Source organism: Suncus etruscus, chromosome 2, assembly GCF_024139225.1.
Source record: "Suncus etruscus isolate mSunEtr1 chromosome 2, mSunEtr1.pri.cur, whole genome shotgun sequence".
NCBI lineage: Eukaryota > Metazoa > Chordata > Mammalia > Eulipotyphla > Soricidae > Suncus > Suncus etruscus.
The window spans coordinates 96359063-96483178 of NC_064849.1; the positions used below are offsets into that span (position 1 = coordinate 96359063).

Genomic DNA, 124116 nt, shown 5'->3' on the forward strand with positions numbered 1-124116 from the left:
AAGCCACTGTGCTATCTCTCCGGGCCCAATTTTTAAAACTTTTATAAGCATACTTTTAGCATTAAACAATAATGAAGTTAGCATATGGTCAAAAACTATCACAAAACATTTAAATTTGACAAGCATATGAATTATAAGGGGAAAGGGAATATATTTAGGCTTTGTTTAGAAGGGCCTTTATTTTTTATTGCTTTGGGGCCACTACCTTTCAGGGATCACTCCTGGTGTATTTGGGGGACCTTATGGGATGCCAGGAATCAAACCCAGTTTGCCTCAAAGGAAGGTAGTTACACCCTTTACTATCACTGTGGATTCTATTGGGCCTTCTTAGAAACACAAAGACATATCACCATACACATGCTTTCTAATAGTAGTTAACATATGAATAAAAGAAAAAAAAACAGCTGAAGACTTTTATAAAAAAAGTTTTATTTTTAAACAAGTCTATAAAAGTAAAAATCGCATAAAAAAATACCGATCACTCTGACATATTCTGGGTAAATGATGGGTAAAAAATAGCTTATGGCTGGAGTGGAGTTCGGAAGTTCTGTGTATCTGAGGGCATCTTGAAGGCAGAAATCCAACCAGATCCCAACACTAGCCTTATCACTATCTGTAAACAACAATTTCAAGTAGTATTTAGCACTCAGTACTACCACAAAACTGAAACAATCATTTTCCATAGCACGTTACTATAAAATGTTCTTAGATATGAACAGATTAAGGGCTCTTTATACCATCACTTTTAATACTTGAGAAATGTGATTTTAAAAATGATTTTAATAGAAATGATTTCTGCTTTATGCTGGGGAATCTGTTTAAATGAGAATCTAGCATTTTATAAGTTTTAGTCTATTTTAATTTTTTGGTAAAGCAGAATTTAATTGTCTTTTTTTCTAGGTACCATAGGAAACTTTTCACTGAGGCTGTCGAAAGGTTCAACACCTCAGTTTTAACTTTTCTGTAGGTGCACAGTATGATGATGACTCTAAAATTGCACAGGGTTGTGTGTTATTTCTGACAAAAGGAACACGCAGTTCTTAGGAATTGTCAGGTCCAATAACCTAATAAAGTGGTCTAAGCAATTACTATGGAAGACCATTAAAAAATAAAATACAATTTAAAATACTTGATTTTAGAGGAATATAAAAATAACCTTAATAACTCAGCAATAAAGAAAGGCAGAGAAAAGTTAAGTATTCCAACAAGACTGCCTGGTTATAACAACTTTCTAAAAGCAAGTCCTTTTACAAGCTAAAAAACCCATAATAACATAATTTTATCATGAGGTTTGAAACCAAGAGTAGCACTTCCTCAGCTAATTAGAATTCTGGGAAAAGGTACATTAGAGATTTATGTGTGTTAGAGATCCTTATACCTGACATAAAAAATTGTCTCTTAGGCTTTCAAATGTTTTACCAATTTCTTAAAAAAAATTATTTTTTGGCTTTTAATTTGGGTTTTAAGGTGCTATTTCCATTAATCAAATTTCCCATCTAAAGGCAAAGTTGAGATACATAATATTCTAGCCCCAGAAAAACTTGCTTTATTTAGCTGCTACTGTCCTAGGATTCTGTTCAACTCAAGACAAACAGCTTATTATTCTTCCAACTTACGTTTCATAAAAAGATAGTGACAGATTAAATACAAGAAACGTAAGTTAACAGAGGCTAGAAAGATGATTGCCTGATAATCTGTAAACTCGATTCGAAATAGATTAAATAAGAAGGGCACTTGAAAGAGGTGGCTCAAAATTTGTTCTTTAAGCAATCTTAAAGTTACAGGTTTGCTCTCCTAAAACTTCACAAGGCCTAGCATTTAGGCTTTTAAAGGCTGAGCAGTGACAGCTCTTAACAGTCATTTAAAACAGACTATATATCATAGTTTTCTCTTAAAGGGTTTTTCAAATATACTTGGAGGGTGAAGGCATAGGGAAAAATCAAGGATAAAAATAGTTGAGTGCTCCAGCAAATGGGCTTCCTGCCTGTTTCCCTGTTCCAAAGAAGATACATCATCCAGGAATAAATACTTCATAGACAATTGGGCTTTTGAATTGACAGCCGACATTTGATGCCCCACATCTCCTGATTCTTAGTGTCGCTAATGGTTGGCCTGGCAATGGTGGAGAAATAGGAGCCATTAATCTGGAGATGAGGAAGGGCTTCCTTTAACAGTTGAAGGGTACCATCCGGCACGATTCCAAAAACTTGTAGTGTTTTTAGAGTAGGAATTTCTCCAAGTTCACTGGAAAAGAAGAGAAACTTTCAGAGAAACATCTATAGAAACTGTTCCAGTAGGGTTACATGACCTAATTTTTATAATTTGTATCCCAGTCTGTAAAATGCAAACTGAACAGACAACCTAAGTTGCAAACAGTGATGAGGTAAATCAACCCAGAAGGCATAAGCGATACATAGCTTGGGCAATGTGGCCTTGAGAACATAAGTGCACACTATGCAACAGTTGGATTTGGAGGGGGAAGTACCACACTCAGTGGTACTCAAGGGTTACTCATGGATTGTGCTCAGAAATCACTCCTGCCAGGTTCCGGGGATCTTATGGGATGCTGGGAATTGAACCTGTGTCTTTTGGCTGTGTACAAGGCAAACACACCCTACCTGTGTGCTATTACTCCAGCCCTAACAGTTGGATTTTTAACAATCTAAAAATCCATTGTTTCTGAAGGGAGGTCTCTTCAGAAATGCTGGGAAACCCAATCCTGGGGAATCCTGAGAGTATGGGCCTGAAGGCTTGTGCTCACAGTGTTGGGGAAACTAGGCCAACATCAGGGGGCCACAGAGAGCCAGGATCAAACTGTACTATGCATTAGTTTCTTAAAGGCTCTTCCTTTCTTCCTTGTTATCAGTCCTGAAGGGTGTGACTGTGCTGGAAGCAGCAATAAGCTGGAAGACTATGTACAGTTAAAGGATATGGAGTTGGGCCCGGAGAGATAGCACAGCGGCGTTTGCCTTGCGAGCAGCCGATCCAGGACCAAAGGTGGTTGGTTTGAATTCCAGTGTCCCATATGGTCCCCCGAGCCTGCCAGGAGCTATTTCTGAGCAGACAGCCAGCAGTAACCCCTGAGCAACACCGGGTGTGGCCAAAAAACAAAACAAAACAAAACAAAACAAAAAAAAATATGGAGTTGGCATTCATTTGAAATTCATCTTCTGTTTGAAAGATGATATTGGCATGCTGAATACTTTATTATTATGGTCAGTAGCCAACAATCCAGTATATACAGGCCTTCACTAAGGTATTTCAGATATGGGTGGTTTACATATAGTTAGTTGGGTACAGGAGCAATGAAGAGTGACCATCACATCTTTATAGACGGTGAGAGACACCTAACTTCTCTACATAACAGTGTCCAACTGTTTGGTTTATTTTTCCCTGTCACATGAGCCTGACCCGCTTAGGTATTTCATCTGAGGTGAAATACAACATGGTCAATAGTGGAACAGGGGGACACACACAAAAATAGGCTACCTACTCCCTAAAGCAAATACATTTTAGTAATTGATTTTTTTCTTCTTAACCACTTCTGTATGCTTAGAAATTCATCTCTCTGATCTGTATTTGCTCCAAGTTGGGACACATAGTACAAAGTCTCAGGAAAGGCAATATTTAGATTGGAATTTCAACAAAAATCCCATTATAGATCAATGAAGAGATAGGTGTTTGACAGCAGGGTTTTCACTTTTCACTTTGTGATCCCAGTTTCACCCAATTTTCCCCCCTAATTTTTGTTTTAACACTGATTTACCACATTGTTCATAGTACAGTTATGTCAAGCATTGACTGTTCAAAAACAAATCCTACCATTAGGTTCACCAAAGGTTTAACATGACCCTTTGTACAAGGTATAAAAATTAGGTGTATGAACCAAATATTTAAAACAATTCCCACCTTTAGTTCTGCTTGAGGACCACATTCCCTTATAACTTAGAGAAGAGAAGCAGCCTCTAGTTTCATGTTTCTAGTACTTAATTAAGCAAACTCTTCTGGAGTGGGACGACAGAGTTTAACACTGGGGCACATTCCTGACATGTAGAGGACTCCAAGTTCGAGGACCTCTAGAACCACATGGTTCCCTTAGCACTGCTTGTAATAGCTATGGTGGACCCAGACCATTGCATAAAACCCACCTTAAAAAAAAACAAGAACGAAACAAAACTTCCTTATAGAAGTTAACACCTTATCTGCTATCTTTCCCCCTTCCAATCTATTCCCTATACCAAGGCCAAAGCATCTTCCTAAAACCTAGCTCACATTAGCCAGTTCCTGATGTCAAAGACACTGATGCTTCCACAACTCAGTTCATCAACCTTAGACCCTCCCTATGCTCAAAACACAATCCTAGTGTTTTGAGCTTCCAAATAGATTTATTCTACATGCAACAAAGTGTCTGAAAAACCAAGGATATTAGCTGAAGACAAGCTGTAAGGTAATTTAGAAAAATACTACCCAAATAAATGAAATATGCCTGCTAGTCATAAAGGGTCATCAGAACTAGCGATCGTATGAGACCAAAAACTCAGAAAATAATCAACTGGAGGTGTCCTTTAAGGCTACTAATATCTGGAATAAGTAATTAAAAGGAAATAACAAAAACAAAAACAACACCCAGCTCTTTAATTTTCCATCATTTAAGATGATAGCGATCACATCCAATTTTAAAGCCCTCTTAAAAGAAATGTGAGCAGACGTGAACTCTAATAACCAAGAGATAATTGGTTAATAATAATCCAGGGATATCCAAAGAGTCAATGTACATCATTCTGCAACAGGCAGCACTGAGAAGAGGGAGCAAGGAAAGGAGGCTTGACAGTAGAAGAAATGCCAGCATTTCTTGAGAAAGGCCTTGGGAAGAAATTAATCTCCCCCAGGAAGACTCAAGATGTCATGTGCAGAGAGTGTAAGCTGGATGACACAGGTACAGGGACAGTCCCCAAAAGGAAAGACCACTACATTTTTTTTTTTGGGTCACATCTGGCGGTGCTCAAGAGTTACTTCTGGCTCTGTGTTCAGAAGTCTCTCAGCAGTCACTCCTTCTTGGACTTGGGGGACCATATGGGATGCCAGGATTCAAACCGGGGTCCGTTCTGTGTTGTCTGTGAGCTACTGCTGTGCTATCGCTCCGGCCCCAAACACTACATCTTTAAATGTGGGTTGGGGGCCACAAAATGGTAGTGCCCAGGTGCCACCCCCAGCTCTGTTCTTAGGGATGAAGCCTAGGCCTGCCTACAAAGCATGCATATTAGCCCCATGAGCTATTTCCCTAAAATTTTAAGCAGGCGCCAGACAGATAGCACAGTGGGTATATCGTTTGCTAGCACAAGACCCACCTGGGTTTGATTGATATCTGGTGTCCCTGATGATCCTTGTATCTCTCTTCTCCATACTTCTCCCTGACACTACCTTGCTATTTCTCCCACCACCATCATTCACCCCCCTTACATTAAAATGCAAGCTTTACCCACGTCAGAATAAAGCAGTGAGAGTTAACAGTAGGTGTGTGACTTCAGGTCTGTGTCCAAAAACCATCAAGGCTTTATTCTAAGCAAGCATCTTTGTTTTCAAGATAATAACAGGAAGACCTAGAGACTAAAAGCCTTGCCCTAACTTCTGCTTTTGACAAAGTATTTGTCTCTGCTTTGCTTCAAGTTCTCTAGAGTCAAAGAATAAACTTAGGACACATTATCTTGAGAAAAGATACTAAAAAGGAAAGATAGTTGAATTCCCTAGTGGGCTTCATATGCAAAGATCCAGAAGCCCAGAGGATAAGGAAAGGAAAGAATGATGATAGAGAAACATTTTGGGGCAAATTCGAGACGTTCCTTGGAGTTCTAGAAACTAGAAATCTGAAGAGCAAGAAGCTCTCCTAAGAGTCCATGTAGAAGATGAACTTAGGTCTCTACTTCTAAGCACCACAGAAAGCAACATTTTTTCCAAATGAAAAACTCAGGTCCTAATTTACAAGATGAATTTAAGTGAGTGATTAAACCTACAATTGCTAGATTGCATAATTCCATTGGCGGGTTCCATAAACTAAATGATCTGAGTTATTAATTATCTGAGTTATTATTAATTATCTGAGTAAATTCTTGAACCTAACTTATAGTTATTTTGAACTAGCCACTGCTACACAGTTTCTGTTGCCTTTTTCCTACCTTCTTGAGAAGGAACCAGAGCTAAGCACTATGATTGGGACAGAGAGTTACATTGGCCAGGAAAATAGCCTCCGCAGGGACTTATTGGCTGGAAAAACAAGAAAGGCGCAGACCAAAACCAAATTGGAGATGTCTGGATGTTTTCATAAATCTGCCAGGTATTTGACATGAGGAAAAATTTTCCAGCACTATTGGATGAGAGACAGGAAAACCTTAAGAAAATTAAGCTTTGTTTTTTGTTTTTTTTTAGGGGGAGTGAGGGGATATATCTGGCAGTGCTGAGGGATCATTCCTAGAAAACCTTATGTTACACTAGAGAACTGTGATTAGCGGGTGCATGGCAAAGGTCTTAGTTCCTGTACTATCTTTCCAGTCCTAGAAAATATAGCTACTATTCCCAGAATGACTTGGGCACAGCCTAAAATAAAGCAGGATCTTAGCACTCTCCCACAACCCTATGGAAGTTGGTAGATTGGTATAAAAGGTTGGTCCTCTCACTTGCTACCAGAGATGAGATCATAGTGTATTGGTCCAGGTGACCAAGGATGATCCAGCTCAGTCACCAAGAAAGCTTCCAGCAAATCATTTCATTTTCTGGGTAACCTCAATCATTCCTCCATTCAGAGAGTAAGAAACTCACAACACTCGTTCCTTCTCTCTTCCGTCTTCTCTGATCTTCATCCAGTCACCATCAGGCATGACTAGAGGACAATGGTACTTTTCTTTCTAAGCCCAGAGTTAGGTCATTTAAACCAATTGGAGTTGAGAAAAATTCTGGAGAAAACCCCCCCCACTCTGATCAGCCTCTTCAATCCTAGTCCGAGGTCTCTGCAGGGGCAGGCTGTGTTCTACTTCTACCAATCTGCAGCAGACACTGACATGATATACTAGTCAGGCCTCCTCACAGCCCAGAGATAAATGTTGAGTGCACACATCAGTGCCAACACTGTCAGATGCTATTTCTTTGCTAGGTATTTTAAAAGGTATCAGACCTGTAGAGCAAAAATTTAAATTGGTTTTTCTTTTTCTTTCTTTCTTTTTTTTTTTTTGTTTTTGGACCACACCCAGTAGTAGTAGTGTTCAGGGGTTACTCTTGGCTCAGCACTCAGGAATCATTCCTGGCAGGCTTGAGGGACCTTATAGGAGGGATCGAATCGGGGTTTGCAAGGCAAATGCCTTATCTACTGTATCACTGCTCTGGGCTTAATTGGTTTTTCTATTTAGTTCTGCTCTTCAGTAGCCATATGGTGTTATCTAATAATGATATTTAAATTTGAAATATAGACTGCCAATAATGACTGATTTTAAGGGCCAGATCAATAGTATAACAGATACGCTATTTCTCTTGATCCTTCCTTTCTATCAGCTTTAAGAAACCAAAATACTTACAGTAAAGTTTCAGGTATTATATCATAGCACCGGCTGAGCGACAGGTGTTGGAGGTAGTTAAGACGGTAAAATTCCTCAAAGCAGTCATTCTTTATCAAGACACTGTCACTGCAAAAGAGCAGAGGACAAGGTTCAAGACACTTCACCCCAGAGAAGACAGTAACCGCCTACTGCTGACATCCTCAGTTCAGCCATCTCCATTCCTAACTCATTTCAATGAGCAGTCAGGATCACCCAATCACTCATTAAAACAAATAGACAAAAACTGAACATACCTTAAGTCTAGGTGGACAAGACTGGGGCATCTTCCAACTAAGGTAGAGACATCTGGAAAAAAAATAGTTACCATTAAATGAAGAGTAAGAAGAGAACAGCAGCTAGAAATACTACTATGTTTCACATGTGCCATTCCAAGTTCAGATGAAGGTAGTGAGAGGCCTACACTATTAGAGAAAACAAAATCAGCAGCGTGGCACATAGGATTGTTCACCCATGGAAAGTCAGAGAAGCACATTAGTTTTAATGGGGAAGAGCAATAGAACTGTGTAAAATGGCTTGATACCAACAACCTATCAAAGACATTTATATGACCAATAACTGATAAAAGGAAAAGGATCTCATTCACAACAGGAAAAAAAACAGCACTATATGTAAAAAAAAAAAAACCCTACCTATCATTTAATATCAAGTATAATTTAAAAATGAGATATCATTTAATATATTTTAGTAGAATTTAATATCAAAGAGAGAAATCATGGGATATTAAAAATTACAACTGATAACAAAATCAGAAAGATTTCACACAGCTGTCCATCTCAAGGCCATTCTAACTGCTGGTCCTCAGTTCTGGAACATTTTCTCCCATGTACTCTATGGAGGTCCACTTCTTCACTTGTTCCACTCTCCACTCAACTGTCACCTCCCTTCTGGTTCCGTGTCACTCCATGATCTTTTGCTCCTCTCAGGAAGTATGACAACTGGTTTCTCATTGGCTTCCTTCTCTAAGATGTTCCCAGCTTCCCAAGTGTGACCCTGTCTTTTCCACTTCAGGTCATACTCCTCCCCTTTAAGGGCTTTATGCCTGGTTCAATAAATTTACTCGAGTGACTCAATGGAAAACATACACCAAGAAATTTTGAGTGATCCAGTGACACACCAGTCAGCCAACCAACTGGCTATCAAGAAAATCCCATCATTTATGACAATCTGACACCAACTCTCCACCCAACCCTGGCTAGTGCCCTTCCAGCTGTCCTAGGGTGGGAAGGGTCAAAAATCAGTAGCTAGTGCCAAATTCTTCTATTCCATGCAACACACAACTGGAGACCAACTCCAGCTTAAGGAATCTTAGAAACCCATGTCTTGAGGTGGTCACGTATAGAGGAGGCACAATGCCTAACAAGAGAAGCCAAGTTCAAATCTAAGACCCTCATGAGAAGTCATTCAGTGCTTGTGCTCTCAATTCTAAGAGCATCTTCAGTGTTGCCCTGCAAGAGTGCAAGACATAACAGTAATGCCCAGCCATGACTGAATTCTCACCATGTGCTGAGAATTCAATGCTCTTCGTTTCTAACAGGTGGATTTCAATGAGTTTCTATTTTATCCAGGAGAAAATCAAGCAATAAGAGATTGACAAGCTGGGGCTGGTGAAATAGTATAGTAGGTAAGGGCTCCTACCTCGCATCGCAACTGACCCAGGTTCGATTCCCAGCATCCCACATGGTACCCCAATTCCTGTGTGCAGAGCCAGGAGTGTCCCCCCACAACCAAAAATACAGCAAAACAAAAAAAAAAGGCCTGCCCAAAAATAACCCATTAAGTGGCAAAGCTGTTCCCTGAACCCAGAGAGAGAGCCCAGTCCTAATCTACAAGCCTAAAGAAATAGAAAGGCTCATCCACAGAATGATTAGCATGTGCCCTTGTCAAAGGCTCTAGAGTCAAAATCACCGATGGCCAGCACTGAGCTCCTCAAGAAAACACTTTCATCTTACCTTCTGTGCCTGTTCTTGCCAGCAGGCATGGAGGCTTTTAGGACCAACTGTGCTTGCCAACATGCCATCAATAGACTATCTGTTTTCAGAGGAACAAAGGAAAAGTGTTCTAAGCCTAACCTTGGGAAAAAAAATTAAGAGCATTTTTGCCCACAGAGAGTGTCGCCACTATTCTGAAACACCAGTTCATTTCAGAACAAGCTCTATAGAGAAGCAGGAAGGAAAGGTCAACAGGGCCCCATCTGCTTCTCTCCAGAGGAGAAGGTTAACTGGCAGATGCTGCTGGTTGGGAGAAGGCTATCTGGTGAGACGATACCCAAAACCTGAGAACTGCAGAGAATCAGTGACTTTTCAGAAACTCCAGCCGGTATTTGTCTTTGTCCAAAGTTGTTGATAAAAATAGGAAGACTGGAAGTAATTCTCAACATCCATCTTTCAAGGAAATCATTTGAAAAATTATGATGTCACTACAAAGTGATTCCTTATCTATTTGCTGAAAATGCATAGAGTCGCTGAAAACGGATTTTCTGAAGATTAAAAAGCACCCTCAAACTTGAAACTGTTAGACCCTAAGTGCTGAGGCCGATGCTCTGTGAAGGGGCCCCTTAAGTAATAAATCCTATCACAAAGTATTCTATAAACTATGTCCCACATTAGGGGCTGAAGAGATAGCACAGCAGTAGGGCATTTGCCTTGCATGCAGCTGATCCAGGACAGACAGTAGTTTGAATCTTAGCATCTCATATGGTCCCCCGAGCCTGCCAGGAGCGATTTCTGAGCACAAAGCCAGGAATAACCCTTGAGCACCACCAGGTGTGACCCTAATCAAACAAACAAACAAAAACAAAAACAAAAAACTATGTCCCACCATTAAAAAAATACTATTATGGGAAATAAGCTGTCAAGTTGTTGATGAGAGAACTGATGATTTGTTTTATCTCTGTGTTTTTCCCATACTTTATTTTTGAGAAAAGTTCAATGTTTTTGTTGGAAAATAGGCCTTTGGACTAAGGGTGAACAAAAATTTCAAACATGGTCCCACATAAGAATGGAACTCTGATACTGATAATATGCATTAAACCCATCCCCGTTTTTAAGGGCGTGGAGTGGTTCTATTTCAATAAAACTTTATTATACAAATAGTTATTAGCCCATTCAGTAGCCCTGGATAGAATCATACTATCATTTACCTGTCTTTCAGTCCAGAGCCAAGATTCCAACTCAAAATCTTGTCTGCATGAGATCATTCTTTAAAAAAAATAAATGTATAGTAGAGTTACTATCATGTTACGTTTCAGGTAAGCACCATTCTAAAGCATCAAAGCATCTATTTACATTCAGGTTCACCAAAGGCTAATTCTTTCCCTCAGAGTTTCCATCCCTGGGAGTCCATTTCCCTTCTTGCCCCCTTCTTATATAGAGATATCTCACCAGAGCACACAGCCACGTCCTGGAGAAGTGATGTTCAAATGCTACTGAAGTTCTAAAAAGATACATTCTGTAAAAGCTTGAAACACATCTATTTCATAAAATTAAGCACTACAATGAACAAAACACACACACACACAACACATACACACAACACAAAGAATATTCTGTAAAAGCTTGAAACACATCTTTCATAAAATTAAATACAATGAACACACACACACACACACACACACACACACACACACACACACACACACACACAGAGCTATCTGCATGAGATTAGATCGAAGTATGGAGCTCAGTTAATGAGGTTTAGGACCTGGACTGAGATGGCAAAGGGAGCCTCTTGCAAAGATTCTGCCACCCCTGCAAATACTTGTCTGAATGCATTAAGAGTTTCTCAATCTTCACAAATCAAAACAACAATGAGATATTACTTCACACCAATGAGATCAGCACACATCAAAAAGAAGAGAAAGAGAGCCAGACAGATAAAGTCCAGAGGTTAAGGTGCTTGTCTTGCATGAAGCTGAGTCTGGTTCAATCCCCAGCACTACAAATGATTCCCTGAGCACTGCTTTGAAATGAGCCCTGAACACAAGAGTTGGGAGTAAGCCCTGAGCACAACCAGATTATGACCCCAAAATTCAAATCTTAACCCCCTTTCCCACACACACAACTGAAATAAAGAAGAGAAATAACCAGTGCTGGCAAGGTTGAATGGGATAAAGGGACCCTCACTGGCTATTGGTGGTCATGTTGCCTGTGGGGAACAATCTGGATGTTTCTCAAAAAATTAAAAACTGAGTTTTTCCACTTCTTGGCATCTACTGTAAGAGTCCAAAAACACTAATAAAGAGACGTTTGCACTCCCATGCTCATTGCAGCATTATCACAATAACCAAGATCTAAAAACCATCCCAGTGCCTGAGAACAGATGAGTGGGTAAAGAAAACCGTGGTACATCTACACAATGGAAGATGACTCAGCTACAAGAAAAGAGGAAATCTTGCAATTCATGAAACCAGAGGATATCATGCTGAGAGAAGTCAGGCAGAGGGAGAGGGAGAAATTATAGAAGCTCATGTATATAATATAAAAATATACAGTAATGAAAACAACTGGCCGATGGCTCAGACCACCCTACCTACCAAGGTGGTGGGTGGAGTGGAGGTTTCAAGGTTGCTGAGGACATTGTGTGTGGTGTGTGTGGTGTGTGTGTTTGTGTGTGTGTTAAGGGGGGAAGAGGCACATATTATGCATGAAAGCTTTTTATTAACACTATTGTCATGTACTTAAATAAAAACTGGAAAGAAAAATAGGAAAATACGATGCCAAGCAACATTGAGGGGGGGCATGGAAAGAATTGAGGAGTTTCTCAATAATGGGCAAAAATGGCTGAGGCTTGTAGAACAGGTGTGATAGCGCACTGCCCTTGATTTCTGTGGCCTTGTGCTCACTGTTCTCTCAGACCCCAAAACAAACCTAAGGTGTTCAGGCTCAGTACAATAGCCAGCTTGGATCTGTGGGTGGTGTTTTGCCATTCTAAGCACTGTTTCTGAGAATTCCTACCTCTGCACACTAGAAGCCAGTAGTACCCCACCCAGCTGAGACTATTCAAGCCTCTGCAGAGGTTGCCAAATATTTGTTCCTTGGCCTGCAATACTTCCCCCTAGTGAAGAAACCCTGCATCATACTCAGCGATGGCTGAAGGGACCTGTGTTCTCATTGGGTCAAGAGCGAGCACATGGGGACTGAGTGATAGCACAGCTAGAAGGGAGGGCATTTGCGTTGGATGCAGCTAACCTGGGCTCAATCACTGAGCATCCCATATGGTCCCCCGAGGCTGCCAGGAGAGATTTCTGAGCGCATAACCGGGAGTAACCCCTGAGTACTGGGTATAGCCCCCAAACAAACACAAAACAAACAAATAAAGAGTAAGTAGATGGCTGGGAAGATAAGACAGCAGGTAGAGTGCTTGTTGTGCAAATGGCAGGCCCTAGTTTGATTTGTGGCACCCTCTGTGGATTTCCTGAATCCTGGTAAGAGAAAGCCTTAAGCACCACCTGGTATAATCCAAAAAGCAAAAATAAGTGAAAGAAATAAGAGTGGCTTGTTTCCACCTTTAAAGGGGGATTCAAATAGTAATGCCAGCCCGCACACTGGCTGCTCTTCACCTAACCCTGCCAATGAGTACTGACTCAGTTGGAGAGCTGGAATGAGGGAGTCTCAGGGAGGGGTAAGGGGTGTTAGGAGAGACTTGTGTCGAACCCACAACTGCTGCCGTGGTGGAGGAGCTGGTGGCCCATAGATCTTACCTGATTTCTGAAGATTCTTCCGGTAACCACTAAGGTTCAGCTGGGTGATGGTCTCAGAAACATGCCCCACGGCCACTTGCACGTGTTTCTCCGTGAAGTCAAAACACCAGGAGAGGTTCAGCTCGTCCAATCTGTATGGGGATGGGAGAGTAAAGAATGCATGAAGCCTGGGGCTCGGAGAGATAGCACAGCGGCGTTTGCCTTGCAAGCAGCCGATCCAGGACCAAAGATGGTTGGTTCGAACCCCGGTGTCCCATATGGTCCCCTGTGCCTGCCAGGGGCTATTGCTGAGCAGACAGCCAGGAGTAACCCTTGAGCACTGCCGGGTGTAGCCCAAAAAACAAACAAACAAAAACAAAACAAAACAAAAAAACAAAGAATGCATGAAGTCAACATACTGTAGTCTGCAGCTGCAAAGATAAGGCAAAGCCAAAGCTCCCTTCGCCTTTGACAGCCAGACCTCCACTTCCCTCCAAACTGCCCTACCAGATGTGCCCTTAACAGGTGCCAGGGGATCTGTGCCCAGGTCTTGGTGGACACTGCCCTCTGGTGGAATTGGAGAGGAGCGCTCCTCTTTCCTCGGGACTGCTCCAACCTCATTCCAGGACTGGAGGTGGAAATTCTAGCCTCCCTGTTCTTTCTCAACCAACCAGACTGACTGCTCATCTGAGATGTTTTTAAAAGCTGATGAATTCTGCCAGAGATTCATAATCATGAGCCATGGACATTGTGTGCCACACAGTATTTCACGAAGCCCTTTTCACCATATTCTGCCTCTCTCCTTCCAGTGGGTGAGGGTGAGATTCAGAGACACCATATAGAAACGAAACTACTTCCTGTTCCTCACATACCTGAACAGTGCAGCGCTTCATATTTTCTCTTCTAACAACGTTCTTATCTAAAGATAACCTTCTGCCAGCACATTGATAAAACATAAATACAGTGCTCTAGCAAAGACTGAGGCAATTAAAGAGAGCACACACACACACTATTGCGTATTCTGTGAACCATACCCTCCTCTCACTATCTGTAACTTGCCTTATGTGGATGCTGATTTCACAATATAAAAGAATTTTTTTTTTTGGTTTTTGGGCCACACCCGGTAACGCTCAGGGGTTACTCCTGGCTATGTGCTCAGAAGTTGCTCCTGGCTTGGGGGACCATATGGGACACCGGGGGATCGAACCGCGGTCCGTCCAAGGTTAGCGCAGGCAAGGCAGGCACCTTACCTTTAGCGCCACCGCCCGGCCCAAAAGAATTTTTTTTTAAATGTTTTAAATGGATTCACCAAACTTACGGTTTTAATCAAAAACTGTTGGTTAGGTCTAGAGAAATCAATTACAGAGGGAAAAACATCCCAACTATATAAGCTGGGAATATATTAGTTTCAATCATGCTTACTGTGGATAAACACTATTTCTCTATCTTTCTTGCTTTGACCATTCTTGAAAAAGGATTAACTGTATAAGTACCTATTGCAAACTTGATTGATTTGGCTTCTGGGTTTTAATAGAGTTTGGAGGGAAAAGGATACTGTATTATCCAAATGAAGAGCTTATTAGAAAGTTTGAAGAAAGCGCTTAGCATGTTAAAAACAAGTAAAGGGGTCAGGGAGATAATCCAGGGTAAGGAGCTTGCCTTGCATGCAGCCAAACTGGGTTTGATTCAGAGCACCATATATGCTCCCCCAAACAATGCCAGGAGTAACTCCCTGAGCACCACAAGATATGAGCTCCCGCCCCCCCCTCCCCAAACCAAACCCAAATCAACCAAACAATAGCTTTTACAAATGTTCCCAATTCTATACCAGCCACACAGCTGAAAGCTGGCAATCTCGGGAGGAGAGGATGGACCGAGCCCCTGCCCTGCCAAAGCCACACTTGCTGCATCCATCACCCATAATCGCACTTTGTCTATGGCCCTTGCTTCACCTACAACCACCTCTACAATTCTCTGCAGAGACACCAATCTGACCAAACTCCGGGTATATCAGATCACCAGGGCTTTTTTGGGTGAGTGGGGGCACCATCCCCCACTGCATTCTCCTACTTCCGGGGGCCTGGCAGCTGAAAACATACCACACAAAAGTCACAGTATCACAGATAGTGCTCTGAATTCTTGGACAACTTCATTTGTTTGATGCTGTCATCCCCATAGGCACACACTAATTTAGATGCCAATGTGTAGCTAAGGTCACCGGATACTCGGAAACAAATGAAATAACAGAATGGTTAGCTAACAACAGAGCTTACTAAACTTTCTGCCAACGTCTTAATGACCTCATTGGAGGTACAATAATTTTCATAAATTTTAATTTTTCTTCCTTTTTATTTTCTATTCTTTTAAAATAACTCTGCTCTCACAAATATGGGAGCAAATGTATTGGGCCACTACATCAAGAAGGTGAAGCATTTTCTTTAAATAAAGTAAAAAAAATGTACCCAATTCTATTATGATGGAGGAATAACTACACATTTGAAGCAACATGCTATAATCAAATTGCAAAACTTCCATACTTGCAGCAGCTGCTTAGCAAGGTCTTCAAGGCCAACTCAGAGAATCCAGAACACCCTGAAAGGTTGAGCCGCAACAAGTTCGAATTCTGTGCAAGGATACTGAAAAAAGAAAAACGGCCAAGGGAAAGAAATCAAAGACACTGAGTTGCTGTACGACTTCCTGCAGAAAACATGAAGTAGTTAGTTCATGTTCATGTTAGTTGGTGTGTCAGAATTGAGGTTAAGCTCACATATCATGGGAGGATGCACAGTGGAGTGATTTGCCTCCACTTGATTATCTGGGAAATGGCAAAAGGGGTCTACCTTCTTGCCAGCAGGTTCAAATAAAGCACCCACTGTAAATGAGAGCTGAGCACAGGGCCCGGCATGCTGAGAAACGGCCCCAAATTCTGCTGCGGGTGGCAGTCACCTTACTTTCACCTGGTACACCCTGGCTTGCCCTCCTATCTCCCCTCCCCAAGACTTTGGGCTGGCTAACTGGGAGATGCAGAGCAAGAGTTCTGGCATGTGAGCAACAACTCCACTGCCAGGTGCAAATCTCATTTCTGCCACCTATGGGTGAAATAAGGAAAACAGATTTAATCAAAGAACCAAATGAGAGCAAATCCCTTTAAAGTTGGCACAGAGTAAGTGCTCAATAAATGTCACCTCTCATTATTACAATCCCCAACCCCAAATCATCTCCCTCTCAATTCTGTCACCACGACTCCAATTCCAGGCCCAAGCAGTTTCTAAGGCCTGAAGCGTCCCAAATGAGAGCACCCGACCTTGGGTAGAAGCTCTCCATCCTACCACTTGGAAAGCTCCTACATAAATATTTTCAGTGCTTAGCGGAAGACTCACTTCCTCTGAGATGGCTGCCCTCCCTACTGTAATTACAGCCACTGACTGCCACACCATCACCAGCACAGAGCAGGGTGCTGTCATTAGTGGTTCCACCCACAAACTGCACCTGTCTTCATCTTTGTTTGTTTAAGCCCCAGCATAAGGCTGGCCTCCAGATAGCCAATAAACTTCTGTTGCCTAGATGAGTCCTGGAGAGGTCTTCAGGAGTTAAAATACTTGCAGTGGCTGTTTGCTGGGACCATCTCGTAAGGACAGAAGGCACCCCAGCTAGTCAGGAAACAGGAATGAGATAATGGAATGTTGCCTGGGTTCAGGGAGATGATCCAAGTAGTAGAGCAGAGGCAAGCCCTGACTTGATACCCAGCACCACGGACCTCCCACCCCCTAGTATCCCTGAGTGTGCTCTGGTGACCTCTAAACATGAAACCACTAAGCTCTGGGGTGAACTAGTGAACAAACAGGCATGTGGTGGGGTGTAACCAGGCTGCCACTCACTTGATCACAGGGTCCGAGAGCTGCAGGCCTTCCAGGCTCAGATTCTGCAGTTTGAAGCACTGAGACAGAAGACCCAGGAGGGCGGACACCTCAATGATGGAGTTCGACAGGTCCATGTGCTGCACCCGGAAAGGGCTGAACCCAGAAGAGAGGAAAACGGGGCTCCATAAGGGGCCAAGACAGGTGTGTCCTGATCGGATCATCTCCCTAGACATTTGACCCCTCTCAAACATGCCAGCAGTCCTTCCCAGGAGCAGCTGTGCTTTGGTTCTTAAGTTATGACTAAGCAAAGAGCCTTCTCTACCACCCTCATTGATTTTTAGATACAAAAGAACTTCTGTTCCATGCTACTGCCAAATGCAGGACCCTCCGAAAATGGAACCAGTGGGGGCCTCACAGGAATGAGCTAGATGTGGATGTCCAGAAGACAAAGCCCATGAGGCATACACACGATACATGGGGGTTGGGGGGGGGAGAGGGGCAAGTCAGGCACACCAATAGGGACCACACAAAACAGCAGCCACAATGTACTAAGCAGGCTGAGTCAGATGTGAGGGATGCTCTCAGGGAGGGGCCAGAGGAGATTTGGACTGAACAGGAGGAGGAAACTGTGTAGCAAACTCTTAGCTTCGGCCCTCCGTACAACATTTTGTGGTCCTGCCCTAGAGGAATATTTTTTGTTTTGTTTTGTTTTAGTTGTTTGGTTCACACCCCCCAATGTTCAAGGCTTACTACTGACTTTGCACTCAAGGATCACCCCGACTTTGCCTCCTGCAGCCCCCAGGGAAATTGAGTTTGAGACCTCTGGAAGGGAAGAGAAGGGGAAGTGTGGGTGGGCAGACATAGCTGGTCAAGGGCAACTGGCCTGAGTTGCTACAGACACAGTTTACACCTGCTTGTGCTTTTGGTGCTTTTGTCACAAAAGTAGCACTTACCTTTGGCTTAAAATGCATAGAACTTGTTCCAAACACCCTGCCCACTCCCTTGCTGGTACCTCTCAAAGGCTGTTGGCTGTGAATAAGGCCCCACCCAGATAGAAGGCACATCTGAGTTCTGGGTTCTAAAGGCATGGGGCATGAGATTAGGGTTTCCTACATGTCCAGTGCCCCCAGCATCCTCTTCTGCACCTAAGTCCCCAACCCTTCCTTTCTCTGGGTTAGCTTTGTTATTTCCTCCCAGTGGCATCTGGATATCTTGACTTCATAGCCTAAAACCCCAACCCACCTATGGAGAATGTTCTGCTGGGCCCATTTCTCTTCCTATCTTCCTCCTGGTCTGGACAGCTCAGAGTTCTGAACAATAACAAGCACTCTGCATAAATGCCTCCAAGTTTTCCTTAGATTCCAGTAGATTTCTGATTTCCTGAAAACAACCCAGGTCTGGGGATTTGGCTCTGTGTACAGTACTTGCCTTGATGCATGTGGCCCTGGGTTCCATCCCTAGAATGGTCTCAAGAGCACCACTGGAGTGCTACTCAAGTACAAACTAGGAGTAGCTCCTAGCACCACTGGGTGTGGCTCCCCAAATCAAAAACCAAATAACAGAAAAGTTTAAACAGACACAATTTCATTGGGGGCGGAGGGATGACACACTTGTAACACTGAGGGGCTACTCCCAGCTCAGTGCCCTGGGCATACTTCTGGCAGGGCTCAGAGGACTGTATACCACTTTGGAGACTGAACCCAGGTCCCCTGCATGCAAAGCATGTGTTCAACTCACTGATCTATGTCTCCGGCCTCAGGCCAAAAATTGCCTTTGAAAAAAAGGATACAGCCCAATATAACACATGTCACCAGAGTGGAGCTCAGAGGAAGGAAAACAAGCTTTTATTTCAGTTTTATTTGTTTTTTTCTTGGGCCATACCCAACCCTGCTCAGGGAGACCCCTTCTGGTGCCATATGCAGCATCAGGGATGGAAGTAGAATCAGCTGTGTGCAAGGTAGATACCTTACCCCTGTACTATCTGTTGATCCAAAAGCAGGCGAGTGCTGCTGCCAGTAGCTTGTCTCTAGTTACTCAAGTATGAGGTGGCATAAAACCGGACAACACTGTCAAAGAGAAAAGTCTACAAAGCAACACAAAGCATATTCGCAGGCTGCATACTGGTCCTGGATGCAGTCAGAGCCTTTAGAGTCAACATCCGACAGGACTCCCCAGATCTTGTTCTTGACCTGGAAAGGTCAGCAGGGGAATCTGCCCTGTCATTGAGGACCCATGTGAGAAATTGGCTATGCAGCTATCATGGGAAGAAGCCTGAATGCCACAAGACACCTCTGTCCCCTCTCAGGAAACCTTGGGGGCCAGCCCTGCTGGCACAGAAAGCTTGCAGAGGGGGCAAGACTGGGGAGAAACAAGACATATTGGGGCCAAGGAGAGAAGCCTAGAGAAGCAAATGGGAGCCCCAGGTTCTATCCCTGGTACCGTACAGTTCCCTAAGTTCACTAGAAACACCCAACCAACCTCCCAAGTCAGGAGCAATCCAGGCACTAAAAAACAAAAACTGAAAAAAAGAACCAAAACAAAACCCACCAAACTACATAAAAACCTTAAAGCATTCCCAATCTATTTCCCATTTCAAGACAGAACTTCTGTTTTTTCTTTTACCTGAAATTTTCAACTAAGGGTTGGTCCATAAATGATCGTGGGCAGCGAAAAGCTACCACGCCTCGAGACAGCAGCTGACCAGCCACGTCAGGGTGCAGGTTTTTACCAGAGAGGTCTAAGGTTTGCCACAGAGACTCGTCGAACCTGGGAGAGAGTGGACATGCCAGTTTGGTAAATCCAGGGTACTGTTACTCCAACACAGAGAAGGGAGGGCACTTGTTGCTTAATTGCTCTGAGGCAAATTCTGTAGAAGCCTTTACTTTGGCAATACAATAGGATATTCTTATATATCAGCCTAACATAATTCTGCTGAATGTTTCTTGGTCCTATCAGGGATAAGTTTTCAATGGTACCATTATTAAAATAACCAGGATACAGAAAGCAGAGAATAAAACTCCAGCATTCATTAACTTTATGATTTTTGTTGTTGTTGTTTTTTGGGTCACACCTGACAGCGCTCAGGGGTTACTCCTGGCTCTACGCTCAAAAATTGCTCCTGACAGGCTCGAAGGACCATATAGGATGCCGGGATTCGAATCATTGTCCTTCTGCATGCAAGGCAAACACTCTACCTCCAGGCTATCTCTCCGGCCCAACTTTATGATTTTTTTTTAACTTTTTAGGTTCACCCCTGACTAGGAGAAGAGGCTTGAAATGTACTAAATTATGATCTCACCTGCCATTTTTTTAGCATTAACAGATGACCACAACAACCCTAAATGGCACATATATAACTCCATTAGCACTCTTATTAGGCAATCTGGTGATACGATATCTATTTGGAGAAAGAAGTCATAGTTCTAATGAATAGCAATAATCGTTTTGTTTAAAAATATAGATTTTTGGAGCCGGAGAGATAGCACAGGGGGAGGGCGTTTGCCTTGCAAGCAGCCGACCCAGGACCAATGGTGGTTCGAATCCCAGCATCCCATATGGTCCCCCGTACCTGCCAGGAGTGATTTGTGCAGAGAGCCTGGAATAACCTTGGGTGCCACCGGGTGTGGCCCAAAAAACAAAAACAAAAACGAAAAGTATTTTTGACCCCTGAGTGCAAAGCCAGGAATAACCCCTGAACACCTCGGGTGTGGTCCAATCCCCCCCATCTCCACCAAAATCTGTATTTTTTACATGTACATAAATAGGCACATGTATATAAACTAATGTGAATGAGAAAATGTTACTTAGCTTTTACAAAGTGCTCATGAAACAAAAAGCATCAAACATTTTAAGTTGCAAAATAAGCTTTAATGTCCAGGTTAACAACAACAAAAGAAAACGTGACATTAAGTACAGAAGGGACTATTTTAGTTTTGGGGCTATCTTGTTTACTGAGTTTAGTTGGCCTCTATGCTTCTTCCCATCTAATTTGCTGTGCTCCTACTGTGCTGTTAGGACTGGGAGATCTGGAGTTGTTGCTCTAGGAACTCCAGGATCTACAGCAGTAAACCAATGAGTTTCAGTGGCTTGGTCTGCCTTACATCTCTTCTGAGATCAGTGGTGAAGATGGGCCAATGCTTACAATGGTGGTGGCTGTGGGTGGTGGGTGACAGCTGGGGAGAGACTGCCCAGCACCACTCTGAGAAAAGACCAGTTTTCAGCCGGAAAACCGGTGTGCTTGGAATTTTCCTTCAATTTGGTGTCTCTCCAGTGATTAATGGTAAAGCAGTGAAAATGGGCCATATAGTTTGCATGGTGTCAGATGTGGGATGTTGGTGCATCTGCCAGGGCTTCAACAAGAGCGAGAGCTCTTCCCAACTCCCTCTTCAGGGCGCCCCAGAGTTTTCATCCTGAAGACCAGAGTACCTATGAGTTTTAATAGCTTGGTTTACATCTCTTTCAAGGCACTGGGCTGATGTTTCTATGGCAGCGACTGGGATGCAGCCCTAACCACTCATAAGGGAAACTAAATCCCCTTTCCTCCTCAACATATACAAAAAAGGCTGAAAAAATACTCACGCCAGGTGATACCATCTCTTGCAAACACTGGATATCTTCAACAGTTCAGGGAGGCAGAGGCAGGAAAAGATCCCCAAGAGCAGCTCATCCGGGAGGGAGTCCCAAGACACGCCTGAGAGGAAAGGGCAGAGTTTTTGGTCATTGTTCCTTAGGAGATAAAGGATAGCTGGATCATGTTCAGCCTACAAGGAGAATTCAGACAAAATGTGACGACTCAGCTTCAGAATTCTTCTGCTCACACATTTCCCCTGCACATCCTCTCACAGCCAAGAGAAGCAGGAAAACCCTGGGTGCCTTCCCTGACATTCTTGTCCAGCTTGCCTGCAGGCCAAGACTTAGAAAGAGCTACATTCTCACTCTACAACAAAAATATCAGCAAGTGCTCAACTGCTATTTTACTAAAAAATGGACACCACCAGATAGCAAAGTAGGCTCCCACCACCACTTTATTCCCTTCTTTATGTAGGGAGAACCACAACTAGCAGTTATTATCAATTCAGTCGCAGGGTTCACTAACAGTAGTGCTTGGGGGACCATGTGATACCAGAGATAGAATGCTGCAAAGCACAAACACTAAACCTTTGAGCTCTCTTCCTGACACCAAAAAAAAAAAAAAAAGCTAGCTTTATTTCCACACAAGCAAGGCTGGGGCCTCTTAGGACTGACCAGTCTTCCTATTTGTAAAATGACACAGTTGAAGGCACCAATCTCAATAAATACTCTGGAGCATGTAATTAACATACCAGTGATAGAAGTTGGGTGTAAGCCCTGCTTGTGCCCAATAGACTCATTGGGAGATGAGTAATAAGTCAACACTCGATCCTAACACCTAGAGCTGTGACTTACTTAAGCCTGGAAGAATCTGGCATATAAGGGGAACAGAGGAGCCAGAGGCCATGGGTACACCAGTGATCTGGGAAAGTGGTATAGCTATATAGACAAAGCACAGATTCAACAACACTAAAAACATGAGATCTCACTAAAAACCATCAAACTTGGGAATGTGCCTGGCATGGTGGCAAGTACAAAGATGGGGAAGTGCAAGATGGAGCATTGGCACACTGGTGGAGAGAAGCTGACATGGATGTTGGGATTGATGTTGGAATATCATATGCCTAAGACTTAACTGAAAAGTTAAGGGCTTTTCAGAAAAGCACACAGCCCTTGATACGTAGCCTACACTGCCCCAGTTTATTTATGCCCTTAATGTCTACACTGCCCCAGTTTATTTATACTATCTGCAGGACAGGAAACCTATGTCAGTAACTTCACCCACAGGACATCACCTCTTAAATGGCAGAAGTAAGAGGCCCACTTGGAATCCTAAACTTGGATTCCAGCCAATGGAGCAGCTCTGGGAAGAACTGTTTCCAGACCTCAAGACAACAGAGGAGACTGACTGAAGGCTGGCCACATGGTCACAGGCACCGTGGTGGAGGTATAGGCATTGCCAAGGAAGAGCAGGGCCTTGTGACTGTCCAGACAATAAGACTGAAGACAAAAAAAAAAAAACCCTACATAAGAAGCAGATCATGTCCTTTATCTTGTCCAACAATGGTCTTTGAGGCAGGGGAGGAGTTTTAGGAGAAGAACCAACTAGGGCAAAAGTGACAAAGTCACACAGGTAGGAAGTGGCAGAATAGGAACACCAACCCAGATCTGACTCCAGATCGCATTTCTGGGTGGAAGTCTGGAAGGCTGGAGTTTGAGTTGTTTGGTTTTGTTTTTGGGTCACACTTGGTGATGCTCAGGGTTTATTTCTGGCACTGTAATCACGATTCCCTCCTGGCAGTGCTCCATGCGATGCCAGGATGGAATCCACAATGGCCGCACACAAAGCAAGAACCCTACCCGCTGTATGATCTCTCCAGCCCCAGTTTATCACGTTTTGATAGGGAGGAGCATGATTTGCTATGTAGAGAGAAGTCAATCTGAGCTAAGGAGGGTGGTGGTGGAAGGGAGAGGAGTTGAATCAAGAGCCAGCAGCGGGCAAAGTCTATGAGAAGGTGTAAGAGCAGAATGTAACTGACTCAAGGGCCTCTGAGAAAGGGGTGTCCAGAGCTTTAACTTGGCTGCTGGTGTAGCAGATGGAACGGAAGCCTGTCGTTCTACAGCCGCTCAAGTGGCTGCAATCCAGGCTTTGGATATGCTTAATCTAATTTTACTTGCCATATTAAATTCTCTAAACATCAGCCATCTGTTTCCTGGATTCTTGACTCACCACTCCCAAAGTCTGATGGTTGGATGAGAAAGTCCAACTGGATCTGCCTTGAAGGTCCTACAGCCGTGCCCAGCAGGGAATTAAGCCTGAGGTCTCCAACAGCTAAACATCTTGTGGGAGGTTTCCATTTTTGCAAGGTGCAAACTGGTCAGATTTGCAAGCTGCTGTAGCTTTCCCTTCTGTCACCCCAATTTTCACTTAATTCTCAGGTGAAAATCTATTCTCAGCTTCTATAACCTCTTTCCCCACCTATGCTGCTTGAACTGCTGAAGAGATGGCCTGTTGAAGAGTCTCTCATACACTCAGGCTCTTCCAAAGTGGATGATACCATTCCTTGCATTCAATGATGCAGGTAGGGATGCAAATGAGGGGCACTTTCTACTTTTTACTTAAAGAGATAGATATTCAGAGGACTTTTGAGGAATTGCTTTTCTGCAAAGAGTGCAGCAGTCTAAGTAAATTTGAGAATCTCTACATTTGCTCTTTGCAGGACTCATCTTATTCGACATTCATTTCACAAAGCATCACCAAAGCGAAACTGCAAATTGAGCTAGGGAGAAGCTCAATAAGCAGACGAGGTGTCTTGAGTACAGGAGGCACCCAAGGATTTCCAGGAATGACCTCAGGGCACGAACCAGGAGGACCCCTGAGTTCTGAGTCTGATCCATTGCAAGTGTGGTGTGTGTGTGTGTGTGTGTGTGTGTGTGTGTGTGTGTGTGTATACATAAAGGTTGTTTTTGAAGTATACATGATCAAATTATACTTGTAGAATAAGCAGTTAATAGTGTTCACACCTGTTTTTTTTAAGGCTGGTGGTGGTTTAGGCCAATGATGACTAACCTTTTTGAGGCTGAGTGCCCAAACTGCCGCACAAAACCAAACAATTTCCTCAAAATGCCAGCCCGTCCTCCCAATGGCCAATCTGGCCCTGTTGCCAGGTGAGCTGCAAAGCAGACATCGGCATACTTGCCTCCCGCCACGCCGCATATCTTAATTGCGGACCTTCCCACGTGCCAGCTGCAAGGCCTTCACGTGCCACAGCTGGCACGCGTGCCAGTGGTTCACCATCTCTGGTTTAGGCCATATCCATGAAGTTCTTGGGGCTTATTCTTGGCTAGGTACTCAGGGATCACTCCTGATAGGGCCCAGGTGACCATCTGTGGTGCCAGGGAACAAACTTGGGTCAGCTTCCTGCAAAAGAAGGACCCTACCTACTGTACATCTGGCTAGTCCATTGCTCACTTGTTTGTAATAATAATTCATGTCCCTTTCCTCAAAAATTACAACAGATTCTGCCATGTAAGTTTCCCTTATCTCCACCAATCATAAAGAGAAAGCAGGACTAGTAATTCTCAGCCTTCATGCACTTGTGAACACCTGTGGCCCACAGATTAGCCACTGAGAATCATTGCTGTCATGTAGAGCATGAAACTAGGGAGCCACAGGTAGGCCACAGAAACCAGAGGAAGGAAACACATTCAGAGGAGCCAGGGTTAGGAAGAGCTGAAATACTCATGAGACATGGCAGTTTAGGTGTTTACAGCCAAATGGGTAAAACTACAAAAACCAAACCAAAAACAGAGGTCGTTAGTGACTCTTCAGTCCAGCACTAGGTATTTTTAAGAGATTTGCTTAGCCTTTGGGATAGGAGGAGTAATTAGAAAATCATGAGCATTGGAACTTGAAGAATGGTATTGAATCTGTATTATACCCATGATAGCTGGGTTTTTTAGCTTATGTATGTTCATTTTCTGAGAAAGGTACCCCAAAAATATCTGATCAAAGAATCAAAAAATGAAGAAAAGGGTCAAAGAAAAATGCCTGGGGAGGTTTCCAGGAAGGCTCCAGTAGAGCTAAGTTTTGGAAGCTTTAGGCTTAAATTCCTGGGTGAGTCACAGCATTAGTGTAGTCTGATCAGCACTGTTTTAAAGAATGAAAATAAGAATCCAATTACAGAGATCTTAAAAATAAGCCTTATTTCTGTGAAATTTCAGATTCAGATTGAATGAACTGTAATGTACATTGCATGTAATGTATATATGTAATGTATTACGTTATCAATATACTATACATATTATTTCTTACTGTTATAAAGCAAAACTGAAAGGGAAATGTTTGTCTGGAGGTATTAAAAAGACCACCAGGTAGAAAGAAAGACTTGTTGGATCATAATCTCAGGAATTCTGTACTTTGAACATAGTCCTATGGGGTTATCAGTAGTGCCATATTGAGAACAACTGTGGGATCTGGAATGTCAAGCAATTGTAAAGTTAGGAAGAGCTGACCAAGAAAAACCTTTAATGTGCTCCAGCAGCCTCCCTTGCTGGAGGCAGGGGACTGGAGAGGCATCTGATGACCATGAACACAATGAATTGCCTTCCTTCTGCCCATTACTGACCTCATCACTGGGCCATTTCCTCCCAGCTCCTTCCTCCTACACACCCCAGGGTCCATCGGACCTATCCTGGCAGGGCTAAATGAATAGGATTTAGTCAGCAGATGTGAGCCTGGCTTGGGGCCTGCAGGGAGAGACTGCTGAGTGCAGAAGAAAATCTCACAACCCAAAGCCACTGGCATCAGAGCACCACATAAAGCAGGTGTGGCCATTCCCCACTAATCCCTGCAGCGCTATTAGCCACCTGCCTGCACAACTGCGAGCAAAACTCACTGGAATGTAATCAGACCACACTGGAGGCCAAGGGACCCTCTAACTATCTGCCTCTCATCCTGTATCACTGAATCCACCCAAGTGGACCTTATAGAAAATAGTAGTGAACCTATATTGAATCTAGAGTGTCTAGCTCCACAAAGTATAATTATTATGACTGGGGCCAGGAAGGTAACCCAGTGGGTAAAGTGCTTACATCGCAATGAGTATCAATCCTCAGCATCACATGGTCCTGAGTGCAGTTATGAATGTAGGGTAGAATCTTAAAAATTGAAAAAACAGGGGCCAGAGCGGTGGTGCAAGCAGTAAATTAATCTGACTTGTGCGCGCTAGCCTAGGACTGACTGCGGTTCAATCCCCCGGCATCCCATATGGTCCTCTAAGCCAGGAGCAACTTCTGAGCGCATAGCCAGGTGTAACCCCTGAGCTTCACCAGGTATGGCCCAAAAACCAAAACAAAAAACAAATAAAATAAAACAAATGGAAAAGCAAAAACAAAAAGAATGCACTAACAAAATATATTATGAGTGTCCTTCCATGCCATTGTTAATTAGAAATTAATTGGAGCCAGAGTAACAGCCAGTGGGGAAGCGTTTGATTTGCACAGGGCCAATCCAGGTTCATTCCGAGGCAATCCATTATGGTCCCTTAAGCCTGCCAGGAGTGATTTCTGAGTGAGCATAAAGCCAGGTGTAACCCGAGCACTACCAGGTGTATGCCCCCTTCATAAAAAAATAAAAACAAAAAACAAACCAAAACCAACAAAAAGAAATCAACATCAAAGTCACTTTGTTTTTGTTTTTGGGTCACACCCTGCAGCTAATTGGGTTAATTGGGAGGAGGAGAGCCAATTTTAACAATCTAGACTCAATGATTTGACCATTTTGCAGCTCCCCTCTCTTTTCTTAAGACTCAACATCGAGAGGAACAGGAAGATGCGGCACAACCAGTGGAAAATCTTGGATGCCTTCTGCACCCGAAATGGTTGAGGTCACTGGCATGCCATGCCCTCTGACCCAGAAAGGACTTTGGGCTTGAACTTCTTACCTGTTCATGTACAAACTAGCAATCCTCCTCTTGCAATTATCTCAAAGGACAGGAATTATCACTCAATCTCTTATTTCCAACTTGCCTTGCTTTAAAAGATAACTTTTTTTTTTTTATCTCCACCTGTGTGTGGTTGTGGAAAGGCATGTAGCAATTTACACCCCATGCTGAAAGCTATATGCACTGGACAAAAGAATTAAAATCTGTTCAGAATCTGTTCATGTTAGCAGGAATTGGTTCAGTAGCAAAATGCCAGCCAGGGTTAACCTCCAGAGAGAAGTATTCAGCTGCAACTTTTGAATGCAGCTTTTGCATGCATTTTTTAAAATGCATTTTTTTGATCAGACTAACAATATGAAGGACAAAAGAAGAAAGAAATTTGTCTCTAAAAGAAGCTTCAGATATTTTATGCGTGAAATTCACTGGGTTTACTCTCCGGATGCCTGCTGTGTGCCAGGCAGCACAGAAAGAGTTAACATTATTATGTATACTCTATTATTTAATTTCCCAGCAGAGTCTCACTCTATTTCACACAGAAACTAAGACACTGGATTGCTCAAATAAAGACAGTCAGCAGCAGAACTGGAATGCAAAGGCTGGTGTGGCTTCCTCAGGATCTCTTAACTGCCTGCCTAAATCAATGTAACTCCTGGTGGAAATTCCCAGACCACACTTGAAGGACTAGTTTCTAAAGAAAGAGTCAAAAACCTTTCGGAATCAGGGCTAGGGAAATTATTTAGGTTGTAGGGCACATGCCCGGCATATGCAAGTGCTTCAGTTGAATCACTAGCACTACATGACCTTCCATCACTGCTGGCTGGGGCCCTGGTGGCATCCCCCTAGCCCCAATTCCACTATCTCTGGGCAACTGTAAACTGTGAGGTCTATGTTGAAGGGCCACTGTAAAGAATAAAATAACAACAGAAAACCCAAGATTTTCCTAAAACAAAATAAGCAAGCAACCAATGAACTCTTGCGAAGTGAAAGCCAGATGGAGGAATTTAGGAATAGATTTATTTACCTGGGCTCTGCAAAATGCCATCTTTGTTTCTTAAATGTGTTGACTTTTCTGCCTCATGACTAGTTTCAATTCAAACTGTTTCAATTCATGTTCTTCTAAAAACAATGCCAACAGCAGCCTGTTGGATTGATAGTAATGCCAGACTCTATCCAGAATCTGACCACCATGTTACCACCATGCCCCCATATTGAACAAACAAGTTAGTTTTCTTCTCTCAATGCTCCACTATATAGCTTCAGTATCAACAGAACAAAGTGGTCTTTTTTGTTGTTTTTGGGCCACACCCGGTGACCCTCAGAGGTTACTCCTAGCTATGTGCTCAGAAATTGCTCCTGGCTCAGGGGACCATATGGGACACCGGGGAGTTAAATTTGTCTGTCCTAGGTTAGTGCTCCAGACCAAAAAGTCTACCAAAAGTAGACTTGTTAAAAGTCCTATCACAACACACCATTACCCCAATTCTCCACTACTTTTCCCACTGCTCATTCTATTCTTGACTCAGCAACCTCCTTGCTGTTTCTTGAATAAATATTACATGATTCTGCTTCATGGTCTTTACACTGATCTTTCCCTCTGCTTAGGGCACTTGCTCTCCTTCAAAGTATTCACACAACAAACACTCCCACTTCACTTATACCTTTGCTAACGGTAAGGCTTCCCATCAATGCCCAATTAAAAAATGTAATCTGGTGGCCTAAGCGATAGTACAGAGAATAGGGTGTTTGCCTTGGACATGGTTAACCTGGGTTTTGATCCCTAGCACCCCAAAGGGTCCTGAGCATTGCCAGGAGTGATCTCTTAGCACAAACAGGAGTCCTGGGCTAAGCCCTGAGAACAGCTGGGTGTGATCCCCCAAATCAAAAACAAACAAACAGCAGCTCAGGGGTAGAAGCTATGGTTTAGTGATAGAATATAAGCCTCACACAAGCACACATATGTGGGCCTAAGTTTCACGCCATGACATAGCAAGAATAAATAAATATAATGATAAAAATAAATGCAGTAAAATGACAACCTGACTTCCCACTCCAGCACTTCTGAAAGCATTTGGCTTTGTGTTTTGGCTGTGTGTTGCTGTAGCATTCTCACTTTCTCCCTTACTGCCTACCGATAGTGTGTACCGTCTCCATGCTCTCATCAGAAGCTCCATGAGGGTAGGTCACCAATGTTTGACTCACTGCTATAGCCCCAACACCAAGAGGTAGCACATTGAGTGGCCTTAGCAAATATTCACTAAAGTAATGTTTTAAAGACTTAATAGTGTGAAAAATTGATGAGTCTAAGCCAGTGGTTGGCAACCTTTTTTTTCAACTGAGCCAAATCTCGCCAAAACCACGATTTAAATTTATTTTGAGAGCCACATGGGGTGCGCACTGACAGAGGCTAGGAGCAGAGTCCTGACTCCTGGAGCAGCTGCTGGCACACAGAAGAGCCAAATTAAAAGTGGAAAGAGCCACATGTGGCTTGCGAGCCACAGGCTGTCGACCACTGGTCTAAGTCAATGTGCTTTGATACCCTACGGCTGAGTAAGGACTGATTCATTTACCTTCTTGAGGCTTAATGAGGGGACTGATAGGGGACACAGCAGATAAATAAAAGGGCGGGGAGCACATGCTTCATATGTGCAAGTTTGATCCCTAATTTCTCCAGATAATACCTGGTGTAACCCATGGCCCCTGTGTATCCAGTGGCTAGTACCCAGCCTTGAGTGGAACTATACCTCAGAGACTGCACAAAAATGTCTCACACACACTTACAAGGTCTATATTCCAGTCGACTCTTGTACTGCAGGATGGATCTGGGAAGCATTAGATTGCAATTAGGAATCCCTATCAAGAGATAATGGGAGCTTGAAACATTATTTAGGAGAGGAAGTAAAGTTTCAGTGATTGAACGGACACTGGGGGATGGTGGGGATATGCATGAACTTAAAGGTTTTGCTTTGGGCAACAGAACAGATAAGACAGCAGTCAGGGAGATTGAGCATGCCAGAAGAATTCCATGTGCATGCTGTGTGTTGGGGGGAGGGGTGAAGTTTCCTCCTGCTAGTTAGCTTAACATTCACAGTCCTTTGACGAATAACTAAAGTGACTATTGCAAAAAGCCCTCCCAGGACTGCAACTCAGTGGAATTTAAACAAAAATTATCCAAAAGGATCACACTGTTTATGTTCTCATCTATCAGTGGTCTGCAGTGGCCTGTGAGAAGGGAGATTAGCCTCTAAGGAAAAAGGCAGGAATGTCTTCTAAGGAAAAAGGGAGGAATGTCTTCTCACAGATTAAAATTTTATAGGAGGTGACACTCAATTACTCAGTAAAAAAAAATAAATACCTACTAAGATTACTGTAGACCTCAAAGATAGGGCTCCATTTCTCTGGAATTAGGCAGTTTTTAAAAGGTGCCAAATTTTTATTTTGCCAAACAAAAATAGTTAAACTATCCTTTATGTGAGTCTTACCTGGACAGTTCTCTCGATTTAGCTTAGGTCTTCGGATGATCACAAAGTCCTTGTCACTCGCTTTTTTCTTCAGTCGTTTTTGTGGGGGACTAAGGCTTGAGAGCAATTCTTGGGGAATGTTCTCACTGTCCGCCTCCTCTTTCTCCAGGGTGGAGACTCCCATGCCTGACAACAGTTCAGAAGACTTGCTCGAGTCCCATCCCCACGTAAAACTCGTGGCAACGTTGCTACCCTGGTCGGGAATCTCCTGTAGGTGTTTCCTGCGGGAATGCACAATAGGCATTGTTCTCAGAAAGAAATTCATAGTAATTCCAAGGTAAAGCCTACATGACTTACCGTTTGTGCATTGCAGAATTCTCACAGCGACTAACAGAACTGCTTGTGTTATTTTTAACTTGTTGACAGAATGACAGAATGAGACAGTGAAAGAGAGTGAGAGTGAAAGACTGAGAGAGAGAGAGAGAGAGAGAGAGAGAGAGAGAGAGAGAGAGAGAGAGAGAACAACTCCGAAAAGGCTTCTGCCTGAGACCATGCAGAAGGCCTCAGGAATTTCTGAAAGCGGAGGGAACGAAGAGACAAGGAAAGAGGAAGGCAAATCATACCGTGATTGGAATCAGCAGGGAAAGCTCGACAGAAAAACCAAATAAAGCCGCACCCCGATCACAGCACTGAAACTTCCATCCATCCGTCCGTCCGTCCATCCATCCATCCATCCATCCATCCATCCATCCATCCATCCATCCATCCATCCATCCTCGCCTTCCCGGAGGAGATAAGCAAGAAATCAATCATCCAAAATTACAGCAGGAGAATGGATTAAGAGAAGGTCTCGGAGAATCGAAGCAGCTCATTCCCGTGCGGCTGCTCCCGGGTGCCCTCGGCTTACCTGTGCATGGCGACCACCGGTCAGGGGCTCAGAGGCGCGTGCATTAATCGCAGAACTCCTCTCGGCTTTGCCAGCTCCCCTTTTGGCGCGCGGAGACTCGCAGCGTGGCCTCCCAGCCCTCCCCGGCGGCCGGACCCGCGAACTCTAGCAACGTTCCATCCTCCCGGCGCGCGCGCACCACTTCTCCTCCCCGCTCTCCCGGCGGCCGCCGTCCGGGCGCCCGTGGCCTGCCGGGAATCGTAGTCCCCGCTCCGCCTCGCCGCACCTCTAAACTACCCACCAGCCACCGCGGCGGCGGGCTCGGGGCGGGACCGCCCAGGCCGAGCCCGGGGTGGGGGCGGCGGGAGGCGGAAGTGGGCGGAGCTCCGGCTGGCTGGGAAATGTCAGCGTCTTGACGGCTCGGCCTGGCCCGGGGAGCCGGAGGGAGGCCTTGTGGTCCCGCCACCTCCGCGGCTCGCGCGGACCGGCCCTCGGACGCCGCCTTCGCCGGCCAGGTCGGGCTCAGGTGAGGCCGAGGCGGGGGGAGGCCGCGCGAGGCGAGGGAGGCTCCGGGGTGGGACGGAGGCCCGAGCGCGGACGGCGACGGAGCTGCGACCCCGACGGACACTGCCCGGAGCCCCGGACACGGCCCGGCCGGTGGGTGAGGCCCGCGGTGGCCGCCGCCCGGAGGGAGCTGTGTCTCCCGGCGAGGGCGGCCCCTCGGACTTGGGACCGTGGGCCGGAACCGTCTCCGCCCGCTGAGCTCCGGAGCTGCCACCGAGCCGGCTCCAACGCCTGGGAGGGGACCGTCGGTCGCGTTTATATGATGTTGGAGGTGCTGGAGGTGCAGGGCAAGGTTGTGTGTGTGTGTTGCATGCCTGTCTGTCTCTGCTGTGTGCTTGTCCGCTTTACGGTACTGGTGATGTTTGTTTATGGTGCAGGGCGTGTGTGTGTGTGTGTGTGTGTGTGTGTGTGTGTGTGTGTGTGTGCTCTATGCTACGGGGGGGGGTGGCCTGGGCGAGGTGTGTGTCTTTGCTTTAGGTGTCGGGAGTGCCTGGCTAGGTGTGTGTGTGTGTATGTTGCATGCCTGTCTGTCTCTGCTATGTGCTTGTCCGTACTGGTGATGTTTGTTTATGGTGCAGGGCTACTTAGTGTGTGTGTGTGTGTGTGCTTGAATGAGCTTTATATGATGTTGGAAGTGCAGGGCAAAGGCTGTGTGTGTGTGTGTGTGTGTGTGTGTGTGTGTGTGTGTGTGTGTGCGTGTTGCATGCCTGTCTGTCTGCTTTGTGCTTGTCCGCTTTACGGTACTGGTGATGTTTGTTTATGGTGCAGGGCTAGTTAGTGTGTGTGTTGTGCTTGTCTGCTTTATGGTACTGGAACTGTAGAACCATGGTGTTCGTGTTGTGTGTCTCAGATTTATGGTGTGGGTGGGGGCTGGCACGGGTGCATGTACATCTGTGTGTTGCGTGGCCCTCCATTGTCCCGTTTCTTTCTTTCCACCGATGCGTGGGGTTGGTTTCGTGGTTGCTGCCTAAAAGCTTTATGCTCTCAGCCTTGTCTCTGCCTGAAAGAGTTTGGAGGCCGCGAGAGTCAGGGACGCATCCCATTGCACGTAAGAGGATGGCCATGATTGAGTGAAATCTACCGTGCAGGGGACCACAGAATAACGACCACCTGTATTCCCCAGCACGGGGTGGCAGCTGGGCGAGGAGTGAACCCAGCCCCACTGGAAATGGAGAGGATTTATTTACCAAGTTCGAAGGAGTACAGGCCGCGCCATCACAGATAGTAATGCAACCGCAGCTTTCTATTGCTGCCTGCCTCTGCCTCTGTGTTTCTTTTAAGAAGAGAAGATTCACCATGTCCTTGCTTGAAACGGCCACCCTGGCCCACTCTGTGCTTATTTCAGGCTTTTGCTTGACTAACATGCTGTGGGAACCTTTAGTTCACTCTTGAAAGTAGCTGAGATTGGGTCATGGGTCTTTGGGTCAGTTCTTCTTCTTCTTCTTTTTTTTTTTTTTTTTTTTTGGTTTTTGGGTCACACCCAGTAACGCTCAGGGGTTACTCCTGGCTATGCGCTCAGAAGTTGCTCCTGGCTTGGGGAACCATACAGGACACCGGGGGATCGAACTGCGGTCCGTCCTAGGCTAGCGCAGGCAAGGCAGGCATCTTACCTCTAGCGCCACCGCCAGGCCCCTGGGTCAGTTCTTCAACTGATTGATTCGGATTGAAGCTGGTTAGTTGGACCCAGGAGAAAGCAGTTACTGGGGTATACCGCTCCCTTCAAATTGAACTCTTTAGATTAAACTAATTTTAAACAACAAAGGTTACTATCTTTTTCTAGGAAAGTGAACAAGACAGGGAGCAGTAAACAAATGGAGGAGAAAAAGAATAAGCAAGAGAAGAATATGTAAAATGCCAAGAACAAAATGAAGTTTATAGATATAAAAGTATTGGGGAAAATGGGTTGGAGTGATAGCACAGAGATAGGGCGTTTGCCTTGCATGTGGCTGACCCCGGTGTCCCATATGGTTCCCCAAGCCAGGAGCGATTTCAGAGCTAATAGCCTGAGCATCACCGGTGTGGCCCAAAAGACAAAAAGGAGTATTGGGAAAAGACTGCTTCCAGTATGTAGAAAGTCTAATAGGTGGGATAATTCTAAATTCTTGTTTTGTTTTATTGCTCAGGGGTTGCTCCTTCTCTGAGCTCAGAAATCATTCCTGGCGAACTTAGGATCATACAGGATACCTGAAATCGAATCTAGAATGTCCCCATGCAAAGCAAATGTCCTACCTACTGTCCTAGAACTCCTGCCCTAACGATTCTAAATTAAAGGCAAGAAATATCTTCTACCAGGATTTATCCAGAGTTATCTGAGAGTTAAGATGCAGTTCTAGTTCTCAAAATAGTTGGAGTTTCTGGATAGATAGACCAAGTTCCTCATAAAGAGCCTGAGAAGTTTGTAAATAAAAATCTTCTAATACTAAAATAGATATTTCACTAAGTTGCGCTAGTAGCAGAAGTAACTTTAGTTTGCTAAAATGAGAATTTCCGAGGCTGGGAAGATGTATGAGTAGGGCACTTGCCTTGTAGAATCTATCCTGAGCATCCCATTTGTCCCCAAGCCTACTAGGAGTAACCCCTTAGTGTGGCCCAAAACCAAAAAAAAAAAAAAAAAAGAGAACATACACATATTTCTTCTAATTATAGCCTAACATTTTTTAAATTTATTTGTTACATTGTAAGGAACCATCGAAGTTCTTGTGATTCTTATTATAGAGATTGCAGTCTGGTCTTTTCAAGAACTGCAGGGTGATTGCTACTAATGAGGAGTATTTTATTCTACTGATTAGTTAGTTAAAATCATTTACTCTAACACAGCACACCTCATGTTAGGCTTTTTCTCTCCTCACCCCAGTTTGTTTTTGGGCCATACCCTGATGTTCCTAGGAAAAATCCCTGGCTTTAAACTCAAGGATCACTCTTAGTGAGGATCAAAGGACTGTGAACTGGAATAAGTAAGGAGCAAGGTAAGCGTCTACACTTGCTGCACTGCTGCTCTGGCCCCCAAGTACTATTATCATAAGAGTAATATGTTTTTAGAAGTAGAATTACTAGATTGGTTTCTCAAATTAATTACATTTCTTTTAAATCTACAAGTTGCATTGGTGCAACCATTTTCTAGCAATTACTTTGGAAACTTCCGATGGAACCCAAATTGACTTTCTAAATTAGGAAAGTACCATTCAGAATAGCAAGAATGTAATTTGTTATCAATAGTCAGTTTTTGAGCCCAAGAGGGTCAAAAAGGACTTTCCAGAAGGACCGAAAAATTATCTTCGTAAATGTACTTATGAGTTTGTGCTGGTTTGCTCTTTTTTTCTTCTACCTACCCAGCTATTATACTTTAAGTGTTCTTTATGAGAATCAAATATAGCAGATTCTGTGTAGCATTTGGATTTAATCTTTTGTTTGTTTCAAATTTAATTTTGGGGATCAAAATAGAGTTGCACAGTTTCTTCTGCATTAATTTTAAAGTAAGGCCTTAATTCTAGGCAGCTTAGTAGTCTGTGATTTGGAGCAAGAGAGAGGCAAGAAGTGAAGATTTCTTCCCTGGTTCTAACTTACTGTTCTCTATATAACTGTTGCTATGTAGACTAGTTTATTATTATCCTATTTTCTTTTTTTTTTGTTTTTTTTTTTTGTTTTGGCTTTTTGGGCCACACCCGGTAATGCTCAGGGGTTACTCCTGGCTATGTGCTCAGAAATCGCTCCTGGCTTGGGACTCTTGGGGATCAAACGGAGATCTGTCCTAAGGAGATCCATCCTAGTTTAGTGCGTGAAAGGCAGATGCCCTACCGCTTGTGCCACTGCTCTTGCCCCTCATTATTATCCTTAAGTAATGGCTCAGTACCTACAAAGTAAAAATGATTCATTTAAATTCTGTATTAAAGACTGCTTTCTTCAATTCTTTTTAAATATATCTAAAGAATTACTTAGATAATATTTCTTATTCTCTATAGATTATGAACCAAAAAAAAGGTTTTAGGTGATTTAATTGTTTGAATGAAGTTTTCTGAACCAGAAAAGATCTTGTAGTACCTTAACTGTGAGACAAGGTTGCTAGTCCAGATGCTATAGTTTGCAGCCCAGGTCTGCCACTCCCTGATTGTGGGAATGTAGATATCTGCCCCTTTCTCTGCCATTTTCTCCTCTACTAAACAAGGACCCTAATAGTCCTTTCTAGATTGTGAGATCTTATTTGATAAAGTGAGCTAAATGATAGCACTGTATACTAAAGGCTAGCTGTTCCTGTTTTGAGAATTATTTGTTAGTAGGAAGGATTCTGAGTTTTGTTTTTTGTTTTGTTTTGTTGCCATACCTGGCAGCCCTCTGGGGTTACTCCTGGCTCTGCACTCAAAAATCACTCCAGGCAGGCTCTGGGGACCATTTGGGATGCTGTGGATTGAACCTGGAAAGGCCACATGCAAGGCAAACACCCTACCTGCTAGGCTAGAAGGAGTCTGCTGTAGACGTGTTGCGTCTCAGCAATTCTTGTGGGTCATAGTACTTCCACGAGAGGAAAACGAGTACACTAGTGGATGAATATGAAATATGAAATAACGATACCACACGCAGTATATGTGGGGTCAACACATTTCTCGCAAATATGTGACAAATTTAATCTTCAGGCAGGGGAGTATATAAAGGGAAAAAGAGGCAGTCATAACATGAAAGGAATGCAATGTACATTGTTTCTTTCAAAGTACAGCAACTATCAATGTACATTGTTTGATTTTAGAACAAATACACATAGCTTTAGGTGGTTTGTAACCTTAGAATAGAATAGGTTTCAGTTAAGAGTCAGAGGATATAAGGAAGGCTAATTTCTTACATATCAAAGTAGAACCTAGCCCTATGTGTCATTACAGATGTAAATTAAGGGATAGCAGGAATCCTGGTTTTCTTCCTAATAACAAATATCCTTAACCTGAGGGAAATAGTATTCTAGCTAGGGGCTAAGACCCACTTCCTATGATCTGGTAATACAAAGAGATAAACTTATGAAAGGGGTACAGAATAATACCTAGTAAAATAGCCTAATTCTACACTGGCCAAACCTGTTTGTTAGCAGGTATACAAAGTGACAGGGATAGTCCCTGAGGCAGTCATTCTGCTGTGGTGCTTAAAGGCAAGGCGAGAAAACCATTGTCTTGAAGATGCTAAGTTTTGACTTGGCCTTAGGAAGCAAATAGGCTGACAGAAAGAGAGGTAGCTGGCTTGGACTTTGAGTTGCAAATATACTTAGCCAGCAGGGAACTTCTAGCAGTTTTCTTTGGTACTGAAATTTCTTTATGACTGCAGGATAACTAAGGCCAAATTTCTGTAGTTAGCAAAGGAGACAAAATCAAATAAAGGAAAAGAGAAATATAATGTCACAGCCATGTCAGAAATATAGTCAGTAATCCACACAGGGGTTATGATTGACTTCTCCAATGCGCCTTCTGGCTGAAATATTTCTTGGGAGGAAAATTAGGCACTGCACCAGGAAAGCCAAAAGACACATCTGGAGTGTGCCTCCCTTGATAATGGAGACATGCATGCTGCATGCCTTAACAGGAGTCTTAGTTTTATTCTCCACCAAAATGAGTATTTTTTTGTATTTGAAATTATTAAGAATTTGTGTGTGTGTGTGTGTGTGTGTGTGTGTGTGTGTGTGTGTGTGTGTGTTGTCACACTCTGGAATATAGTTCACTTGGTTAGTTTTCCATCTTAGCTCAGCTCATTTTTGAAAATACTTTTAAAAAATATCATGACTTTTTCTCTTCAGTAATTGCTAACACCCCTAAAACCACATCTGGAGAAGCAAGAATGATAGTACCAGCTGGTTGGGCATTTGCTTTACACATGAGTGACCCAAGTTCCATTCCCTGGCACCCCTACAGACCCTCAGGCACCACCAGGAGTGATCCCTGAGTGCAGAGCCACGAGTAAACCCTGAACATCACTGAGTGTGGCCCAAACCCTGCCCACCAACACCTCACCCCAAAATACTCCCAGGTAAATTGAGTTTGAGACCCCTGGACTAGAGTATTCAGAAAATGCTCCCCAGATCTACAGTCAGTTAATATATGATAAAGGGGCAAGAAATGCAAAATGGAGCAAAGAAAGACTTTTCAACAAGTGGTGTTGGGACAACTGGTCAGCCACTTGCAAAAAAATGAACTCAGACCCTCATCTAACACCTGGCACAAAGGTCAAATGCAAATAGATTAAACACCTTGATATCAGACCTGAAACCAAAGGTATATAGAACAACACTTAGGTAAAATACTCCATGGCATTGAAACTAAGGAGGCATCTTCAAGAAAGAAACAGCATTTCCAGACAAGTTGAAGCGGAGATACACAAATGGGACTATATTAAGCTGAGAAGCTTCTACACCTCAAAGGAAATAATGCCTAGGATACAAAAGCCACCCATAGAATGGGAGAAGCTATTCATCCGATACCCATCAGATAAGGAGCTAATATCTAAGATATACAAGGTATTGACAGAACTGAACAAGAAAAAAACACCTAACCCCATCAGAAAATGGGGAGAAGAAATGCTCTATATCACTAATCATCAGAGAAATGCAAATCAAAAAAACAGTGAGGTACTATCTCAACCAGAGAATTGCACACATCACAAAGAACAAGAATAATCAGTGCCAGCATTGATGTGGGGAAAAAGGAACTCTCATTCACTGTTGGCGGGAATGCCGTCTAGTCCAGCCCTTATGGAAACAATATGGAGATTCCTCAAAATACTGGAAATTGAGCTCCCATTTGATCCAGCTATACCACTGCTAGGGATATGCCCTAGGTCTAGGATCTCAGAAGCACAATACAAAAATCCCTTCCTTATTGCAGAGCTATTTATAATAGCCAGACTCTGGAAACAACCAAGATGCCCTTCAACAGATAAATGGCTAAAGAAACTGTGGTTCATATACACAATGGAATATTATGCAACTGTCAGGAGAGATGATGTTATGAAATTTTTCTATACTTGGGTGTACATGAAATCTATTATGCTGAGTGAAATAAATCAGAGTGAAAGAGATAGACACAGAATAGTCTCATCTATGGGTTTTAAGAAAAATTAAAGACATTGAAATAATTCCCAGAGTTTAGGGCCTGAAGGACCAGCTCAAGATATGAAGCTCACCACAAAGAGTGAGTGCAGTTAGAGAAATAACTACCCTGAGAACTATCATAACAGTGTCATTGAGTGAGGGATGACAGAAAGCCTGTCTGGAATACAGGTAGGGGGTAGGGAGGGAGGAGATGGGGGCATTGGTAGTGGGAAGGTTGCACTGGTGAAGGGGGGGGGGGTGTTCTTTTTATGACTGAATCCCAACTTCAATCATGTTTGTGATCACGGTGTTTAAATAAAGATATTATTAAAAAAAAAAGATTTTAAAAAATAGGGACCAGAGCAGTGGTGCAGTGCATAAGGCATTTTGCCTTGTGAGTGCTAGGATCCCCCAGTGTCACATATGATCCTCTAAGCCAGGAGTGATTTCTGAGCGCATAGCCAGGAATAACCTCTGAGCATCACCAGGTGTGCCCCAAAAACAAAAAAAAAAAAGAGAGAGATTTTTCCATTGTTAAATAGTTCAACAGGTTGGACTTTTGACCTTTCATGTGGCCAACCTGGGTTTGAACAGCAGCATCTTATATGGTCCCCTGATCAGCGTCAGGAATGACTTGCTTAGCATTGCTGGCTGTGACTCAAAAACAAAACAAAAAAAAATTAAAAATAAAATTTTCCATTTTCTAAGTGTGGTTAACCTGAAAGCATTATAAACATAAAATACTCAGGAAACAGTACTCTAAATCAATAATATTAACAAGCTCATTATGAAAGACATTTGAAGGTAATGTTATAAAATATTTGATGATAGAATTTCAAGTATATAAAATCTTCAGAACTAATATTGGTACCTTCTGCTTGCATTCCTGGTCAAAAAAAACAAAAAAAAAACCAAAAGGCTAATCTTTGTTCTTTTATCAGTGCTCTGTTTTCTGTTTTATTTTTCCCCTTCTCATTGGTATTCTATTCTTTTATTATATTGATAGGTAAAATTATTTGTTTCTTCTCTTTTTCCTTTTGACTTTACTACACTTCACTTAATTAAATCAAGTTCCTTCTGTTCTGGTATAAATGGCAAAATTTCAACCGCTTATACAGATTATTAATATTTCAGTGTATAAGTGTGCCAGATATTCTTTAATCACATCAATAGGGACTTTTCAGTTGCTTTTGTATATTTTTAGCTATTGTGGATAATGCAGTAAATACTGGGATGCATAACTTGCATTATGGTAATGTAAATATTTTCATAGAATCTGAAATTTGAACATGTAAGTAGTAATTAGGAGCGGAGTTTAAAATTTTTCCACTTGTAATATATTAATGAACAGTTTTGGAGATGGTAGTAATTGTTTTAGATTGTTTTAGATCAATTGTTTTAGATCAGCAATAATGAAAAAATAAAATAGGAAGTTTGCCCTCTCAAGTTCATGTTCTCCCTTAGACATGTATCTTTGCTAGCTTTTTCCACTCTGGAAAAACCCATATTCTCTCTTGATCTTGTATTCCTCCATTTTTCTCCTGTCACTTCTTTCTAAGTAAATTTTGTTCAATAAAAACTTATCTTGCTTCAAGCTGCAATAATTGAAATGTACAAAGGAATAGAAACTACTTCAACAATATAAAAATAGTGAAGAAAACAGTATACTAAGTGTAATTTTTGTTTGTGGTATTCTGTCTAGGGTTTTTTCTTAAATTAGGCTGTTAAAATATCCCCACTTTCTTTTAATGCCTTGTTTTGATTAGAGATGTATGTTGAAGTATTTTATGATCCTGCCCTATTTTATTTTATTGGGTTACATCGCAATCTTTATTCTCTATATTAAGATTCTGATCAGATCCTTGAAATGCTGTAATTAATCCATGGATTGACAAAACGGTTTAAAGTTGATTTTACAAAGGTGAAATGTAAATATTGCTTTTAGTTACTAGAGAGGTCAATTACTTTATTAGAGTAAGGATCTATCTAATAAACTGCCTTATCAGCATTTGTAATTAGAAATGTTTTCAAATGCATAAATTTTTTTTGTTTTTTTTTGTTTGTTTGTTTGTTTGTTTTTGGTTTCTGGTTTTTGGGCCACACCTGGCGGTGCTTAGGGGTTACTCCTGGCTATCTGCTCAGAAATAGCTCCTGGCAGACACGGGGGAATATATGGGACACCGGGATTCAAACCAACCAGCTTAGGTCCTGGATCAGGCAAATACGGCTGTGCTATCTCTCTGGCCCTAAATGCATAAATTTATTAAATGCTTTTATTGATAATTTTTCCTTTATATAGTTGATGATTTTCTTAATGTATAAAAGTAGAATCACTTTCTGTGAAGAAAATATTTGTGTAAATAAATGGAAAGTCTTAATTAAATTTTGTAAAACAGTAAATGAATCATAAATTCAGGGCTGGAGAAATAGTGCAGAAGGTGAGGCACTTGCCTTGCATTCATCGTTATTACTCTGGTTCAAATCTATAGCACCACATTTAGTCCTCCAAATACCAGGAGGGCATTTCCTAGCACTGTGCTAGGAATGGCCACTAAATTCTACTAGATGTTCTCCTCAAACCCAAATGAAAAAAAATAAATTTTAGGGCGTGTAAGTTGTTAGACAAGGTTACTGTATGAACAAAGTTCCATATCTCACAGAGGAGAGTTAATCTTAAGTGCTGTCTATTTTTCTTTCGCCCCATTTTGAAAATTTTAAATGTGGATAACTTAGACTTTATTTTTTTATTTAGACATTGTGATTACAAAGTTGTTCATAATACAGTTGTTTAGGGTATTCAAGCATTTAATGTTCTAAGGTTACTACCACCAGAGTGACCTTCCCCTTGCAGACACAAACAAATTTATTGCTTTTTACAATAAATAATAAATGGAATGATCAGGAAATAGATTACTAAATTCATATTTTTTTTGTTATTTTGGGGGACCCTCCGGTGGTCTCAGACAACCTTATGTGGTAACAGGGTTCCATTCTGAGTTGGCCTTATACATGGCAAACAACCTAATCACTGTACTAATTACTCCTGCCCCAATTTGTGATAATTGTTGTATCTCTCAGGGCTGTTACTGAAGTCATTGTCTGAGAATTTGCTAAGGTAGTTGGTACTGATTGAACTTTCTGTGTTACTATTTTTACTCATTGAGCTTGGTGGGCTTCTATGAAACTTTCCCACCAAGTTTGCTATGTGACTATCGGACTGTTAGTACTGTGAAATTTGGAGGAGTCCCTTGGCCACATATGCAGCTGTGCATTCCAGTAGTTGTGGAGCTGGCTGTTAACATGTTGAAGGAGATTGGATATGTCAGCTGCTGGGCCTATCTGAGAGGGAAGGCTGTTGCTTACCCATACTCCAAAATGGCCTCAGTTTTTAGCCTGTAAATGATGATTTACCTGGGATGATTTGTAGCTTGTTGAGCCAATAATTTCTTTTATGAAAATTTACCTAATTTTTTAGGATTTATTCAATAGTATATTTGTATATTTTGTATATGTTTTAAATATTTGTATATTTTGTAACTTTGAGATTCTGATTCCAAATGATACGATGTTGAAGCTATTCACATCTAATACTCTAATTTTATACTTTTCTTTAAGACAAGTATAATTTTTGTTTAGAATTACTTTTTCTCTAAAGGTAATTTATGTGAAATATATATGCTTAAATAAAAAGTACTTGAGAATAGCAGTTACCTTTATTACATTCAGAGTCAATATAATGTGAAAAATTTCCAGAGAAGTTATTAATACACTAATAAGTATTTTGGAAATCTTTAGATAGTCATATTCTGTATTAATGCTGCCTCTTTCTCTTTTCTCCAGTTTACAGATATGATTCAGAACTGTACATTGAATTACTTTGGGTAGTCTGAGTGAACTTTTGATAATGAGTGGTGCAGCTTTGGGACTCGAGATTGTTTTTGTGTTTTTTCTGGCATTATTCTTACTTCATCGATATGGAGACTTTAAGAAGCAGCATAGACTTGTAATTGTTGGAACACTGCTAGCTTGGTATCTCTGCTTCCTTATTGTCTTCATACTGCCTCTGGATGTTAGTACGGTAAGAATTTTGAAACCAGTTTTCATAATTTAAAAGGCAGTTGTAATTCCTGAGGATGTTTATATGACAGCTAAATTACATAAGGATATACAGTTATATTTTGAATTTAAATGTGTCTGTCTGAATATGATCACTGAAAATCATAGCCAGTCAGATAATTTGGGATAGGTGAGTGGTTACTGCCAAGATTTCTTAAAACACTTGATAGCTTTAGATTTTATTCTTAGACCTTTTAAAAATGTTTTCATTTATTGTTGTAGACAATATACAACCGATGCAAACATGCTGCAAACTCAAGCCCTCCTGAGAATAACAACAGTACAGGATTATATGCAACTGTCATCTCAGTTCCAAGGTAGTTACTTTCTATGTGTGTTTTACTATTGCAGGTATAAAAATTGTGAGAGTTGTCAGTTTTTGCCTCTGAATTTTGTATTTGTGAAATTATATCTCTTTTTACCCCTTCCATACCTCCTTTCTTTGCTAGTGTACTTTCCTACACACACACAACACACACACACACACACACACACACACACACACAATTTTTGGGCCAACAAAGTGATATTCAGGAGCTCCTCTTGGCTCTGTTCTCATGAATTACTCCTGGCAGTGCATAGACCATATGGGAAACTGGTGATTGACCCCAGGTCAGCTGTATTCCAGGCCAGTGGCCTACCCACTATACTATCACTCTATTTTGGTAGTAGACTGAATTACCTTGTACTCTGTTTAAATTGCATAATTTTTAAATAGTTCACAAGATACTTCAGATATTAATGAGAAACTTGGAGAATTGATTTTGCAGTCTTGATCCTGTCCCTTATCATAAGTGTGATTTTTCAAGAGGTGTTTTTTCTTGTCCTGGATCGAAAAATAATGAATCAAATAGTTATTTCTTTTATCTGATTTACAAACTTATAATTAAGGACAAGGTTATTTTTTATATACGGTATTCCTTTATGTCTTGCATTCTTGAAATCATTACAATCTTGGACCAAGATGTATAAAATTCTAATTGTCAAAAGATTACATTAAGTTTATATCAAATTTAAAAAATGTTAATGGTATCTTTTTAGTAGTGAAAGTATAAATTGAAATGTAGACTTTATTTCTTTTATGTATTATTAAAAATTAGTTGTAGGTCAGTAGCATTGTAAAAGTCCAAATAAAAGATGTCCTTATATTCTGAAAAGGTTGACTTTTAATGAAAACTCTATCATGAAATACACAACATATTCAGAAAATTTAAGCAGAATTAGATGTATAATAAATGCTGGCTTATGCCACCTTAGGAGATATGCTATTAATTTTCCAGTTTTTAGGGTTTAACTATACCTTCTCCTTTTATCCTCCATACCAAGACAAAATCAGTACCACAACTGAAGTTTTGTATATTTTAAAGGTAATCAAATAAAAGATTTGTTGCTTTTAAAGATTGTTACCTTATTAATCTCTTAGGTGAATATTGTGTTCTCTTTAGCCATTGACTAAATGTGCACAGAAAGGTGAATATTCACTGTTATTTCTTTCTAGTGCACTGTTTGAGTTCCTTTTTTCAGTTTGATTTGTCAGCTTTGAATTCTAAATTTTCTGTGGGATAATATGAGTCAGAATCAATAATCAAAATCTGAATATAAATGAATTTTACTGCACAGAAGTTAATTGTCTAATTTGTTTCAGTAATTGTCATTTTTAATTAACTGGTATTTGATTGTTATTAAATAGTCACCATCCATGTTTCAAGCCCTGGAGTTATATTCCTGATGGAATCATGCCGATTTTCTGGAGGGTAGTATATTGGACTTCACAATTTTTAACATGGTAAGTGGTAGTATTAGTATTTAGTATTTGGCTGGATTAAAAATAAATCATTGTTTTCAGTAAAGTTTATTTCACATTTTAGAATTTATGTTAACTTGTCATTTTTCCTTTAGTCTATATCAGGGGTCTTAAACTCAATTTACCTGGGGGCCACAGGAGGCAAAGTCGGGGTGATCCTTGAGTGCAAAGTCAGTAGTAAGCTTTGAATATTGGGGGTGTGTGACCCAAACAACTAAAACAAAACAAAACAAAAAAAAGATTCCTCTAGGGCAGGGCCACAAAATGTTGTACGGAGGATGAGTTTGAGACCCCTGGTCTATATCATTTCTTCTTTCCAATTCTATCATCCTAAAAGAGAATAAATTTTTTCAATGATAAGCAAAAAATAAAAACAATAAAATTTTCCTTGTCACTAATTTTATTTACCTGTCACTACTTTTCTTAGTTATTAACTTTGTTCTTAAATCTTCATTTGAGCCTTCTAATCCCATTATTATATAAACTGCCTTTGCCACAATTATTATCATTTCCGTTTCTCTGTTTCTACATAGCTCAACCTCTGTATTTCCTTGTTGGGCTCCATTTCTGTGCTCCTTTAACTAAATGTTGTATTCCTTGCAGACTCACTCTGCACCCTGCTATAGCCTCAAGTGTGGGTGCTTTTTTCTGTCTGCCAGGGGCCCAGGACCACTTTGACTTGTCAAAGTAGATGGAGCTGCCTGGCAACATAGGCAATTAAAAAAAAAATGGGGTTGGGGTGAGCTGGAGCAGGTAGGGTGTTTACTGGTACAGGGCTGACTGGATTGTATCTCTGGCATCCCAGATGGCCCACTGGAGTCAGCCAAGAGTAATTTCTGAACATAGAGCCAGGAGTAACCCCTGAGTGTGGCCCAAAACAAAAGTTTTTGTGAAGTGTTAGTGTTCTTCCCTAAATTTGTATCTTTGGTCATTTATCATTCACTTTTCCTTCATATCATTGATTATAGCCCTTATTTCATTGAAGTGTGAGTTCCACTGAATCTTTCTACCCACTCTTGTATCCAGTGTATCCTCAGCCTGCTGAGCATTTTAGATACTCTGCAGGCATCTATCTGAACTCCAAAACTGGAGTCAATTACCATTACAAGAGAAAACCTATGTAAAAACCTGTGTATCATGTTCATTAAATTGAACTGGACCTTCAACACTTCTAGACTTTCCTCCTTTGTTTGCTCATTGCTCCCTTTTGAAAAGAAAGTCAACAAAATTTTGTTCTTTTTATTACTCTTGTCTCTGTGCCCAAGGACTTTTAGCAAATGATTTACCTCTACCTTACAGTAAAAATATGTCATCAGTCTTTCAGATTCTCAGCCACAAAACTCATTCTTTCTTCCTTTCTTTCAAGTAAGGAAATACTAATACTACTAGAGTTAATTCCACTTTCTAAAATGTGGACATCCTAGCCAGCAATTGTTACCTATTTACAGCTCCATTTTCAAGCAAAACATTTACAACTCTTTCATCTTAAAAAAAAAAAGGAACAAAGAAGGAGAAGTCCAGTAGACTATGATGAAGGATAGTAATACTTTAGGGTAGGTACAATTAGTTTACAACTGAGTAAACTGATGTTACATACACACTCAAATCACAACTTTTTGGGATTTCTAGCTTTGTTCTCAGTGATATGCTCCTTATTATAACTTCTTTGATAATTTTTAGAAATTAAAATACAGGGAAATGTATAGAGTGTTTCAGTTAGATTATTTCCAAGTGAATAAGTATTGAGCCAACACTCAGTTGATGACAGAATATTAACAGTGTCCTCTGAAATCTCTCTCAGGCTCTCTTACATCCTTGCCCTTTACAAAGGTATTTCTGACTTTTGATTCCATGACAGATTTTCTTGCCTGATTTTGATTACTTAGCAGTGGTCCTCAAACTACGGTCTGCGGGACACATATTGTATTTGTTCCCGTTTTGTTTCTTCACTTCAAAACAAGATATATGCAATGTGCATAGGAATTTGTTCATAGTTTTTGTTTTTACTATAGTCCAGCCCTCCAACAATCGGAGGGACAGTGAACAGGCCCCCTGTTTAAAAAATTTGAGGACCGCTGAGTAATCCCTAAAAGGGATTCTGTGCTCTGTGCTCAGAAATTACTTCTGGGTGAGGGGCCTGTGGTGGGTGGGGGGTGGTGGAAATTACTCTGGCAAGCTTGGACACCATCTGAGGAGGCCAGGTTGGTCTTATGCAAGGCAATTGCTCTACCTGGTGTGCTATTGCTCTGGCCCCTTTTGATTTTTAAAAATATTTTAAGCATTTTAAAAAACTCCTCTTCAGTCTTCATGATGCCTACTCTGCTGGTCATTGTGGGCTTTGCATCAAAAATATACTTTGCGTTAGTCTCAATATCATGGAGTGTTTTTACCTATGTGTTGATCAGTATACCTTATGGTTTCGGGTCTGATATTCAGGTCCTTAATCCATTTGGATATGACCTATGTGCATGATGTTGGATGGAGGTCTAAGTTCACTTTTTTGCAAGCGGCTGACCAGTTGCCTAACACCACTTGTTGAAGAAGCTTTCCTTGTGGTACATATACACAATGGAATATTATGCAGCCATCAGGAGAGATGAAGTAATGAAATTTTCCTATACACGGATGGACATGGAAACTATTATGCTGAGTGAAATAAGTCAGAGGGAGAGAGAGACACACACAGAAATAGTCTCACTTCTATGGGTTTTAAGAAAAATAAAAGACATTATTGTAATAATGCCCAGAGATGAGGGCCGGAAGGACCAACTCACAACATGAAGCTCACCTCAAAGAGGGGTGAGTGCAGTCCTCAAACTTTTTAAACAGGGGGCTAGTTCACTGTCCTTCAGACTGTTGGAGGGCCAGATTATAGTAAAAACAAAAATTATGAACAAATTTTATGCATACTGCATATATCTTATTTAAAAGTGAAGAAACAAAATGGGAATGAATATAATATGTGGCCCGCGGGCCGTAGTTTGAGGACCATTGAGTTAGAGAAATAATACACTAGCAACTACCAAGACAATGTTAAAGAGTGAGAAATAGAATGCCTCTTTTGTATACAGGCAGGGGGTGTGGGAGTATGGAATTGGGGAGCATTGGTGGGAATGTTGCACTGGTAAAGAGAGGTGTTTTTTTTTGTGACTGAACCCCAACAACAGTCATGTTTGTAATCATGGTATTTAAATAAAAAAATTTAAAAAAGGAAATGTACTTTGTTTTCTCCTGTCTTTAGAGCTTTTATTCTCTAATTTCATATCAAAAATATTCAGTTATCTATTATGGTTTACTTTTCATTAATAATTATTCATTATTATAAATTATATTCATGATTAAAATTAAGATACTTGTATTTCTGAGGTTATGCAGATATGTCAAACATTTTCTAACTTTCTGACTTTCTAGGATTTTGTTACCGTTTATGCAATCATATGCAAGATCAGGAGGATTTTCCATCACTGGAAAGATCAAGACTGCATTAATTGAGAATGCAATCTATTATGGAACCTATTTGCTAATTTTTGGAGCATTTTTAATTTATGTAGCTGTAAACCCACGTTTACACTTAGAATGGTAAGAGAAGTTATAACTGCACATTTACATTTTTTGATAATTTTTCTCTCATATATGTAGATAGACACATTTTGCCAAATGTCTTACATGTTTTATGGTCCTCAAAAATAACGTTTAAGTATTATGTTTCTAAGATGGAAAATATGACTTTACATATAGTTTAGACAAATGACTAATGCTTTGTCTTATCATTAGTGCTAGAAGTATTAACCTTATGATTTTTATAGACTTTCAGATTTTTCATCTGATAAAATAATACTTTTATTGAAATTAATTTAAAAATTTTTCCTGACTACTTTGATGTCATATTTCTCTCTCTTTTCCACTCTCACCAGAAGTTCCATGTAGTAGGATTGTCAGGATTGCCTCAACATGTGCATCAGTGCTTGGGATTAAGTGCTTTTAAACTACTGTACCATGTTTTGAGTCTCAGCATATTTCTCTTTAATGCTAGATTCAGGCATTGCTATATAATCAAACTCTGTATTTGTGATCTAAATACACATGAAAAGCTAGGCATAGAACATACAGTAATGGAGCAATAGTGATATTCTCATTGTTGTATCTTATATGGGTCTATCTCAGCACAAGTTAAAAATTATGTCTTTCGTGCTTGCTTCGGCAGCACATATACTAAAATTGGAACGATACAGAGAAGATTAGCATGGCCCCTGCGCAAGGATGACACGCAAATTCGTGAAGCGTTCCATATTTAAAAAAAAATTATGTCTTTCATAATTAATATGGATAATAAAAAATTATAATCTTCTTCAGAAATAAATAGTACCTATTTGCAGTAAATTATCCTAGATCTGCTTCCAATAAATTCTAGTTTCACAAAAATTCTACTCTCAGGGCCGAGCTATAGCGCAGTGGTAGGGCATTTGCCCTGCACAGGGCTGATCCAGGACAGACCTGAGTTCAATCCCCTGTCATCCCTTATGGTTCCCCATGCCAGGAGTAATTTCTGAGTGCATAGCCAGGAGTAACTCTTGAGCCTCACCGGGTGTGACCCAAAAACAAAACAAAACAAATAAAAATATTCTGCTTTCACTAAATAGCAGTTTTCTGTTATAATTCTTATATACAATCCATATTCAGCTTTCTGTGAAAACACAGATTATCTGCTTTTACTAACCAAGAAGCAGACAATGCTGATTTGAAGGTCTAATTTCTCATATAAGATTCTAGCCATCCATTTATGTCAGTTTTTTGAAAAAACTTTTAACAACAGTTTGTCACTTTATATTTTTGTAGGAAAAATACATCTTTCATAGCTATTTGCTTGTTTTCTCCTTTTTGTTTTTTTAGGAACCAACTTCAGACTATTGGAATAGCTGCTGCAAACACATGGGGCCTATTTCTTCTTGTGTTGTTGTTGGGGTATGGTTTAGTAGAAATTCCTCGTTCATACTGGAATGGAGCCAAAAAGGGTTATCTGCTTATGAAAACATACTTTAAAGCAGCCAAATTGATGACAGAGAAAGCAGATGCAGAAGAGAATTTAGAAGATGTCATGGAGGTAAGTGGAACCTCACAGACAACAGTCAGCCAGTTGCATCTGTCGTTTTTGGGGTACAGTGTTGGTCTAGTCACCCTGCCTACTCTCCCACCAAACCCTCTCTGTTCCTCAACATGTATTTATGAATCTTAGGCAAAATTTGGCAATGTGCAATTCTTCAGAATATATCTTCCATTAGGATGACTTCATATTGACAGTTTAATTGTATGACATACCATCTCTGCTTTATAAATCACACAAAGATTTAAGAAGAATATCTTCAACAGTTCAGGGTTATCCTCATTATTTTAGAGTTACTTATAGTTTCCTCTTACACTCTCAAAAATCTACTACATTAGATAAGTTATATGATTATACTGATAGAGAAGTGAAAGTAACAGATGATATTTTTTCCTGAAAAAGTATTTACCCAATTTGAAAATCTTTTTAGAGATTTTATATAAAAATTTCTTTCACTGAGTTTTGTATCTGCAATCTTAATAAGTCATGTCATTTTACTCACAAAATAATAATGATGACAGTAGCAAGCAAATATATAAACTCATGCTAAGAACTTTATATATCCATTTATAATATACATACTGTATGAGGGAGAATTTATCATTACACATGTTGTATAAATGAAAATTTGACACAGAGAACTAAATCAGCTTTCTATTTTCATTTACCTAGTACAAATACTAGGCAGTCTAACTTTAGTTAATGTGTTACTGGATATTGGCAAATTATAAATGGTCTTTAATGAACATTTTTAGGTTTTGTTTGCCATATGATTTCTTTCACATTTGCTCTGTTCCTGTAGCATGAAAGCAGCCACATACAGTATATAAGTGAATGAACATGAATGCATTCTAGACAAAAACAGGTGGTAGATGTGATGTGCTGACCCTTGCTCCTCATCATTACATTCTGCCACTTTCTTCTTTGAACTGGCCTTTCTCAAACTTGGGAGTCGTCACAGTTACTGTTTTATTTTCAGGTCTAAACCTGGTAGTGATTCTTCAAGGTTTCATGGGTTTGCATAATAAAGTAGTACTAACTGGCTGACTTAAGTAACGGAAAGTTAATATCTTAGTTTTAGAGGGTATGAACAGGGTTTTTCTCTGAGGACTGTAGGGAAATGTATTCTGTGCCTCTTTACTAACTTCTGGTAGTTTGCTCACAATTTTTTGGTGTACTTTGTCTTGTAGATGTCTGCCTTCAAATTCATAGGGTGTTATCCTGTGGGCTTATCTGTTCCCAAATTTCACATTATAAAAGTCATAAGATTGGGGCCCAACCCCCTTCAATTTTACTTTATTGTACTTAAATCAATTAAATCTGCTACAACTCTACCTTCAATTAAGGTCACATTCTCAGGTACTCAGCTAAAATGTTGGAATTTTGGGCACAGTTCAACCCATAATACCTTCTCTAATTTTTCAAACTCTTAGATATTTTTCAACCATTTTTATTAAGTGAGTAAAAGAAAGAGCATGTACTTGTATTTAAATTTTGTTTTGCTTTTTTCAGCATTTAGCTTGTAAAATACAAGCAATGAAATAGAAAACATTGACTCAAAATGTAGGTTTAAATATAATTAATATTATTTTAAATATATGATAGATACTGGTACATTTTTCAAAAATAAATTTATGTTTAATTTTTATTTGTTTCTTATATTTGAAAATGTATTTTTGAAGTTAAGTAAATTGGAAATTTATATTTTCAATAAAGTTATTAAAAGATCATTTGCATTTCATAGTGTTCCCTTTAAGAATTGATACCTAGTTCACTTGTTTCAAAATTTTACCATTTCACCAGTTTAACAGTAAAAGTAATGTTATGTATATATATGCTAATTAATGAGTTAAAAAATATATATATAATTAGAGCATTCTCATTTGAAATATTTGCTCTATAGAATTGTAAATTTCTTTCTGTAGGAGGTTCGTAAAGTGAATGAAAGCATCAAGTATAACCACCCATTGAGAAAATGTGTTGACACAATACTAAGAAAGGTAATTAAGTCATATTCTCATCTGTTCCTTAAGCACAAATAATAATTATGTTCAGAATATACAAAGACATTCTATGATTAGGGTCTTCCTAATTCTCTCCCATTTTCATGGAAATATGAACCATAAACTAGTAGTAATTTATACAAAATTTATCATTAGTTTTACATATTTAACAATAACTGGCATTTTTCCATTGGAATGTGGTTATAGTGGTTATATTAAATCATATACTAAATAGAGATAGACATTTTAATGTGTAAAGGTGTCCTTGACTACTGTCAATAGAGGTATATCTCTTAAAAAATAAAGTGGGGCTTCAAAACGGTTTCAAATAGGTCATCTTATTATGTTTCTTCTATCATGAATAATTGTGAATGATTTAATAACCAATAATTATAACATTTAACATAGGTATGTAGCAAGAAGCCATGTAATTAAGATTTTTTGACTCATTGGTATTAAATTAGATGTATTGATAGCCTTCCAAAAGGGATTACTTCAGAAGTGAGTATCAATTATTTTTTATGCAAACACTAGACTATTTCATATATTTTAAATCATCTTAATTTTATTTTATGGAAGCCATTGTGATTTACAAAATCCACCTCTCTCAACCAATGTTCCATAAATACATCCCATATCACTTCTGCCCCCTGGCCTACCAGTATAACAGGCCCATTTTTAGATTGTTAAAGCCTTGATTCCATTGTTGTTGCCTTTGGTTTGGATATTTAGTTCTTTTTTTTGTTTTGTTTTGGGTTTTGTTTGCTTGCTTGTTTCCTTGCACCACACCCAGAGATGCTCAGGGGTTACTCTTGGCTATTAGCTCAGAAATCATTTCTGGTTTGAGAGACCATATGGAATGCACCTGAGACCGCTTAGGCTCTGGCCCCTATCCTTTCATATTTGTATTTCTCCTCTTCAACTCAGTTTCTTTTCTTCTCCTTGCTCTGGGGCAAGGGTGATTTCTTTTGTACTTATTTGTTCTTGTTAATTTTGGTAAACAGTATTGAAAATGAAATCTCAAATAATTCCTTATTTAATATCTTTTGAGACTAATTCAATAAAACTTTTGCCTAGGTTCAAATAATAGAAGATTAAAACTGGGGCCATGGTTCTAAATCATGTTTTTTTGTGTACTATTCCTTTCAAAAATTGAACATTTTAGCTTTTTTAATGATTCTTTATTACCTAGGATAATAACTGAGTTTTATCAGGTGCATACATAGAACAAGTATAGATAGAACAGCTTACATCTAAAAATACTTGTTGCTTTCTGTAGATAAGCTCTTCTGTCCTACACATTCCCAGTTAGCATATTTGAGTGTAAAGATTAGTTAGTAGGAGTAAAAGGAAGCTCAATTTGTCTTTTATAGCACTTTTAGGAAAGCACTGGGAACTAAAAATCCAACTAAAACTTCCCTACTGGTTCTGTGATTCAATGCAATGGCTCAAAAAAGCAATGCTTCTGGGGTACTGCAGACCAGGGGTACCCAGGCTATCCTGCTGGTGCTGGAAACCTCCGGAGACACACCCAGTGGTGCTTAGGAGTATCCAAGGCTGCATACAGCAATATTCAGGTGATCATGTGATACCAGGAATTGAGCCTGGATCAGGCACAAGTTTGATGTGTGCCCTAGCTTCTGTTCTGTCCTGCCCCAGGAGAAGTTGTTTTCAAGAAAATTATAAATGCTGAAGGATGAAATTTTTCTAATAAAAACCATTATATTTAAAAATAAGATTTAAAGAAAACTTCTTGTTCCTTTCAGTGCCCTGTAGAGTATCAGGAAAAAATGGGGAGAAACATGGATGATTATGAAGATTTTGAAGAAAAGCATAATACTTACCCTAGTGAAAAAAGTCTGGTAAAGCTACATAAACAGGTATAGTAGATCCTTATTGGTGGTGGGTTTTGTTAGATTATTATCCACCAAAAATTTTTTTGAGTAAATATGTATCTGAAAACTTTCTGCATTTTTCCTTATTAATACTCTCTTCCCATCATCCCTTTGTTGCTATTGTTGCAAAGATGGGGACTGCACATAGTACTCACTAGAGGACCCTCACAACTTTGTAGTGGTGCTTGAATATGTGCTTACCAGAGGTCATACTCATTTTAATGTTACCACAACAGATTCTGGTTCCATGTTTTTGCCCAGGGCTTTCTGTGATGTTTATGCATGTGTTTACCTCAATCACACTTATGTATACAGGGGATTACACACTTTAGTTGTGGTGGTTTCACACATCTTGGTGACTACATTGGAGAGTGCATACATTATGGGAGGCACTAGGGATCCCAGAGAGCAGATCCATTTATATGTAGGCAATACCAAGGGTATAACACGTGGCCTCATGCAGAGAAAGCACAAGGTGACTTTGGTCAGTGAGTCATCCTCTGGGCCCTCTTACGATTCTTTGAAATATTTTGACTTTGTGTTTTCCAGCAGCAGTACAATTTGGGGAGGGAGTTTTGTTTATTTGCTTTTTGTTCGAATTGAGCCTAGCTTTTCTTTGTTTTTGGATCACACCCGGCCGCGCTCAGGGGTTACTCCTGGCTCTAGGCACAGAAATCACTCCTGGCAGGCTCGGGGGACCTTGTGGGATGCTGGGATTCGAACCACCATCCTTCTGTATACAAGGCAAACGCCTGATCTCCATGCTATCTCTTCTGCCCGAGCCTAGCTTTTCTTTTTTTTTTTTTTTTTTTTTTTTTTTTTTTTTTTTTTTTTGGTTTTTGGGCCACACCCGGCATTGCTCAGGGGTTATTCCTGGCTGTCTGCTCAGAAATCGCTCCTGGCAGGCACGGGGGACCATATGTGACACCGGGATTCGAACCAACCACCTTAGGTTCTGGATCGGCTGCTTGCAAGGCAAACACCGCTGTGCTATCTCTCCGGGCCCAAGCCTAGCTTTTCATATTTTCTAGAGTATTAATATTCTTGTCTCTTAAATGCCACTAGCACTTGCTCATTGTTATGACAACCGAAACACACTGCCTCAAAGGAAGTCTTAACCACTGATGTATCAAAACACCGAATGGTAATACTGAAGAGTATACTCCTTATTCTTTTTTTTTTTTAGGTGATTTATGCAGTTCAGCGGCATCGTCGAACTCAAGTACAGTGGCAGATACTTTTGGAACAAGCATTTTACCTAGAAGATGTAGCCAAAAATGAAACTAGTGTTACCCACCAGTTTGTTCATACCTTTCAGTCAACAGAACCAGAAAATAGATTAATTCAGTATTTTTATAATCCTACAGTTGGTATGTAATTTGACACACATTTCATTTGGTTAATGATACATTTTTGAAGAAAAAAATATATTTCCACAAATTTGGAGTTTTGTTTATATTAATTCATATATACCATGAGTTGATATATGTATTTGATAAACTACCTTTTAAACTATTTTTACTGTCATGACATTAAATCAGATTATTTCCATTGTATTTTACAGGTAACCAAAATTATATTTAAAAGTTAATACAAAATAACACATATATTTCATATATAGTCTATACTTTTAATAATTGTGTTTTTAGTTTTATTTGTTTGTTTTTGGGCCATGCCCTATGCACAGAGAGAACACAGACTTCTCCAGAGGTAAAGAAAGTGAATAATTGAATTTTTAAACAATTTTACAAGCTTGGATCTTTGCTTCTCTCTCTCTCTCTCTCTGTTCTTTTTGGTTTTTGGGCCACACCTGGTGATGCTCAGGGGTACTGCTGGCTGTGCACTCAGAAATTGCTCCTGGCTTGGAGGATATATGGGATGCCAGGGATTGAACCCAGGTCTGTCCCGGGTCAGTCGTGTGCAAGGCAAAAGCCTTACCACTGCACTATCGCTTCTGCCCGGATCTTTGCCTTTTTTCTTAAATTACTGCTAAAATAGTCTTCAAAGATGTTCTCATTTATTAGTATCTTTACAAAATATGTACTTTATTCTCCTTATTGATTATATGGAATTCCAGAAGTTAGAATGCTTGATGAGGAACCTATTAAAAAAAAGGAATTGCCATCGAACTAAGAAAAGTCAGGACAAGGAAGTGAGTATTTTGAGGAAGTGCTCATGTAAAACTCCCCTTTCAAAGATTGCAAATGGTCTGATTCTCTCTCAGGCTAGAGACATAATACAGGGGTTAAGGTTTTTGCCTTGCATTCTGCCAACCCTAAGCATCACCAGGGGTAGTTCCTTGAATACAGAGCCAGAAATAAGTTTCTAGCACCACCTGGCATGGCCCCAAAACAAAACAGACTGATTCTTATGAATATTGACTTCATCATTAGACTTCACAGAGGTGAGGTATAACCTTCAAGTTAAGTGGTCAGATGCAAAAGTATAAAAGTAGAAGAAAGATCTATAGAGGTTAGAAACTGGGGAAGTTTTATTCTGTCATATTCCATTTTAAATGAAGAATAGAAGAAATTTTGGAGAGTTGAAGAAAGAAAAGGTATAAAATATTTTCTTAGGAGAGTGGGCATAAGAGTAGATTAGACAGTTATCTCAGTGTCCATATGAAGCTAATGTTTAAGAAATTAAAGGAAGGCCAGTCAATCAAGTTGTTTCTCTAACTCCTGCAGAGTGCACTCCCTGGATACACTCTGTGAAGGTTGGGAGTTGGATCTTTCCAGGGTGTGGTTTAGCTTAGCATGTAAAGAGAAAGAAGATGATAAAGAAATTGGGATTTTAGTGCTGATAATCTCAAAGATTCTGGAATCCAAAAGGTAGAACACCAGGATGTTGAAGTATATGAAGTGGTTAAGTATTAACTATTATAAAGGTTGAGAGCCAGAATGATAGCACAGCAAGTAGGGTATTTGCTTTGCATATGACATCCAGATTCTATCTCTGGTCCCCAAGCGAGTCTGTCAGGAGTAAATTCTGAGCACAGAGCCAGGAATAACCCCTGTGCACTGCCAGGTATTGCTCCCAAAAAAAAAACAAAACTAAAACAAGCAAACAAAAAACATTATAAAGGTGATAGAATAAACAGAGTAAGCATATTTGATGAGATATTAAGCAGCGATTCACAAAGATTATAAAGAAGGGTTGGAGTTCCTGGCAGTGCAGGACAAGGTATATGCATGTAAGGATGAATTTTTGAGGAAGAATGAAGGTCAAGTTAGTGGGAGAAGAGATTAAGGAAGTGCTAAGAGCAAGGAACTGTTAGGATAATTTATGTGGCTATTGAAATGACCAAAAATTATTCAGAGTAGAACAAAAAGTGAGCTAGCTATTCAGAGTCAGCAATGAAATACAAATGTAGTGTTTTCCATTTTTTTAATTTTTATTAAAGAAAATTTTATATAGAAGTTAAACTTAATAAAAATTCTCCAGAACAGTACAAAAATTGCCATGTTATCTAGAGTCAGTCACTCTAAATGTTAACACTCTGTTCACTTGCTTTTTCTTTCTGTATTTGTATTTTATCTTTTTAGAGTTAAATGGCAGCATGATGCTTCTTTGATCCTAAATAATTCAGTGTATATTTTGTAAAACTTAGACTTTTTCTTTTGCTTTGGTTGGGTTTTTTGGGGGGTGGGGAGGAAAACCCACCAGTGTGTGGGAGCTATTCCTGACTCAGTGCTTGGGGGAAGTCACTGCTGGGAATGTTTGAGGGAACCTTGTTGTGATAGGGTGCTAGGGATCAAACCGAGGACTTCTACATGCCAAGCATGCACTTCTGCCCTTTGATATCTCTTCCTAATCAAATAACATTTTTTTTTACAAAATCACGATCAAAATTAGGAAATTGACATGAGTACATTACTATTACCTAAAGGCCTAATTCAGAATTTGCTAACCATTTCAGTACTATTCCTAGGGAAACAAATCTACATCATGCATTGGTTTTGGTTGTCATGCATCCTTAATCTCCTTTCATCTGGCACAGTTTCTAGGGTTCTATTTATATTTTATGACATTGATGTTTTTGAGGTGTCTTAAGACTCTTTTTCATTGAGTGCACTTGAATTTGAGTTTACTGTTTCCTCTGATAGAGACTAGTTTTGCATTTACATCAGAGGTGAAATAGCAGCATTGTACTCCTCAGTACTTCATAGTAGGAGATACCTGTTTCATTTAATGTGGAATGAGCATTTGTTTAGGGTGGTGTTTAATTAGATCTTGCTTCATTCAATAATAGTTCATTTTCTTTTTTCAATTATATATCTTATATGGAGATTCTTTGAAATAATGTCAGTGTGGCACTGGAGAGATAGTACAGTGGGTAGGATACTGCGTTGCACTCTGCCGACCCAAGTTTGACCTCCAGCATCCCATATGGTCCCCCCCAACTTGCCAAGACTGATTCATGAGTTTAGAACAAAAGTAACCTCTAAGCATCTCTGGGTATGACACTAAACAAAACAAAACAAAACAACAGAACAAGAACACATGTCAATGCCTTGCCCTGTTACCTTTTTAGTTTACTTTTTTTTTTTTAATTATGAGAACAGAGATGCAAAGAAAGAGAGGACAAGGTAAAGTTACAGTGGAAGGATAATCATGCATAAACAGAATTCTCAGAAGAAGTCCCCTTGTTGATATCTTAACTTTGAACTTTCAGCCAAAGAACATTAAGATAAATAAAACAGAACCCATGTACAATTACTTTGTACCTCAAGTTCCCAGATTGTATACATTATAATATTTCTTAGCAGCACACAAAGCAATCTAAAGCCATAAAACTTACGTAACTCCTTAAACATTAAAGGCATATTATTTTTTTTACATTTCCATTCACATGCATATTAGTTTAAGTTAACCTAAAAAGTTTAAGTGGGTATTTTTTTTTAAGGATTAGAGTCAAAGGAGCACAGTAAAAACGGTGTTAGAGTGGCAATTATTGTTTGCATAGGCCCACCAAAATATGAGGGACATGGAAAGGAAAAACCTTGGCCTAAATACAAGGAGACCCTACCCCTGAAATTTTCTGGCATAAGACCAACTCTAGGCTCCAGACAGGCTAGTTTGTCCAATCCAAGACATTGTCTGTAGTGCCAACACACTTTTATTTTTCTGTTGTTGGTATCATGTTTCTGTATTAAAGATCCTGGAATCTGCATATCCTACATTGAAGTCAGGATGTGGACCGTCCTCTCATTTTACCTCACAATTAAAGGGCAATGCAGAGAGCACTGTCATGTAAGCAGGTCGTTGTTGTTGTTAAGTCTTCTCAGTGTTAAGAGAAGTCTCTTTTGAGCAGGTCGAAGTCAGAGCATCGGTAGGGTCTTCCCTGGTAGAGGATTGCTTCCAAGTGATGTTTTATAGACAAACTTGAATGTTTCATGGATGGCTTCCCTGGTTCAGGGGTGAATGGAGAATGCCCATTCTTCTGAGGCATGTACCAGGTCATTATGTCAATGTTCAGGGTGTAAGGTCCCATTGCACTACAAGATTTGTGTGTTCCAATCTCTATTAGATACGATCTTATTTGTATGTATAGTATTTTCCCATTTTAATGTGCCTATACAAACAAGGAACAATGCCACATGACGTTATCGGCACATATGGGGGCCATGAGAAAAAGTCCAACAATTCCCATGACATGGTTCAATCATAAGCATTAAACTGGGGGACTCTTTTACCAAAATTCCGTATTGAACAACTCACAAAGAGAAGAAACCTTTTTAGTTTTCTTAATCAATTTTTCTTTTATCTTCCAGAGTGGTACTGGGAATGTCTTCTGCGACCTTGGTTTTATAGGATACTTGCTGTGGTTTTGTCCATCTTCTCTGTGATAGTTGTGTGGTCAGAGTGCACTTTCTTTAGCACAAGACCGGTCTTATCCCTCTTTGCAGTCTTCATACAGCTGGCTGAACAAACATATAATTATATTTACATTGAGGTTAGTTCATTTTATATATCATAAATGAATGTCAAATCATTGGAGAATCCTTAACTGTTATCTCTTTTCTCCTTATTTCTTCTGTTAATTATGAAAATAATAGTGCTTCCCAGTGATTTATACACTTCAAGATTGAGTTTAATCAATTTTACATAGAACATGAAAACTAAGAACTGTATTTGTGAAGAGAATAATAGATGCAAAATCGCACAAATTTTTTAAATGATAGGACTTTGATTCTGTTTATGCTAGTATTTTTAGACTTCATGGGACAATTAACAGTGAATGGGAGAAGAGGCTCACTCAGGATATATTTGAAACTAATAGATAAGAAATAGAAATGATTGAGTTGTAAATATTTAATATCATTTTTTTTCATAATTCAAAGGAAACTTGCTATTTTAATTTTAGCTGGAAATAAGGGCTAATATTAGGAATAGAATCAAAAATGCTATGTATAATCTATTAGTCTTAACTTATCTCTTTTTTTCCCCCCAGATTGCTTGCTTCCTTTCCATCTTTTTTCTAAGTATTTGTGTTTATTCTACTGTGTTCAGAATTCGTGTATTTAACTACTATTACTTGGCTTCACATCACCAGACTGATGCTTACAGCCTTCTTTTCAGTGGCATGTAAGTAGGATTTTGTTTAGAAGCACAGAAAATATCTTTATTGCTTGTATTCTTTTTTTTTTTTGTACAAACTATGAAAAATATAAAACTGTCTGCATATCTAACTCAATGATTTATTTTTTTTTCCAATTACAAATCACTTTTGTTAGTCCTTTAGTCCCTTTGTGTTTCCTTTCTTTTTTTTTTTTTTTTACCAGTGCAACATTCCCATCACCAATGTCCCAAGTCTCCCTCCTCCCCACCCGACCCCCGCCTGTACTCTAAACAGGTTCTCAATTTCCCTCATACATTCTCATTATTAGGACAGTTCAAAATGTAGTTATTTATCCAACTAAACTCATCACTCTTTGTGATGAGCTTCCTGAGGTGAAAATCACCTAATTTTTGATAAAGGAGCAAAAAATCCTAAATGGAACAAAGAAAGCCTCTTCAACAAGTGGTGTTGGCACAACTGGGTAGCCACTTGCAAAAAATTGAACTTAGACCCCCAGCTAACATCATGTACGAAGGTAAAATCCAAATGGATTAAAGACCTTGATATCAGCCCCAAAACCATAAGATATATAGAACAATACGTAGGTAAAACACTCCAGGACATTGAGGCTAAAGGCATCTTCAAGGAAGAAACTGCACTCTCCAAGCAAGTGAAAGCAGAAATTAACAGATGGGAATATATTAAGCTGAGAAGCTTCTGCACCTCAAAGGAAATAGTGCCCAAAATACAAGAGCCACCCACTGAGTGGGAGAAACTATTCACCCAATACCCATCAGATAAGGGGCTAATCTCCAAAATATACAAGGCACTGACAGAACTTTACAAGAAAAAAACATCTAATCCCATCAAAAAATGGGGAGAAGAAATGAACAGACACTTTGACAAAGAAGAAATACAGATGGCCAAAAGACACATGAAAAAGTGCTCCACATCACTAATCATCAGGGAGATGCAAATCAAAACAACGATGAGATACCACCTCACACCCCAGAGAATGGCACACATCACAAAGAATGAGAATAAACAGTGTTGGCGGGGATGTGGGGAGAAAGGAACTCTTATCCACTGCTGGTGGGAATGCCGTCTAGTTCAACCTTTATGGAAAGCGATATGGAGATTCCTCCAAAAACTGGAAATCGAGCTCCCATACGATCCAGCTATACCACTCCTAGGAATATACCCTAGGAACACAAAAAATACAATACAAAAACCCCTTCATTACACCTATATTCATTGCAGCTCTATTTACCATAGCAAGACTCTGGAAACAACCAAGATGCCCTTCAACAGACGAATGACTAAAGAAACTGTGGTACATATACACAATGGAATATTATGCAGCTGTCGGGAGAGATGAAGTCATGAAATTTTCCTATACATGGATGTACACAGAATCTATTATGCTGAGTGAAATAAGTCAGAGAGAGAGAGAAAAACGCAGAATGGTCTCACACATTTATGGGTTTTAAGAAAAATGGAAGACATTCTTGCAATAATATTGCTTGTATTCTTGTGGATCTCTTTCTTATTTCTTATTTTGATAGTAGCTCTACTAACACCTATATTTTTCTTTATTGCTTCATTAGTTGTGGGCTGGGGGGGAGGGGTTCAGGGTTTGTTTTGTTTGTTTGATTGGTTGGTTGATGTTTTGTTTTGCTTTGGGGCCACATCTGTTGTTGCTCAAGATATACTCCTAGCTCTTTGCTCAGGATCATTTCTGACAGGCTTGAGGAACTACAGGAGATTGCCAGGAACCAATACTGGATTGGCTGTGCAAAGCAGATACCCTCCTTATTGTAATTTACTCTTAATACAAAATAACTTATTATTATGTCCTTGTTTTGGCACCCAATCTTAATTTTCCTGTCCCCTTAATTTCCAACTCTATAAATTTGTAAGAGTCTTTTTTTTAATAGGCAAAACTGAACTCTAACAATTCTTCATATCTGTAATTGTCAGAGTGACATGATTGATAATGTACAACTTCTGATTTTCATGAATTGAGTATAATTTGGTACCATTATTGTCACCCTGCTGAGACAGATTGCATAGATGATAGATTTGAAAGAAGAGCATGCAAAGACACTTTCATATTCTTGAGAAATAAGCAATCGCAAACAGGACCAACAGAAGCAGGCAACAGTTTCTATATAAATATGGATATTTTGGAACAGTGTGGTTATTGGGATTTTCAGAATATCTTCCAACCAAGGGCAGTTTACATTAAGAATTCAAGTTTTGAGGACAGAGTGATAGCTTAGTGATAGGGCGTGTGCCTTACAAGCAGCCCACCCAAATAGGACCTGGGTTTGACCTGGGCTCAATCCACGACATCCCATATGTTCCCCCAAGCCTGCCAGGAGTGATTTCTGAGCACAGTGCCAGGAGAAACCCCTGAGCACTGCCAGGTGTGGCCCCAAAACAAAATGAAACAAAACAAAGAATTCCCTCGCATTCCTACTGCAAGCTCCTAGAGCTTTGCATCACCTACCACTCAATCCTATCCTGCACACCACTTCCATGCTCAAAGCACAATCCCACCTGCTAGCACTGAGCCATCGCCATGGACCAGGGATTCAGAAGTATCATGACAGAATTCCCTGAATTTGATGAGCATGCTGGTGCTGAAGTTCTTCGGAAGACCATGAAAAAGGCCTAGGTACACTGATGAATAGAACATCCAGACTCCTGACATCCCAAAGCAATGCTCAATACAGGAAATTGCTGTGGTATTCAAAATTGTTTGGTTGGGACCTTCTAGATGATTAGAAATAAGAATCAACTGGAAATTTTGAAAAATCGATTGTGACTCTGATGAAACTATCCCAGCTGTATGATGCCAATGAGCTGGAAAATGCTCTGAAAGAAGTTAGGACACATGAGAAAGTCTTGATGTAGATCATTGCCCCAAGGACTTCTGTAGAACTGACAGCCATAAAGTAAATCTATGAAGAAGAATACAGCTCAAGACTGGATGATGATATGGTGTGGGACACTTCAGGTTTTATCAGAGGATGTTGGTATTTCTCCTGTAGAGCAATAGAGACCCTGACACTGGAAATGATGAATCTCTGGTTGAACAAGATACTCAGCCTGTTTCAGGTTGGAGAGCTGAAATGAGGAACTGATGAAGAAAAGTTTTTCATTATCTTTGGAGCATGAAATGTTTCTCAGTTGAGAAGAGTGATTGACAAATATATGACCTTATCAGGAATTCAAATTGAAGTAACCATTGACTGTGAGACCTCTGGTCATTTGGAACAACATCTTGCTGTTGTGTAATCAATTCAAAGCATACCTCCTATCTGGCAGAACCACTTTACTGTGCTGTGCAAGGTGCTGGGACCAATGATCATCTCCTCATCAGAGATGACCTGTTTAACATCAGAAAGGAATTTAGGAAGAATTTTTCCACCTCTCTTTATTCTATGTTTAAGGCTGATAGATCTGGCCTGGAGAGAGACCTTGCACTGTTTGCCACTGACCCCCTCAGCATATTCACTGCATTGCTACAGTAGAGGCTGCACAGCATCTTAATTATACTAGCATGTGAATGAATCATGTTGTAGGAGAACCTAGAAGCACTACTAGCTTTATGATTGTTGCCGTACTCAAGTACCATGTTATGAAGTCTAAACCTGGCTCACTTGTTCATTTGTAAGTCTAAGGCCTGGCTTATGCCTTTTTGCTTTCAGAGATTAGACATCTTTTAGCTTTTAAAGAAAATCTCATCTGGGATTGAAGTGATAGGGTGCTTGCCTTTGTATGCAGCTGACCCAGGACCAACCCGGGTTTGATTGCCAGCATCCCATATGGTCATCAAGACTCCCAGGAGCAATGGCTGAGCACAGAGCCAGGAGTAACCCTTGAGTGCTGCTGATTGTAGCAGAAAAACAAACAACTACAACAAACAAAACAAAAAAACCTTATCTATATTAAATTAGCAGCTATATTGATTTACCCAGAATCTTTGCTTGAGATTGTGAACTGGAAGTATTATCCATTTGCTCCTAAAATCATCTGGAAAATTAAGGTAGTTGTATTTCAAAATAAATGAAAAAGAAATATTGCCTTCCTCCCGGGGGAAAAAAAATCAAATATGAGGGAGGGGACCAGAGAGACAGAACAGTGATGATTGTCTTGCATGTTGCCATCCTGGGTTCAATCCCCAGAATTCCATATGTTCCACCAAGCATTGCCAGGAGTGATTCCTGAGTGAAGAGCCGGGAATAAACCCTGAACATTTCCAGGTGTGGCCCCATAACAAAATATAAATGTCAGCAAGGCAGAGATATAGCTTAGAGTAGCCCATGCATTGCATGGGGGATGGCCTAGGTTCAATCCTTGGCCCTAGATGGTCTGCTGAGCATACCTGGGAAGAGCCCTTGAGCTCTTGAGTTTGGAGTAGCCTGATGTGACCCCAAAATTAAAAAACAAAATTTAATCCTAGGGATATACCCTAGGAACATAAAAATCCCTTCTTCATACCTATATTCATCACAGCACTTACTACAATAGCCAGACTTTGGAAACAACCAAGATGCCCTTCAACAGATGAATGGCTAAAGAAACTGTGGTACATATACACAATACACAATGGAGTATTATGCAGCCATCAGGAGAGATGAAGTCATGAAATTTTTCTATACATGGTTGTACATGGAATCTATTATGCTGAGTGAAATTTGTCAGAGGGAGAGATACAAAAATCTCACTCATATATGGTTTTAAGAAAAATTAAAGACATTGAAATAATTCCCAGAGTTGAGGGCCAGAAGGACCGGCTCAAGATATAAAGCTCACCACAAAAATGGTGAGTGCAGTTAGAGAAATAACTACACTGAGAACTATCATAACAATGTCAGTGAGTTAGGGATGTAGAAAGCCTGTCTTGAATACAGGCGGGGGGGGGGGGGTTGGTAGGGAAGAGACAGGGGCATTGGTGATGGGAAGGTTGCACGGTGAAGGGGTGTATTCTTGTTGTGACGAAACCCAACTACAATTATGTTTGTTACCACGGTGTTTAAATAAAGAATTTATTTAAAAAATTTTAAATATAGAGAAAAAGATTAAAATATAAGTGGTTCAAGTTTGGCTGAGTCAATGGTAGAGCCTCATGTGGAAAAAGACTGTGAACTTAATCCCTAGCACTGCCATACATCCTGAGTACAATGTATAAGTACTGTCATTTGCAATAGTACCAAAGCAAGGCATGTATGAGTACCACAGCCAAATGTGTGACCTTCACCAGGCACTACTGCTGAGAGTTCAACCTTTATGAACACTGCAACCACATGTTTATGAGCATTACGACTAAAGTGTGTGACCCTAGTTCAATGGTCCTCAAACTATGGCCTGCGGGCCACATATTGTATTTATTCCCATTTTTTTCTTCACTTCTAAATAAGATATATGCAGTGCGCATAGAAATTTGTTCATAATTTTTGTTTTTACTATAATCTGGCCCTCCAACAGTCTGAAGGACAGTGAACTAGCCCCGTTTAAAAAGTTTGAGGACCCCTGCGTGAGTTCTGCTTCATTCAAATGTCTGTGACCTTGGATATCGGAATAACAGTAACAGTAGTAGCAAAAGGCTGAGAAGGGGAAAAATTGTTTTTTAAATAAAATTTAAGACCAGAGGGACAGTACAGGGATTAAGGTACTTACTTTGCATGTGTTCAATCTCGATTCGATCCGCCAACACTGGCTGGAGTGATTCCCGAGCACAGAACTATGAGTAAATCCTGAAAATCATTGGCTATGACCCAAAACCAACCTTCACCCAATATTTAAAATAGAACATGTATATAACAAAAAAAGAAAGTAATAGTTACAATGATCTGAAATTATTTTACTAAAATTCAGCAAAGTATTGAATGTGTTCTGCTTTATATTTACTGTTTTATATATTCTAATGTGTGTGTATATATATATATATCTGCTTTATATATTCTAATTTATAAATGCTCATTGTAGGTTATTTTGCCGTTTGACTCCTCCTTTATGTCTTAATTTCTTGGGTTTGACCCATATGGATTCATCCATCTCTCACCAGAATACACAGCCAACTGCTTATACATCTGTAAGTATAGTCAGAAAACAACTTTTTAGTGCTAGAGAAATAGGTCAGTGGGCAGAAATGAATGCTTTGTATGTATAATGTATTTGATTTTTGGCATCACATGGGAGCCGACCCTACGCACCATGGGAGCCAACCCTAAGCACCAACCCAAGCATAACCGCCTATGAAATTTCTTTTAATTCTGGGAAAAAGTTGAGGAAAGTGAGGAATGATGGAGTATGAGATCACTAGTGATGAGCGTTAACAGTGGTGGGATTGGTATTGAAATATATGTCTAAAACTCAACTATCAATAACTTTGGTTATCAATAAATTATGGCTCTTTAACTAAATAAGTTATTTTAAATAATTATGAATTATGAATAAATAATTCTTTTAAATTAAAACTAAAGGGTAAGGAAAACAATTCTGAGAAAGGAGTTCTATAATTATGATTTTTATTAAAAATTTTAAAATATTATAAATTTTAAGTTAGTTTTTAAAAAATTGCTAATGATCACATTTAATTGATTTTATCCTCTATTTTAAAATATTTTAAGATACTTCTTGTTTTACATAGGCCGTCCAACTCATACTCTGAGCGAATTTGAGCTCCAATATTAGATTTCAGTTTATAGTCTTAATGTATATGATAATTTTCAGTAATATGAAATGTTGTTTTCTTTAAGCTAAAACCTCAATAGACAAATTAAGATGCAATTGACATGTTACACTTACTTAATTTAGGTATACAATATGATTCATTATATACTGTTAAATGATTGCAATAATAAATTTAATATCCATTACCTCACATTGTAACGTTTTTTAAATTGTGATGAGAATTTAAAAATCAGTCTATAAATATGTTTGTTTCTGATTTTTCAAAGTTCAAATTTTATTTATTTATGGAACATTTTTCTAAAAACAGAAAAGAATTAAAAAATGTAGAATTATACTGATTGAATTTTTTTCTTGCTCTTCAGATTATGGGTTCCATGAAAGTTTTATCCTTTATTGCAGATGGATTCTATATATATTATCCTATGCTGGTGGTAATTCTCTGCATTGCCACTTATTTTAGGTAAGAAATTTAACAATATTTTTCCTCATACTGTTAAGACTGACCTATATACACTTTCTCCTTAGCATTCTTTAAATATTTATTTACATGGTTTGATCCCCACCAATGAAAGAGCCAGGAGTAAGCCCTGAGCATCATCAAGTGTGGTTCAAAAAATCAAAAAGAAAAAGATATGCTTAAGACTTATTAATGAATAAAATAGGGGCTTTAGACTTAAGACTGTGCTCCACTTCAGATGCTGATTGCAAGCCTCCATAAATCCCAAATAGTGCTTCTAACCAAGGGATGCAAATAGAACATTTCTAAGATACACTCCTTAGCATTATTGTTTGCTATAGCAGTACAGACAATTCTAGAAAATAATGTACTCATTATATTACTGATTTATGAAGGATATCAGCCCAGGAATAGACAGATATAAGAAGATTCATAGGACTAGGTATTAAAAAAACAAAGATGCAAATTCCATTTATAAGCCTCTGTTATCCCCAGATCTGTCTTTTCCATCCTGGAAAATTTGTGTAAAAGCCCTCCATTAGGACTTTTATGGAAATTTCATTGCATAGGTATGATTGATTAATGCTTTGGCCATTAGCAATTGAATTCAACCACCAGGTTTTTTTTTTCCTTTCTGAGTTCAGGGGTCTGGAATTAAAAATTTCTACCTATAACTACACTTAAGGTTTATCTAGCAGCCCCCATTCTTAAATATCTCTTCAAACATAATCTCATTAATAGCAAGAAATATTTTTGACACAGTCTGTACTTCTGACATAATTCCAAAACTTTGGGGAGCTGAACACCAAATATGTATGAGAAACAAGTTTTTCATCTGAATGGCAAAATATATGCATTTTTATGAATCATATTTTTAATCAGTGGAATTCCTTCTCAGAAAAGGAACTTCTTAAAGAAAAGCAAATATAGCTCTCTAATTTTCCATGATTACTAATAATAAAGCAGGGGCTTTTTTTGGATAATAATAAGAAAGAAAAAAATTTCAGCAGTCACAATGTGAAATGATGTTTGTCTTTTCAAAAATTTATTTTTATTAGTTTAGGAACTCGTTGTTTGAATCTACTTGGTTTCCAGCAATTCATGGGAGATAATGACATGACATCAGATCTAGTTGATGAAGGAAAAGAATTAATCAGACGAGGTAAGATTTTTATTTTATATAAATTAAGGAAAAGGGTAAGACTCAAAGTTAATATTTGTAAAACTTTATAAATAAATAATTTTTTAAGAATTTCTAAAAGAAATTATTAATGTGTTTGCAACTAAATAATGACCTTGTATATAATTGGAGTCACTTTTATATTTGACTTAAAACAGACTTCCAAGTTCAATTTAAAACTCAATAAGTTCACAATAAAAATTATTAAAAAAAAACACCTCATTAAGTTAAGGAATCATCTTTTATATTGTAGAGGAACCCATCATTAAAAACCTGTTAGAATACATAGTACTTTACCAGAATTAAATTTTATTACTAAATGTATCAAATTTCATAGTGCTCAGGTAATTGTAGAAGACGGGTAAAGAAAAGCAGCTTTATTTTAAGGGCCTTGTTTCTTTTTTTTTTTTTTTTTTTTTTGGTGGATTTTTTTGGGTCACACCTGGCAGTGCTCAGGGGTTACTCCTGGCTCCATGCTCAGAAATTGCTCCTGGCAGGCACGGGGGACCATATGGGACGCCGGGATTCAAACCGATGACCTTCTGCATGAAAGGCAAACGCCTTACCTCCATGCTATCTCTCCGGCCCCGGGCCTTTTTTCTTAAATATTCCCTCTACTTGTTTCTGGAAGGCTCTGTGTAGCTGAACTGTTTTGTGGCTCCATAATCTAATTGTATCCTTCTCATGCTCTCATAGCTAGGTGGTGTCATAAGTGGTGTGGAGGCTCTGTTTCTTTTGTACTCATTAGACTCTGGAAATTTTTAGTACTGAGTAAGATTTTCAAAAGTAGGATTATAAGTCAGATGTTATTTAGAGGAATAAATAGTGCTGCCAGAATTATGGACCTATGCAGTATGGTTAATGGGGTAAACGCTGAGCATATAGTCTTAAGCAAATAAGGAAAAGGTTCCTTAAATGGAAAGAAGAGAAATTTGAACTTTATTTATAAGAAACGTAAAAGAGAAGTTATAGTAAAGCACATTTCAGGTCACCACGAGAAAGAACTTTTTTCTCATGAAAAGTATTTATGGATAGCCTAAATGCTATTTCCAGTAATAAGGTGTTAATTATAGAAGTAGCCTCTAAGTTAGCATTTCTCAACCAGAAACCATTTAACATTCAGGATATTCCAGGGTGTCCACAGATGAAAATCGTTTAAATGGGGAAACATAGCATGAGACTAGGGGTTCATCTTGTAGGTCAGGGAGACGATAGCAAGGAAACAAAGTTGGAAGGCGGCTATAATCAAAAACAAAACATTGCTCCAAACTGATACTCTCCAACAATAGCCTATTCCCTTGACTTTGTGATAATTCACAGAAAATTGAAAATCTTTACTTCACTTACTCTAATTAAACAATATTGTGCCACTTTTCTTTCTCTAGAGAAAAGAAAAAGGCAAAGGCAAGAAGAAGGTGAAAATCGAAGAAGAGTAAGTACAGTACTTATTTAAATGCTGTAACCTAAAGATTAATGTGAAAAATCAAAAGAATCTTTCTGATTTAAAGTAATTGACTAAAAATAGCAGAATGGTATAGGGAAATGACTTATTTTTACTTTGTTTTATTGGCCATGGTAAGTAAGGGTTGAATTCAAGTCTCATACCTCTAAGACATGCACTTTACCCTTTATCTACATTCCTGGAAAGTGATTGGGAGAGGGAAGGAATGGATATGGGGAGGTTGGGTGCTATACCCAGTAGTATTCAGGAGCCATATCTACTTCTGTGCTTAGGAGTAACCATTGGTGGCACTCAAGGACATTATGTGGTGCAGGGACTTTGTACTAGGGTTAGTCATATGCAAAGCAGGTGCCTAAAAACCTCCACTATAACCTCTCTAGCCATCATATGACATTTTTAAAGAAAGGTCATTGGTGATTGGCATACTTCAAGATATATATACTACATGCTATCTTTAAAAAATTTATTTGCATTCAATTATTTGTTACAACATCTAGGAATTTCTTGCCTAAGATACTCAATAAATAATTGTCATGAATGAATAAATTCATGCAAACTTACTCGTGTGTGTGTGTGTGTGTGTGTGTTTTGTTTGGGTGCACATTCAGTAATACTCAGGCCTTACTCCTGGCTCTATGCTTTGAGATTACTCCTGGTAATCTTGGGGTACTATTTGAAATGCTGGGGATTGAACCTAGTTCAGCAGCATGCAAGGCAAGCCTATTGCCTTATGAACTATTATCTCCATCTTTAAAAGTAGTTTTGTTTTCTTTAAAAATATACTATATTCTTTGTATCATATGACACACTCCCCCCAAAAAAGTGCATCTTATGTAGAAAATGCCAACTGGAGCTGAGGCCTGAGTGCAGGGGAGGAGAGCATCTAAAAACTGTGTGCATTATGGTTGGGTTTGTCTTATAGAGCAAAAAATAACATGATATTTATTATATTCTTCTATTTCTTCAGTCTTCTATTAGCTTATGTAAATATACTTTGAGAGTGAAAAAGCAAAAAAAGATGAGAAAATTTTAGTCATGGTTACAAGTTTTGCACATCTGAATGTACATATTACAACCATGAAGACTTAGGAAGGTGTGATAGTTGTTTCTGTGTTTTAGAGTGTATGGTGTAAAGGTGGAATATTTATTTCAGAAACATTCTGAAATCCCAAGGAAGCTACTGAAGATAAATTATACTTCTGAATATTTCTCAGTTCTGCAGTTTTCCAGAATTGAAGTGAATCACAACAAACATTTCTTTTTTTTTTCTTTTAATAATATTTAAACACCTTGGTTACAAACATGATTGTGGTTGGGCTTCAGTCATATAAGAAGACACCTCCCCATCACCAGTGTAACATTCCCACCACCAATGTCCCAAATATCCCTCCTCCCCACCCCACCCCCGCCTGTACTCTAGACAGGCTTTCTATTTCCCTCATACATCTTCATTGTTAGGATAGTTTGCAATGTAGTTATTTCTCTAACTAAACTCATCACTCTTTGTGGTGAGCTTCATGATGTGGGATGTGACTTCCAGCCTTCCTCTCTTTTGTCTCTGAAAATTATTGCAAGGATGTCTTTCATTTTTCTTAAAACCCATAGATGAGTGAGACCATTCTGCGTCTTTCTCTCTCCTCTCTGACTTATTTCACTCAGCATAGTAGATATAGGAAAATTTCATGACTTCATCTCTCCTGATGGCTGCATAATACTCCATTGTATATATGTACCACAGTTTCTTTAGTCATTTATCTGTTGAAGGGCATCTTGGTTGTTTCCAGAGTCTTGCTATGGTAAATAGTGCTGCAATGAATATAGGTGTAAGGAAGGGATTTTTGTATTGTATTTTTTGTGTTCCTAGAATATATTCTTAGGAGTGGTATAGCTGGATCGTATGGGAGCTCAATTTCCAGTTTTTGGAGGAATCTCCATATCGCTTTTCATAAAGGTTGAACTAGATGGCATTCCCACCAGCCGTGGATAAGAGTTCCTTTCTCTCCACCTCCCCGCCAACACTGCTTGTTCTCATTCTTTGTGATGTGTGCCAATATCTGTGGTATGAGGTTGTACCTCATAGTTGTTTTGATTTGCATCCCCTGATGAACCACAAACATTTCTAATTTGTTTATTCTAATGTATTATCTTCTTTATGTATTCATGTGTGTTTTTTTTTCTAGGAATGGAAAGAACGGTATGGACACAACAGAGAGGATTCTACTAGAAATAGGAATGTTCATATGGACCCAAAAGAGTTGAACTTCTCAGAGAGTGGCACCAACCGATGTAAGTTTTTTTATTTACTTATTTGTTTGTTTATGTACATGTGTTGATCATAATGATTTAATCGAAGGACCCAAACATCAATTCAAAATATGTAGAAATAATTAAAAGCATTGTAAGTGGCAGGTCAAAACACAGTGTTTCCATGCATTTTTTGGATTTACAAATTCAAATGTACTTTCTCCATTTGTGTCTTATTAATGTTCTTGTAGCTTTGTTTTTTTTTTATTTATAAAATATTTGTTTAAGCACCATGATTACAAGCATGATTGTAGTTGGGTTTCAGTCATAAAAAAAAAAACCACCTCTTCACCAGTGCAACATTCCCACCACCAATGCCCCCACACCCTCCTCCCAATCTTTGCTTGTATTTGAGACAGGCATTCTATTATTCTCACTCATTAAGATTGTCATTATAGTTGTTAGTGTAGCTATTTCCCTAACTGCACCACTACTCTTTGTGATGAGTTTCATATTGTGAGCTGGTCCTTCCAACCCTCATCTTTATTATCTCTAGGGATTATTACAATAATGTTCTTAATTTTTTTTAAAACCCATAGATCAGTGAGACTATTCTGTGTCTATCTCTCTCCCTCTGACTTATTTCACACAGCATAATAAATTCCATGTATATTCAAGTATAGGAAAATTTCATGACTTCATCTCCCTGACAGCTCCATTGTGTTTATGCACTACAGGTTTCTTTAGCCATTCATCTGTTGAAAGGCATCTTGTTTGTTTCTAGAGTCTGACTATTGTAAATAATGCTGCATTGAATATAGATGTGAGGAAGGGACTTTTTTTTTTTACTGTTGGTGAAGATTAATTGTATTTTATTTTTTCCCTTTATTTAAACATATTGATTACATATATGATTGTGATTAGATTTCAGTCATGTAAAGAACACTCCCTTCACCAGTGCAACATTCCCACCACCAATGTCCCAAATCTCCCTCCATCCCACCCCACCCCCACCCGTACTCCAGACAGGCTTTCTATTTCCCTCATACATTCTCATTATTAGGATGGTTCAAAATAACTGCACTCACCACTCTTTGTGGTGAGCTTCATGAAGTGAGCTGGATGTTCCAGCCCTCCTCTTATTGTCTCTGAGGATTGTTGCAAAGATGACTTTTATTTTTCTTGGGTGTTGGGTGGCTCTTCTATCCTGGGCACTATTTCTTTTGAGGTGCAGAAGCTTCTCAGCTTAATGTATTCCCATCTGTTGATCTCTGCTTCCACTTGTTTGGAAAGTGCAGTTTCCTCCTTGAGGATGCTTTTAGTCTCAATGTCATGGAGTGTTTTACCGACGTGTTGTTCTATATACCTTATGGTATCAGGTCTGATATCAAGGTCTTTAATCCATTTGGTTTTTACCTTCATACATGATGTTAACTGGGGGTCTATGTTCGCTTTTTTGCAAGTTTTGCCAGCACCACTTATTGAAGAGGTTTTCCCTGCTTTACTTAGGATTTCTTGCTCCTTTGTCAAAAATTAGGTGATTATATGTCTGGGGAACATTCTGAGAACTCAAGGCTATTCCACTGATCTGAGGGTCTTTCTTTATTCCAATCCCATGCTGTGGCAAAATGGGTCAAAAAGATGAATCCAACCTTCTGCTGCCTACAAGAAACACATCTGAATAGTCAGAACAAACATAGACTCAAAATCAAAGGCTGGAGGAAAATCATCCAAGCAAACAACACCCTCAAAAAAGCTGGGGTGGCCATATTAATATCTGATGACACCAACTTTATACTCAGAAAAGTGGTAAGGGACAAAGATGGACACTATGTACTAATCAAGGGATATGTGCAACAGGAAGAAATCAGACTATTAAACATATATGGACCCAATAAGGGACCAGCAAATTATCTAGTACAGTTACTGACAAATCTGAAAGAAGAAATCAATAATAACACAATAATTGTGGGAGACGTCAACACGGCCCTATCAACACTTGATAGGTCAACCAGACTGAAACCCAACAAAAACATACTAGCCCTGAAAAGAGTAATGGAAGAAAGAAGACTAGTAGATATATATATAGGACACTCCATCCCAAAATGTGTATCCCTGGATACTCATTCTTCTCCAATGTACATGGGTCATTCTCCAGGATAGACTACATGCTGACATATAAAACATACCTCCATAAAATCAAGAGGTTAGAAATTAGTGAGATTATTCTATAGCTATCCCTCCACCTCTGACTCATTTCATTCAGCATAATACCCTCCATATTCATTCGTGTATAAGCATATTTCATGACTTCATTTTTCCTAACGGCTCTATAGCTTTCCATTGTATAGATGCTCCACAGTTTTTTAGCACTCTGTTCTTGGGCACTTGGGTTGCTACCAGATTCTGGCTATTGTAAATAGTGCTGCAGTTGCAGAAGGCTTTTTTGCATGATGATTTTGGGTTCGTAAGGTATAACCTTCGGAGTGGTATTGCTAAAGCATATGAAAGCTTGTCTAGTTTTTTGAGGGATATCCATATTATTTACAGAAAAAAGGCTGGACCACTCCACGTTCCCACCAGCAATGAATGAGTTCCTTTCTCTCCACCTCCACACCAGCACTGGTTGTTCCTGTTCTTTGTGTTGTGTGCCAGTCTCTGTGGTGTGAGTTGATAGCTCATTGTTTTCATTTGCATCTTCCTGATGATTAGTAATGTGGAGCATTTTTTTATGTGCCTTTTGGCTACCATTTTACTATACAAATCTATTGTTTTTAGAAGCTTTTTTGGTAGTCTTTAAGATTTTCTAAGTATAGTATCATATCTATATATGTGAACTAGTGAAAGCTTTCTTCCCCTTTTTTTAGTGGGGTTTTTGTTTTGTTTTAGTTTGCTTAGTTTGTTTAGCTTTAGTTTCTGTATTTGGTAATTAACCCTTTGTCATATAGACGATGGGCAAATGTTTTCTCCCTGTCTATGAAAGTCTCTTATGGTCATAATCTATTTGTAGTGCAGAAGCTTCTTAATCTGATGTAGTCTCACTCATTTATCTTTGCTTTATTTATCTGGCTTATAACATTAGATGTTAAAGATATCTTTAGAGTAAATGAGGAGTTCTCCTGTTTCCTTAATATAATTTATGAAGATTTGTCTGATATTTTGTTCTTTAATCCTTTGTCTTGGGGTGGAGTAAGATAGCTTTTACTGAAACTTATTTAGAAAAAATGTTTTGGGAGAGAAAGAGAGAAATATGTGCTTCAGAAAGAATGCAAGCTTCTCCAGCATAGAAATAAGCAAGAAAAGAAACAGAGACAAGCAAGCAAAATATGTGTTCAAGGGAGAGCATGGCCTTGAAAAGGAAGCCTTTTATTTTATTTAAACTGAGTTTTGTGCACAGTGTGAGATAGGAAACTAAGTAAATTTTTTCATGTGACTGACCAGTTTTCTCACCATATGCTATAGTGGCTTTCCTTTCTCCACTTCACACTCTTTCTAAAGTAAATAAAACTTAAAAGTTTAAAAATTAATTAAAATAAAGCAATAAAATTATATGAATAAAATATCAACTTAAACTAAGATTAAAAAGCAAAGTAGAAGGGGTTGGAAAAATAGTACAGTGGATAGGCACTTGCCTTGCAAGCAGCCAACCCGGGTTGGATCCTCCCGCAACCACATATGGTTTCCTGAGCATCACCAACGGTGATCCCTAAGCACAGAGCCAGGATTAAGCCTAGACCACCACCAGGTGTGGCCAAAACCCAAAAATGAACAACAAAGAACAATAAACAAAAGGAAAAACTCAATATGAGATAACATAAATTTAGAGTGAAGTGCTGAAACAATAGTTCAATAGGGTAAGGTGCTTGGCTTGCACACAACAAACAATGCTCAATCCCCAGCATACATAAGGTCCTCAAGCATTGCCAGGAATAATTTCTGAGCATCAATCAGGGTTTTTAGTGTGGCCCTAAAACCAAAAATAATAGTAATGTTAATCATTTAAATGAAATTAATAAAATAATTTTAAAAGAAAAAATATTTTTGTATTTTAAAGTGGAAAAAAGAAATTAAAAATTAAAATTGAATTAAACTAAAAATACTCAGAAATTAATCATCATCATAAATAGATGCATAGAGCCAGGAGTAACTCCTGAGCGCCTCCAGGTGTGATCCAAAAACCAAAAATCAAAAACCAATAAATAAATAAATAAATGGAATAAATGAATAATAAAATAAGATGAATAAATGCATAAAATAATAACAATAATTAAAATGAAATATAGAAAAATGAAACAAATTGAAAACAGATAAAAAGATATATAAAAAAACCTATAAAATGAAATTAAAATAAAGGGAAAATTAAGCAAAATAAATTAAAAGTAAAATATTGGGGCTGGCATGGTGGCGCTAGAGGTAAGGTTCTGCCTTGCCAGCCCTAGCCTAGGATGGACCATGATTCGATCCCCTGGCATCCCATATGGTCCCCCAAGCCAGGAGCGACTTCTGACACATAGCCAGGAGTAATCCCTTAACGTCACCGGGTGTGTCCCAAAAACCAAAAAAAAAAAAAAAGAAAAGTAAAATATTAATAGAAGCACAAAAATAATATTAATAAAATAAATAATAAAATAAAAGCTATTCACTGGTTGGGGAGAACCCAATAGGCCCTGGGAGGTCTGGAACACTATATCAGTGGTACAAGGGAAGTGGTTCCTCGGGAGAAGGTGGTACGGAAAGGTGATAAAGTGATATGCATGAAATCACAGTACACGGCACCTAACTTTTATATTATTTATATTATTTTATATTATCTTTCTCTTTCTTTTTGTACTCCGGCATGATTTGAATTCAGAACCGAGACTATTGTGTGGTGCTTCTCTTTATTGCTGTAGGGCTCACTGGATATTTAATTTGACATTTATTTTTGTATTGTTATGGTGTTTCAATACCTTTTTCAAGACCTCTCTCAAACTGAGGCTGATAGCCACTAGAAGGACTCCGCCCATTTTCAGCATATTTTTATTTTATTATTATTTTTTTTTTTTTGCTTAATCTTTACCCCATTTTATTGCTTTTCTTTCCCTCAAACAAAACCACATAACTTGATTTATCTAGCTTAGCCTCTCAAATAGAGGGAGAAACAAGGGAGGGCACCAGGACCAAACAGATGTATGATCACTGATAGTAAGCTAGACTAAGAGGGGACCACCTACTCTAGCAGCCCGGGTGGTAATGGTGGGGGATATGGGTTGCAAAAAGGGAATGGGGACGGGGGGGGGGGACAAATTTGGTGGTGGGTATTCCCCTGATTCAATGTTAATATGTACCTAAAATACTAATGTGAAAGATAGGTAAGCCACTATGATCAAAATAAAAATTAAAAAAAAAAAAAAAAGGAGTCAAAATAAGGCTGCTGCCATAGAAACAGGCTGGGATCTGGAAAGACACTGAGGATATTGGTAGAGGGAAGTGAACACTTACAAAGGGACTGATGTTCAAATATTGTATGCCTGAAACTCAAATACAAATGACTTTGTAAATCATGATGCTTTTAGATTTAAAAAAAATAAAAATAAAAAATTTAAATAAAAAGTAGCAATAGTTAAGTAAAATAAAATAAATGAAGGAAAGGGGTCAGAACAATAGGACAACAGATAGAGCATTTGCCTTGTACATGGCCCACTAAGGTTCAATCCCCAGCATTCTATAAGGTCCCTTAAGAGCCACCAGAAATAATTCCTGAGCACAGAGTTAGGAGTAACCCCTGAGCACTGCTGGGTGTAGTCCAGAATTCAAACAAATAAAGGAGATAAAATAAAATTAAAAGAAAATAATTTTATTTTTAATTATAAGGAAAAAGACAAAAAAAATGAATGTATAAATAAAAAAATAACAAGTTCAATAAATAAGACTGACAGAAGTCAAGACAGTATGGTAATAATATTCAGAGACAATAGAGATGAGGGCCAGGAGGACCAGTGCATGGTAGGAAGCTTGCCACAAAAAGTGGTAAGTGCAGTTAGAGTAGAGAAGGGTCCACTTTGACAATAACAGTTGAAAACAAATCACTCTGGACAAGAACTGAAAGGGGATAAAATGGCATGCATGGTATCCCTTAATTAGCAATAGTGTCAAAATGGAAAGAGAGAGAGAGAAGCAAAATGCCAGCCCCAGAGATCTGTGGGGTTGGGTGGGTGGGAGGGAAACTGGGGACATTGGTAGAAGAAAAAGTCCACTGGTGAAATATGGTGTACATTTTATGACAGGAACTCAATCATGAACAGTTTTATAACCACGGTGCTTAAAGTAATAAAAAAAGAATAAGTTATAAAATAAAACCAATTGCAATTTTTTAATAAAAATTTTTAATGCAGGGCTGGGGAGATAGTACAGTGGTTAAAGTACTTATCTTATACTAAGTCAATCTGACTTATTTCCCAGATACCACATATGATCCCCAACTAGTCTGAACAGAGAGCAGGACTAAGCCTTTAGCACAAACAAGTTCTGACCCAAAGTCAAAACTGCAAGCAAGGGGCCAGAGAGATAGCATGGAGGTAGGGCATTTGCCTTGCATGCAGAAGGACGCTGGTTTGAATCCCGGCATCTCATATGGGCCCCCGAGCCTGCCAGGAGCGATTTCTGAGCATAGAGCCAGGAGTAACTCCTAAGCGCCGCTGGTTGTGGACCCCCCTCTCCAAAAAAAAACAGCAAACAAATAAAAATGTTAATGCAATAAATAAAAACTAATTAAAGCCATATATAAGACCACATAATAGATGAAAAATAAAACAGTAGAAATAAAATGACATCAATCAAATGAAAGCAACTTTAAATTTTTAATATGCTTAATTTTTAACTGTAATTAATTTAAAAGTATAAAAAGTTAAATAAGGGGTGGGCAGGGAAAATTTAAATAAAATTTAAGAGGGAAATGAAAAATCCAATAACTGAAATTGTGTTGATATAAAATAAGTGCAATAGTAAAGTTAATATAATACATATGATAAAAATAAATAAAATTAAGTATAAAAAGAAGGGGCTAGAGCAATAATACAGGTGGTAGGATGTTTGATTCCCAGCAGTCCACGTGTCCCATTTGGTTCCTGAACACAACCAGGATTAAGCCCTGGTATCACCAGTTATGACCCCAAAACTAATTTTATTCTTCATAGATGTTCCTATTTAAATTTTATATATCCCAGTTTAATTAAATTTTACTTAAACTATAGTTATTTCAAAATATTACATACGTATTTCAAGTCTTATTGTATCTATTTTGTTTGCATTTATTTTACTTTCTTATATTTTTATTCATATCATGAATTTCTTTGTTAAATTTTAAGTTACTATATTTAACTTCTTACCTTACTTTGTTATTTGTTTTATTCATTTGCTTTCATCCTATTTTTCATTTATATCTGACTTTTTTGTTTTTAATTTTATATTTATTAATTTTATCTCTGTTATTATTTTGGTGCTGAGGAATAAATCGAGGACTTGCTCTTGAAAGAAAATACCACTGAGCAATTTCCCCATTACTAGTGTATCATTTTGGTCTAATATTTAATTAACCACATTTATCTTTTCTTCCTATTGCTTTCTTTAGTCAAAAATTTGACCCTTTATAATCTTGACTTTTACGGCTTTGCCCATAAGTTGAAAGACAGTGCAAAAGTATACATATTTCCACTTTCTTTACAGCCACAACTAAATATACCAGAGTTAATAATAGAACTGAAAGGGACCGAGTGGAACTTCTCCAAGATGCAGAACCCTTAGATTTTAATGCAGAAACATTTACTGATGATCCTCTTGAGGCTGATTCAGGAAGGTAAGTTCTGCCTGTATCATTTAGGCCCCAGCATGTTTCTAATGTTAGTAATCTGCTGATAGGTTAAGATCAGTAATTATAGGGATAATGTTCACCTTTGTGCAAAACAGAAAGCATACTAAGCAATTTCCAATATATCTTGTGTGCTCTAATGCTTTCATATTTTAAAAATGATTAGGTCCATTGGTGGCAACTGCATCTTCGCAAACTGACATTAGAAATAAAAAACGTGATGAAATTAGTAGTAAGAATCTTAATGCCTCCTTCATAAATTTCATTTATAAAATTTATCATATTAGTTGCAGCTATTTAGTTGTAACTGAATATCAGATACTATGATTTTTAAATTATTTTAGGTGCCATGATTTACATACAGTGCTATGAATGATAGTGTTTCATACATACAATATTCCAACATCACACTCTCCATAAGAATGCTTGTTTATTATTACAATGTCCACCCCCTCTCAGTTCATCAGTCATCCCTGGTAGTAATAAGGTCAGTTCTACAGACCAGTAAGACTTTCTGTTACTTATTATCATTTGTTATTCCCTTACCAGGTTTCTTTCTGTTTCACCTATGAGAGAGATAATTTTGTAACTGTCTTTATCCACTGAATTTGAGTACAGAAAACCTCAGAAAAACACATTTTATAATTGGCAAAGTCGGGTTTTCAGATTCCATAATTTTGTACTTTTAGCTACTATGGCATATGAAAATAATGAAACAGAATACAAAGTAATCATACATTAAGTTATTTGCTAAAGTAGTCCCTAAAAATAACAAAAGATGAAGCTAAAATAGTCTATTCAACATTCAAGATTGTTATTCAGTCTCTCAATTTACATAGTATGTGTTACTTATTTCTTTTTATATTTTTAACTTTATTATTCTAAAGATGAAAACAGGCTCTGAAACAACTAAGTAAATCCTTAGGGCATAATATCCTTGAACATAAGTTTCTACTTTTAGCTAATGAATAGATTTTATCGTGTTTGCAAATTATGTATCACTTCCTTTTAATGTGTCTTTATTTTTCATGATGAATTTTGATGCCTCAGATCATTTCTTTATTCACCTTTCAGGTACCAGCCTAGTGGAAGATATCTCTCAATGTCTCGAAGCAAAATATTTGATGATGTTTAATGTTTAAATTTATGGAATAGCAAGCAAGATCAACACATTCAATCATTATGAACATCACCCTGTTCTAGAACTTACACTGTACTCTCATTCTCAATGAAAAATACTAAATACTGGGATAAAAAAGGCATTAAAAATTAATCATGTAGTCATAATAGTATATCATTCATTAAATAGAATTTTAATAAGGTTTATTGTATACCATTCCTAAAGTATCTGCCTTAGAAGTACTGTTACTGTGAAAGGGTTTAAATTCACCATGATAAAGATCAACATATAATGAGAATATGTAGTTCTATTTCAGATTTATTTTTAGGAAAGGTCCAAGGGGGCCATAAGTCATAACTAACTAATAATATGCAGCTTTATCATTTATAGTTATTACATGTTGATTTTCATTTTCCTGTGTTTAAAGAATTCACAAGTCCTGTATTTCCCAAAGAAATGGAGACCTCAAATCACAACCATATGTACAAACCCAGGTCTTAAAACAAGGCTTACTTATCAGACACAGCTGAATGTAGAAAGTTCTATTTCAACTATGTATGCAAATAGTGTGGGTTTTGCCTGTATAGTTAGGCTCATGGTCTACCCTGTTGTGTTTGTGTTTAGCATGCGTGCTATGATTAGATGGAATGTTATTCCTGCAGTCTTTTTAGTAATCACTGAAAATTGTTTTATGTTTTTGATACTGATCTGTGTAATATTTTTATTTCAGAGAAAAATGTTCATCATTATTATTTAGCATATTCATTTGAGTTGATCATAGCATTCAATAATGGTAAATAGCCAAAGGGTCCCATGAAATTCTCTAATTTTTAAAAGTGTATGTTTATGGCTTTTTTGAAGATGAACACCTAGTTATTCAAAGGAAAAAGTGAATCCATTTATTGTCATTACTAACAAATAATGACTTAAAGAAATTGATATTAGATTAGAACTCTATGATAGCTTATTGATTAAACATACTTACTATTGTTTTGAAAAGTATTTGAGGGGACATACCTGACCTCATTCTTTGGGGCTACTCCCAACAGGGTGCTTGGGGAGAGTTGTCCCCATGCAGTACTGGGAATAAGCCCAAGCTAACAATATGCAAACATAGCACTCCATCCCTCTGAATTATTTTTCTGGCACTTGAGTAGATTTTTTTACCTTAATGTTTAAGCCAAAGTTAGGTTTCAGTATATTTTAATGCATCAGTGTTTTATTTCCAATTGAATACAGTTGAGCACAACTTGCTTGCAGGAAGTTTTTTATGGTCTTGAAATATTTGCAACTCTTACAGAATATGTGTTGTGGATTCACCCAAAGGTAACTTAAATTGAGCATATTCATGACCAACAGTTTTATTATGATTATCCTGTGTGATTTTTATTACAGTCTCACTCTCAAGTATCCCAGCTTGAAGATTAACTTATATAGTCACCCTAACAATACAATTATATGTTTCTTGCAAATAGTCTTTTTCAGGCCCGGAGAGATAGCACAGCGGTGTTTGCCTTGCAAGCAGCCGCTCCAAGACCAAAGGTGGTTGGTTCGAATCCTGATGTCCCATATGGTCCCCCATGTCTGCCAGGAGCTATTTCTGAGCAGATAGCCAGGACTAACCCCTGAGCACTGTCGGGTGTGGCCCAAAAACCAAAAAAAAGAAAAGAAAAGAAAATAGTCTTTTTCAGAATCAGAATTTATATTATTTTACTTTAGTGTTAACATGTAAAATTTTTTACAGACAGCCCTATACATACTGAAAGGAATATTAAAGGAACTGAATATTAAAGGTACTGAAAGAAATATTAAAGGAACCATCCTAATTATTTGATGTTTAATTTTTATAATCCTTGGGGTTAGATTTCCATTAAAACAAAGGATAGATATTCTTTCAGATCTGGGTCCTAGAACTGCCTAGGAACAAATACACACTTACCCTACCCACTCAGGCTTTTCTTGGAAAATGTTCTTGGAGAATGCCTGACCAGGAGCAGATGTACTTTAATACTATTTCTAATTTTATGACTGACTCATACATTCGGTGAGTCTTGAAACCTTTCAGTGCCTCAGTTTCTTCATTTGTGATATGAGAATGATATTGTTAATTTACTTTTTCTACCTCACAAAGATATTGTGAGGGAATGGAGCTGATATTTATTGGCTGAAGTTTAAAAGGTATTGAATGAGGAATGAAGGGCCCAGAATGAGGACTGGTGTCACTGAGAAGCATCCAAGTTGCTAAAACAAACTGTTACTAGAATAGTTCTCAAAAGGCCTATAAAAATAGTGTTGTGGAATTAGTTGGTCTTCAGATTTGCTTTGAAATGTGTCCCTTAAGTATAAAGTTACTTCTTCAGGTTTTGTCATTAAATTCAGGTCTATTGAAACAGTAAAAGAAACAATAAAAGAAAATATTAAATTATTCAGATAAATTGATAGTAATGTTGAAAGAGATATACTACTTTTTAATTATTTTTTCTGATGATGGTAGTTAGCAGTATTATATGGTACTTCATTAACAATATAGATTCCTATATGATTTTTGAGTTAGTTTCTAAATTACTGTAGGTTGTTAAATTGATGCAAATTTTTTACATTTTCTGTTTATGTGTTACTGGGAACTGTGCCCAAGACCTCACACATGCAAGGAACGTGCTCTACTGTTGATCCACAGCCCCATCCTGAGTTTTCACCTTTTACAGTTAATTTGTCTTACAGGGTTTACAATCAGATAGGTAGGTCACTTGTGTAAGTAAACTTGAGTACACAGGTGATAATCCAACTCTTTGAAGATTATCAGCTCATTGTTAGGGATTTATATTGATGTTTGTTAATCCACCTTATATAAAAAAATACTTGTAAAATGGACAAAATATTAATGATTTGAGAAACGTATTAAAATGTAATGATATCAATGTAATATTGCTAATAAATTTATATACTTTGTTATAGAGTACATTTTGAAGAGGTAGGGTGGCACTTAACTTATATGCTTGCTTAATAGATAACTAAATTTTGTAAGTTACTTTAAAAATTGTTGGGGTTTTTTTTTTTTGCTTTTTTTTTTTTTTGGTTTTTGGTTTTTGGGTCACACCCAGCAGTGCTCAGGGGTTAGTCCTGGCTCCACACTCAGAAATCACTCCTGGCAGGCTCGAGGGACCACATGGGATGCCAGGATTTGAACTAATGACCTTCTGCATGAAAGGCAAACACCTTACTTCCAGACTATCTCTCCGGCCCCTAAAACTATTTTTTTAAGTTAGGCAGTAATTCAAAGAAAACTACTGTAGAAAGAAGTGATCATCAATTTAATTAGTCACTTGTAAGTTAATAATTAATTTCTGTATTGCATCAATTTGTTGTAATAGGACATTAAAAAAACACTAAAATTAGTTACTTAGTTATTAGAATTTGCTTAGTTACCAAATGAATATAAAGACTTAGGAATAATTTCATAATACAAGAAAGCCCTTATTTCACAAAAGTTTTAAAACTCAAGTCAGTATACTTAAGGGTTTTGGTTTTAAAGAATAAATCAGAGAATTTAATACCCCAAACCTTTGAAAAGAAGTGCTACTAGTTTATTTGTCTTTGTCTTACTGTTTGATTATTTTATCAGCTCTTTACACTGGTTGTTTATCCAGAGGAAATTAAATGTTCGTTAGGAATGTCAATGTGTGTATCTTAACTATTTCAGCATATTTATGGTGGAATTTCATTTATATACAATAGCAAACCTTTTATTTTTATTCTTTAAGGGGATGTCCCTAATGGATGTTGATTACTTGTTTTGAGAGGGGAGGATGGGGCCTATTCCTGACAGTGCTTAGGGGACCATATGGGATGAGTGCAGGGATTAAACCCAGGTTGGCCTCAGGTAAGGCAAGTTGCCCTACCCACTATACTATCTCACCAGTCCCTTTTAATGGAAAATTAAACTCTTCCTTGTTAAATCTCTAGTGTGAAGTCCCATTGATGATTAGATGTTTTATAAATCTAATTTTTTATACTTTTATACTTGTGATTTGAGTGGACCAATACCTGGACATCACCAGAATAAGTATATTTACACTGAGACAAAAATAGTTCTTGAAAATCTTAAGATACTTGAATCTCCAAGGTGTAATGAATTATAATATAAATCTTAAGAAGTAAATAGATTTAGTTTTATCTCTTTTTCTTCTTTCATTTCTCATTTATTTTATGTACTCGGGGCTTGGGGGTGGCTCTGTAGTCTGGCTTTTAACATGCTCATGGGTTTCTCATCTATTTTATTTTCATACTTTTGTTCATTCCTACACTCATTTTTATTTGGTTTTTGTTTTTGTGCACACCAGCTATGCCATGGGTTACTTCTGGCTCTACACTCAGGAATTATTACTGGGAGGGCTTAAGAGAAATGCCAGAAAGGGAACCTGAATTGACAGTATACAAGGCCCTTCTGCACTCTCTTTTCTGCTCCCCATCCATACACTCAAAAGGAGCTGATTCTGATTTAAAAGCCTGCTATTTAAACACCAATATTGCAGTTATAACAATGAAACATATTTTCCAGACAGCTAAGAAACATCTGATTCTGATCTATACTAATTTAGAATATTGTCTGTCAAGTCACTAAGCTGAGAACTTTAGTAAAGTGAACTATTATCAGTGTAATATGACATAAAAATGGATTTCCAAAAGCAATCATTGCTAACAACATGAACCTATTTATAAAAAAAGAAAATGACCTACATTATTGTCAAAGTTCTTATTAAGAAAGGTCCAAACACTAAAATAGGTTTATAGTAAGTCTTCTAAGAATTGAATTTTCTTTTTCAACTCACTGACTTTTTCCTGCTCAAAGGAAGACCAGGACAACCAGAGCATGTCTCTGTACCAACTCCTAGAAGCCCTTGTGTACAATCTCTAACAAAATAAACATAGGTTTACCCTGATTCCAATCCTGATCCCAAATCTCATTTTAGTGGCACCATCCTGCTACTTTATTCCTTTGATGCTCAACCTGGTTTCACTAAAATTTTATTTTCATTTTAGAGATTTTTCTGTTGAGCTTAAGTGAAGCCTTGCACTAATTTGTAATTTGTTAGTAAGGCAAATGGTATATTCTTTTTGTTGATAATCTAGAAGTTTTCTTTTAGTACACTACTTAGGGAAATTTAACTTTCTTTCCCTTGAAAACTTTTTTCTGTATGGTTATCTTGATTTAAAATGATTTGTGAAAAGTGACTATACTTAGTATGAAAGTATTAAGAGTGATTTACTATGCCCCTGACCTCTGTAAAGTAATCATAATTTATTAATATGGCTATGTTGAGTTGTTAGTATTAACAAAAATCTTTATCAGCTGAGTAACTTAGAGCTGAATGTCTCAAAAGAATGTCGGGTAGCATCTTCTCTAGAATTCCAAGTTGTAGGGGAGAGACTGTTTTATTTTCTTTTAAAAGCAATCCAATGGATTTGTTTTTGTCCATATTTTGAGAAGAATGTGAAGGATTTTTCTCATTGTATTGTAGAAGGTATAGACTATATGGACCTGTCTCATAAATTACTTTAACATATTTATAAATTATAGCATTGAAAAAGATCTCTAATGTTGATGTTGTTTGTGCCTGGTATTTAATTTTTATAAAATGTTTTTGCAAGAAACTAATTGTAATATTGCTTTAAAGTAGTTTTAAGATCTTTCTTAAATGAGATCTGCCCAGGACCTCTGTTTATTTCCTTAGAGCAATCTTCTAAAGTTCATTCATCCAGTGTGAATTTGAAATATACCCACATCTCTTCAGAATCTTTTTTATAAGCACCTGTACACAAGAAAAATATATCAAAAGCCTAATTTCTGTATTGCATTAATAAAGTACTTACTGTTAATTCAATGCATTAGATGAAATAGAAGATGAGTTTTTAAATGTGTATTTGATCATAATTTTTCAAAATGTTAAAATTGTGTTCATGTTTGGTGCATGGTGCCAAATGTATCTTTAATTTGCTATTATTACCTGAACTGTGATGATGTTTTCTAATCTGACTAATGGCTAAAAAATGTGACTATTTTTCTCTGCAAAGTATCACTACATTTTTAAATATGTATTTGAAAGAATTACGAAGTGCTATCTATATGTGTTAGCATCTTTGGCCTTATCTATGCATAATGATCAGTTTGGTTTTGACAAACTCATGAACTTGCAAGTGCTTTGTACTATATTAACTTATTGTGATGTTTTGAATTTTTAGAAATGTTTCATTGATTTGCTGACAAATTAGAGGAAAGATGTAGCTTTGCATGGAAATAAAGTACATTTTTCATGTTATTAAAAAATTTTCTGATCGTATGTTTTCTTTATGCCATCTTAAGAGTGTAGGGGCTGGGAAGGTGGCGCTAGAGGTAAGGTGTCTGCCTTGCAAGCGCTAGCGTAGAATGGACCGTGGTTCGATCCCCCGGTATCCCATATGGTCCCCCCAGCCAGGAGCGACTTCTGAGCTCATAGCCAGGAGTAACCCCTGAGCATCAAACAGGTGTAGCCCAAAAACCAAAAATAAATAAATAAATAAATAAAATAAGGAAAAAAAAAAAAAGAGTTTAAATTATTTTAAGTAGATTGGGGAATTCTTCATTTTATACAGATATATTAATCTCACAAAACTATTTTCAGATAAATTAGTAAACTGTTTTGTTTTTACATTATTTTTATATTCATAATTAAAATAAGTATTACTAGAATTGTGCAGTATTCAGTGAAATTGGAAACAGAAAAATGATAAAATCAAATGAAACTAAATGATGAAATAACCTAAAAACTGAGTTTCTACAAAGAGAAAAATAAAAGTGATGCTTTATCAGTGAATCAGAATAGAGAATCCAGAAATAGATTCATATAAATATAGTGATGCACCTTTTACAAAGGATAGAGTTTCATTTTTTAAGAAATGCAATTGACTCATTATTTATTCTGGAGATTGGCCCATATATCAACCTGAGATGTATACTATCATCTTTTTCCTTCTGGAAAGCACATGTTCACTCATAATCAATTCACTTATCTATCTCTCCCTCCCATTTCTTTTGTTTTGTTTGTTTTTTGGGGGGATCACACCCAGCATCACTCAGGGGTCACTCCTGGCTCTATGCTCAGAAAATCACTCCTGACAGGCTCAGGAGACCATATGGGATGCCAGGATTTGAACCACCGTCCTTCTGCATGCAAGGCAAATGCCTTACCTCCATAATATCTCTCCAGCCCCATCCCTCACATTTCTTTAAATAAAACTATTTTAATTCATTTTTTTTAATTTTTTTATTATTTTAATTATGACAACAAAGATGCAAAGAAAGAGGACAGGGTAAAGTTACAGTGGAAGCCCAATCACCCATAAACAGAATTCTCGGTAGTCCCATCAATGATATCCCAGCCTTGAACTTTCAGCCAAAGAACATTAAGAAAAACAAAACTGAACCCATGTACAATACAATTACTTTGTCCCTCAAATCCCCAGTTGTAGTACATACTTAGCAGCACAAAATATAATCTAAAGACATTAGACTTATGTAACTCCTTAAACATTGAGGGCAAAGTACATTTCTCTAGTTCCATGCACATGCTTACTAGTTTAAGTTAGCCTCAAAAGTTTTAGTGGGTTGTTTTTCTTAAGGATTGGAGTCAAGGGAACATAGTAAAAAACGGTATTAAAGTGGCATTTGTTTGCATAGGCCCACCAAAACATAAGGGATATGGAAAGGCAAATTATGGTCTAAATACAAGGAGACCCTACCCCTGAAGTTTCCTGGCACAGGACTGACTCTAGGCTCCAGGCACACTAGTTTGTCCAATTCAAGTCATCCTCTGTAGTGGCAATACACCTCCATTCCTCACTTAGTCTCTGTTGTTGTTGGTATCATGCTTCTGTATTAAAGATCCTGGAGTCTGCATATCCCATATTGTAGTCAGGATGGTGCGGAGCATCCTCTCATTTCACCTCACACTTATGGGGCAATAGAGAGAACCATGTCCTGTAGAGCAGGTCATTGTTGTTGTCAAGTCTTCTCAGTGTAAACGGAAGTCTCTTTTTAGGAGGTCGATGTCAGACCCTTGGTAGAGTCTTTCCTGGTAGAGGACTGCTTCCAGCTGTTGCTATAAAAGACCTTGGATGTTTCGTAGATAGCTTGCCTGGTTCTGGCGTGAATGGAGGATGCCCATTCTTCTAAGGCCTGTGCCAGGTCATTATATCAATGTTCAGGGTGTAAGGTACATTGTACTGAGATTTATTAGATAAGAACTTATCTGTATGTATGGTGTTTTCCCATTTTAATGTGTCTATGCAAACAAGGATCAATGCCGTGAAGCGTTATTGGTGCATCTGGAGGCAATGGGAACAAGACCAGCAATTTCCATGACATAGTTCAATCATAGGCATCAAACTGAGGGACAGTTCCACCAACAATCCTTACTGAACAGCTTACAAAGAAAAGACAAGATGAAAAGTGGATAGAAACATCATAGTAGAGGAATATATAGAGAGATACATCAGTTAAAGAAAATACCCATAAAATATTCAAAAGATATATGTGTTCAATATGTGTTCAATTTCTGTCCTAAGTAGTTCTGGGATTTGTTAGATCTACTGTATGTCTTTGGTCAGAGAATAGAACTGTTTGTTACTGAAGTTAAGAAGAGTAAATATGGGCCCGGAGATATAGCATGGAGGTAAGGCATTTGCCTTTCATGCAGGAGGTCATCGGTTCAAATCCCGGTGTCCCATATGGTCCCCCGTGTCTGCCAGGAGCGATTTCTGAGCCTGGAGCCAGGAATAACCCCTGAGCACTGCCGGGTGTGACCCAAAAACCACAAAAAAAAAAAAAAAGAAGAGTAAATATGGGATACTAATGGTTGGGAGGAGCCAGCTGCCCGCCCATGCTAGCCAAAAATCCTGCTCCAGGAAGGGAGAGAGACCCTCCCAAGCCCGAAGGACGGGGATTTAAGCCCCACCCTAGGCCAGAGTCCAGACCGGGCCAGGGAGTGGGGAAAACCCAGGGTGCCCCATCAGCTCCTTCCAGAAACCCACCTGGAGATCCGGAGGAAAGGGGGAGAGGGGGGTCGGGTGACCCATGTCCGAGCCCCCCTACCCTAAGCCGGGCCAAGAGGCCGCTGGCACATGCGGAGGCCTGCCAGCTGCCCGCCCGTGCTAGCCAAAAATCCTCTAATTCATTTTTTTAAAAGTACAATTAAGAAAGACTACTTGACCAAATGATGCTGGAACAGTTAAATATGCCAATCTGCAAAAAGACAAGTTTAGATTAATCACATCTTTTACAAGTTTATCCAAATGGATCATAAATCTAAAGCTATAAAAGACCACTATAAAACTTGTAGAGAAGAATAATCAGAGAAAGCATGGGTAACTGTGTTAGGTAACATAAATAAATTTGGCAATGTATGCATCTATATGTCACAGTCTATATATGTATATACATATACCCAAATATATATATATTATTTTGTGAATACATAATCATATTTATACATACATGTTGAAATAACTGGTCTCATTCTCCCTAATCAGAAGGGCTTCTTTGCATATGTTTGTCCCATCTGGGTGGGAAAACCTCTTGAGCGGCCCCCGACTTCTACCTGTTCTGTACCCATGGGACATTCTTCACCTTCTCTTCCCTATAAAGACCACAGGCCAGAGAAGTTTCCATGACTTATTCCACAACTTGCCTGTCTGGCAGTTTGTTTTGCTTGCAGCTAGCTTGTGGAAATTTCTGAACCTGTTTTATCTTTCTTTTTTTTTTTTTTGGTTTTTGGGCCACACCCGTTTGACGCTCAGGGGTTACTCCTGGCTATGCGCTCAGAAATCGCCCCTGGCTTGGGGGGGACCATATGGGACGCGGGGGGATCGAACCGTGGTCCGTCCTACGCTAGCGCTTGCAAGGCAGACACCTTACCTCCAGCGTCACCTTCCCGGCCCCTGTTTTATCTTTCTAATTTGGTGTGGATTATTTCCTGTATCAGCATTACTACCAGTCCTGCATTCCCCAGTACCCCTTCACATGCATGCCACAAAGACTATGTATACAAAGAGACTTACAAGATTATTAGTAGAACTATAAGAGTTTTCATCATAAACCAGTATCTAACCTGTAATGCACATAGCTAAAAAATTAATTCTAACTAAGAAATCACAAATGTGTGTCAAAAGTCAAAAGACAATAAGTACTATAATGTGAATCCACTTACATAAAATTTTAAAGCTAATTTGAAGTCTTGAGCAATGAATATTCTGTAGTAAAACCATTAAAAATAAATCAGAAGAGAGATTACCATCCAAGCCAGGTGAGTGATTCTGAATTGCCTCTTCTGCTTGACTTGGTGGTGGTTTAGCAGGTGTTCCCTTTGTAATAAATCACCAAGAAGTACATTTTTTGGTGTACTTTGCTAAAAACATACTGCTTTACAACTTAAATATATATATATATATGTATATATGTAACTAAGAATAATCCATAATTTTTAAAAAAATCACCAATGTAGATTGCCTCTGGTTCTCAAAAATCACTGATTTTGTTCATGTATTCACATAGAGAGTAAGGATTGAATGATCCAATTTACTCAACAAAGTTAGGAATGGAAGAAGCAATATCACTGTTCTAAAGTCATGTAATGTTTAGGGAAACAATATTGTTTAAGGAAGATGTATTAGGGGTGCATATGATAATATCTGCGGTATTAAATAACTAGCATTAAATAACTAGCAATAGAATGTAGCTTTAAGTAGACCAAGAGTAAGATGAGTTTTAGAAATTAAACTTTAAAAAGTGTAAGAACTTAGCCTAAATCTAAACCGCGTTGTTTAGAATGCCCACATTTCTAAATGTGGTGCTTCTGGGTTTGGGACTAGGCAGAACACTATATTCAGTTAAAAGATAAAATAATGCCATTAGCATGCTTACATATAGAGGGAATTATGCCAAGAGAAGTTAGACCAAGACAAACACCATGTGATTTCACTCAGATGTGCAAGATAAAGAAAACCAGTAAATAAAATAAAACAAAACCATAAAAGCAAAATAATGGTAACCAGAAAAAGATGAGGAGTGGGGTGGGCAAATTGGTTAAAATGGATCAATTGTGCAGCCAAAACGATAACAGCAGGTACTGCTTGTATGTGACCTTGATTATGATATTATGATATTCAAAATTGAAGGAATTATTGTTTCTAAAGTAAAGTAAATAAAAGTTCTGTAGAATCTGCTGTTAAGTATGAGGTTTCTTTTGGAATAAGTGTTGTGATTTTATGTATGATCTGTGATAAAATGCTCTAGCAAATGTCTAAACATTATTAAAAGAAACATTAACAAATCCCCAATAAAACAAAATTAAAACTGCACTAAAAACTGACATAGAGGAGCCGGAGCAATAGCACAACGGTAGGGTGCTTGCCTTGCATGCAGCTGACCCAGGACTGACCTGGGTTTGATCCCTGGCATCCTAAATGACCCCCAAGCCAGTAGTGGTTTCTGAGTGCATAGCCAGGAATAACCCCTGAGCATCACCAGATGTGGCCCAAAATAAAAACAAAACAAAAAACTGACTTAAATAGTAACTCCTCAACAGAATATTTAGAATCTGTATTACATATTGCTGAGTGATAGCACAGTATTAGGGGATTCACCTTGCACACAACCAACTCACCCGGAACTGACCAAGGTTTGATCCCAGGTATCCCATATGATCCCTGAACCTGCCAGGAGTGATTTCTGAGCACAGAGCCAGGAGTAACCCCTGGGTGCCATCAGGTGTGGCCTAAAAGGCCTAGAGTGGGGAGTCTTGGGTAAAACCTTTCTGAAGCTTTAAATTTGTTTCTAGGGCCCGGAGAGATAGCACAGCGGTGTTTGCCTTGCAAGCAGCCGATCCAGGACCAAAGGTGGTTGGTTCAAATCCCGGTGTCCCATAGGGTCCCCTGTGCCTGCCAGGAGCTATTTCTGAGCAGACAGCCAGGAGTGACCCAAAAACCAAAAAAAAAAAAAAAAAAAAAAAAAAAAAAAAAAAAAAAAAAAAAGAGTAGAAAGGAAGGATGGACAGTTAGGCAAGATGCTATATTCTGACGCTAGACACTGCCTGTCAAGGACATTGCCTGTCAAGGAACTGCAAAGGTCACTCTCCAACTTTGCTCAGGTGTGTCTCCCTTCAGGTCTTTTATCCCTTATTAAAGTTCCTTGCTATTTTGCCCTTCTCTTTCCCCCTGAAAGTTTAGGACTCTCAGAGATTAAGGAAATCTAAAAGAATCAGACTTATTGTTTGGAGGTCAAGATAACTTCTCTTTGGGAGAAGCTGCCCCCTGGCTTTTCATGGCACTGATTGGGCTAGACTCTGCTAGAGGGAAACATAAGAGCACTTTTGCACTGATGAGGAGCCTTTGTCACTTTGGCTGGCCAGTGCAGACAATCCAGTGGAAACCACTCAGCTTGGTCTTCATCACATACATCCCCCACAAACCCCCACCACCATTTTTTGTTTTTCTCGAGTTATACACTTACTTGGTCATGCATATGTTTGTTCCCCGAAAAATCAACTACAATATGTATAGGTTGTTATGGCACTTTACTTTTGGACATACAGTCTGACAGAGCCCTCAGTCCTTTTTTCCCCACATCCGGAGGTGCTCAGGGACTATTCTTAGATCTATGTTCAGAAATCGCTCCTGGCAGGCTTAGGGAGATCATATGGAATACTGGGATCAAACCTGGGTCAGCCATGTGCAAGGCAAATGTCTTACCAGCTGTGCTATCACTCCGGCCCCCCTTATTCTTTTTGATTGAATTTTTTCTCCAGTCCCTGTTGGTGGATAATCTTCCTAACTTAAGTTGTTTCAGTCCCAATATGACTGACCCTCTTCTTAATTTTTAAATGTTTTGTGGGTTTTTTTTGTTTGTTTGTTTTGCTTTTTTGGGTCACACCCTGTGGCGCTCGGAGATTACTTCTGGCTCTGTGCTCAGAAATTGCCCCTGGCAGGCTGGGGAGATCATCTGGGATGCCAGGATTTGAACCAGGGTCTGTCCTGTGTTGGTCACATGCAAGGCAAACTCTTTACCACTGTGCTATTGCTCTGGCTCCATTTTGTTATTTATTTATTAATTTTTGTTTGTTCATGCCTTACTCTTAACTGTGCTCAGGGACCATTCCTGATAGGCTGGGAGAATCAAAATAGGTGCCGGGAATTGAACCCAAGTTGGTAATCTGCAAGGAAAACTCTACCCACTGTACTATCAATCACTCTGGCCCCAAACCCTCTTTTTTATTCAGTTGTTTTTTTTCTTTTTCTTTTTTTTTATAAATTTTTAAAAAATAATATCTTTATTTAAGCACCATGATTACAATTACAAATTGTAGTTGAATTTCAGTCACAAAAAGAACACCCCCTTCACCATCCCCTGCCTGTATTCGAGACAGGCATTCTACTTCTCTCACTCATTAACATTGTCATGATAGTTGTTAGTGTAGTTATTTCTCTAACTGCACTCACCACTTTTTGTCGTAAGTTTCATATCATGAGCGGGTCCTTCCAGCCCTCATCTCTAGTGTCTCTGGGAATTCCTTCCTCCCTCCCTCCCTCCCTCCCTCCCTCCCTCCCTCCCTCCCTCCCTCCCTCCCTCCCTCCCTCCCTCCCTCCCTCCCTCCCTTCCTTCCTTCCTTCCTTCCTTCCTTCCTTCCTTCCTTCCTTCCTTCCTTCCTTCCTTCCTTCCTTCCTTCTTCACTTACAGCTGTGTTCAAGGCTTCTGGCTCTGCCTCAGTAGTCTTTCCAGGTGTTGCTTTGAGGGCCCTGTGGGGTGCTTGGGTGGTACTACACCTTAACAGCTGTCAGCTGTTAAGGATGGCTTCTATCTTCCTTCCCACTGTCTTCAACAGTGTCCCTGACAGTCAAGGAAAATATGAACTGTCTCATCCTGAGTGCCAAGAAGAGCTTAAAATGATGACCTACCACTATCTTAAATGGTTTATAGTTTTGAAGTTGAAAACTGAGTATTTTAGTTTTAAAACAATATTCTAAATGTTTCATAAAACCAAGGTGAATATTTTTTTTAAAAAATAGTACCAGGAATATAAATAATATTGATTTCAAGAAGGATCACGAAATGAAAACTTTTTATTAAAAGCATTTGGTCTCAAATTAAATCTTTTTTTTCCTAAAACAGCAAAAGATAATATGGGGGCCAAGAACAGCTAAAAGACCATTTCGCCATCTAACTAAACTTAGATTATTGAAGACTTTCATCTTTCCTCTAAATTGCATGTTTTCAAAGATATAAACAAGGTGCATAGAAAACTTTGTTTTGAGAGTTAGAAGATAGTAATAATGTTTAAGGTGATTATCTCTCACTTTTGGTTTCGTTCTGGCACGACATGGCTCCTTGAGTATCACTGGGTGCAACTCTGGAGGTTTCCGAACACAGGGTGTGTATGGCCCTGCCGCAGGCCTCCAGCACTGTGTCTTCCACAGGTATTCCTAGCATCACAGGGAACAGCAGCACTGGATCATCAGGTCCTGATACTGGGCCACCAGCATAGTTGGCCAACAAACACTTACAAAGGCCTCTGAGGCTCCTAAGAGCCCTGACACAACTCCATAGACTTTGCTTTGACTATCTAATGGCATATATGACTGAATTAAGCCAAACCTTGAAAATAAAAAACACTTTAAAAAGATAAAAGAACTTGTGTAGTTGAGAAAAAATAGTACTTGTATTGTCTATCTTGTGTTGGATAAATTAAGATTTAACTGACCTTAAATGAACAATTTGACTTAACACGAAAAGTCAACAAGCAAGGCTGAAGAGTAGGTACAGTGAGTGGGGCGCATGTCTTGCACTTTGCAAACACTGTCTCAAAGACTAAAGTTTTAAATAAAAAAAATGAAATGATTTTTTGAAAGATAACAAAAATTTAAATTGATAAGGCGTGTGTGTGTGTGTGTGTGTGTGTGTGTGTGTGTGAAAGAAGGGTTAAGACGGGGAAGGTCTTTTGGATAAAGAAACTCGATTTGGTCAAGATTAATAAGAGCAAATAAATTACTATAAGAATTTTCAAAAATGAATTTTAAAATTAATAATATATATAAAGTCAACTTTGATTTCTCTAGTTTGGTGAAAGGGAAACATTATTCTTAAGCAATTTGCATTAACCTTAAGCTATCTGCCTAAAAAACCAAAGAATTTCTTGAAGGTGTACTTTTTCTTAACTAAAAGAAGAAAAGGCAAATTTATGATAAAGGAGCAGATGAATTATTTTAGATTTGGATTTATGGAACTGTTTAGGTTAGATACATTTTGCAAGAAGATGTACTCTGTAAAAAAAGATATGTACTCTGTAAAAAAAGATATATAGATATAGATATATATGAGTGACATATATTTCCAAAAACTGGAAATATATATTTCCAAAAACTGGAAACTGAGCTCCCATACGATCCAGCTATACCACTCCTAGGAATATACCCTAAGAACACAAAAATACAATACAAAAATCTCTTCCTTACACCTATATTTATTGCAGCACTATTTACCATAGCAAGACTCTGGAAACAACCAAGATGCCCTTCAACAGATGAATGGCTAAAGAAACTATGGTACATATACACAATGGAATATTATGCAGCTGTAAGGAGAAATGAAGTCATGAAATTTTCCTATACATGGATGTACATGAATCTATTATGCTGAGTGAAATAAGTCAGAGAGAGAGAAAAATGCAGAATGGTCTCACTCATCTATGAATTTTAAGAAAAATGAAAGACATTCTTGCAATAATAATTTTCAGACACAAAAGAGAGAAGGGCTTGAACTTACAGCTCACTTCATGAAGCTCACCACAAACAGAGATGAGTTTAGTTAGAGAAATAACTACATTTTGAACTATCCTAATAATGAGAATGTATGAGGGAAATAGAAAGCCTGTCTAGAGTACAGCCGGGGGTTGGGTGGGGAGGAGGGAGACTTGGGACATTGGTGATGGGAATGTTGTACTGGTGATGGGTGGTGTTCTTTACATGACTGAAACTCAAACACAACCATGTATGTAATCAAGTCGTTCAAATAAAATATATTAAAAATATTTTGCTTGTACCTTATTGGGTGCATAGATGTTGAGGAGAGTGATTTCTTCCTATGTACATATCCTTTTATTAGTACAAAATGAACATCTTTGTTACTTATAACTTTTTTTAAATATAATTTTTATTTTAATTATAGTGGCTTACATATCGTTCACAGTAATATTTTAGGTACTTATTTACATTGAATCAGGGGAATTCCCACCACCGAATTGTCCTCCCACAACCGATCCCATCCTGCCTCCCATATCCTCCACTCTTCCCCCAGGGGGTGCTAGAATGCGTGGTCCCTTCTGTGTCTAGTTTATTACTTAGTGGTCTTATAACTGTTTGGTCTTGGTGCCTCCATTACTGCCCCCTCTAATTGGGAGGCGGGACTAGAAAGTTCAAATTATGTGGTTTTGTTTGAGGAAGAGAAAGGTAATATAATGGGGTAAAAATCGACTATGCCGACTATAAGCAGAGTCATTCTAGAGGCTCTCATCCTTGGTTTGAGGGACCAAGGGAAAAAGAAGAAGGTGAACACCACAACAGTTCAAAAACAGGAATCAAATAAGATATCCAGTGAGCACTGCAGCAATAAAAATATGCACCACATAGTTGCCATGGTCTTGAGATAGGAAATATGACAAGGTGCAAAGAGGAAGAAGAGAAAAGAAGAAAGAAAAAGTAAATATATAATTAAAAAAAATGGACAACTACTTCAATTTCTACCCCAAAACAAAGGAATCGACAAAAACTAGATAAAAATAATAAAAAATTGGGCCCTGAGAGATAGCACAGTGGCGTTTGCCTTGCAAGCAGCCAATCCAGTACCAAAGGTGGTTGGTTCGAATCCCGGTGTCCCATATGGTCCCCCGTGCCTGCCAGGAGCTATTTCTGAGCAGACAGCCAGGAGTAACCCCTGAGCACTGCCGGGTGTGGCCCCAAAACAAAAACAAACAAAAAAATTAAAAATTAAAATAAAATAAAAGGATTATTTAGTATTTTTTGTCTCTTCCCCCACACCCCCTGCATAGGCACAGTAAATATTGGTGTCATCTGAAACGGGAATCCCCTTGGCCTAAGAGATACAGGGTTTCTCTACCCTTGGACTATATTGTCATGGGATTATCTATAGACTTTCACGTTCATTTACTCTCCCCTTGGTGTTTTTGTGCCGTATGGAAGACTTCTGCTTCGATCTGGATGTTAAAAACAGACCTCTAAATCTAGAGGTCTCAAACAGACCTCTAAATCTAGAGGTCTCAGTCTGTGCACGGTCAAGGAGTGGAACTTATTATGAAGACTTCCTTTGTGATTTTAGAAGTTCTGTTTCCTCGATGTCATTTTAATCTGTCTTCTTTGGTTAGTGGTCTTGGCCCTTGTGCTGAAACTCAGATGAAGCCTGGGATATCGTCTTTCATTATGTTTCCAGAAGACCCATTCAGTTGCAATTGCCTCAGTCAGGACTCTGGAATTGGAGGTCATGATTGTTATGCAGGACATAGACCAAACCCTAGACTAGGGCTTTCTTGTTGGTTCTAGAATACATACTGCCCGGTCATGGTTCTATCAGCCGGTCATCTGTAGATCACGTTCTTGGCTTTTGCACAGCCCATAGTATGGTAAGTCTTCTGATTTTGTTTTATCATTAGTTGGTAAGGTAGGATAACCTGTTCTTATGTCCATTTGTTCCCAATTTCCTCGTTGTCAGGATATCATATTAGAAGGAGATCAAGTAGTATTCAGGATGTCCCAGATGGGCTTTGGTTCCTGTAGCTGTTGTGAAGAACTGTGTCGATTCTATGTCTGGGGTTCAGGATTCAAGTCTGGACGGTCGGTGTATAATCTTCTGGTGTCTAAGATGAATCCACATGACATATTTTCAAGGTGGGAGATTCCCCTGTATTGTAAATAAGTATGAGTTCTTATCCCTAGTAGATAAGAGCTTGTTTATATACGTGGGATTTCCCCTTTTTTAGTGTGCCTTTGCAGGAAGAAATGGTGCTTCATTATATTGCGGTGCATTTGGGGGTGAAAAGAACAGAGAAACAAGTCACACACCCAAAAACATAAAAATAGAAATAAAAAATATATATTTGCTTACATATGTATAGTGAAAAATGAAATAAAAAATAAAGAGGTAGTGTTATACATGTCTTATATTTACGATGGAAGTATAGGTTTCCCCACTGCCTCTTGAGATTTTCTTGTGGGGTGTGGGTTCCCAGGCACCTTTTCATCACACACCCTGCCCTTCCTGAGATTGGTAAAACATTTGAGGGGGGGGTCTTGTGTAAAGCTCTTGCATTGGGAGTCCTTTTAGGGCTAAGTCTGGTATCCAGCAACAGTCCACGTTAGGATAAGTTTGTAGGGAGAGCCACACAACATGAGTCATTAGGGGTGTTGGTTGTCTTTTCCTGCCGGGGACGAGGTGTGCGTTTGAGTGGATGTCCCTTCGCTTGGGTGCTGGGTACTGGTTTCTTATAACATTTTATAGTCTAAAGTTTGTGTCATATAATATTATTATGACCATTCCTACTTTTTAAAGAAAATTGTTTGCTTGAATAATTTTCCTCCAGCCTTTGAGTTTGAGTCTATGTTTGTTCTGACTATTCAGATGTGTTTCTTATAGGTCATAAAATGTTAGATTCAGCTTTTTTTTAAATTCATTTTGCCACTTTGTGTCTCTTAACAGGTGCAGTTAGTCCATTGACATTGAAAGAGATAATAGTCATGGGATTTAGTGTCATCGTGTGTAGAAGTTTGGTGTGTCTGTTGGGCTTTTGCTGCAGGCGTCTTCTAGTGGGGACAAATTCCTTCATGAAAGAAAAATGGGCACATGAATGGACAAATATGAAATATAAAATAATGAGACCACACAAAATACATTCTATGGGGACTAGCATCTGCAATAGATGTGAGACAAATTTACTCTCCATGTTGGAAAATATATACAAGTTTCTAGTATGCAAGATATTTCCGCGCTAACAAAAGATGGAGAACCTTAGTAGAAACAACACAATGGTACTTTGTTTTATTTTCAGTAATATTGTCTTTAACTGTTATATTTTGCCTTCTCTACTATGGTTATTGGGAGTAAAGAAAAAGTTTCCTAAATCATAGATTCATACAAATGAAGAGAAATTTTGTGCCTGTATGAACTATATCCAACTCTTGATTACATTGATTACATATACTTGATTATATTGGTTTAATGATCTAATGTGTAACATTAGAGCAGATTATATTCAGATGAGATTTTAAACTATGATCTTCTAGTTGTAAAAAATGCTGGGCTGGGATGAATGAAATGTACATATTAGTGGTATGGAGCAGAACATTGGATGAAGGTAATACCCTGCCAAAAATCTCCATTTTCTAATTTCTGAAAAAAGTAAATTTTTTGCTTAAGGTGGCAATGGTGCTTGTAGATGCAATTTATATAACAACTTAGAGATGGGGGAGATCATACTAGGTTATTCAGTATCTCTAATGCAATCACAAAAATCCTTCTAAAAATGAAATAAAGAGTGAGAGAAGGAAATGTGATAATAGAAAAAAAGTCAAATGATAGTATCTACATTTGGAAGGATATAATTACTGACAGGTACTGAAAAGAACATATAAGCCAAATATATGGCAAAAAAATGTTCTCCAGTATTTACTTTTTTAAAAATTTTTTTTATTTTTTTCAGTATTTACTTTTTCCTGTTGTTGTTTCCAGTAGATATTATGAGAGAATACTGATAGCGTCAGCCATTTCTCTCAGATTGATTGTGGGAGGTTTAATGTGTGTGATTATGAAGTGATAAACATTAAGTACATACAAACAATTCAATTGGCTGCCATGCCTAGTTAAGGCATAAAAGATAGAAAGCATGGAAAGTTTGCTGCCCAAATGATAATAAAGTATTTGTTTTTCAGGTTCCAGAGAAGGCACCAAAGAAAATCTGTAAATGACTTACTAAAGTAGAGAAGGATGACTCACTTAAGTTGTTAATGTGGGTAAGGGACTGAGAAAAGGTGGTAGTTCCCCTTTATGGGCCTGGTTTGCATTATTTGAAACTCCAAAGTGGGTAAAGTAAGAGAATATGTGGGGGGTTTTCTTAGCAGTTTGTTCAGTTGAGGAAAAATTGAGAAAGTGGTAGATAGATAGGGCTTGAAACCAATCAGTAGACAAACACTAAATATAATTTCATATTTTAAAAAGTTACTTAATAAAGATAATAGAGAAGATGTCAAGATGGTAAGGGTGCAGAAGACTACCTTTTTCTTTTCTTTTTTTTTACTTCCTTATTTTTTAATTTTTAAAAATTTATTTAAAGAAAATGCATCACATAGTTGACATAACTGATCATAAAATATTTGTTTTAGGGAGACTAAAAGCAACATGATTAAAAAAAAAAGAGAAAATTGAAATAAAAACTAAAGAGATGAAAGAGAAAGGAAAGAAGAAAAAGTTCCGTAACAAGTATATGTTTAAAAATTATTGAATCACCAATGAACTTTTCATTAAGTATTTTTGTATTTTTTATTGAGTTGAAAAAATATACCTTTTGAATGTATTACTTTAAATTATAAAATTATTTAAAAAAACAGATCTCTAGAATCAAACAAAAGCAAATCCTGCCATTTCCTATGTGTATTACTATGACCAGTTATCTTAATCTAAATTACCTTTTTCTAACTTGTAAAACAAGACAAATATCTACACCATTAATGAAGGCTTTAAATAGAAATTTCATTTAAATTGAAAAAAATTTAAATTAAATTTTTTTTATTCTTGAAGGCTCTTGGTTTGTTATCTGTTTTAATGAGTAATAAAGTAATAAGGAAAAAGAAAAATAATTAAATATAACATTGAAATAAAGACATAATTAAATATAACATTGAAATAAAGACATGTTGATATCATCATGCTAATGTTAATTCATGTTCTGTGATAGCTTTAATTATTTTTTAATCTAGTGATACTTTTTTAGATTTGAAAGAGGACAAAAAAAATTACACCAAGTCCTTTTTATGCTTTCCACCTGGTGATTTTAATGAAAAAAAATTTTATTTTATTTTATTTTTTTTTGGTTTTAGGGTCACACCCTGCTGCGCTCAGGTGTTATTCCTGGCTCTATGCTCAGAAATCACTCCTGGCAGAGTTGGGGACATATATCCGATGCCGGGATTCAAAAAGCCATCCTTCTGTATGTAAGGCAAACACCTTACCTCCATGCTATCGCTCCAGCCCCCCATGAAATTTTTAAGGAGAAAGTTGACTCATTAATTAAAGAGTGTTTGAATGGCAACTAATATATTTTTATTTGATTTAAAGTCACTATTTAATGATACAAATGAATGAATAGATTCACAAATGTTTGGATTAAGCATATAACAATTGGCAGCTGGTTAGCTGCTGGCCAGATGATCGAATGAATGAATAATAAAAGAGTTGATGATGAGGGCTCAGAGAGATAGCACAGCGCTGCCTTGCAAGCAGCTGATCCAGGACTAAAGGTGGTTGGTTCGAATTCCAGTGTCCCATATGGTTCCCCCGTGCCTGCCAGGAGCTATTTCTGAGCTGACAGCCAGGAGTAACCCCTGAACACCGCCGGGTGTGGCCCAAAAACCAAAAAAAAAAAAAAAAAAAAAAAGAGTTGATGATGAGTAGGTGGTTGATAAATTCCTACTGAATTTATCAGGTCAGTCGCTGTATATTTCTTTTTATCTTATAGCAGTCTTTCACTCTAAGCAAGATTGTGTTTCCATAGAAAGTCAGATTCCTTCTTCAGGAACATCCTTATAACATAGTTACTTCAGAACACTTTTATGATTTTTCTTCTCTTAGCTTCATGTATGATGATAAATTAAAAAATATTTGTGAACTTTAGTTTTGAGGATTTTGTTTTAGTTTTGTGAACAGTAGTAGAACAGATGGGCTACTGTTAGATTTAATCTTAGTAATCTGGAATATTTTTTTTATTCCCAGATCTTTTATGTACTGTCAAGTTGACTCTACCAATATAATTTATTTTCTTTCTTACAGATACAAATTTGAGCACTATTTAAAAGTAATGGAACTACTGGGACTTTAGTGCAGTCACTTGCTAAAAAAAGTGATATCATAAATTCCTTAAAAAATAAGAACTTTGACCTTGTTATTATAGAACTTTTTGACTATTGTCCTCTCCTGGTGACTGAGAAGCTTGGAAAACCATTTGTGGTCATTCTTCACACCTTCAGCTTTGCAGAGTTGAGGCTACCAAGCTCTGTATCTTACATACCTGCACTAAATTTTTTTCTAATTGACCAGATGGACTTCTAGGGCAGAGTAAAGAATGTTCTGATGTTCTCTGATTTCTTTCAGGCACAATGGAAAGTTCATTCTTTATTTGATAATACCATCAAGGAGCATTTTCCAGAAAGCCCCAAGCCAGTTTTGACTAATGTTCTAAAGAAAGCAGAACTGTGTTTTTTTGTTTTTTTTTTTTTTAACTCTGATTTGGCCTTTGAATTTTCTTGGCTCCTGTTCCCCAACACTGTGTATATTGGATGCATAATGGCCAAAGCTGTAAAGCCAGTACCACCAGTAAGTAAAACCTTAGCACTGAGTGAGGATATCTAATACGCAAAGATCTTTTAGTATATAGTTGACTTCCATTCCAATGGGAACTTCACACTAAAGTTTGATGAGACTAGTGAAATTCTGGGCCCCTCCCCATTTTTTTTTTTTTTTTTGCCATACTCAGTATCATTAAGGGGTTACTTCTGGTTCTGCACTCAGAAATTTCTCCTGGAAGGCTTGAGGAACCCTATGGAATGCAGGGATCCAACCAAGGTCAGCTGCATGCAAGGCAAATAACCTATCCACTGTGCTATTGCTCTGATCCTCAGGGTCACACTTCTAAAAGAAGTACTGAATCGCAGAATCATGCAAATACAGTGGTCATACTTATAGAGCTTTAACATTAAATATTTAGTTACACAGTATACACAAGTCCTTTCTTGCCTTATTCAAATCCTGACCCTGGTAGAATGCCTTTTATTAAAATATTTGCATTTGTACAAAAATATACAAAATGTATTCATGTAGTAAGTATCTATCACATACAATATTTATGAAGGAGATGAATTATTCATAAACTGAAATGGGTGTATCTAAAACAGGGAATTATGATGAAAACTGCAGGCATGTAAGAATTTTCTTTTATGACTATAATGCTCTGATTTTCCTATTTATCAAGGACTGTTGGTTTGACTGCTGGGAAATCAGACCTCTGGGTCTGGTAAACTGTCCAATTAGTTTTAAGTACATAATTTGAATTTGGTATTACTGTTATAAATGTTAAAAAATGTAGGAGAACTAAGTCAGTTGACTGCCTGTTGCAGGTTGGCTTTTTATGAAATTAAATTTAACAAAACTCTTACTGTCCAGAGAGAAGTGTGATGATAACCTTTATTTAGATAAACAAGGGGACAGAGTCACAGATGGCATCAGTGACCTTTTCTACAACCATTTATTTCAGAATCAGAAAGTGTTTCAATTGGACTTTGTAGGCATCAAAGTGTCTATCTTCTACTGATCTTACGTTTAGTGAGTAAGAAGATTTTATCCATGAATTCAATGAGGTTTGAGTTGATGGCAGGACATTTGGAATCTAAGAGGAGTGTTTGCCCAGATGAGGAGAATAAAGAGCAACAGTTTAGAGATATACAAAACTTAGCCATGAATCTATGCTCTCTAGAGAAGCTCTGCCTGGAGAAGTGGAATATTTAATTTGCACAAATATAGCCCGAGATAGATCAAGGGACTTTATAGAGTCAAGGTTTGAATAAATATTTGGAAGTATAAGTTGAAAACTATAAAAGCCAAGAACACAACATTAGGGCATGATCTTCTTTAAGAACATCTTAAAAAAAAAAAAAAAAGGAACATCCTGAGAGATAGTACAAGAGTTAAGACACTTACTTACCTTGCACCTAGTTAGCCCTGGCTCCATCCTTTCTGGAGCTCAGAGCCAGGAGAAGATACTGAACACTGCGCGTGACCCCAATTCTCTTCACTTCCCCAAAAGGACTATCTGAAAAAAGAAGAAAAAATTGTCTAGATCTAGAACTGGTACTGGGTACTGTTGATTTAAAGGAAATATTTCTGTGTGTATGTAATTTGTAATTATGAGTTTACTAAAGTAGGAGACGAACTTGAGTGACAGAGAATCGCACAAAATATCAGGGAATAATATGCTACATTGAGTGTTGTGTATAGGTGTGAGGGACTGCCCTGTTCTTTATTTCTTATGTTCCCACTTTAATCAAATTCTAAAATTCTAAAAGTCCAACCTTCCTCTATTAGATGCAAATGTTTTCTTCCAGGCCTTGGAAACATCTAAGTGACCATATCTAAAAGGGCCCTAGAATAGGTAGTATTCCTTATGATGACTTTGAAACTAAAATTAGTGTTTCAAAGATGAAGATATTTCCAATAACAGGGTGGACAAGAACACTGTAGAAAACACTTGATGTGCCAGAGGCCATGAGAACAGTTTAAGCAGTTAGTTCTAGGCATGAAGTTCCCAACAAATATTTGCATTATTCCTTCCTCCCCCTTTTTAGCCACACCCAATGATGCTCAGGGATTATTCCTGGATATGCACTCAGAAATAAATCGCTTCTGGCTTGGGGGACCATATGGGATGCCAGAGATCGAACCCAGGTCCATCCTGGGTCAGCCATGTGCAAGACAAACTCCCTATCCTCCGGACCCTATATCCCCTCTTTTAACTCAGCAATCACCAAAGTAGTTTGCTACTTTGGGAAGTTTACTTATTTGTACAAACTAAAAGAAAATTACCCCTAATTATGCCTCAGTCCCCTACAACCCCCAGATCATCCATCCAGGTGACATTACCCACTTTGAGAAATAAAGCTCTAGGTAATAACTGGAGAACTTATATTGTGACTTTTGCTTTTTATGTCTGTCTATGCTTCTGTGAATCACATTTGTAATCTCCATTTATTCATTATCTCTCCTCAGGAATTTGAGGATTTCATAAATGACTTTAAACATACTGCTTTGTTCTTGTGGCCTTGGGTTCCATGGTGAGCAAATTTCAATCACAGGAACTTTACAGAGAAATGAACGATGCTTTTGTTCATCTTCCTCAAGGTGTGATATGGAGATGCAAGTGCTCTCATTTTCCTAAAGATGTGAAATTGGCAGCAAATGTAGAAATTGTGAATTGGATTCCTCAGACTGATCTTCTGGGTAAGCATTGACCAGATCTACTTTATTTTTTATTTATTAAATTTATGTGTTTAGGTTTCACTGGAGTGCTAACCTCTAATTGAATAATTCTAAAGCTCTTAATAGCTAAAATAAGTCTTTAGAATATGGTGATAGAGTAGCCACCTCAAGTTTATAGGGAATAAGAATATTCTTGGAGAGGTAAGATGCCCTACAAGTCTTTGTTTTATGTCATACACCCAATGTCAGCAAGCTTCAAAGTCTCCTTGAATTACTTATTTAATCCCGACAAGTTTACTCAAACACAACTATAACTTTCAAACTCTGTGAACTCCTACTAAGGAGCCATTGTTACTTGTATTAAGTGACTTCACAAGTACTTATTGAAGTGTCATTACAAACACATGGTACTGGTGTCTATAAACACCTTAGCTGCAAAGGAATGTAAAAAATAATATCTTCATAGTAGCAATACCAACAGTGTCCCTAGGATATAGCAAAATATCCAAGTGCCAAGCTTAGTGATAATTTTATATCATCTATTCATTCTACTGACTCCCTAAAATAAGAGATTTCTCTCACTCTCCAAATTAATCCTGTGCTTGGTACTACCTCTTAAGAGATTCATCACTTCCATAGATAAGGATTGAATTAGAAGCTCATTAGCACAGCTATAACTCAAAAGAATCTGGGAAATTTAGAAAATAGATTTCTGGTTCCACATTTTAAATGTGGTTGCATACATGAAGAAGTCAGATTTAGTATTGTCCTCTCTACAGGATTATCTGTGTCCTGCTTTTTCAATGAGTTTTGCACAAGGCAAGGAATATGTTCAAAATCAAAGTTTGTAATCCCACGAATTGAAACATGCAGCATGGATGTTCCTCAAATTAACCTGTCAATAGTTCTATACTTTGATACCTCATGGTCTTTTCAACTTCCCTTATTCCTTTTAGTTGGTGTTATGAAATATTTCAACCTGAAAGTTCTGTTCTGTTTAATTTACAACAGCTCACCCTCAAATCCATCTTTTTGTCATCCACGGTGGATTAAATAGTATAATGGAGGCCATCCAACATGGTGTGCCCATGGTGGGCATTCCTCTCTTTGGAGACTGATCTGAAAACCTCCTATGAGTAAAAATTAAAAAACTTGGTATCTCTATCCTGCTAATGCAGATCAAGGAAGAGACATTAGCTTTGAAGTTGAAACAAGTCATAGAAGATAAAAGGTATGTAGATCTCTGAGGTTGAAGAAGGGAGATACAAAGCATGAAGGGCCCTGCGTAGGTCATTTTTGTAGAAAATCTGAAACTTACAGGTCACATAATGTTTTTGTGATACTAACAGGTAGCTTACTTATTTATTTTATTGGGGAAGCATTGGGAGAAAAGCTAGAAAGATTCAGGTAAAATGATTAGATTAGTTTTCTACCTTATATGTTCAAAAGAACCCAAAATTCTTTGTTAGGTACCCAACCTATTTCCACTATTAATTTTTTTTTATAATTTCTTTATTTAAACACCATGGTTACAGAAATGTTCATAGTTGTGTTTCAGACATAGAATCTACACCACCGTTCAGCAGTGCAGTCTTTCCTTCACCAATGTCACCATTTCCCTCCACCACCCCCATCCCCTTGATCTGCATTAGTGGGACAGAGACACCTTACACTTTGTTCCTTGAGTTGTGTTTGTAGTTGTTTCAGATAACTGAAGCAGATCAATATATGATATTGCATGCATTGCAAATGTTCACTTTATAAAGAATAGATTTGTGACTCTCCTTGTATTTTCAAAAATCTAGGATGAATGATTGAACAAGCCCCACCAGGAGTAACCTCTGAGCACAGAGCCAGGTGTAAGCCCTAAGCACTTCTAGACATTGCTATGAGTGTCTAGACCAGGTGTCTCAAACTCAATTTATCTGGGGGCCTCAGGAGGCAAAGTCGGGGTAAGGCAGGGCCGCATAAGGGATTTCGCTTACCGAGTATTCACAATAAAAAATCGCAAAAAATCGCATTAAACATTTGCATACCCCGAACGGAACTGCTCGGGGTATGCGAATGTTTAATGTGATTTTTTTCTTACTAATGCGATTTTTATTGCGATTATTTGGTAAGCGAATAATCGCGAATACTACACTATTTGAAGGCCGGCCCCAGGCCACAAAATGTTGTATGGAAGGCCGCAAACGGCTCGCGGGCCGCAAGTTTGAGACGCCTGGTCTAGACATTACTAGACCTCATGGAAAGAAAAAAAAAAAAGGATCTAAATTGAACATGATCTACCAGCTCCTGGGCAGGAGTCATTTGGGCTGGCATGGTCCTAAAACATTGGTTCATTGGTGCTCAAGCCACAATTTTTGGAGTATGATATAAATAAAGATGTGGGAGTGAAGTCTCATCCCCCACCCTTTCTCCCTAGGTAACTTGACCTTACCTGCAAGACCCTTCCCAGGAATGGGCGGGGTCTTACAGATAAGGTCAAGTTACCTAGGGAGAAAGGGTGGGAGATGAGATGAAGCTTCATGGGAGCTCTTCCTAAAATTCAAAAATTACGGAAATGTGACAACTGTGAATTAAATCTAAGCTTGAAACTCTGTATGAGATCCAGGTTCTACCAGAAAGCAAATTCTGGCTGTGGTATGTTTTAAAGTTTTGGCTTTGAATTTGAAATCTCCATAATCAGACTTCCCAACATCAGTACAAAGTAAGTGCATTAATTAAATGTATATAGTTACATCACTTATGATTTTCCGGTAGTAGATCATAAGTCTCCTTAAATAGAAAGTAGTTGTTATAGACTCATTATTATGGTTTAGAACTTTTAGTACTTGGCCCTAGTCTCAAATATTTAAGAATTATTATTGACTTAATAGGTAAGTTAAGAGTGTTAATTTTTATAGTTTAGGTTACAAAGTGAATGCACCTCCACCCTACCCTGTGTCAAATACCTTCTACAGTCCTTACGTAATAGATAATGTGCCCCTTTCCTCCCTATCCTCAGTAGGGAACTGCTGTTTCAGTTCTGTTGTCAGAGACCAAGGTTTTGTTTTTAATGAAGACTTCTTTGATTCCTTAAATACCACAAGTATGGTAAGTGATAGCATCTAGCATTTGTTATCTTTTTTATTTAATTTTAACATACTGCCTCTATTTTCATCCATGTTTTAACAAAAGGCTGAAATAAGTTCATCTTTTTCTTACAGCTGAGTTCACTTTTCTTATAGCTGTTCCTCTACCTATGTCTTCTTTATCCATGAATCATTCTTAGATGTGTGGATTGTTTTCATATTTGAGCTCATGTAAATGGTGCTGCATTGAACATGGTGTTCCTATGTCTCTTTAGATTATTGCTTATGTGTTCTTGAATGCGTGTTGTGTAGTGGAATCTGAGTCATATTGGAGTTTTGTTTTTAAGTTTTTGAAACACCTCCACATTGATTTCCATTAAGGCTGGATCAGTTTACACTTCCACCAACAGTGAAAGATTTGTTTTTCACCACATCCCATCTAACATTGACGGCTTATGGCCTTTTTGATTCAAATCACTCTTACTGGTGTGAAGTGTTATTTCATTGGCATTTAGCTTTGTCTTTTCCTGATAATATGTAATGTAGGGCTCTTTATATCTATTGGCAATCTGTAAGTCTTTCTTGAGAAAGTCTCTTTCCATCATTTCTTCCCATTTTCTGATGGGTGGTTGGACTTTTTTGTTGTCGAACTTTTGAATTTTGTTTTGTTTTTGTTTATTGGGCCACACCTGACAGTGTTCAGGGTTTACTTCTGGCTCTGCCTCAGAAATCACTTCTGGCAGGCTTGGGGGACTATATGGGATACACGGTATCAAATCCAGTTTGCTGTGTACAAGGCAAATGGCCTACATGCTGTGTTATCACTCCAGCTCCTGAGTTTTGTGAATATTTTATGTATCTTGGAATTAACCCTTTATCAGATATATGGTGTATAAATAGTCTCCTATTAAGTGTGATGTCTTTTATTTAACTATGGTTTCATTCACTGCAGAGAGACTCTTTAGGTTGATTTAACTCCTTTATTTCTGCCCAGTAAACCCCTGAGTGCCACTGGGTATGTCCAAAGACCAAAATAAGAAGTATAACTATGAGCAGTGTGAGATTTAATGAGAAGAGTTATCATGGTGCTGCTTTCAGGAGAGGCTTGTGTTGCAAAAAAAAAAAAAAGATGTAGTGGATCTGGATGGCACTTAGTTATTACTCCTGGCTCTGTGCTCAGGAATTGCTCCTGGCAGGCTTGGGGGGACCATATAGGATGCCAGGGATCGAACTCAGGTTCCTTTCAGGTCAGCAGCATGCAAGGCAAATGCCCTACCACTGTGCTATCACTCTGGCCCACAATTATACTTCTTGTCACGGGGTGAATCACAGAAGGAAAAGAACAATACCCATTTAACACCTCAGAGATTCTCATGGGGCTAACTGCAAAGTTTCACCCTAAGCACAGCAGCAGAACAGCAAATGCAAAGGAGAAAATGTATAGAAGCCCACCAAGTTCAGTGAGTAAAAACCAAAATAAGACTTTTTTTTTTTGGTTTTTGGGCCACACCCGGCGATGCTCAGGGGTTACTCCTGGCTGGCTGCTCAGAAATAGGTCCTGGCAGGCACGGGGGACCATATGGGACACCGGGATTCGAACCAACCACCTTTGGTCCTGGATTGGCTGCTTGCAAGGCAAACACCGCTGTGCTATCTCTCCGGGCCCCCAAAATAAGACTTAATCAATCCCAATCGGCTCTGTAACTTTGAGAGAATGACTCTATTAACATCATGGTGAGATGTTTAATGAGCTCAATTAAATGACAATAAGGTAGTTAGCAACATCCAAGAACATGCTAACTTCCTTCCAAGAGGACTATCAGCCATGCCAAGAAGCAGCCAAAATGATAGCCACTTGGATTCCATTGCACTAAACTCAGGACATATTTCTGTGAGTGCTTTTCTCTGCATGCAAGTGCATGTGGTCTGCTACCAGACTTTTAGCCTTGGCTTTCCACTGTGAGGAATTTCTTCAAACCACTTCCTTGCTCCACTATGGTGACTTGGTTCCATTCCTCTACTGTTGTGTTCACTCCCAAGGAAGAATTTTTCTCCTGGGTCAATGTCCAGATCCAGTGGTTTCCCTGCCAGAACTCACCCCAGGGTCTTAATTTAATAACTTTCTAGTATAGGCTTTTCTATGAGAGATGTTCAGTGACCCTATCATATAACCTTGAACCTTAATCTCATGTCTGGGTCTTTGTATGTAGGTACAAGTTCCAACTTTATAGGAGACTCAGCAAGACATGGATAAATCCAATATTTTGCTATGAGACCAAATCATTTCTGCATATGCTGAAAGTATATGTGAGTGAGACTTGATTTGTAAGACTTGACTCTATACATGTGACTATGTGTCTTTTTCTGTCAGCAGGTTCAAATTAGCAGCAGAGGCTATTAGCATCATTAGGCGTTTCCAGCCTCTGACCCCTACACAGAGGCTGGTGGGCTGTATTGACCACATACTCTAGATAGGGGGTTCAGCCCACCTCAAGCCCTATTCCTTACAGCAGCCGTGACACCAACAGTATCTGCTTGACATTCTCTTGTTTGTGCTGACAATAACCCTGCACATGCTGTACCTCTGTATGAAGCTGGTTCACACGGTGACTTGGTTGCTGTTCAGGGACAGGAAGCTGAAGGAGGTCTGAAACTAAGGTTAATCCTGTAGGTGTAGTTATGGGTAGCTGCAGTTGCCTTGCTAGCTGCTCCTAACACCCTGGCCTGCTCCCTTACCTTCCCCTCAACTTCACTCAAAAATAGCAGAATTCTCACTATTTCTCCCTCTGCTTAGAAATCCTTAGGTGGTCTTCTTGACTTCTTTTTGTAAAGATCATATTAAAAATATACATCACACAAGATGTGCCATTTTAACTATGAGATATACAATACTGTTCAGTGGCATTAATTTCATTTGCATGGCTATGCCAAAATCACTGTCATCAACTCTGCATCTTATTATTATTATTATTTATTTTTTGGTTTTTGGGTAACACCCAGTGATGCTCAGGGGCTACTCCTGGCTATGGGCTCAGAAATCACTCTGGCTTGGGGTACCATATGGTATGCCGGGGGATCGAACCACAGTTCATCCTAGGGCTAGCACGGGCAAGGCAGAGGCCTTACTGCTTGAATCACCGCACCAGCCCCTGCATCTTGTTTCTTATTCTCAAACTCTACACCCATTCAGCAATTATTTACCCATTTCACATCTCATCCCCTGCCTCAGAAGCCAATATTTTACGGTTGGTGTCCATGAATTTGGTCTTCTTTGGCCTTGCACAGTGGGTACCTCTACTGAGATACAGAGCTTCTCCTTGGCTCTGCTCTCTGGATCATTCCCTCCTTAGGAAGCTCACATGACCCTATCAGCAGACTTCAAGACTTCAGAAGTTCTGGCCTCTGTCCTGTAGTATTTCGAGGACAGTTTCTTCAGCTCTGCATCTTTCATCTCTAGTCCCCCCTACAAAACAAAAAGTAAACACTTCGGAATTTTTGTGTAATTTTTTTCTTTGCCTCCCTCCTTCCTTTTTAAAAACTATTATTTTATTCATTTTATTTGGGGGGGGGGCTAAGCCCCGTGGTGCTTCAATAGTTATTTTCAAGTCAGTGCTTGGATCTCATTTCTGGCTTCCCTGGGGATGACATAATTTGGAGGATTAAACCCAGGCCTCATATTTGCAGAACATGTGCTTTGCCTTTTGAACTATCTCACTGGTCCCATTTCAGTGTTTGGATCTCAATAAACTTTAATGCCAAGCTTCTCCTGTGGTCTATTGCTTTCATGAAAAGTTTTCACTCTCAAATGAGTGTGCCCTCATATTTGCTTTTGCATTTTCAGATGGAACAAAATTTCTCCTTATTGGTTTAAAATGTGTTACATTTAGTGGATAAAAACATACTGAAAACAACATTAAACAGAGCAGATGTCCCTGGAAACCATACTTTTTAATTGCTCAATTCTGTAATTGTGAAACATCTTGAGATAATTTAAATAAAAAATTTTATAAAGAAATTGTCAAATATTCATCCTTGCCAATGTTAGGATAGGAATCTTTTGAATGTACACAGTCTGGGTAACTGGTGTTGACCTATTCTGTACGTTGTGTTGGTGCTAGAATGTCACAGAGCCAGGACCATACAGCATGCATGTGTTTATTTTTGAATTTCTGAATTTCTAATGAGATTTCTGAAACATATTTGTAGAATTAGTTGCTTGATGGACAGGCATGAAACCTTTCTGCTGTGTCATTGGAATGAATGGCTGACTTTCTTTTTCTTCTAAACAAGATAGGGATCATGTGATGGGGCTTCCTGACTGTAACTCCCTTCTTCTCATTTCCACTTAGGTCATCTTTCCTGAGCATCTTCAAACTTAGTGAGGCCATCTCTGTAACTGATGCATACTGGGTTCTACATCCAGCCCTAAAACCTGATCCATAAGAAGCCGGTGAACCAGAATAATCCTTCCAAATTTGTTCCTTTCAAGCCTCCTCCAAATTTGTTCCCTTGAAGCCTCCTCCAAGGGACAGCTGGTTTCTGCCATTGAATTTGATCAAATTACTCCTTCCACAAAAACTTCTGCTGGTTCTCCTTCCATGAAATATAACCCTCTGCCTTTTGTCTCTGCCTACCACTTTAAGTGCATTTTAAATGCTCTGCAATTGAAGTAAGTAAATAGGTGGAGTTGAATTTTGAAAAGATAGGGAAAGAAAAGGGTTGTTTTTCTTTTTCTTTAGGAAACTCTGCTATGAAGATTGTACATCTTAATAGGATCTTGACAATGTTGAAAGATAATGGCCATTTATTTATATTATAAACTAAAATGAACTTCAAGTGTGGCATAGACTTGCATGTAAATGACAAAAATACAAAAATTCTAAAAAAAGCTTGTAGTATTATGGTAAGGTCAAATTATTTATAATACAAAATATGAAAAGATAACAGCACTTGACAAGTGGGATATTGTAAAAAAATTTCACTCTTCACAATATCAGTAATAGAACAAAAACATAAGGTAAAAACTGGGAGAAAATATTTGCAGCATACAGGATTTACAAGATTTTGTATCCAAATGTCTAAATAAATCTATAGATTTTGTATTAAAATGATTGAAACCATTGAGTGAGCACTCAATAGAAGAAAGTGTGTAATTGGCAATAATCACATACAAAGTTTTTTAATGCATTAGTCGTCAGAGATATAAAAAAATTGCCTTGCATGAAGAAGGACGGTGGTTCAAATCCCAGCATCCCATATGGTTCCCACACCTGCCAGGAGCAATTTCTGAGTGTAGAGCCAGGAGTAACACCTGAGTGCAGTCGGGTGTGACCCCAAAATCAATCAATCAATCAATCAATAAATGAATAAAAACAGTTTTATACAGACAGCATAGACTCTAATGTCTAAAATGAAAAAGATGATCAACCAAACAGTTCTAATGAATCCTAGCACACAAGAATGTGGGTTTTTTTTTAGGCCTCTTTCTCCAGTGTTAGAGACTACCAGGACTACAGCTGAGTAGGTGGTACTGAGTATTGAGCTAGATCCAGTGCTGTCTCCCAGTCCAGCACACACATTTTAAGATTATGAAATTAAGTTAAATCTCTGCTTCCTTTGATTACATACCTATATATTTACCTACCACCATCAGTCATGTTGCATATTGATTTTTTTGGTGTACCTGTTTACTTTAAATGTCTTGTAGTATGACTTCCCCCATATCAACCTTTTGCTGTTTCAATTACAAAATCCTAATTTCAACTATTGAGAAGTAGCTAGGCTAATTCTCTAAATGTAAACCTATTATCTATCTAAAATGAAGTAATTGAGATACTTATAATCTTATACAAATTTCAACTTATCAAAAGAAATAAACTATTTCTTTATAACCGATTTAATTTATCAAATATCTTTAATATAAAAGTCTTTCTAAATAGATTAACAATTTGATTGAACAAAAATGAATATAATATTGGGAGGGAATGCATGTGTGTGTGAGAGAGATTTTGTGTGTGTGTGCGTGTGTGTGTGTGTGTGTGTGTGTGTGTGTGTGCATGCATGCGTGTGGTCTCAGGAACTAAACCCCTCAGCCTGGTGTATGTTATTTAAGTCTGCAAATCTTGTCTTACTGCTGAGTCACATCCCGGCCCTGATTTTATGTTTGTACAGGTGCCATACTGAGTATTTGGGAAAATATTTCAGAGAAACTAGATTTTCTCCCAGTCTGTGAGGTCTCTCTGCTGATTTTCCACTACCTACTATTTAATTAAAAGGCAAATGATCATTCATAGGTGCATATCTTTTCTAAGAGCTTGCTCCTTAGTAGCTATTTATTTTTTAAGCTCAATAATTTTTATTTAGTGAAAGTAAAATGAATAGATTAGGACCAGGAGGTCAGATGCAAAAGAGTTTGTGTTTGAACATGCAATAGCTAAAAAAGCTGAGAGAAAATACTCAGAAGAAACCTGTTGTTGAGGTAGCTGCACACTAATCTCTTCTATGACAGCAATTTCTACTGCATAGAAGGTATACCTCCCTTCCCTACCCAACTTGGAAAAAGGACATTTTCATGAAGTAGCCCTTTCTTTCTTTTCTTGTCTTTCAAATTACATCCTGCTGAAATCTCAATCAAAATGTCTTCATTATAATTCACCGAGAAGGGCCAGAGAGATGTACAGTGGTGGGTAGGGAACTTGTTTTGTATTGAACATGGCTCAATTCCTGGCACATATGGTCTAGTGAACCAAGCAGAAGTGATAACTGAGTACAGAACCAGAAGAAAGTCCTGTGCAGTGACAAGAGTGGCTCCAAAACAAACAACAACTACGCAAACAAACAAAAATCTATCTCATTGATTCCTAAAGCAAGTGTGAGATGTTGACAATACAGGTATAACTGTAGAAAATAATGGTCATGCTTTCCTGAGAAATACATGGAATTTCAGATGTGGAAGCAGATTTTTAAGAATCTGGTCCTTGCTTATTTTGGGGGAGGAGGCACTATTTCATGGTGGAAATGATAGTGGTAGAGTTTGTGTCAACAATATAGACTATATTTAGGTATTTTATTTTAATAGAGCCTATAGAGCTTCTTATCTAGCAACTTTATTGCCGAGGAGCCAGCATAGAAAGAGAAATGAAAAATAAATTAAGAGAAAAATCTTGCAGTGTGGATGTGAAGAAGGCAGAGTTCACTGAATTCTTTACACCTGACTGCTCCCTAATGTAGGGGTTTAAGTCTTGATAATAAGCCACCTTAGCAGTCAGACATCTGAAGACAACAGACAGGCTAGAAGGGGATAACTCGAAGAAGTATGACGATTTGCTGAGATTATTAGATGATCTTCTAAACCAGACGAGGCAAGTTTTGATTCTACTTTAGAAACCAATTCCCAGCTAAACTTCCTGTTTCTCTCCCAGAGCAAACAGCTGATGCTTTTACAGCCCCAAGATTTCCTAGCAACACAAATAAATGTAACCCAGAGAAAAGGCAGAGTCAAGACATGGATGTACAGTGAAGAGAGCCAATTAGGCACAGAATGTGATTGCAAGTGATCCAATGGCAGTGAAGAGGATGGACCAGGATGTCCGAGGAGAAAAGGTAAGAGGAGGAGGCAGAAGGATGTAGGCGGGGTGGGTCCGCCCAGATGCTCTGGAGAGCGTCCTTAGTTTCCATTCCAAGCAACTGGTGGCAACAGCTTAGCATTTAAGGTAAATGGATGTTTTTTAAAATCTATTTTGTTGATTTGATCACTTGCTTCATTTTAGCTGTGAAAAGAAGATAGAAGTTATTTTCTTAAAAAGAAAATCAGGATTTGAGAGTTCTTAGGCTGGAAGAGGCATCACAAGCTGTTAGGCTAAGAAGGAAATAGGGAAGAGAATGTTCCAATATTCACACAGGTTTTATTTACACATAAAAATGTGCAAAATGAAATTTCATTCAGTTTTTGAAAAAGCAATAAATTCTGTTGACCTTACACTCTGAGCTGAGTTCTCTGGGCTGAGTAGGAGAATTGGGGCGAATTGCTATAACTAGTGGAGATGAATGCCAATGAAATTGAGTGTCTAGGAGGTTAAGTATCTCTGGGTCATAAATCAATGGAATGATTGAGTTTTGATCCATATTTTGGTTTGTCCGATGTTCAAAGTTGTTCTTTTTCTGCCATACTCTGCCGAATGACTGTTCAGATAAGAATTTTTGTTAAATTGAACTAAAATGTCTTGTTCAAAACTATATTAGTGTTCATTGGATTAGTTATAAAGTTAAAAGGGAACGTCAGTGATGGCACTATTTATTTAGGTGTCTACCATCCTTATCTTCAGTCTGAGGCACATTTAAAAAATCCTTAATTGCAGATTTAACGTTCCTAAATTTAAAGTTCTTATATTTCCCCTCAAAAGCCTGTAACTGTAGGAATCTTTCCATTTACTGACTTTATTTTAAAGTTATTTTTGTTCATCTTATTTTTATTTTGATAAATATTCATTATAACAAAGTAATTTATACGGGTCATTTTTTTTAATACTTGGTGTAATTGTTCAGTTCAAATATTGGGATTTAAACTGTGAGCATACCGTTGTGTTTAAATGTATACTCTAATAGTGATTGTAATGATTCTTTATGATCAATTCTTAGAGCAACAGAATGGTCTTTTATAAAGTGTTGATATGATGACAAGAGATAGGAAAGATATAACTCAGGCCCTAAAAGATTTTATGGCATATGAGGAGAAGTAGTTTTGAAAGCAGAGTTACATCATACTCAATGTGGATACTCTGGGTTTTACACATATTATACAAAGTAATACATAAACTGTTTCACTCTGGCTAAAGTGGATATGTGGAACTTTCCAGCAATGTTTATACAAGGAAGAGTGGGACATCTCTAGGCCAACAATAAAGGATAGATGTTCCTCAATAGAGACTATGTACACACAGGATGGATATCTAGGTGGGGAATCCCAGTGGTTATCCACTGGGATATGCAGACTAGATTTTGAAGAAAAGGAAGATTACTAGAAACAGGACTGGAAAGCTAGACAAGGACTGGAAAACATCAAATACTGAGATATCTGCGTGGTACTTGCACACAATGGGGAAACACCAAAGCATTTTAAATCAAAGTGTATAAAGTTGAGATTTCCATTCTGCACAGATTCCTCTGACAATCATGTGGTGGGTGAATTAAAGGGAAAAAAAAGTGAGTCTGGGACCAGTAAAGACAGCATTATATTTTATTTTAAATATCTTTATTTAGGGGCAGGAGAGATAGCATGTAGATAGAGCGTTTGCCTTGCATGCCGAAGGACAGTGGTTTAAATCCTGGCATCCCATATGGTCCCCTGAGCCTGCCAGGAGTGATTTCTGAGAGTAGAGCCAGGAATAACCCCTGAGCACTGCTGGGTGTGACCCAAAACCAAAAAAAAAACTTTATTTAAACATATGGATTACAAATATGATTATAGTTGGGTTTCAATTATATAAAGAACACCCGCCTTAATCATTGCAACATTCCCATCACCAATGCCATCTATCTTCCTCCTCCCCACCCCTCCCGCCTGTATTTGAGACAGGCTTTCTACTTCCCTCATTCATTCACATTGTTATGATAGTTGTAGTGTATAGTTATTTTTCTAACTACAGTCACCACTCTTTGTGGTGAGCTTCATATTGTGAGCTGGATCTTCCAGCCCTCATCTCTTTTGTTTCTGAGAATTATTGCAAAAATGTCTTTTATTTTTTTCTTAAAACCTATAGATGGGGCTGGCGAGGTGGCACTAGAGATAAGGTGTGTCTACCTTGCAAGCACTAGCCAAGGATGGACTGTGGTTCGATCCCCCGGCATCCCATATGGTCCCCCCAAGCAAGGGGCGATTTCTGAGGGCTTAGCCAGGAGTAACTCCTGAGCATCAAATGGGTGTGGCCCCCCAAAACACCCAAAAAACCCCATAGATGAGTGAGACTATTCTGTGTCTATCTCTCTTCCTCTGACTTATTTCACTCAGCATAATAGATTCTGTGTACATCCTTGTATAGGAAAATTTCATGACTTCATCTCTCCTGACGACTGAATAATATTCCATTGTGAATATGTACCACAGTTTCTTTAGCCACTCATCTGTTGAAGGGCATCTTGGTTGTTTCCATAGTCTGGCTATTGTAAATAGCACTGCAATGACTATCAGTGTGAGGAAGGAATTTTTGTACTGTATTTTTATGTCCCTAGGGTATATCCCTAGGAGTGGTATAGCTGGATTGTACGGGAGCTCAATTTCTAGTTTTTGGAGGAATCTCCATATAGATTTCCTTTTTTTTTTTTGTTTTTTGGGTCACACCCGGTGGTGCTCAGGGGTTACTAATGGCTATCTGCTCAGAAATAGCTCCTGGCAGGCACGGGGGACCATATGGGACACCGGGATTCGAACCAACCACCTTTGGTCCTGGATGGGCTGCTTGCAAGGCAAACGCCGCTGTGCTATCTCTCCGGGCCCTCCATATAGATTTCCATAAAGGTTGCACTAGACAGCATTCTACCAGCAGTGAATAAGAGTTCCTTTCTCTCCACATAAAGAGAGCATTTTAATAGAGAAAATGGAAGGTGATTAGGTCCTGAACTCACAGATATGGTCATGGAGGAAAGGAGCAAGCATGCAGAAAATGTCCAGACAGAGAAATTTTATAGGACTTTGTTGTTGATTCAATATAGAGGGTGAAAAGGACTCTTGAATAATGTTTAATTATTTTATAGGTGATGCCATTTCTTTTTTTCAAGGCAACAAGGAATATGAAGGAAAATATGATGAAATTCATCAGGAACATTAAACCTAAAATGTCTGTAGGTCTTTTAAAAAGTTCACTTGTGGGGCTGGAGAGATAGCACAGCAGTGTTTGCCTTACAAGCAGCAGACCCAGGACCTAAGGTGGTTGGTTCGAATCTCAGCGTCCCATATGGTCCCCCGTACCTGCCAAGGGCTATTTCTGAGCAGATAGCCAGGAGTAATCCCTGAGCACCGCCTGGTGTGTCCCCTCCAAAACAAAACAAAACAAAACAAAACAAAAAACAAAGCAAAAAAATAAGTTTACTTGTTGGAATGTAAAATCTGGCTCTGAGGCTCAGCACTGCATGAATTAAAACAAAGACTTATGAGACATAAATTTAAGTGTGATGTAGTTTGAAATTGCTGTGAAATGGTCTCAAGAATGAGACAAAGAAAGAGGACAAATAACTGAAGCTTGGGAAAGAGTAGTCAGAGTCATTAAAAGAGAATACTTGCAAGAAGAAGAGTACAGAGACTCAATTTTGGGAGACTAGAGTGATTGTAAAGCCGATAGGTAATTTGCCTTGCACATCGCTTGCCCAGGTTTGATCCCTGACCCCTGTTTTGGTCTGCTGATTGCTGTCAGGAGTAATCTCTGAACACAGAACCACGAGTAAATTCTGAGCACAGAGCCTGGAGTAAGCGTTGAGCATAGTTGGATGTGTTCCAAAACCAAACAAAAGCAAAAAGAGAAAAAAATAGACTTAATTTTAAGTAAAATAAATAGGAACTAAAGAGGTCTATTGGAGTTGGAAGTCAGGTTAGTGATGATTACTGGAGTAAAGATGGAAAACCAGAGTATAGTGTTGGAATATGAAGTGGAGATTCCTCCTGATAATGTGGCTTTGAAGGGTGTTAGCTAGAGGGAGTGTAAGATTTAGGAGTGTTTATAGTTTCACAAAATGCAAAGGAATTGATACAGAGGAGGTAAAGACATAAATGATGAGTGGGGTTCAAAAAGGAGGATGAGAACTATGTTATAGGCAGCAAGATCATCCTGATGGGGGAGAGCTCATCATTTCCTCCATGAAGGGAAGACAAAGTTGTCGTGGTCTTAGTGGTACATGCTTTTAAAAATTTGATAGAAGGTGTGAGACTTCGTTTATATATCATGGTCCTGGTTTTGCTGCAACTTTTAATACAAGATATAGAAGAGAATGGTAATGGCTTGAGTTAGTCTGTAGAAAAGATTGGGAAACTAACTTAACCAGTGTCCTAAAAAAGTATATCCGAAGGATCAGTGTGGTTTAAGAATAAGTATGCAGTGATGCCTATTCACTTTATGAGCTTCCCTCAGAGCTGCCATGAAGGAGGGCTTTAGAGACAAACTAGCCAAGATAAGCATGAGGGAAAATTAGAGATTGTCAGAAAGAAGGTACTACTCAAGAGTGGTCAGATGATTTACAAAAGAATTTGAATGAGGAAATGAGGAGGGTTGAAAAATGAACCTAGAAGGGAGACAGAAGAGTGAGTGGCTAAGAGGAAAGTGCAGTCAGAAGACTAGGGGTCTTGTAAGTTTATAAGCACCTCTGGTTGTCATAATGAACCTGAAAAGTATTGAGAAAGAAGATGTCGAATTTTGAAGAGAAGGCCAGATGGTAGATAATTCAGAAAGATCAAGATAATTCAGAATTATCAAGAGATAATTCAGAATTATCAAGAGATAATTCAGGAAGAGGTTACTAGAACAGCAAGTAGAGGAAGTTGGTAGAAATTGGACAATTCCAGGAACATCATATTGAATAATTTCAGCTCTGAACTCATCAAAATTGATGTGAACACTTGTGGTGGAATGAGGATGTCTCAGATAAAATCCAGGGTCTCTGTAAATCAGATAGTGACAGAGCTAAATAAGGAAATGGTGGTCCAGCTGAGCCACATTTTAAAGAATGATGATTCTTCCATGAATTATGATGCTGGACACTGGTGAAGGATTGGTGTTGAAATATTGTACACCAGAAACTCATCCATGAATAACTTTATAATGTTGTAATTCATGGTGATTAAATTAAAATATATGAATAAATAAAATGATAATTTATGATGTGGAGGTGGCATATAGGAAACTTAGGTCCTTTAGTTCTTAGAATTAAAGGCAAGATGAATTTTTATCTGAGAAGTTGCTGGAGTAGAGTCTCTCTCTTTTTTTTTTTTTTTGGTTTTTGGGCCACACCCGGCGGTGCTCAGGGGTTACTCCTGGCTGTCTGCTCAGAAATAGCTTCTCTCAGGCACGGGGGACCATGTGGGACACCGGGATTCGAACCAACCACGTTAGATCCTGGATCGGCTGCTTGCAAGGCAAACGCCTCTGTGCTATTTCTCCGGGCCCAGGAGTAGAGTCTCTTAAACAAATCTAGAAACCAGAGACAATAAAGGCATTGTGCTAGGTCACCTCACGGCAGAAAAGTGGTGGCACATTCTAGAGTGGTATTAGAACTCAAGGCAAGAAAATGTACAAAGATGTGGATAAGGTTAAGGAATGATGAAACACGTCAGGGCCAGAGGCTTTTAGTTTGTGTTTTTAGTAATACCTGGCAATGCTCAGGGGTCACTCATGACTGCTGTCAATAGTTACTTCTGTCAGTGCTTGGGAGTCTAGTGATGGAACCCAGACGGTTATATGCAAGGCAAGCAACTTATCCACTGTTCTATCTTTCCATATTTTTGGTTTTAACTATTCCCTCAAAGTCTTTTATTTATGATTAAAAATAGGTTTGTGTTAAGTGACTTTTTTCCATTTTATCTAATCTCAATAAACAACTAAACCAAACAAAGGCT

General features: G+C 38.6%; 3 protein-coding genes, 2 non-coding genes and 1 pseudogene across 6 annotated transcripts; 5 read left to right on the forward strand and 1 right to left on the reverse strand.

The window, feature by feature from the left end:
• Positions 1-1339: 1339 nt before the first annotated feature.
• Positions 1340-31417, reverse strand: SKP2 (S-phase kinase associated protein 2). Its single transcript, XM_049769037.1, has 9 exons — positions 31135-31417; positions 21720-21831; positions 19764-19907; positions 17160-17294; positions 15819-15917; positions 13303-13433; positions 7838-7889; positions 7563-7670; positions 1340-2244 (listed from the first exon to the last, which is right to left on the reverse strand). The coding sequence occupies exons 1-9, from the start codon at positions 31415-31417 to the stop codon at positions 2031-2033; spliced, it is 1278 nt and encodes a 425-aa protein (XP_049624994.1). The 3' UTR covers positions 1340-2030.
• A 12045-nt stretch (positions 31418-43462) lies between these two features.
• LMBRD2 (LMBR1 domain containing 2) lies at positions 43463-82691 on the forward strand. Of its 2 annotated transcripts, none has more exons than XM_049767683.1 (17): positions 43463-43698; positions 43959-44053; positions 45427-45522; positions 48952-49119; positions 50431-50641; positions 52567-52641; positions 54411-54524; positions 55726-55909; positions 60314-60495; positions 60994-61127; positions 67099-67204; positions 68169-68266; positions 69322-69425; positions 70829-70875; positions 73086-73191; positions 80854-80983; positions 82070-82691. In XM_049767683.1, exons 1-17 carry the CDS (start codon positions 43525-43527, stop codon positions 82128-82130), a joined length of 2085 nt encoding a protein of 694 aa, XP_049623640.1. In that variant the 5' UTR covers positions 43463-43524; the 3' UTR covers positions 82131-82691. The 2 variants fall into 2 exon arrangements, with proteins under 2 accessions (XP_049623640.1, XP_049623642.1); XM_049767685.1 differs by having other exon boundaries at positions 52570-52641.
• LOC126002769 (small nucleolar RNA SNORA77) lies at positions 46140-46255 on the forward strand. The gene has a single exon (XR_007493408.1). It is a non-coding gene; the product is annotated as a small nucleolar RNA SNORA77 (small nucleolar RNA).
• Positions 49729-49835, forward strand: LOC126003059 (U6 spliceosomal RNA). Its single transcript, XR_007493603.1, has one exon. It is a non-coding gene; the product is annotated as a U6 spliceosomal RNA (small nuclear RNA).
• On the forward strand, positions 63710-64640 carry LOC126000999 (annexin A5-like; annotated as a pseudogene).
• A 1403-nt stretch (positions 82692-84094) lies between the features above and the next one.
• UGT3A1 (UDP glycosyltransferase family 3 member A1) lies at positions 84095-113170 on the forward strand. Its single transcript, XM_049769038.1, is given in 7 exon segments — positions 84095-84159; positions 104248-104315; positions 104318-104790; positions 107236-107269; positions 107272-107466; positions 108457-108676; positions 112894-113170. Coding segments are annotated over 7 exon segments (1332 nt in total).
• Positions 113171-124116: the final 10946 nt, after the last annotated feature.

Bases quoted from the DNA above. Each gene is read 5' to 3' on its own strand.
- SKP2 (XM_049769037.1), bottom strand. From the start codon at position 31,417: ATGCCTATTGTGCATTCCCGCAGGAAACACCTACAGGAGATTCCCGAC. The intron at 19,908-21,719 runs GTGAGTATTTTT...ACTCTCTCCCAG, and splicing joins AAGAGATGGTATCACCTGGC to GTTCGACGAGTCTCTGTGGC. The intron at 7,890-13,302 runs GTAAGATCTATG...TTTTTTTTCCAG, and splicing joins GAAGAATCTTCAGAAATCAG to ATGTCTCTACCTTAGTTGGA.
- LMBRD2 (XM_049767683.1), top strand. From the start codon at position 43,525: ATGAGTGGTGCAGCTTTGGGACTCGAGATTGTTTTTGTGTTTTTTCTG. The intron at 49,120-50,430 runs GTAAGAGAAGTT...TTGTTTTTTTAG, and splicing joins CCACGTTTACACTTAGAATG to GAACCAACTTCAGACTATTG. The intron at 67,205-68,168 runs GTAAGTATAGTC...CTTGCTCTTCAG, and splicing joins AGCCAACTGCTTATACATCT to ATTATGGGTTCCATGAAAGT.